At 36.7% G+C, this 144,179-nt stretch overlaps 3 protein-coding genes and 1 long non-coding RNA gene across 8 annotated transcripts; 3 read left to right on the plus strand and 1 right to left on the minus strand.

Moving 5' to 3' along the window:
* Positions 1-11,626: 11,626 nt before the first annotated feature.
* On the plus strand, positions 11,627-73,551 carry LOC132115891 (cyclin-Y-like). Of its 5 annotated transcripts, XR_009425577.1 has the most exons (13): positions 11,627-12,117; positions 55,382-55,456; positions 55,957-55,977; positions 59,434-59,468; positions 60,040-60,063; positions 60,395-60,498; positions 61,033-61,068; positions 61,411-61,468; positions 61,549-61,668; positions 66,538-66,704; positions 67,910-68,072; positions 69,118-69,571; positions 73,288-73,551. XR_009425577.1 is itself a non-coding variant. In XM_059524294.1 (12 exons), the coding sequence occupies exons 1-12, from the start codon at positions 11,964-11,966 to the stop codon at positions 69,232-69,234; spliced, it is 1,074 nt and encodes a 357-aa protein (XP_059380277.1). In that variant the 5' UTR covers positions 11,627-11,963; the 3' UTR covers positions 69,235-69,762. The 5 variants fall into 5 exon arrangements, 4 of the variants coding, with proteins under 4 accessions (XP_059380277.1, XP_059380279.1, XP_059380278.1 ...); XM_059524294.1 differs by lacking the exon at positions 73,288-73,551 and having other exon boundaries at positions 69,118-69,762; XM_059524296.1 differs by lacking the exons at positions 60,040-60,063; positions 73,288-73,551 and having other exon boundaries at positions 11,628-12,117; positions 69,118-69,762.
* A 1,764-nt stretch (positions 73,552-75,315) lies between these two features.
* On the plus strand, positions 75,316-79,919 carry gjd4 (gap junction protein delta 4). The gene is made up of 2 exons (XM_059524076.1): positions 75,316-75,873; positions 76,786-79,919. Exons 1-2 carry the CDS (start codon positions 75,810-75,812, stop codon positions 77,985-77,987), a joined length of 1,266 nt encoding a protein of 421 aa, XP_059380059.1. The 5' UTR covers positions 75,316-75,809; the 3' UTR covers positions 77,988-79,919.
* A 2,145-nt stretch (positions 79,920-82,064) lies between these two features.
* On the minus strand, positions 82,065-84,648 carry LOC132115893 (frizzled-8-like). Its single transcript, XM_059524298.1, has one exon. It carries the CDS (start codon positions 84,319-84,321, stop codon positions 82,582-82,584), a length of 1,740 nt encoding a protein of 579 aa, XP_059380281.1. The 5' UTR covers positions 84,322-84,648; the 3' UTR covers positions 82,065-82,581.
* An 8,769-nt stretch (positions 84,649-93,417) lies between these two features.
* Positions 93,418-99,857, plus strand: LOC132115665 (uncharacterized). Its single transcript, XR_009425528.1, has 3 exons — positions 93,418-93,480; positions 97,608-97,763; positions 99,764-99,857. It is a non-coding gene; the product is annotated as an uncharacterized LOC132115665 (long non-coding RNA).
* The last annotated feature ends 44,322 nt before the right edge of the window (positions 99,858-144,179 follow it).

The raw sequence follows: 144,179 nt of genomic DNA on the forward strand, positions 1-144,179 counted from the left end.
CTATATTTTATAATTGACTTTTCAATGGTGAAAATATTACTAAAAAAAATCCTGACAGTATACAGAAAATGTCATTTGTGGGTGAACTATCCCAGTTCGAGTTCCCTCATTTTGTCTCCAACCAATTTCAGCAGCTTATGCAGTTTCAGAGCGGTTTCCGATACCATAAAGGACACATACTCTCACCGTTTCCAAAACGTCCTCTGCTCTGCTTTGTGACAAGATACACGCAGAAAGCAAAGCATCATAATTAGATTGGAATACTGTGTGAAAACACTGGCTCGGCCTATTGCTGCTTATTGACATTGACAGCTGCCAATACAATGAGCAATGTTACCATCATCTCAGAAATGGGAATATACAGCTCTTTCAGATTTCCCGGAGGGGTGAAACTCCTCAAGGCCAGATAGGAAACTCGCGTGGGAGGGAGAACGATAGCGTACCAAATCATAAAGCCGCTGATACGTACAGACACTCTATGATATTCATGAGCTCACCGTCTGGTGCATTCACGGGTGACATGCAATAAACATGTAGACAATGCCTGTCATTTTATTGACTGGACTGTGACCTACAGGAAAGAGCAAAGGCTTGAGTGCTATAGTTTAACCCTGGGGAGGGTTAAACGGGGGTTAGTTTTACATCCACATCTGTCCATCTGATCGGCTCTTAAGCTCTCAGGAGTGCGCTACAGAAAGAGGGCTCAGAGCCGGATCTCCCACCAGGAAGACTTGAGTGATAGCGTGATGGCTTTTCCCAGGTAATGTGTTGAGATTTTCTCTCCCAGGTGAATTACCCAGCTTAAAACTGCTGTTTAAAATTCACCCGGGTGCTTGGAGGAGGACAATCAGTGCCTCTTGCTGGCTGATTGTATAGAGGTGCAGAGCATTCATATTCATTTATGCGGGCAGCAGCGCCTTAGTTCACTTCTCAGCAGCTCTCCTTCAGAGAGACCACGCACCCGAGCTGGAAATCTCACATCTCCAACTCTGTAACAACCAATCGTTGTCCAGAAATGATTTGGAATCTATAACTATTATGAGAAAAGCCAGCACTGTTATGTGGGCCATTCTATTGTAAGCTTTGCAAACAATGCCTGAGCGAATTGAGATTTCACGAAGAAAAATGCAATACTAAATAATACAAACAGTGATGGAAATGTGATTGCGTAATGTGACAGACAAAATGCTTTCTCATATCTCAGTGTCTGGGCTATCACTCACAACAATAGAAAAACACAAACACACAAAAATATATTTACACATATTATTCATGAATTATAGTATATCATAAAACTGGATTTTTTTTTTTTTTTTTTTTTTTTATAATAAATATGTTCTGCTGTTAATGATTTTATGCTAACAAGACATCCTAGAAAATGTCTCTTTCATATTGATAAGAATATGTGTTGGCATCTTCTGATGGAAAATCACCGAAAGTGATTTAAGCACAAATGAAAACTGCACATTTAAGACTTTCCAGGAAAGAAATTGTGGCTGATTTAAAATAGAAAGAAAAAAGACTAACAACTGTGCAATTTGAAATAAGTTGGACCTTCGGTTCAGAAAAGACAATATAATCTGTGCTTCGGAGGTCAAGAGTTAATGAAACAGCCAGTTCAGTTAAGCAGTAATTCATGTAATATACTGCAGCAAGCCCAGCTGCCCATTCATCATCCTAATTTAATAAATGCAAGAATAATGATGAGACATTCGTTGAGGACGTTTACTTACCCAGTTCATCACATTTAAACAAAATAGTGTCAAACAGGAAATGTCAAATCTTATTAGGAAAGAAAAACAACACACTACATAGAAAAACAAAAAACGGTTCTGATTACAATAATCCGAATTCAGATTTAAATCCAGTGTATGTTTAATGCCATGTGGATAAAGTCATGCTTATGTTTTCACATGATGCTCAAAATATTCACTGAAAGTTCTAAAAATGTAAGTTTTGTCTTTTTTAGATGATCTTTTGAGGCAACTTACCTGAATAAGCGGAGAGCACAACTGAGATCTAACTGTACATAATGAGGCATTCTATATAAAAGTACAATGTGAAGAAGCCGTCTTCAGTTTCATGCCTGTCTAAATCCATGTTACATCACTGTTAAAGACAAACACCTTTATAGAAGCGCCGCACCACTCTGCATAATTTGACACGTCGCTGCAGGGAAGGCTTGGAGGCGATTTCAGAAGTCTTTTACTTCAGAAGTACAAGTGTTATCTATTCAGCCATTAGACCCACAGGAAAGAAGAACCATCATTACTGTTATTACAGCAACCCTGTCAAAGAAGAAAAAGACCCCAATCTCACCTCTCTAGTAAAAATAAAATAATAATTATAATAAGTAACAACACAGATTCGCAAAATTCAAAGATTCAGTACTTTCAAAACATTGTGTTATTCAATCCATGTTCATTTATTCAAAAGATTGGAGTCAGAGCTTTCCCCTTTTAAAAGAAACAAATAAATGACATTTATTTCTAAATTAAATGAACTGTTTGTTCAGTAAGAATGCATTAAACTGATCCAAAGTGACAGTCAAGAAACGTATAATGTTACAAAAGATTTTGATTTCTAATAAATGCTGTCCTTTTGAACTTTCTATTCATCAAAGAAACCTAAAAAAAAAGATCAGTTTTCAACATTCATAATAAAAAGAGTTGCTTCTTATATAGCAGATCAACATATTAAAATGATTTCTGAAGGATCATGTGACACTGAAGACATATATCACAGGAATAAATTACATTTCGACATAAAATCGATTAAAATTAAAAAAATAATAATTTCACATTAACTTTACACATTACATTTTTGATCAAACAAATGCAATTTTGATGGTCACAAGAACAACAAGCTTTTGAACCATAGCTAGCTATATATTCATACTGTATAATAACATTGGTATCTTTTGTCTATACTTATAATAAAGTGTTATGAATTATGACAAACATACATGCATATGATTAAAGATAAATCAATGCTTGCACTTCTGGTGTAGACTGAACCTTTTTGAAGTAAAAAATATGTCACAAATATTTTATGATCAAATGTGGTCATAATGGGATTTTACTATGGTGTGGTAATTTACTCCTAAAATCCCAGATCATAAGACAAATTCAAATTTTGCACTAGAAAATCGGACCACATCTGACACACAGCCACTGGGAAGAATAAGAAAACTTTCTATGGCGTGTCATTATTAACAAAGAATAATGAGCGGTGGTGTTGTTAGTAAATGGATGCAATACTATATGTTGAGTATGTAAATGTAACAGTTTCCCAAGGCAAAGGAGACCAAGAAACAAATGAAATAAAACATCTGAGAACCCTCTCTGCTCATAACTGCTACATATGCAGCAATAACAATTAAAAACAATACACAACACTGCCTGTTTTGCTGTGTATGGACAAATATGTACCGTCTTTTAAAATGAAGTCAATAGACTCTTGGCTTAATATTATCCATCTGACAGCATTATGAGCAAATTGCACAGAAGCTGCTGCATTATGGTTTCACAATCCCACAACCCCACACTGCCTCACTGTGGCCGAGAACCAGCACCACACACAGGTCCAGACCTCTCCAAGAGGCTTCTGAGGTGCACATTATCAGTGACAGGCTGGAACAAGGCAGAAAGCAATCATTTTATTAAGATGAAGGGTTCACCACCTCTGTCCTAAAACACAATATGAAGAACAAAGAAGTGAAATATCAAGCATAAGCAGTGAACAATGAAGCTAGCCATTAGGTCAAGGCAACAGGACAGAACAGCCGCTGAACCCAATCAGACTCACCATTTCAAATGCCAAGGCAACAGTAGCCACGACCTATCACCACGTGTAACTCTTCGTGACATTTCCATGCTGTTCAGTGCAATTCACTTAGATATGGAAATGCAAGCCTGCTAATCTGATTTCAATAAATGGCATTCAAGATTTAAAGGCATCTTCTGTCCTTTCCCCGTGAACTCAAGGAGGAATCTGTGCTGCGGAGGAGAGAGACGGATCGGATAGTTGATGGGAAAGGCCTACAAACCACAATGACATGTTCTGTCTTTTAACAAACACTGATGCCAGAGTTTGTGTACAGCTTTCTATTGCAACTTTTTCCATTTAATTGGTTAAATCTCCAAACAAAGCCATAACTAATCAATCAAAGACAGATTTGTTTAGCAATTGGAGAATAAAATGTTATAGGGATGCTGTATATGTCAGTACCATATCAGCTATCAGCCAACTGTACAATACTGTATATTGAATTGGATATTAGTATTTCGTCTATTTTTACATTTAGACTACTTTTGCTGTCATCTAAAGCTCATTTGAAGTTCATCTTTAATAAGTGGCAATGTGGAGAAGACTTGTGTGATTTTACCTGCATTCCTGGAGGATCTAATCTGTGCTGACATTCAGAGCAGACGCACTCCTGCTTGTGTGACTATTCCATCTGTTAAAAAAATAAAAATAAAAATAAAAAAAAACTAGAAAAGATGAGTATGTGATATTTAGGAGGAGAGATGGTGAACGAATAAATACATTTTTAAAATGTGGACAAAATTATTTCTCTATCGTATTCAAAAGGGGAGCACTTTATGGATGTTAATCTTTGTTATAAATATTCATAAGCGTTCATAAGTATGTATTTTAACTACTAATTTGCTGAGCTGTGTTTGGTACTGTACACTCTTAAAAAAAAAAAGAAAGAAAAAGGTTCCGAAAGGGTGTTTTTGCAGTGATGCCATAGAAGAACTATTTTTGGTTCCTCAAAGAACCTTTCAGTAAACAGTTCCAAAAAGAATCATTTTGAAGGAGATTTTATCTAAAGAACCTTTTCTGCATTTGAAAGACTGCATAGATATTAAAGGTTCTTTATAGACCCATTGATGTCAATAATGAACCTTTATTTTTAAGAGTGTAGGGCAGGCTATAATTAAAGCATAGGTGCAGTTGTTTGCAAATTGTTAATAGTATAATTTAAATGAAGATTAATAAATGTAGATTTATAATCACATTTATAAACACAGTATATTTTACAAGGTTTTCAGGTTTTACATGACATCGACCCATTAAGATTTAGGCCTTTTTTCTATTGGCTGAAAGAAATATGCTGTAAATCAGAAGGTTTATAGACATATGTTGATCAGTGTTTATTTATCCTAACATTCATGAAACTACTTGACTTCCTGGTAAATTACTAAATCATGTTCACTCGAGTCATGCAGCATGATTTAATTAGGCTAATATTCACAACAGGGTAATAGAAGAGCTGACTCAAGACAGACTTTGAAATATTTTGAACCTGACACTGAAAATAAAGCGCATAAATGCGTCAGGTGGGAACTTGCTGGTTATTTAAATGGAATAGCATCTACTCACAGTATGAAGTTTGTCTACAACGTTAGATGAGGTTTTATATGTCTTACTATAAAGATGATGTTAAAGGGTTCATATGACGTTGCTAAAAAAAGAGCATTATGTTGTGTTTTTGATGTAATGCAATGTGTGTATGTGGTTTAAGGTTCAACAACACATTATTTTCCACATAATGTACATTATTGTTGCTCCTCTAAGCCCTGACTTCTGAAAACGTGTAGATTTTTACAAAGCTCATCGGTCTGAAAAGCGAGGTGTGCTCTGATTGGCCAGCTATCCAGTGCATTGTGATTGGCCGAATACCTCAAGCGTGTGACGGAAATGTTACGCCATAAACATACCGTGATGATATGTCCCAGCACGACGAGATAAAACCAATAAAACCCTTTACAAACCAGGTATTTGTTGCATCCATTGGGGGCATTATTACTGATTGTAAAGACTTTTACTGTCTTTTTACACGTTGTGTTGCGTATTGTGCTGCATAAACATAAAACCATGTCTGCATTTGTGATCTGAAAAACAACAAACATCAAGCGCTACTCTACACTGCTCAGAACTCACGTTTGAATCATCAGTGGCACATTCTTTAAATATAAAAACATACTTAAGGCCCGTTCACACCAAGCACGATAACTATAAAGATAACGATAAAGATATAGTTCTAAAAATCGTTCTCAATATTAAAGAATAGCGGAGTCCACACCACAACTATAACGGTAAAGGCAAAGAGAAACGATATCGTTGGAATCACTTTCAGAACGATTTTTTTTTTCTGATGAACGATAAAAACATTGCCAACCAATCAGAATCAATCCTGCTGTAATGAGCTCGAGAATTTAAAGCAGCAGACGCGCGTCCGCTTAGAATACACAGACAATATCGTTCGCTGGTGTGGACGCTAATACCGTTATCTTTATCGTTATCTTTATAGTTATCGTTCTTGGTGTGAACGGGCCTTTACAGACCGTGAGTCAGGATAATTTGTCAGAACACCAGCATTGAAGGCTACCCTCACAGGAAACAGTCCTCATCCTCTGTAAAATCTGGGTTGAACTGTTCCGGCACAGTGTTGATTTATCTCTCTAACTATAGCTGTTAACTATCGCAAACAGCATTCCTCAACCATAAATGAACCTTCTCCTGATCTTGATCAGTTTTCCAGTTTAGTCATATTTCAGTTCCTCTTATGGGCTGACTTCCTGTCCAGACTTCTCTTCCTGAGAAGCACAGATGCCCCGACCCTCACAAACTTGAACAGATTTTGATGTAGCCGAGGTTCCAGGATTTCCATTTTGTAAACGATTCTAAATTTTACAAATGAGATATTACTGTTTCTGTTTTATGAGTCAATTCCAAGAATAATCAGGTAAAACTTGTTCGGTAGGTTCAGTTTAGAATCAATTATGTCATTTTTATTACAGAAGTAAATTGTAAGCAATCTGGGTGTATTAATAGCAGGACTGTAACACTGTTTGATTCTGATTCATCAGTAGGACACCCCCCTCAGTTACAGTCACTGAGATAATGGATATTGAGGACATTTTGTTTCCATTAGATAAAAAAAGCGATTAAATTGTGATTCTGGCATCACTAGTTTTGATTCTAAATAGCTAATAGCAAACACAAATGACTTGGTTGCTGATATATTATCAGAGAAAATGATTCTCAGGTCTGTAGCTTATACGTCAATCCCATCCACACATAAGAATCTGTCTGTAATATTTACAGAGTATCATTAGTATTTCACTGGGGCCTCGACTCCAGTAAAAAGGGTCTACTGACGCCCCTGGCAAGACCACCAGCCATTCACCCCTTGAACGAATCCTCAGAGCAGCCTCTTCTCACAGGATCAGCCTGCTCAAAAATATATTCCTGTCACTTCCACCTAATGAGACTGCAAGGTGCTAAGTGTTCTCAGTATAGAGATCACGATGATGTTAATGGCTCTGGGTTCTGTATATTTCACCTCTGATGTCCATTAAAGCACTTTGTGATGCAGCACACACAGTCTCTCGCTTCACATGCAGCTGTGCACACTGCTATACTGACATCACTGCTCATATGCTGCCTTAATTGTAATTTGTGGACAGAGTCATTGTCTGAGTGTGTTTGACGGTAATAATCCTTTGTCCAGTAGAGTCTTGTATTAAATGGAGACACTTTGTGAAAACACTTCTGCTGCTAGAGGAAAGAAATGATGCAATAAAATTGGGAATCAAACTGAGCAAATTATCAGCCTTCGAGTACTAATGCATTGTCTTCAGATGATATCATGATTATTAAGGACGGGGTTTGTCTGTCAAAACATCTTAATGACCTTTTTATTGCTAATGAAATAAAAGCGTTTTCTGATATCAGCCCGCTTTAATTAAAGTTTTAGTATAAATGATGTGGTCCAGAGCCGTGAGCACAACCCAACATGCCTGGACTGATAAAAAGCTCTTGGTTATTTCATTTAGAGAACATTAATTATATACAATTTCACATATTTTAGGTTGATAATAGCATTCTTTTGTTTAGCATCTATCTGTGTCTTACTGGTTTCCATTTTTTTTTTCTAACTTTCCAATTTAAAATCCTCACAAAAAAAAAATACCATGAAAAACTGCACATGTAAATGACCTGTGATCTCTGACCTTCCTGCTTTTAAATGATGACCAATCATTCTATTAAATTTAATAAGTGCATGTATCACATTGAACCACTAGAGGACGTTGCTGCATTGCATTGATGGATAGTGTCAAGTGTGCAGTGTGACATAAACCTTTGCATTGCCTTAAGTCTTGAAAGATGTGATAGCCTACTTATTAACAGCTGACTAGGAAATGAGAAAAACCTGATATATTGCTTTTTGTACTTGTCTTGCCTCTTGTATGTCAGTCTTCAATATTGTTACATTAGTTTTGGAATTTACGTTTGGAACAGAAAGATTTGAATTAGTGATATGATGACATGTTCATGACGTCAATGGCATTAAATCAAGCCAGGCTCTGATAACACAAACACAATGCTGGCCCATCTGAACCTTCATTAAGGAGGCTTTTTGTGTGGAGCTTAAATAAAGCCTCTTTTGTTGGAGCAGATAAAGGTCACAAAACCTGTGATCTTACTTACATTCTAAACGGCCGCGTCTTGTTTACAGAGATATTGTCACTGCAGGTGATATTCAATAGCTTTTGTAGATCTACAAGAATATTACACACACACACACGTTTACTTAGCTATCTTAACAGTGACATTCGCGTGATGGTTTTTAAGCTGTACAGACCGTATATTCTATCGCCCTACACCAACCCTACATCTAAACCTACCCCTTTTGGGAAACTTTCTGCATTTTTACAAAAAAAGAAACAAAAAAAAACTTAGTTTACTTTATTTATATACCATTTTTACAAATGAGGACTTCACCAAAGGGAGGTTTTTGGAGATTTTGTTAGGTTTTGCTCCCTTTTGGGAGCAAATTTGTCCCCAAAATCTGGTTAAGTACAGTAGGTACACACACACACACACACACACACATTCACACAGAAGCATAATTGTTTTAAAGAGCTCTCCCTGAGTGTATTTGTTTTATACTGAATCATATTTTCTGTTTTATGTAACCCAGCATATCTCACTGAATTTCAACAGTGTATTACTATTCTTAATTACAGTTGCTTAATTGTAAACATTATCATTGTGCATGCTTAGCAATAGCAATATTTAAGCAATGGTCCATATTCTCAGTATGCCTTCTAAAGCGCTATTATCCCTATCAGTCCCATATCCAATGAATGAATTTCTAAGGACTCTAAATTATTAACATATATATATATATATATATATATATATATATATATATATATATATATATATTTCAAAATTATCGATTCTTTAATGCCAAAAATCATTAGGATATTAAGTAAAGATCATGTTCCATGAAGATATTTTATAAATAAATAAATTTTTTGTTTTTTTGCACCCTCAGATTCCAGATTTTCAAATAGTTGTATATCAGCCAAATATTGTCTGATCCTAATAAACCATACATCAATAGAAAGCTTATATATCATCTATTAGATCTCACTTTCGAAGAATTGACACTTAACCTGGTATGCTAATAAACTTTAAAAGTAGGGCTGTTCCAGGAATAGTCATTAGGTGGCAGTGTTTTCCAACATGCTTACACACACATACAGTACACAGGTTTCTGTTTAATGGGAACTTCCCATAGATTAAATTTTTTTTTTATATACCTGTACAGACTATATGTTTTATCCTCTTACTCTAAACTCACCCATCACACAAAACGTTCTGCATTTTTAGATATTCATCTTCATTTAGGTTGAAAAAAAAAATAAAAATAAAAAATCACTACATGGTTAAAAATGACTGTTATTTCTATTCTTGTGGGACATCTGGTCCCCATAATGTAGGGAATACCAGGCGTACACGCACACACACAATTTGTCAAGCATGGGGAAAACAAATGGTGAAATTCCATCTTTTCACACTGAGGACAACTGAGGGACTCAAACACAACTATTAAAAAAGGTTCAAACATTCACTGATGCTCCAGAAGGAAACAATGCATTAAGCGCCAGGGGTGAAGATGTCAAACATTTTTCTTATTTTGTTGAATTTTCTTTTCTTTTTTCTTTTCTTTTCTTTTCTTTTCTTTTCTTTTCTTTTCTTTTCTTTTCTTTTCTTTTCTTTCTGCCCTTCGGAAGCAACAAAATATACTTGCATGTTTCCCAGATGACAAATTAAGTACAACTGACCTTGATCTTCAAATTCCAAAAGTTTTCGCCCCCAGCTCTTAATGCATCGTGTTTCCTTCTGGAGCATGAGTGAATGTTTGAACCTTTTTTAATAGTGGTGTTTGAGTCTCTCAATTGTCCTCAGTGTGAAAAGATGGATCTGAAAATCATACAGTCACTGCTGGAAAGGGGTCAAAAGATGCTGGAAACTGTTGAATCTGCAGGACCTGGATGAATCTTCTGAAGAGCAGTGATCAGTTTAACTGCTCAGAACAAATAAGGGACTCATGAACAACCATCACAAAACAAACAAACAAAAGTTGTAGATCAGCCAGGTAAACACACACAGTATTAAGAACACAGGGTTCCCAAACAATTTTTTTTTGTTTTGTCTTGTGGACTATATGTAAACATATTTTATGTAAAATATCAAGACAGTACTAAATAAAAAATAACATGCATTTTGTACGATCTCTCTTATTCTGTTAAAATAATAAAAAAATTCGCTAATTCTGCAGGGGTTCCTAGACTTTCGCATGCCACTGAATAGGCTATTTACATTATGATTGTGTGTGTGTGTTGTACATGTACTTGAGCAGCGTTAAACAGTCTGTGTAAATAAACATCTGCTATGTCAGATGCAGCTTCTGTACCATCTTTGCAAACGGCTTTTGTTGATGTTGGATAAATAAATAAATAAATAAATACATATTGATAACAGTCAATAATATTACGACTGCTCGATTGATTGAAGTAACTTGTGAACTTTAAGTATTTTACATACCTTATTTTTTCCCCATTAAAACTTATGTTAATTTTTAATATGATCAATCAAAAATCTGACTAACAACAACAACAACAACAATAATAATAATCATAATAATAATGTTGCATTTTTATTGCACTTTTCCAGGGCTCAAATAACTTTACAATCAAGAATAAACATAAGATACATAAAAGAACAAGACAAACACAACAAACAATTCAGAATGACTCCATTCTCCTCAAACAATCATGAAATTGTTTCATATGCCAGAGTTTAGCAAATGTATAGCCTATATCTGAAAATTAACCATGGTTTTATTGTAGTAAAAGTTTACTAATAAGGTTTTTTTTTTTTTGCCAAATTGAATACCATTTGTATAAGCACAGGTTTACTAAACTTAAACTATGGTTAGTGTTTAATTATTACTTTTCATTCAGTATATAAACCTGTAAAATACAAGCATAGTCCATGGTCCATGGTTAAACATGGTTATTATTCAACACCATGATGCTGAATTTAGGGTATTGTACATAATATAGATATGTCCGTCCGTCACGATATATATAAGGAATACAACACATTCCATTCATTGACTAATGTGTAACCAGTTTAACGTGCACAGCCAACAAAAAGACATATGCCAGACAAAATCTATCAGTCACCCATCCATATCGTATTCATATTTCATTGTCGTCCAAACAGATGTATCGTGCGGAATGACGTCATGCGCTGAACCGGAAGCTGTTCCGCGGTCTGTGTGTTTGTGTGAGTGAGCTCGGTGATACACTGACAGCTGAGTGATACGATGTAACAGCGACGCGGGAATGGAATAACCTACCGATACACCCTAGCACGAGAGCAGGCGTCGTGGATTAGGTTTGGTGTTGATTTGCTGAGGGCAGTCGTGATTGTAACCCGCTGATGTCGTAACACGAGCGTTTCTCACGGGAGTGATCTTCTCGCAGATCGCAGCCCGGGTTTTATCCCGTCATCCGCAGCTGTAACGCCCATCTTCTGCGACGGGGCTCCGTCGATCAGTGCCGCTCGTTGATCTGCACACACCGGGACTCATGGGGAACAGCACGTCCTGCTGCGTGTCGTCCAGCCCGAAGCTCCGGAGGAACGCGCACTCGAGGCTGGAGCCGTACCGGCCCGAACCGGAGCTGAGCCGCGAGGACACGGGCTGCAACCTGCAGCACATCAGCGACAGAGAGAACATCGACGGTGCGTGTGACTCCGTTATTACTGATGTGTGTTCATTAACCACCCGTGAGAGCGAATAACGGCTCACTCAACAGACAACTCCTCGTGACGGATCTGTATTTAAGGTAGCCACGGTGCTTTTTTATAGTTTACCACGGTAAAACTACAGTATTAGTAAAGTCCCACGTAAACGCCATCATTCCTACAGTATGGTATTACCCCACTGTACCACGATAACGCTCTTAACGTTTTTCACACATTGCTATGTTAATATCTCTACAAAAATGGCCATAGTTACTGCAGTAAAACTCGCTTAATCTGGTTTTTAACCATTATTGTCACGTTTTGTATGATATTCAATGCTGTCTACACCAAGTAAGGACTTTACTTTTCATATTTACCATAGTATTTTCATAATATATCACAGTAACCACAAGTGTACAATCTTGCAAATGTACCATGTAATAATAATAATGCATTATATCCTATTCATATACTTTGAACTTCTAGATATTTCAAAGAGTAATATAATATATTCCCATGGTAGAGTACCGTGGTATTATCATAGTAGAATATTATAGGCCTAGTGCTTCTTTATGGTTTGTTTTACTCGTATATCATTGACCGTACCACCATAATGCAATATTTGGACATTCATTGACATTCATTTAAAGTAAGAGCATTATAATGGCACAGTGGGGTAATACCACGGTACTTCGACCAACCAAGACCTTTACATGGTACTAAAAAAATCACTTAAAAAATACACCAGGACTGTCAAAAGTAGACTGTCGAGGCAGTAGTCTGGTCTGTGGTGGTCAGTTAATGGGCATCTGTTGAAGTGGAGAGAGGATCCAGCTATGTTCTAATTTAACATCTAGCAGAAGATCGAGGCTAACGAGAGTGTCATGTGACAGTAGGCAGAGCTCATGTACTGTACATGAGGGATAGCTGATCCAGGACCAGTTATGCTCACTATCACATTATATTCTTCGAGCTGTAAAATCAATAACCAACATATGATCCTACTGAAGGTTGGTGCCATGAAATGTCTTTATATGTTGGTTGGTTCACATGCATTTCATGACACTGCCGTCATTTAGTAAAGGGCGATTAATGCTTAGCCTAATTCATGCATTTTATTCAAGCTGATGCTACTTCTTGATAGAACTCATGGGTGTTTACTTCAGACATTTTAAAACTTGTGGGTAATGTCTGTAGTAGACCTATTATAAGCTATGATATATTGTATACCTGTTATTGCTTTTACCATCATTTTAAATGATTTATTTTATTTTATTTACATTTTAGTTTAGGAATTTTGTTGTTTTTGTCATTTCTATTATTATTATTATTTTTTTTTAAAGTAGTGTCAATGCATTTTTTAACATTACTTTTTATTTCAGATTTAGTTTAAAGTTATTTTAGCATATCAAGTTAAACTAAATTAAAATGTAGTAACAAATTTAGAAATATTTCCTTTGCGGTTGCCTGAAATAAAATAAGTTTATTTTATTTCAGGTCACATTTGTTTTATTTTCAAGTAACGTTTTAATGCTTTTAGTTTTAGTTTAGTTTTTTAGCTGAATGTAACAGCCCTGTTTAGCTCCATTATTTGTTATATTAAATAATTAAAAACATCTTTATTCAGTATCAGCAATTACAAATGTCTGCCCAAGTGCGCCCTTCTAAATTAGTCTCAGGTCCACTTCTGAGGATGATTTAAAGTTTGTTTAAAGAAGCATAAGTACATCTCTAAATACATTGAAATCCAAGTCCTTTTGTTGCACACACCCATGTTACAGTGCACATTGAGGAAGTCCCATACTTCATCACAGCTAGCCCACCCTTGGCAGCTGAGCTCTGGTGTGTTTTGGGTTCGGGGTCAGTCTGTGCCAGTCTCCTGTGATGGGAGAGGAGCTGTACTGTGATTAACACTGTCCATTGTGATTCAGACAGCTGCTGTGTGAATCCGCTTTACCCCACAGAATAAATCAGTGCTCTAGTTCTCATTCTCTCATTCATGAAAAGCTGCTTCATGTTATTGTAGCTGCAACATAATGCAATGTTTTTATCACGTTATTGCATTGCTTATATGTCTTTGCATTGAACCTTAGTGAATTATTCCATGTTACCAAGCTCTTTTAACAGCATTTTATAACATAATATTGAGAAACACTTACAAAAAACAAAAACAAAAAAGTGACAGTGAGGTTACAGTGAGGCACTTACAGTCAAGTGAATGGAGCCAGTTTGTTAAAGGGGTGAGCATTCAATAGCAAATACTTAAACTAATAACAAAACATACTTACAGTAGCTGATTCAGAAGTACCAGACTGTCGTAGCAAATTCAGAATGACCTCCTCTCCTAGTTTCATGATACGGTCGTCCATAAAATGCGTTGCTGTTCTGTTGTAAGTAATCTTAAAGATTCCTAAATCCATCTACTTTCAGAAGGCCAAATAAAGTGCTTTTGCTTCCACCTAGATACACACAGCATCTCCCTGACATGACTGCTTCAACACTAAATGTTACTGAAACCACGCCTTTTCTCTTTGCATGAACATTTGGGCGGCATTATGCAAATTTTACACATCTAGACATAGACATGTGGGGGCTTGTTAGAATGAGCTATTTAGGGGGGCGTGGCAGAGTCTTAACTTAAAAAAAATATCTCTTTGGTTTTGAGACTTTATTCTTTGCAGCTTCGGGGATCTTATCTATGCACAATCAGCTTGATTGGTGTTTGCCATTTTCATTGAGGTCCTACCTTGCTACAGATGGTCAGTGAGGCCTAAACCATTGACTCTTTCTTCTTAAAGGATAGACGGCATGTAACAGGAGAGTGAAAAGCGAGAAACTAAGGCCGGTGACACACTGGCTGCGTGGGTGAGCGTCGCGTGTCTGAAGCGTCCCAGAAGCGTGGCGGATTCTGTGTCTTTACACACCAGAAGCGTGCCTGGCGCGGCGCTGGCGCGCTGCTGCTGTAGAGGGAGACAGTTGACAGACCAGGCTCTTGTCTTCATGACAACAATATCAACTTTTTTTTTTACACACCTACACCTACGCCTACTGATAAAGGACACCGTCAAAAGTATTGACGGCTAAATAGATTATGTTTGACAGGTGCACTATTTGAAAATCGATAATTATTTATTTATTTTTTGAATTACATTTATATCTGAATTTATGTCAACCTATAGACTTTCAAATATCAAAATATCATGAATTCATATGTACTTGTGTACAAAATGACATAAAAACACATTTTCCTATTATATTTTGCCTGGAAACGCTTCCAACACGCGCGCGTGTCGCGGTAAAAATAGGCGTCGGTTCTATTTCTAGCATGCAGGCGTTTTCCGCGCAGCTCGAGCCGCGCCTGAGACGCACGACTCACGCAGGCAGTCTGCAAGCTCTAACCTGTTAACATGGGAGCCGAATTAAAAACCGACACGCCACGCGGCTGAGATGCTTGCGCCACGCATCCAGTGTGTCGCCGGCCTAAGGCACCTGTCTTAAGAGTTAACAGGATTATGTGTTATCTGCCATATGGTCTGCTAGCTCTTTCATTTGCTAATCTTGATATTGTTTGAATTTTGACTGAAAACATAACATTTCTGCATTCACAGTTCCAGACACTTGGTTTGATGTATATTCTGCACTGCAAGATTGCCGTTTATACCATGGTATGAATATTTGTGGGTGTCGTTAAGTGTGATGCAGTGATATTATTTGCATGTTAATCAGAGCTTTCTGTGATATTAACAAACACTTGTAAATACTGTTGTAGTTTTGATGTTGTGGCATATACAGATTTTAGATGACATTATTGGTAAATTTTAAGACTTAAGTTAGTATCTTCTTTTTCTTTCTTTTTTTAAAATAGGAAAGAGAATCATTAGCATATTCAAATATTTTAATCCATGATTGGTGAATAGCAACAGGACACCTGCATATTCAAATTTCAGACTGTTTTGCATTTAGAAACAAAGATTTGTGACAGACATTTTAATTATGGATGGACCAATGAACTTCTTTTGTTGTTCTCCTAAATCCTAAAAGTTGTATAAAGCAACTATTGACATTCATTTGGAAAATGAATAAAAAGTCATTTTGTAGATTATAGCCCTTTTATAGATTTTATAGAACAAGTAGATATTTTCCGATCTGCCTTTTTTGCCTCCGATACGATACCTTGGGTTCAGTATTGGCCGATACAGATACTGATCCGATACCGGTGAAGTTTTTTTCCCCCCATTTAAATAAATGTAGAATTTATGTATCTCTGTGTGAATATTCCCTCTAAAAAATACACAAATATCCACTCGCAAAGCAGACAACCACGCCTCTACTACCGCGGGCCTTTTTTTCCACATTTTTTTTTATTTGAATATTAATTTTCACCTTCGAAATTCGTTTTTTTTAAACTATTCGAATACATATTCGAATTTAGAATATTCGTTGACAGCCCTAGAAGATACATTGATGCATAGTGTATTATACTGTATGTGCAACAGTTATTGAGCCTTTCTTTTAACAGTTTTACATTTCAGTTACTGTGCACGTTAAAAACAATTTATAGTCTTTTCTACACCCGGGTTTTGTTCTCACAGACACCCGGTAGCAAGTAACAAAACAACATTAAACTCTGGCAAGAAGTTAAAGTCCTTTTTGCAAATTCATAGACATGTATTTACATCCATCCATCCATCTTCTTCCGCTTATCCGGGGCCGGGTCGTGGGGGCAGCAGTCTAAGCAGAGAACCCCAGACTTCCCTCTCCCTAGACACTTCCTCCAGCTCTTCTGGGGGGACACCGAGGCGTTCCCAGGCCAGCCGGGAGACATAGTCTCTCCAGCGTGTTCTAGTTCTTCCCCGGGGTCTCCTCCCAGTGGGCCGTGCCCGGAACACCTTCCCGGGAAGGCGTCCAGGAGGCATCCGGAACAGATGCCCGAGCCACCTCAGCTGACCCCTCTCGATGTGGAGGAGCAGCGGCTCTACTCTGAGCTCCTCCCGGGTGACTGAGCTTCTCACCCTATCTCTAAGGGATCGCCCAGCCACCCTGCGGAGAAAGCTCATTTCGGCCGCCTGTATCCGGGATCTTGTCCTTTCGGTCATGACCCAAAGCTCATGACCATAGGTGAGAGTAGGAACGTAGATTGACCGGTAAATCGAGAGCTTCGCCTTGCGGCTCAGCTCTTTCTTCACCACGACAGACCGGTACATCGACCGCATTACTGCAGAAGCTGCACCGATCCGTCTGTCAATCTCCCGTTCCATCCTTCCCTCACTCGTGAACAAGACCCCAAGATACTTAAACTCCTCCACTTGAGGCAGTATTTACAAACATACATTGAGTATGTATTTACAAATCAAGTATAATAATGGGAACACAGAATGATCTTGGAGAGAGCTTTACTTAGCTGACTGTCATAACCGAACATGACCAGGGTTTAAAGGCTGAAAGGTTGACTGACAGACACAGTGGAGAAAAGAGTTTGTGTTAACTTTATTGTAAGGACTTAAATATTCATATGTAGTTTACATTAAGCCAGCGGTTCTCAATTCCAGTCCTTGCGTGCCCCAGCTCTGCATATTTTGTACACCTTCATTTGTTAACACACCTGATTCAGATAACCAGCTTGTTAGAAGTGAGCTCCGTGCATGAACTGTGTTCCCATTGACATGCTTCCTACTCCCTGAGCAGGGCAAATCTGTTGAAGTTTACCTCACTTCAGAACATTCACTCAGGGATTTACACTGAACAACGTCTTCACACTCGGACAAATGTGACATCATATACCTCTGTAAATAAATACAATTTGAATTCACGTCTCGCACACTTCAGTGCACTTTGAATGGAACATAGGCGCTCACCTCGGAATCATGGTGGAATATCCTGCGATGTCCACTTCGCAGGGCACTTATGTAGAAAAGTCTGAAGCGATAAGAAAAATCTGCAAAATGTGCAGAGCAGGGAGGCGCAAGGACTGAAAATGAGAACCGCTGCATTAAACTATTGTATGACTTCAGAAGTAACACTGAATAATTTGCACAATAAAAATTACTATAATTTCCTCTCTGACCAATACCGGATCGGAGAAAAATGGCAGTATCGGAGCCGATACCCGATTTGAATATCGGTTTGGCGCATCCCTAAGAACAAGTTACAATGTTGGTACTATAACCAGGTTATTTAATTCACTGGCCTCTGGTCACCCAACATGGTTCACGAGCTACACAATATAAATGTCCTTGGTTTACACATTGATTTCCAAATGCTTTTACTCATTCATATGATTATGTACAACATCTATTCTGTTGCCACACCAGTCCTGCAGTGCAATGTGACTCTAGCATGATTGAGAGTGCAGTACAGTAGGGCATTTGTTTGTGAGTACACTGCCTTAGGCTTGTGTTTAGAACTATGACCTTCCAAATGTGTGACTTGAAGTCAGACATTAGAACTGCTGACTTTCAACCCCGAAGCGTCTGTCCAGAAATCCCCTCATCTCACTTTCCCCAAGTCACCCCAGTGAATCATTTAATGTTTTGCCTCCATCATCTTCTCACATCTTCCTCTTCATTAGTCTTGTTTTCTTTTAAACCAGTGAGAACATACTTCAGGAGTACTGCTCCATTCACCATGCAGCTACAATATGTACTCCCGAGGCTCTCCTTTTATAATGCTGCTACATATGAGTCAGAATCCGCTAAGGCTAATAATGTAACAAAACAAGTAAATTATTTTAGGGGAAAATTAAACACAACTTCATCTTTAAATTTTTTAACTTTTAATTTGTCTTATCCAACTACATTTGATCAAAATCACCTGTCAAGTTCCAAAATTTATGCTAATGTACTCTGAATTAATTGGATTATTTCAGGGGCTCATCTCAAGATCACTCATTTAACAGTTCATCTATTGATAATATGCAAATCACGAACAACAGAATCAGATTGTGTAGTTTGTGCATACAAATGTCAGTCAAAAACAACACATATACAATGATGTTAACTAACCCAGAAAAGTTTTTTTTTAACTGGATTGGCATTTATTAACTTGACCATGCTGTGTGAAGTATTTCACTGAGTGTTCTGATCATTCTGATTTAATTTCAGCAGGTCTAGAACAAATATATATATGCTTGTGCTTTATGTATTATGCACATTATCATGATTAATTTTTTCACAATCAAGTGGTTTAAGTCTTACCTCTCAGATAGGTCCTTCAAGGTATCTTGGAGTGGTGAGGTGTCCAAGTCGCTACATCTAACTACTGGGGTGCCTCAGGGCTCAGTTCTTGGACCTCTTCTCTTCTCTGTCTACATGTTTGTAACCCAAACACATAGTTTTATCACAATTTCACCATCCAGTTAGACACATCAACCATAACTCCTTCAAAAGCAGCCAGAAACCTTGGAGTTATGATTGATGATCAGTTGACTTTTGCAGACCAATTGTGCTAAAACTGCCTGGTCCTGCAGATTTGCTTTATTCAACATCAAGAAGTTAAGGCCCTATCTTTTGGGAACATGCTTCACAACTCAAGCTCTTGTTCTATCCAGGCTGGACTATTGCAATGCTGTTTTGGCAGGTCTTCCAGCCAGTTCCATCAAACCTTAATAATTAATCCAGAATGCGGCAGCAAGATTAATTTTTAACGAGACGAAAAGAATGCACATCACACCTCTTTTTATAATTTGCACTGGCACCAATAGCTGCTCGCATAAAATTCAAGGCATTAATGTTTGCCTACAAAACCACCACTGGCTTTGCACCCATTTACCTTAATTTGTTACTTCAGACTTATGTGCCTCTAGAAGCTTATGTTCTGCAAGTGAACGTCGCTTGATTGTGCCATCCCAAAGAGGCTAGTGGTTGAACAGTATAGATTTTTTGACAGCCGATGCTAATGCTGATATCTTGGAGCAGGGGGGGTCTGATAGCCAAAATAAAGCTGATATAATTTATTATAATTAAGATGAAAAAATATTTTTACAAATGAATAAATATTACATAAAAACACAATTAAAAAGGAAGGATTTTGATTGCTTCCATTTTCCTCATTTGTACGTCACTTTAGATAAAAGCGTCTGCAAAATGACTAAATGTAATTATTTAATAGACAGCATGTTGAAGCTACTATTAGTCAAAATAGTGAAAATATCCGATAGTGTGTTTTCCAGGTAATGTGTCTACTCTCTAGACCTCTGCTCTCATAAATATTAACATATTCTAAAAATGTGATAAAGGGGTGGAAATGTGTTTGATTTTTTTTTTATTTTTTTGCTTCTTTTGCAGAATTACATTTATTTCATGGCTTAAATACATTATTTTGTTTCTCAGAGACTGACAGAAACTGCTTGTCAAGAAGTGTTACATTTAACTGAAAAATTTGATAGCAGCATATCCCTAGTCCAGTGTGAGATTATGCTTTCTTTAGTGGAGGAAAGTATGAGAACACCTAAAATATGAGATGGCTGTGCATGTAGAAAGACTGCTGACTGACTGCTTTAGCTGATGACAAACCTCAGCAGAAATGAAAGTGCATCTACATAAAATGAGTCAGCGGTGAAAACGCTCTCTAATCATTCTTAATCACTGTCACTCTTTGTCATAAATGAATTTGACATTTGACATTATATCTCTGAGATTTTGTCCTCTGAAGGAAATGACATACAGGAAGTGCATTGCTTTCCCTCCCTCACCCGTGTCCATGTGTTGTGTGCTAGATTATTTCATACGAGCTGCAGAAATGTACGGGTTTTTGTGAAATATTCGAAAGTCTTTGCTAGGACTAGTAGATCTAGCCAAAATTGTTTAATCTAAAGCCATTTAACTAGATTCAGAAGCTAAAAGTTTGGTTTCTTAAATGTTTTTTTTTTGTTTTTTTTTTTAACTTTAAAGCAAGTTTCCTAAATTAAATTCAAATGTAAAATACAGTAGAAATTGAGAAACAAATGACAGGCATGTTTTAGGCTGTGTTAATGATTATATTTACATACTACTGTTAAAAAGTTTGGGGTCTGTACTTTTTTGAAGTTTTCGATATGTTCATTTATTCGATGAAAACTACTGTAAAATTGTGGAATATTATTACAATTTTAAATAAGATTTTCTGTTTGAATATATTTTAAAAGTAAAAGTAATATTTCTATGATGCAAAGTGGAAATTTCAGCATAATTACTCCAGTCTTGCTCTAAAACATTTCTTATCATTTTCAATGTTAAAAACAGTTGGAAACAGTGATTTATTTATATATTTATTTTCATTATTATTTGATAAATAGAAAGTTCAAAAGAGCAGCACTTTTTTTATACAAATATTTGTTTACATTATAAATGTATTTCCTGTCACTTTTGATTGATGCAGCCTTAGTGAATAAATACATTTCTCCAATTGAAAATGAATGAATGAAAAAAATTATAATTCATTAATTAAAAGAAACCTTTGAATATGTTTTACTTTTTAGATGAAATAATCTCAATATGTTGTTGTTACCGAAGGTTATTTAAGAGATGTTAACATGTGTATTGGGGTTTACCATATTCATATTCATATTCATATTCAAGTAACAGTGAGTGATTGCAATCTTTGGAAAGTTTAAGTGCAAATAAAAAGCACTTTAAAATCATTACATTATTCATGGTTAAGGTTAATCTTGTAATACTTAATTAATATTGTGTATGTCATAATTCCCCAACAGCTTTACTTTGTGTCTCTTTGCTGGTGTTTTCACATGGAGTCCTTTTAGAAGCAGTTCTACCCACATGTTGATGTTTCTTTGCCTACTTTCTGAACTAGGTCTGTAGACAGCCTGGCCTGAACTTATCTGCACACACATGGACAGCTGAGCTCTTTCCAAACCACTTTCTCAGATCCACTCTTGTAGGTCAGCGGATGGCCCTGTTTCTTTACCTCCCACTTTTGTGCGAGTGAATCATGATATACTGTCCCCACTATCACATTTCCTCTATTATTTTATCATACTTTCAGTATGACTAGGTTTTGCTGCAGGAAATCATCTTACAACTGATTTACTGCTCTCAGAAAACATCAAAGATGAGCGTGACCGATTCCTCAATGGAGACGTGTGATGTGGCCCACAGAGATTGCTGCTTTATTCAGTATTGTAGCCCTGGAAACCGCTGATAATGCCAGAAAGGTGCTCTGAATGCTTTCATGACGTGTGGAATATATTAGCTTGTCAGCATTATCCTTCTCTGTCGACGCTGATTTGTGAAATATTCTAGATATGAATGGAAAATGCATGTATGGTTTAATACATGATCAATCAACCATTTATTGACTATTTTAACACATATACATTAATTTTTAAAGGCTAAGTAACATTAAGGGTTTTAATATTTCTTAAAGTCTCTTCTGCTCACTAAGGCTGCGGAAATGTAATAAAAAATACAGTAAAATCTGTAATATTGTGAAATATTATTATGATTTAAAATATCTTTTCTTTTCTTTTAATATATTAAAAAAGTGTAATTTATTCCTGCGATCAAAGCAATGTCACATGATCTTCAGAAATCATTCTAATATGCAGATTTGCTGCTAAAGAAACATTTGTGATTATTATCATTGTTAATATTTTGTGGAAATACTTTTTTTTCAGGACATTTTGTTGAATAGAAAGACAAAAGGAACAATATTTATTATTGCATCACTTATAAGAATGGACACGTGTATGCCTTTCTATGGGTCAATTATTTACAGCTTACTCGATACATTTACACCTGAGACGATACCAATGACCAGGTATAACACATTCAAAACATTTACACCAGAGCAGATATTCAAATATTAAAATCTTTTGTCACACTGTAAATTACTTTGTCACATCTAATCAATTTAATTCATTTTTACTGAATAAAATAATTAATTTCATTTAATAAATAACCCACCCACCCCAAACCTTTATATATTTTTGCGTAAATGGCATTCACATTAAATGTTGTTCATTCAGATGCTTAAACATGTGGAGCTCAGTTGACTAGTTTCCAGATAAATGTCGGGAAAATATTAAAAGTGTGCTCTTTACAGGAAGCACATAAAACTTCAGCATTTGAAAAGGATTGTGGGAATGGATATGAGTCGTAAAAGCAGCAGGAGGGAAGCCTGGGGCACTGGGCGGCTCTGTTAAAGACTCGTCGTTGAGTTGTGTGAGATCCTCCTGTGAAGCCGTCGTGGGAAGATCAGTGAATGTGGGAGAGGGTGCATGTTCCTCTACGTGAGTCTGCACACGTGGATATGTGTTTCAGACATAAGACAAGGCCTTGAGGCAAACCTAAACCCTGCTTTGAGGAGTCTGACTCTGCCAAATAATCGAACGTTTGAAATTTGAGAGTGTTTGATCTTTTGTGGGAAACTTTGTGGTCAGAACCGTCACTCTGATAATATCAGTTTTCAGATGGACTGCAACACTATATAAAAATCTTTGAACAAATAACATACTACTACTACTACTAATAATAATGATGGAGAAAAAAAGTGAATATGAATGAATATTCAGCTTTACATCGCAGGATGTAAGTGCAAGTGATAAAGTATCAAGTAGACTTACAAAAAGTAACTTTGAGCTTCGGAAGGAAATAGCTTATTTAGTTCGACAAAATTTATTACACATGAACATTTAGGCTACAATGGCCTGACATAAACTAAGAAAGAAAGAAAGTGAGAAACATCTCAGAATTTATTGTTCATAAAATGAAAGTCATTGGTAACCAAATCAGCTTTGTTACCAACATTTTTCAAAATACTTTCTTTTCTTTTATTTGGTGCAGAAGAAAGAAAATCATACAGGTTTGAAACAACATGAGGGTAAGCAAATGATGACAGAATTAACATTTTTGGGTGAACTTTAATATTTTCTTAATATTATTATTATCATCCATTTAATATTTTATTATTGTTATTATTAATGAAATGATACTCTAAATAAGAAACTAAAACTGCTAGCAGGTGGCTGTAAATGTCTTTATGAGTCTTTCATTCTTTAGATTCATTCAAATTAGAGCTGAAACAACGAATCGATTTAATCGATTAAAATCGATTATTAAAATAGTTGTCAACTAATTTAGTCATCGATTCGTTGCTAAATAACTTTTATTTGCCGTAAGCGGCTCATTTCGTGCATATTTCAAATCTGCGGTGACCAAAGTGTGGCAGTAATGAGCCACCGGAGGTTTTACTCAGCCAGTACAAAAGGAGAAGTAGCGAATAGCCAATAGCTGGCCTTGTTTTATGTCACGTGCTTCCCGAACAGCGTCTCTGCAGCCATAGACATCATATGATGTCTATGTCTGCAGCATTCAGCGTGATGTGGGAGTACTTTACATTGAGCCTTTAAAAAAGAAGAGTAACCTGTAAACTCTGCACTACTGCACTGTTTAAGGGGACGTTCACATATCGCGTCTTTTGCGCGCTCAAGTTCGTTATTTCCAACACCGCACCGCATCGAGTTAAAAACATTTCAACTTTTCAGAATGCAGCAACCGCACCGCGGGTCATGTGACAAGAACTAACCAATCAGCTTCATCCTTTCCCGTAACAACGTTAAAAGCTCAGTCAAGATGAAAGGAACAGCTGATCATAGTTGTATATGGATTTCCATTTTGAAATAAATTTAGTAGCAGAGCTACTGCAAGCGATTTTTTGAGCTGCAAATCCATTTATCCTTTGCTGAAATTTCCGCGTCTTCAAGGAGAGAGCGCGTCATGGTTGCTTAGCAAAGGCAGACGCCTCAGGGGCGCTTCTGCGCGAGCGCTTTGGAAAGAAGGAGAAAGCGGTGCGCCTAGCGTTTTCCACGCGTTTTTAGGCGCGATTTGTGAACGGCCCCTAAGACTTTCATTTGTGCAGATTCTCCAGTACAATGTTGTTTGCAAATGTTTAGTCGTAAAAGCTGATAACATTGCTTTTTAACAGTTAACATTTAAAGCTTTACAAACATGTTCTGTGATCAGTTTGTCGTTTACCAGTTCAAAATTCAGTCGTGCAGCCTAATTATGACTGAATGAGAGAGGTAAATGTTTAAAGATATTTGAAATGCACTTTTTTTTCTAAGTATTATTCATTGCTCTTTTTCACACAGCAGGTTTTTTGTGTGTGTCCTATTTTTTTTTCTGGACAACCTTCTGATGGATTTTTACTTTACTTTACTTTGAGTTCCATTCAGGTTTCATGCCATTGGCACTTTTTTTGAAGGATTGTTTACAATTTCACAGCAAAAGCTATAAAGCTTTTTCCCAGTAAATAATAAAATACAATGCACTGCAATTTTATTCTGTTTTATCCTTATTCTTCGTGAAAATATGTTCTGAAAGATTCCTTAATAAGCTTTGTTCGGGATGTTAAACTACTTTAGGAGGTCTAAGGACTGACATGGTGAAAACGTTATTTTAAATCTCCTTGTGAAATTTGCTAGAGTATGGGTCAGTGTTCTGATTGCAGAAGAGTTCCACAAAGGATTACTAACACAATAAAACAACTCCAGGTATATTTTTGATGAGGATATGACAGTGCAAAATGGTTAAAATCTCTTAAATCTATGCTGAATGATAAAGACCATTTATTAATAATTTACTTGGGGAAAAAATGGAAAAAACTAAAATATAAGTACATAAACCGATTAATCGATTAACCGTAAAAATAATCGACAGATTAATCGATTATCAAAATAATCGTTAGTTGCAGCCCTAATTCAAATGGCTGATTCTTTCAGGAATTAGTAAATGGCTCACTTTATTAATGAGCCTTTTGAATCATTGGTTCACACGATTCATTCAAAACGTGGATTCATTCAGAAACTAAGCACTGCTTGCTCGAAGACGCACAACAGTTCTGCTGAGGCTTTCATAGGTGATTTTTTAGCTCGCTATATTGAGCAAAAACACAATATTAATTTACTGAACTGTTGTAAAAAATCACATTTAAACTTGTGATGTTCATGACATATATATAACATTTTTCAGCACATCAGACACTGCATTTATATTGTTTAAAGGGACATTGATGTAGTTGTTTAGGCAAAAGGACCGACACTGAGGGCCAAATGAATCCGAATTGAATCAGAATCAGGCTGTTTGTATGCATAATCATTATGCTAATGGAACCTACTTCAAAAGACTCAATGTGCTATAAACAAATAAATCCTCTCAAACCTCTCTCTTGGTTTTGTGAAGCCAAATGACCAACATAATGAGCTGAATGAAGGAGAAATGTTTTAGCGACAGCTCTTTTAATCTGCACAGTAAGCCTTCTAGTCTGCAAATCTCTGTAGTAATGAAAGGAATAGTACACCCCAAAATGAAAATGTGCTGAGATTTACCTACCTTCAGGCCATCCAATTAGAACAAGGTCAGAACAGATTTGGAGAAATATAGCATTGCATCACTTTCTCTCCAATGGATCTTCTGCAGTGAATGGGTGCCGTCAGAATGAGAGTCCAAACAGCTGAGAAAAGCATTGCAATAATACACAAGTAATCCACACCACTCCATTCCAATAATTAATGTCTTGTGATGTGAAAAGCTGCGTGTTTGTAAGAAATAAATCCATCAAGACATTTGAACTTCAAACCATTACTTCAGGCTTAATATCATGGGTTCACAATCAATAATATTGCTTTCTCCTGTGAAAATCATCTTGTCTGAATCAGGAGAGAAATATGCACAGAACAAGCACTGTTTACAAACAAAAACACTAGTCAGACTAATCTATTATTATTATTATTATTATTATTATTAGTATTATTCTATTTTTTGTGAGAGGGCAACAGTGGATGGATTTACTTCTTTGTTTTTTTTTTTTGTTTTTTTTTTCTCTCACTGGAAGGAAGAGTTATTATTAAATAAGAACTCATATTTTTGCCAGAAAGGTTTTCGCTTTTCAGCAAGATGCCAATTGATGGACTGGAGTTATGTGGATTACTTATGGATTTTTTTGATGATTTTATGTCAGCTGTTTGGACTCTCATTCTGACGGCACCCATTCACTGTAGATGATCCATTAGTGAGAAATTAAAGTAATGATAGATTTCTCCAAATCTGTGGATGAACAAGCAAACTCTTAATCTTGAATGGCTTGTTCGTGAGTAAATTTTCTTTGAAAGTGATATTTTTACCCCAAAATATGTTATTAATTACTAACCCTCATGACGTTTTAGGGCTGTGCAAAAAATTTAATGCGATTTTCATGCACATCTTATCAGTAAAGACGCTCCTGTAATTAGAAGTATATCTTCAGCATGTGCGTTCGGATCAGGGTTGCCAGGTTTTCACTAGTTTTCTCAAAACTAGCCCAATCGTGCTTCCAGGAGGTTCCCCGATAAAAATTGCTTCCCGGGGTTACAATATCAGTTTTTTAGCAGAGTTGCCTTGGTAAAATTCGCATTTTAGGTGCTAAATATCACGTTAGATGTATTGGGGTTGCTTCGACCCGCGGACATGAAAAACAACCACAGACTTGGCAACACCGGTTGGCATTTACTACACCGAGCCGTAACTTACTGACAATCTACACAAAATCGATGTTAAAATCGCAGGCGATTCTTTGTCGATTTTGAAAACAATTTTGTGTTAGTTGTCGGTAGACTACGGCTCTGTGTAGTAAATGCCATTCCACCTGAACCAGTGTTGCCAAGTCTGCGATTGTTTTTCATGTCCGCGGTTTCATGTTGGGGTTGAAGCAACCCCAATACAAATAACGTGATATTTAGCCCCTAAAATGCGAATTTTACCAAGGCAACCCTTCCAAAAAATGTATATTTTAAACCCGGGAAGCAATTTTTATCGGGGAACCTCCAGGAAACGCGATTGGGCTAGTTTTGGACTAGTTTTAAGAAGCAACTGGGCAGGATTTGTTGTGAAAACCTGGCAACCCTGATCTGAACGCACATGCTGGAGATATACTTCTAATTACAGGAGCATCTTTACTGATGAGATGCGCATGAAAATCGCATTCGATTTTTTGCACAGCCCTATGACATTTCAAACCTTTTAATAATAAAAAATAATAATAATAATGAGCTGTTTGTCACACTTGGCTTTAGAAGTCAAGGAATATAGTGCACGAGTTGTATCCACTTTTATTCTGACACTTGGTGCCGTTTTTGGTACTCAGTATTATGTTTTGTTTGGGGATCAGAATCAGGCACCTGCATCGAATGCATGGTGGGTGAATCCATAGGGGCTATTGTTTAGTGGGTGTATTGTTTAGTGGCCTTTCATTAAAGCACACAGACATCAGGCAGCTGGTAAAATCCCCCCCATTTCAGACCTCATCTGTTTTCTTCCTGTGTAGCCTCTCTTCCCTCGAGTCTGCTCTTTTCTCTGTAACATCGCTACAGTAAGGCGTCTCCCCTCCTCCCTTTATAGTGCTATGGAAACGAATCCCGACCCTTGAGCATCTTGGAGGGCGGAGCTTGATTTCTGCTTATTATGCATGGCACTTCCCACTAATCAGTGTAGGTTATGTGCCCAGATTTTTTCCCTCCCAGCAGTTTTTACGTCAATATTTGCTCTCGGTGTTTAAACTTTTCAGTCTGTTTAGCTCAAGTCTAATAGTCTCCATTGACTTAAAAAGGTTATTTCTCAAGTGTTTAAATCGAAGTCACATGAATATGAAGTGTGGAGAGGTTCGGAATGCTGCAGTGAGATGTTAGAAGTAGTCTGTGCCACGCACAAACAAAAACTGTTCTCAGTTGATTAGTGTCTTTATGCAGTCGAGACGAGGAGGACTTATTCCCATGACATCACTGCAGCTGCCATATGTTGTTGGGTAAGGAACTTCCACATGAAAGGGAAGCCCTTATGAATATGCAAAATGGGGGTGTGGCTGCTAAATGTGTTTGGAGCTTGTATGATGACCTGAATGGAGATCAGAATTCAGTTTAATTAGATTTCATAAAAAAAAGGAAAGGGTAATTTGATGACAGAATAATAATAATAATAACTATATAACTATAACTATATAACTATATATATATATATATATATATATATATATATATATATATATATATATATATAAACACACACGCACACTCACACTCACCGGCCACTTTATTAGGTATTCAATTGCTAATCAGCCAATTACATGGCAACTCGATGCATTTAGTAATCTAGATGTGGTGAAGATGACTTGCTGAAGTTCAGACCGAGCATCAGAACGGGGAAGAAAGGGGATTTAAGTGACTTTGAATGTTGGAATGGTTGCTTGGTGTCAGACGGGCTGATCTGAGTATTTCAAAAACTGCTGATCTACTCAGATTTTCATGCACAACCATATCTAGGGTTTACAGAGAATGGTCCAAAAAAGAGGAAATGTCCAGTGAGCGGCAGATGTGTGGACGAAAATGCCTTGTTGATGTCAGAGGTCAGAGGAGAATGGGCAGACTGGTTAGAGATGATAGAAAGGCAACAGTAACTCAAATAACCACTCGTTACACCCAAGATATGCAGAATACCATCTCTGAACACACAACACGTCAAACCCTGAAGCAGAATGTTGTTTGTGTGATTGTGTGACACTATAGACTAGAGAAACGGTTCTGAAAATTCAGCCTTGACTTACACTTTTTAATACTGGCTATTTATATGGAAAACCATTCTTTTAAATTGTCATATTTCACAATATTGCTGTTCTTACTGTATTTTTGATCACATTAATGGATCCTTGGTGAGCAGAAGAATCTTAGTGGAACAACCTTTTAAAAAGTTACCTGTGTGTGCATTATATATAGTAATTTATTGAGTAGTTTATAGCTAGGTTATATCTGTTGTCTGTCTTCCTTCAGTGTTATAAATTGTATCTGGTTCCGTTATCATATTGGGTAGATTGTATGTAATGCATAGTGTGCGTATTAGTGTAAATGTCAGAAAGGTAGGGTGGCGCTGGCACAGATGGCATCACAGTCAGACCTGCTTCCTTACCAGCATGACACACACACACACACATTCTCACACACTGCAGTAGGAAAACCATTCCTCAAGATACTTGAGTATCTGAAATAAAGCCTCCAGGATTCACTCAAGACGTCCCAGATTGGATATGGTTACCATTAGCTGATCCTTCACTAAAATAACATAGCAACTTTATCAGGACAGTATGTGCTACTTGCTTAACACCTTTGATTTTGTCACCTGATAGCATAATCTGAAAACCATTTGGTGTTGAAGATGTGGTGCAAATGTTAGCGTACACACAGTAAATATTGGTGCTATTTATAAAATAAAATAAAAAAAACTCTATTTGTTATATATTTCAGTATTTTAAAATTAATATTGAATTGTTTAATTAAAAGTAGTAATTATGTTGGCCTGACAAAGCCAACATACTGATCTACTGTTTCTTCTTCTAAGACTAAACTTTATTCTGTGTAAGAAGCCACATCATCTCACAGAAGGATTTAATTTAAACACTCGACTGAGTTTTGAAGTGAATTTGGAGTAAAAACCTTATTAAATGTGGTATTTTCATGTGCTCTCAGATGAAGCAGCATTGCTACTGAGAGGTGTAGTTCACTGAGAACATACGCAAACAGCTTTCATTATCGCAAACTATTTTGTCGATTGCGTAATCCTATGTTTAATTCGTTTAATTAATATGTTTATATGTTTAATGTGTTTAATTAAAAAACAACGATTGGTCGTCGATGCTTGAGGCTTAGATCTTTATAATGATATATAGTTTGCCAAGATTAAATTTCATTTAATCCGTTCATAAACATTGACACGTGCGAGTTGAGGGGCATAGAGCATCACAGTCCTACCCACAGCCGGTGCCGGAAGTAAAAATTCAATGCAATTTCTGCATTGACAGTTGGGGTATAAGCCATAAAAACGTAACCATACATGGTAGACTTAAAACCAGCTACGGCTGTACTAAGCGATAGTATATGCTCATATAAACGCCAAAGGTTCATGGGGCACAAACCTTGTTTTGAGATAAATGCCTTTTATTCGCGATGTCTTGGCTAAGTACTTCATTACCCACAATCCCACAGTGATGCATCTGATTGGTGGAGCTCGTGTAACCGTCTGGTTAAACCCCGCGAAGGTCCGTGAAGACTGAAGATCATTAATAAAAAAATAAAATAAAATAAAAACCTGTGTTGCGTTTTTGCACGGTAGACTTATCAGTGCAATCATGATCTACTTGGCTGCCATGAGAGTTTTGCAGGGAGGTTGGTAACGTTAGTTAGCATTATCATCCACTTTAGCTAGGCTACTGTAGCCTTCATATGGTGTGAGTCATATCAAGCATTTTATAATGCCACTGTCAAAACAATATTTAGCCTAGGCATACCTTTTTGTGCATTTACTGAACATTTGTGTAATGGCAACGACATGTGTTGACGACTGAGGGGTGATTGCAGTCAGGTACAAAGCACTGCACCATGTTGCTGACATTATCGTTAACCACTTTCACACACGCACACAATATAAAATACATGATGATAAATATAAAAATCAATACACAATACCTATATAAAACACTATTTATTTACACGATTAATACTGAAAGAACTGCTATTACTGCACATTCACTATATAAATAAAATTCACTGGAGGAAAAAGTTTGCGCGGGCGGCCGTCATCAGATTTGGAAGTTGCTCAAAAGGCTCGTTCGCGGCTGTGGGCTTCAGTCGAATTCAGTGAGGCGCGGTGGTTTATGGAATGAGTAATTCCTGCGCTCGAAATGAAAATATGTACACAGTCTTGTACCTTTGACTTTTTTTGGATTTTCTCTTAATTTTTTTCAATCGAAATGATATGTTATATGCTTATGAGTTCAGCCGTAGCTGTTTATCCTCACACATGCTCTAAAACTCTTTAGATATGGATTTTTCCGAAAGTCAAAGGGAGAAATGAATGGGAAATTTACTTCCGGCACCAAAGCTCTCTCGGGCTGTGGGCGGGACTGTGATGCTCTAATGAGGACACACGCGTCGGGGTGCAGGCTAACAGGTTAAACATGAGAAACATGAGAGTTAGTGTTGCTTTCGGTTAAAATAACTTGATTTTCTGTTATAAAGCAGCTCTCCAGTGTGGAGCTAGCAAATTATAAAATATTTGTATTAGTGAAAAAAAAAAAACTTTTAATTAAAGGTATAGTTTGGTTTGCAGAGATCGAAGCTTAATCCAGCTCAGGACTGTTTTGATTATCATAACCCTGCAAGGTATTTTAGGTATTTTGAGATTAAGGGCCCTATAATACACCCGGCGCAATGTGATGCAAGGCGCAGTGCAAGTGTGTTTGCTAGTTTCAGTCCGGCGCCGTTCACTTTTTCCTGTCCAGCGCCAAGTCGTTTAATTAGCAAATGCATTTGCGCCCATTTGTGCGCCCATGGGCGTGCTGGTCTAAAAAAGAAGTGTGTTCAGGCGAAATCGCCCAAAATCACCCATTACTCATTAAGAGAAATGGACAACCCATTTAGACCATACGACCGGGTGCGTCAACCGTTTTTCTGTCGTTAAAATAGCAAAAGTGGATTACACTTTGCGTTTAGATCGTAAAAAATAGGGCCCTATGTTGTGAATATTAGTTTATCCAGAAAATAAACGTCATATCACTTTACCTTTATTTTCTTATCCATATGACTCACAAAAATATAATTTAGGTATTTAAATAATTAAATAGTAAATAAGAGAGTCTCTCTGCAATTTCATTTTGTGTGCCAAATACATTTATTTGTATAAATGAATGGTATAACTCTAATTGCATAAAATAACTTTTAAAAGCTAAAGTGATCACCTTAATTTATTTGTTAGAATGTATAACTCAATATTTTAACTAATTGCAAAAGCTGAATAATCAATAAATGTCTACTGATTAATCAGCGAAATAATCGATGATTAGTCAATTAATCGTTCTTATAATAATTATTAGACATTATTATCAAAATAATCGTTTGTTGCAGCCCTACTCAGAATTATTGAACACTTTTGGACAAGGTTTATCAAGCAAACTTCAAAGTATGCAATCACATTTTGGTAATACTAATAATAAATATATATATTTTTTTATAAACCCAACACATGGTAAAATGTAGGGCTACAACTAACGATTATTTTGATAATCGATTAATCTGTCGATTATTTTTTTACGATTAATCGATTAATCGGTTTATATACTTATATTTTAGTTTTTTCCATTTTTTCCCCAAGTAAATTATTAATAAATGGTCTTTATCATTCAGCATAGATTTAAGAGATTTTAACCATTTTGCACTGTCATATCCTCATCAAAAATATACCTGGAGTTGTTTTATCGTGTTAGTAATCCTTTGTCGAACTCTTCTGCAATCAGAACACTGACCCATACTCTAGCAAATTTCACAAGGAGATTTCAAATAATGTTTTCACCATGGCAGTCCTTAGAGCTCCTAAAGTAGTTTAACATCCCGAACAAAGCTTATTAAGGAATCTTTCAGAACATATTTTCACGAAGAATAAGGATAAAACAGAATAAAATTGCAGTGCATTGTATTTTATTATTTACTGGGAAACAGCTTTATAGCTTTTGCTGTGAAATTGTAAACAATCCTTCAAAAAAAGTGCCAATGGCATGAAACCTGAATGGAACTTACAATTTAAAGTAAAATCCATCAGAAGGTTGTCCAGAAAAAAAAATAGGACACACACAAAAAACCTGCTGTGTGAAAAAGAGCAGTGAATACTTAGAAAAAAAAAAGTGCATTTCAAATATCTACATTTACCTCTCTCATTCAGTCATAATTAGGCTGCACGACTGAATTTTGAACTGGTAAACGACAAACTGATCACAGAACATGTTTGTAAAGCTTTAAATGTTAACTGTTAAAAAGCAATGTTATCAGCTTTTACGACTAAACATTTGCAAACAACATTGTACTGGAGAATCTGCACAAATGAAAGTCTTAGGGGCCGTTCACAAATCGCGCCTAAAAACGCGTGGAAAACGCTAGGCGCACCGCTTTCTCCTTCTTTCCAAAGCGCTCGCGCAGAAGCGCCCCTGAGGCATCTGCCTTTGCTAAGCAACCATGACGTGCTCTCTCCTTGAAGACGCGGAAATTTTAGCAAAGGATAAATGGATTTGCAGCTCAAAAAAATCGCTTGCAGTAGCTCTGCTACTAAATTTATTTCAAAATGGAAATCCATATACAGCTATGATCAGCTGTTCCTTTCATCTTGACTGAGCTTTTAACGTTGTTACGGGAAAGGATGAAGCTGATTGGTTAGTTCTTGTCACATGACCCGCGGTGCGGTTGCGGCATTCTGAAAAGTTTAAATGTTTTTAACTCGATGCGGTGCGGTGTTGGAAATAACGAACTTGAGCGCGCAAAAGACGCGATATGTGAACGTCCCCTTAAACAGTGCAGTAGAGCAGAGTTTACAGGTTACTCTTCTTTTTTAAAGGCTCAATGTAAAGTACTCCCACATCATGCTGAATGCTGCAGACATAGACATCATATGATGTCTATGGCTGCAGAGACGCTGCTCGGGAAGCACGTGACATAAAACAAGGCCAGCTATTGGCTATTCGCTACTTCTCCTGTTGTACTGGCTGAGTAAAACCTCCGGTGGCTCATTACTGCCACACTTTCGTCACCGCAGATTTGAAATATGCACGAAATGAGCCGCTTACGGCAAATAAAAGTTATTTAGCAACGAATCGATGACTAAATTAGTTGACAACTATTTTAAAAAATCGAATTTAATCGATTAAATCGATTCGTTGTTTCAGCTCTAGTAAAATGTTAGCTTTTTTATCTTTAAGCTAAATTCAAGCCCTTTCCAAAACTGTTTTCATTTCGTCCATAGCTTAAACGTAACAAAAGTTATGGCTGTCTGAAGTTGGCTTATGGTTGTGATTTTCTGGAATGGAATTTTAAGAAAAATGGGTTGAAGTTTTTCACTTTCACTTCTGCTTAACGATTGCTGTCTGTCAGGAGCACTATACTGCATCATTACACAATCAGACTAACGTTACCCTGAAGAGGACAGTTTTCTGTTGTTCATCACGAGCATCGTCTCTGATCTTTTGATCACCTCTTGTATGTTAGGGATAGTATGAATAGTGCAGCTTGTAGTTAGAAAAGCGAGCGCAGCGCACCTGTGCGAATAACAGACATCAGTCATCGAACTCCTCATCTTTAGTAACATCATCATCCGATCTTTCATCTCTTGGTGTGAAATAGTCCATTATGACATCTTTCAGGGCATTGACATCACCACAATGGAGCAGACTGAGATGAGCAAGATCTAGTCTAAGTGAGCAGCTTCAGACCGGTTGTTTTCTTGCGCTCACCATCTCACAAAATTAAAATAAATAAATAAATAAAACTTTGCATGCCGTAGTTTACACAGGACTTGCGGGAAATGTCTATTGATACACCTTTATTATATATGCTACGTGATTTATTTTGATAGGTTAACTGTTTTTGTGGTGTTAAGAGAAAGCAGCTCCGCCGTGCTCTTAACATGAGAGAAAGACAAAGTCTTTTCGGCTTGCTGCAATAAATCACTATTTTTCTGCACTAAACAAGTGAATTTTGCCAAGAAATGTTCAGAGATGATAGACAAGATGTTATAGAATAATAATTGAAATAATGATACCCTATTTAAAAAAAAAATAAAAAATACATACAACCTTTTCGGAATTTCCTGAAAACTTCCCAGCACAACATCCGACGGGTTGTGATCACATCAGATTGCATTGTATTAAATATATATATATATATATATATATATATATATATATATATATATATATATATATATATATATATATATATATATATACTGATTGTTTTCGTTTAATTAATTTTTTTTTTTTGCCTTAATTGTTGTTTTTCTCTTTGTTTTACTGAGCTTTCTACTGGCCATTAAATATTACAGTTAAGTTTCTTCACTGACACACAGACCGCATATGTGTGAAGCTTCATTGAGCTTGTGTTGTTGTGATCAGGCACCTGTTAACACCTCAGCTCTGCACAGATTCTGATCTGAGCTCTAATGCCCTCAGCAGGTGCCGCTGGCCTGTTTTCTGCCCACACATTAACAGCTGCCACACCACACTGGCACACGTCACACTGTTTGGACAGCTTGCTCACCAGCACGCACAGGAAGCTCTCTGATATCAGCCGTGCAGATTAACGAGCGCCTTTTCATTGCATTTTAGTTGGAAGTGTGAGAGATTGTATTGATTTCTATTCTTTGACGGCTGAGTTACCCTTATCTTCGGCTAATTTTAGCTGTGAACAATAAGCATGTCGAACAATTGGCGTAAAGTTCAGAATCTGTTTAAACAAACCTTTCATTTCCAAGTAAGAGGGAAATTATTATTTTATCTGATGTACGCCTGCTCATTTCATTTCACAGTAATATTGTGAAATATCATTGCAAAATACTGGTTTTCTATTGTAAAATATTTTCAAATATCTTTCATTTCAGTGAGGCAAAGCTGAATTTATAAGCATCTTCACTCCAGTATTCAGTGTCACATGATCCTTCAGAGATTATATATGTGACACTGAATATGAATACTTGACCAGTGATGCTCGCATTGTTGTTATAATATTTATTGATTTATTTATTTCCCTTTGGCAAAAATACATTGTGCCCCCCTCCCTCCCCCGTTTTTGGCTTGTGTCCACCTGTTTAAACACCGTAGCTCCAGCTGTCCACTTTCCCAGTGATAGTGCAGCAGTGGTCAGGAGGAAGCACTGACGGACCGATCGTTCTCCTGCTGTGATGTTTCCTGACTTTCCTCACATATACCATGGCACAGTCATATTTCATCAAATATAACTACTTTGTTCACATCTGCTCATATTACCATGATACGATATCCAACAATTAACCAGTAATGTACTTCTAAATCTATTCATCTATTTTGATCTCATGAACCAAACACATCTTGTCTCAATCAAATCCTAATAGTTAAAATCAAGTCATGCCCTACCTGTAACTTTTGCTTACATGTACTATATATTAGGGCTGTGCAATTAATTGAAAAAACAGTTCGATTTCGACCTCCAACGATTATGAAAATCCAATAACTGAGATAAAATGTTTGCGCCCCATTCCACTCCCCTTTGCAGTGCTGCACTTTCGTTCCTCCGTAAAAACGCCCAATTTCCTGTGTAAATTAGTAAAATCATGTAAAATTAGCAAATTTGCAAAATTGGACGTGCTTGATTTATCGAAGTATATTTATTCATGTTTTTAAAAGCGTGAACGAGAACGTGTTAAATAATTGTGCTAACAATATTGACCCAAATAATTGTGATTATGATTTTGCCATATTTGTTATACCTTTAAATTGTATTAATCAAAAGCATGTTAAAGTAACTAAAATAATGAAACTTAAACAATTTAACAGCCATTTGTTGAGAAAAAAAACAAAACAAAAAAACAAAACAAAACAAAAACTCTAATTTATATATAAAGTACAGACCAAAAGTTTAGAAACATTACTATTTTTAATGTTTTTGAAAAAAGGTTCTTCTGCTCATCAAGCCTGCATTTGTTTGATCAAAAATACAGAAAAAAATGTAATATTGTGATATATTATTACAATTTAAAATAATTGTTTTTAAATTTATTATACTTTAAATTATCATTTATTTCTGTGATGCAAAGCTGAATTTTTAGGACATTATCACATGATCCTTTAGAAATCATTCTAATATGATGATTCATTATCAAAGTTGGAAACAGTTCTGCTGCTTAATATTTTTTCAGAACGTGATACTTTTTTAGGATACTTTGATGAATAAAAAGTACAAAAAAAAAAAGCTATGTTTTTAAAATACAAATATTTTGTAATAGCAATATACACTACTGGTCAGTAATTTGGGGTCAGTAATTTCTTTTTTCTTCTTTTTAAATAAAATCAATACTTTTATTCAGCAAGGATGTGTTAAATTGATAAAAAGTGATAGTAAAGAAAATATATTATTAGAATATATATTATTAGAATTTTTTTTTTTTTTGTATAAATGCAGTTCTTTTTAACCTTTTATTCATCAAATATATTAGACAGCAGAACTGTTTCCAACACCCATAATAAATCAGAATATTAGAATGATTTCTAAATGATCATGTGATAGACTGGATGTTAGATGTGACACTGAAGGCTGGAGTAATGATGCTGAAAATTCAGCTTTGCATCACAGGAATATTTTTTTTTTTTACATTTTTTTCAAATAGAAAACTAGCACTTTATTTTACAGTCCTGTTCCCCATGTACATTCTATGTACTTATTATAGTAATTACAATAACTATGTAATAACTAGGTACTTACCCTGAACCTACCCCTAAACCTAACCCTACCCCATGTAGTTACCTTGTATTACCAGAACTTTCTTAGATAAATACACTGTAAGTACACTATAAGTACATGTTAGTACACGTACTGTAAAATAAAGTGCAACCGAAAACTATTATTTTAAGTTGTAATAATATATCACAATATTACAGTTTTTTCTGTATTTTTGATCAAATAAATGCAGGCTTGATGAGCAGAAGAAACTTCTTTCAAAAACATATATATTAGGGGTGTAACGGTACGCAAAAATCTAGGTTCGGTACGTACCTCGGTTTTAAAGTCACGGTTCGGTTCATTTTCGGTACAGTAAGGGAAAGAAATGCAAAAATTAAACTGCAGGATATTATTATACACTTTTTTTTTTAAATACTTTTTAATAAAATATATATAAAATAAAAAAAGAATAAGAAATAAACTACTGCTGCAAAGTTCTCCACTAAATAAAATACTCTGTCTCAAATCAATATCATGTAATAAAATATAATGAAAAATATAAATAAATAACTATGATTACAGTGCAGCATTACCAATCCCAGCTTGTAGGCCTGCTTCACCAGAACCGTGCCTGACGTGGCTCTGACGTGGCGCTGGCGCGCTGCTGCTGCTGTAGGTGACATAGAGGGAGACCGCCGACAGACCAGGCTCTTGTCTTCATGACAACAATATCTATACTTCATGTTGAGCATAAATATAAAGCCTACTGATAAAGTACACCATCAACAGTATTGACGGCAAAATAGACTATGTTTGACAGGTGCAATATTTGAAAATCGATAATTATTAATTTATTTTTTAAATTACATTTATATCTGAATTTGTCAACCTATAGACTTTCAAACATCAAAGTGTCATGAATTAATATGTTTTTGTGTACAAAATTATATATAAACATATTTTCCTATTCTATTTTGCCTGGAAACGCTTCCAACACGCTTGCGTATCGCGTGAAAAATAGGCGTCGGTTCTATTTCTAGCATGCACTCGTTTTCCGCGCGCGAATTAAAAACGGACACGCCACACAGCTGAAACGCTTGCGCCACGCATCCAGTATGTCGCCGGCCTTAGAATCAGCTGCAGGGCGGGACTTGCGCCATTTAATATGTTCGTTTGGAAACACGAAAATGTACTTATGTTCCACGCACAAAATATTGCATTCCGTCATTCGGGGTACACGTGCACCTTACCAAAAGCCCTGTACCGAAACGGTCTGGTACGAATACACGTACCGTTACACACATATATATATAGTGCACTTACAGTGTATTTATCTAAGAAAGTCCTGTAATATAAGGTAACTACATGGGTAGGGGTTAGGTTAAGAGGTTGGTTCAGGGTTAGTACCTAGTTATTACATAGTTATTGTAATTGCTATAATAAGTACATAGTATATAGATGAGGAACAGGACTGTAAAATAAAGTGCTACCGTAATATGTTTCTGTCAGTCTTTTTAAGTTAAACAGAACTTTTATTTTGATGGGTTACTATAAAGACTTTTAAGTTTGCGTTTGTACATATGATTGTGGCTTTTTCTCAAAAGAAATGATAAAATGCTTATGACTCTCAGATCAGTTCCAGAGATTCATGTGTTCATTCATTTTGAGGCCTGAAACACCGGTAGTGTCACATACACTTCAGTATGTGTAGTTGAAAATGAAAGCGTGCATTGACACACAGAACATGCAGGATTTATATTTACAGTCTTTTTGCAACTTAATATTTACATACACCAGTCCATATCACATGTTGATTTAAGCGTACTGACCTACTTGGAATTTATTCATCCAAAATTAGGCAAATTATGTGACATTTGAAATTAAACTTTAGTTTTTGATGACTGGGTTCCACATTTTCCTTAACATTTTCCACATTGCATAAATCGTAGAGCCTTTTTTAGGAGTGTTCCTGTGGGAAAGTTTGCCTATTCATCCAATAGAGCATTTGTGAGGTCAGGCATTGATTCTGGATGAGAAGACCTGGCTCACAATCTCCGTTCCAGTTCACCCCCAAAGGTGTTTGATGGGGTTGAGGTCAGGGCTCTGTGCGGGCCAGTTTAAGTTCTTCCACACCAAACTCATCCAACCATGTCTTTGTGAACCTTGCATTGTTCACTGGGGCCTTGTTTCTCTTCACTGGAAGTAAGGGGCCGAGTCCAACCCCTAAAAAAACAATCTCATCAATCAATATCATTATCATCAATATCATTATCATTATCCCTCCTCCAGCAAACTTTACAGCTGACACAATGCAGTCAGGCAGGTAACATTCTCCTGGCATCCATCAAACCCATACTCACCCATTAGAATGACAAACAGGGAAGCATGATTAATCACAGAACAGGTTGCCATTGCTCCAGAGTCCAGTGCTTTGCATTGTACTTGGTGATGTGAGGCTTGCATGCAGCTGCTCGACCATGGAAACTCCTTCCACAAAGCCCTTGTCACACAGTTTTTGTGCTGATATTATTGCCAAAGGGAGTTTGTATCTCTTCAGCTATGGAATCAGAAGAGGATTGGTGACTTGTATGCACTATGTGTCTCAGCACTCATTGACTACGCTCTGTGACTTTACGTGGTCTTCTGCTTCATGGCTAAATTGCTGCTTTTCCTAAACATGTCCACTTGCAGTTGACTGTGGAATATCCAGCAGGGATGATATTTCACAAATTGACTTGTTGCAAAGGTGGCATCATGTCACAGTACCATGCTTGAATTCACGGAGTTCTTCAAAAAACACACACACACACACACGCACACGCACACACAAACACACACACACACACACACACACTTATAAATGCAGACTGCATGCCTAGGTGCTTGAATTTATACACTTGTGGCTAGACTTGTGCCGGTATTCAGTAATGCAATATACTGCGGTGATTAATATGCACGATATTGTTATCGTGGGCACTTCTAAATACCGTGAATAAATATGCATTACAAATTATTTAGAATTTGGAATGCATTTTAAGAATATTATTCCCATCATCTGCTTAAAATGCACAACACCGCTGTATGCTGCTTGAAAGAGCGCATGCACTCTGATGTGAACAAACGCGCATGAGAAGCACATGGAGGAACACGTGAGAGACGCGCTAAATGAAACCACATTCACTCTCTGACAGCAGATGGCGCTAAAATGCAGCCCTTACCCTGTAAACATAAAAATAATCTTAAATATCCATTCAGATTTGTACGGAAGTTCTAAGCGGCCATGCATTATAATTTTTTTTCCTTTTTGTTTTCTCGTTATAACGACTTAATTTTCTCGTTATCTCAACATAACGAAAGTCGTTTTCTCATTATAATGACTTATTTTTCTCGTTATCTCGACATAACGAAAGTTTGTTTTCTCGTTATAACGACATGACAGTTTTACTGTTGCTATAGTAACGAACTCAACTTTGACAGGCATCTGATGGACCATGCAGGCGCTCTTACTGTAGCATATATTTCAGCAAATTTTGCTTCGCCTAGGTAATAATGTCTATAATACTGTACATAAATAAAGGCTGATCAATCACTGTTGATTTTTCCAGAGACGGTACACCAAACGTTTTGTTTTTGTAATTAACATGTTTAAATGGCAACACCGCGAACACAGACGGAGCGCCTTCAGAAGGATGCAGAACTATTCTAAGATCTTGAGCTGCTTGGATTGAACTCACTTTTAATTTTCCATTTATTTGAAATAAAATTATATATAATTTGTAATTTTTATTAGTCATTATATGCTGTGGCAGATATCATGTGCTTTACAAGCTTCTGTTTGAAAAGATCGTTCATGTGCAGTGTATGTGTGTGTGTGTGCAGAAAAAAAACTATTACAACATTATAGAACAAAACTGAATTAAATTAGCCTATGCATTTTACATTTACATCACATTTATCATCAATATGGTTAACAATAAAGATTAATAATAAGGAAAAAAAGCACATCACAAATAGCCTACATCGTTAAATCCTGTCCTACTGTAGATACACAGAACATTTCCGCTTATTAACTACCTTATCATGTGCCTAAAATAAGCACAAATAAAGATACAGGTGCAAACAGAATACAGTGACATCAAGCTTGGTTTTGATAAGCAGTTATTTTATGACCCAGAACGCGTTGGTGAAACTCAAGCATCTAGCAAGAACTTAATAAACAAAATAATCATGTTGATTAAAGCATTTAACATTTATGAATTAATTAAATGTCAGTAACGAACAAGACTGCACAAATTATAGCGATCACGAGGAAGGTCCGCGTACAGTAAAGTGAACAGTGTACAACACCCCATCAGTTATACTCAGGTCTTTTTTTTTTTTACTTTCTTTTTGAATTACCATTGTGTACGAAATGTGCTATATAAATAAACTTGCCTTGCATGTTAATGCATTAACTAAGGTTAACTAATGAGGTCTTATTGTAAAGTGATACCTATTGGTTTTTATAGTTCTTTTACACTTTAATGTGTAAAAATTTAACTTTTATATATTTTTCTGTATTGCTTTATTGTTTTAAATGTTTAGTTATTTTTGTTATAATAAAAAAGTTATTTAACCTGTTATAATGTATTAAGACCACTTTTTTAAAACAAAAAATACCGTGATAATACCGTATACCACCGTATACCGTGATAAAAGCATTATCAATTAACTGCAACAGGAAAATTAGATACCAGCTTATCCCTACTTGTGGCAATGGGTTTGATTGAAACACCTGAACTCAATAATCAAAGGGATAGCTCACCCCACCCCCCCCCCCCCACCAAAAAAAAAACTCATCCTCAAGTTGTTCCAAACCTATATAACTTTCTTCTTTTGAGCAAAAAAAATAAAAAATGTTGGTGACCACACCGTTGACTTCCATAGTATCGGGGGGAAAAAATACAATGGAAGTCAATGGCTACCGTCAACTGTTTGTTTTTCAACCAACATTTTTCAAAATATATTATTTTGTGGTTAACAGAAGAAAGAAGCTCATACGTGATTAGAACAACTTGAGGGTGAGTAAATTAGGACAGCATTGTATTCTATTTATTTATTTTTGGGGTGAACTGTCCCTTTAAGGGATGTATCGCAATACTTTTGTCCATATAGTGACTGATTAGTGATCTAGAAATATGGTAACATCTTACATGTTATACACATAAAGTGACCAAATACAGTCGATAGATGCTCATAGAGATGTAAAGAGGCAGTGCTGTTGGCTGGACCATTAATAGAGAGCAAGTCTGCTATCCTTTATCTGGCGTTTCCATGGTACTGCTGCCCAGACGACGGGCGAGGACGTAACGACAAAACAGAACAAAGTATTAACACTGGCTAATTACTGCTCTCCACCCTGCTGAACACACACACACACACACACACACACACACACACACACACACACATCATCATCCATACACATCAGGATGCACTACATATTTACTTGATTTGTTAGTTATCCACGTCATTGCACACTATAGCTTATGAATGTCTCCGTTTCAAACGAATGTTGGCCCCTTTGGATTTGTCAATAAATGTTTCTGAGGCTCTCTCGGAGAGAATCCTGTAAGGTTTACGCAGAGGAGCTGTTTGAATGAAGCCTAGGTTCTCTCTGGTGAAGAAAACACAATTGACTTTCCTTCCTCTCTAATGGCTGCAGTGCGTCAGCGTGTTCACAGCGCGATCCTTTGATTTATTTAACCCTTTCTGAAAAGCACTGCTGGAGATGAGGAGGGTGTTGGCCGTTCTGCTAAGAATAAGTGTGTGGTTTGTATCCCGATGCAACCACATACACTCCTCTGCTCTTTTCTTCATGTTCATTAAAGTAATAGTTGACCGACATTCAAGTTATGTAATCACTTACTTACTGCCACGCAGCTTCATACCTGCATGAATTTTTTTTTCTTCTTTTGTGGAGCACAAAAGATTAGCAGAATGCTCAAGCTGCTCTTTTCCATACAGTGACCAGGACTGTCAGATCTGGTATTGAGTGTTATTGATATACTATTATAGCATTTATTAATATTTTGAATTGGCTTTTATTTATATATATATTAAGTTTAATAATTAAAATAATAATTAAAATAAATATTTTTGTTATGTGTACAATATCTGTAATTTATATATTTCTTATTTTAAGTTATTTGTATTTCAATACATTTTTTATAGTTTTATTACTTAAACTTTTAGTTGCACTGTAAAAATTGTTTTACAATTTAATTTTCATTTTTAGTTTGTTAACGCCATCAAACTCCTAGACAAGTGGGGGGGAAAGACCAAAATCTAAGTTATCACTTAAATCTTGAATGAAAATATGAGCAGAGCACTATAGTGGATGGTAGGATGTTTGGTTAATATCATACAATTTAAGATTTAATTTGTGGTCTTGCTGCTTGAAAAAAAAAAAAAAATTCTAATGCGACAAAGCCTTAACTAATTTGGACTACACACATACACTACTGTGCAAAAGTTTGGGATCAGTAAGATTTTTATGTTATGTTTCTTTTTTTTTCTTTTCTTTAAAAAAAAAAAGTTTTTAATGCTCATTAAGACTGCATCTATTTGATCAAAAATACATTATTATTATTATTACTAGTGGTCAACCGATATATCGGCTGGGATATGGCATTTTTCAAATATCCGCAGCAGCCGATAAGTTTTTCTGCTTGGCCGATGTGTTCGAGACTTTTATTTTGAATTGCACACAGTGCTCACACTCTCTCTCTTGTTCGTCGTCGTTGTTAACAGTTCTGTCTAATATGGATCAAAGGCTGTCTAATAATCAGAACGGTTAAACAAAGGAATTAATTTATAAAGAATGTATTATAACGATTGCTTTTATATTAGGCCTACTAGTAGTAGAAAGGCAAACATAGTACTTTCTCTTTTGCCGTCAGCATTAAGCAAATATGCATTTATATAATTTAAACAAATCTTTAAATGTGTTCCTGTGGCTCAGTGGTATAGCATTGCATTAGCAGCACAAAGATTGTGGGTTTGATTCCCAGGGAACACATGTTAGGTAAAAAATGTTAGTCTGAATGCTCTGTAAGTCGCTTTGGATAAAAGCGTCTGCTAAATGCAAAAATGTAAATGTAAATGAATGACTAAGGAACATTGTGAATTGAATGATTTAAACTTTAAACTCATGATTTGAAAAAAAGTATCTTTATGCATTTACCCACTGTCATATTTATGTGAGTGTCCTGTTGGTTATAGTGTTTACTTTCTTTTTAATCATATTTTTATTAAATACTTATTTATTTGTGAAAAATACTGTCATCTAAAGTATAAGTATGTTTCTTTTACACATTTATTTTTTAATCCACTGTCAAATGATTTAAAATGTATTTAATATTAATAATAATAATTTAAAAAAATCATATCGCCTTTATATCGGCTATCGGCCTCCCTGCTTTCCAAGATATCGGCATTGGCATCAGCTGTCAAAAAACATTTATCGGTCGACCACTAAATATTATTGCAATTTAAAATACAAGTTTTCTATTTTAATATACTTTAAAATATAATTTATTCCTATGAAGCAGAGCTTAGTTTTCATCATTAAGTCTTCAGTCTTCAGTGTCACATGATCTTTCAGAAATCATTATAATATGCTGATTTATATTCGATGTTGGAAACAGTTGTGCTGCTTAATATTTATTATTATTATCATTATTATTATTTTTTTTTTGATGAACTGTGATACTTTTTTCAGGATTCTAAAAAAAATAAGAACACCGTTTATTTAAAATATCATTTTTGTGTTACAATTTACACTACTATTCAAAAGATTGCGGTCAGTAATTGTCTTTTTGTTTCAAAGAAATTAATACTTTTATTAAGCAAGGGTGTGTTAAATGGATACAACGTGTTTATATTGTATGAATTGATATAAATATTTATATTGTTAGAAAATATTTCAATTTTGAATAAATGCTGTTCTTTTAAAAAATATTTATCAAAGAATCAAAGAAAAAAGTACAACATTTCTAAAAAAAATAATAATAAATTAAGCAGTGCAACAGTTTCATTACTGATAATAAATCAGTATATAAGAATGATTTCTGAAGGATCAAGTGTCACTGAAGACTGGAGTAATGTCTGATGAAAATACAGTGCAGTGTCAGAGAAATAAATTATATTTTAGAAAATATTAAAGTAGGAAACTGATATTAGAAATTGTAGTAATATTTCACAATTTTATTATTATTATTATTATTATTATTATTATTTCTGATCAAATAAATACAGCCTTTATTTGAATAAGATACTCTGTTAAAAAAAAAAAATACAATCTTACTGATCCCAAACTTTGGAACAGCAGTGTTCATTCATTCATTCATTCATCCATTCATTAGACTTTTAAACCCCTCTTTTCATGCCATCTGCAAAGCTAAAATGGATGAGGTTTTGGCCCAATCTGTTGTACGGCCTTCCTTCAGTTTAGGACTTCCCAGACCATCACGTGTGCACACAATTGAGCCGTGTTTTCTTTTTCTACACCACACCATTGTTTACGCAACAGCTTTCAATGACCGCCGAAACATTATATCCAAAGAGAGGATATGATGTCGTCCCCTGAAAGGAATTGGGCTCACAGGAAGTGTGATTGGGGCATGTGGCAGGCCACAGATGGCACGTTCTCATCAGATAATGACTCAAAACAGAAATACCATCACCATCCAACTGTCTGTCCCATTATGCTTTGGGCACAAGGGCTGATTGAAGATGCAGACGCCATCTCACCGATTTTTTTTATCATATTTGATTTATTGACAGTCCTTGCACGCATGCACTGAAAGAACTCTTAGTGCAATGTAAAGTTTCAGTGCAGGATTACAGTGCGGAAACAGCACTCGTCTCGGTCTCTGTCACTTCCTGTAGTCTGAGGATGTTGTTTGCTGTTTGTGTTGAGTGGCCACCCTGTGTGTTTGTGCGTGTCCAGTTTAGCCTGTTGAGGACCACTGTCGTCATTCTGTGAACTAAAACTAAATCTACGAAGGGTTTTTGATCATTTAAATAAAGCTGAACTGAAATATTAATGATGTAAAACTTAAATCTAAAAATCTGACAATAAGAAATGTTTTAGCATGCTGATGGTAAGTGTTGTTATTGTTAACCGGAATTAAACCAAGTAAAGATTGATTTAGTTAATTGAAATTGAAAAGTAAAAAATGAATGTAAAATTTGAAGCCAAAAAAAAGAGAAATATTGCCAAGGGGACTATCTGAAGTAAAAGGCTTAAGCTGAAGAACTAGAAATAAATAAATTAATAAATGATTTAATGAAACTAAAATAAATATAAAAAACAAACAAAAAAAACGAGAACCTAATAAGAAGAACAGAAGCACGTAACAAAATGACTAAAACTTGAATTAAAATTAAAATCTAAAAATTAAAACAAGTTTTCAAATATTTACAATTCTATAACAGTTTATAAATAATAATGATTTGATCTTTTCAGTATTTTCTCTGAATCTGGCTCACAAAAAATAGTCTGAATGACTCACTAACTCAATCATCTGGTTACAACGGTTTAGATTCATTGTAATCGCATGGAAAATAAAGAACAGCACTGAATTTCAAGAAATTAATTGAAGCAATTGAAAATGAATTTTTATTTTTAAAATACACTTTTCCTTTAACAGCATCAAAGAGAAAGAAAGACAGAAAAGCAAATAATACTTTTTTTTTTTTTTTTTAGAAGTAACAAATGTTCCCGTTTCTGTTGGTTGACAGACATGTAGTCTCGCTCCAAACTCACACTATTTGAGTCAGTGTTGTTTTTAACGATTCAAATAAACAGATTGCGGTTTCATTCTGCGCCTGCAGTGCAGAAAAACACACTTCACCTTTATCTCTGATGATGGAGATGGATTGCTTTGTTGATGTTATGATGGGCTTCATTTTGTCTGTGCAGTTTTTCAGGCACATCTCATTTAGTTTCATTAACTGCCTACATCGTTTCCAGGGCTGGGAGGCAAATCAAGTTTTTCCTCTTGTACCAGCCAGGAGAAAACGAAATCAAGAAACAAAGTCCAATTTAAAGTTGCATTTCCTTTCTTCATGACAGGTATCCAAATGGAGTGCTCTGGCTATGATTTAATTGTAATATTGAATACTGAATGCTGTGCAGTATATACTACTAATAAACATACAGGGGCGTCATGCATTCATTATTTTGAGGGGGCACAAATTAATTCGGTTATGTTAGTGTAATCTGTTAATTATATGCAAAAAAACAGGCATTTTTTTACTTTAGTACCAGATATGTCATAAAATATTTTTAATAACATTACATATAATAAATACATTTTAAGTTACTAATACTAACTATAGGCTAACACACATGAAATGAGAGCAAAGATCATTTACATTATCAGAGAACATTATCATTGACTTAAGTTTACCCGGAGTTCAAGTGCTCTCCAAAACTCCCATCACAATCACTGAAACTGTTTACACTGTGAAATGAATTATGCACATCTGCTCTTTGTTGTGTCTGATGAGAGAATTAATTCGCTAGAGAGCAAAATTCAGTTAGCGAGCCAAACACTGGCATTTCAGTTACTTGTCTGAACGCCTCTGATTGGCCATTGCATTCATAAACTCAACAGAATAGTTCTGAGGTGCAGAAAACACCGGATCACGAGCTGATCGCATGAACAATGTGTGCGCTTCGCTTTGAAACACGCAGAAAAAAAAGGGATGTAGGGATTAAGCCATATTGTGCTTTCGGTTTTAGTTTATTTGACGTAAAATGTGCCAAATCATAATGGCTCAAAACAAATATATTTTAAAAACTTTTATTTTGCCCTGAAGACCTGCCGTTTCATATCGTCATGTTTCATACCTTTTTGATATATCGCGATATCAATAATACCGTTACACGTCGTGTGGCGCCACACCACATCAGCTAAAGACTGTCTACACTGGACACAACAAAGGGACCATTGAAAATCATTAGAAATTTGTGTCAGCACATCATAAATTAAACCAGTGGCAGTTTGCTGTCAGGGATTTGTGGTATCGCTCCGCGCCACATCCAGTGTAGATAACATCGCTGATTATAATGAGTTCTGTTGACTGATCTATTGTAGATCAGTGGTTCTGTAGTATTTTGTTGCACCACACAACTTGCATCCGGTGTAGACATAATGTTAGGAATCGTTAGTTGTTTTCCCTTACAAGGATTAGGGATGTAACAGTATGAATATTTCTTATCACGATTATAGTGACCAAAATTATCATGGTTATCAGTATTATCACGGTATTGTTAAAATATGCTGGAGATACAGATATATAAATCCCTTCACCAACAACATCAACAACAAATACAGTGACTTTTTGTTTGCATAATCACTAAAACAATAACATTACCAATGATATCTGGATTTTAAATTTAAATATTAAAGGATTAGCGAGCTACTGGATTCATGAATATTAATCAGGTTGTGTGCGTTTCGCTCAAACTGATTTGCTGAAATCAAAACGGACGATAATAGGTGAGCACATGCCAATGAGATTGCTGTTTGCGCATTAGCTCCGCCCACTACTGGAAAACCTTGCAGTTCTTAAAAGCTGAAAAAATCATAGGAACTCCGTTATTTTGACAGGAAAATACAACAAAGTATATTGTTTACATGTAGCGCGTCAATTCTGCATGTATGTAAGACTCTCTCGCTCTCTCTGCTCTCACCAAAGCGATGACGAGTGGTGCGCCTTTACAGTAGAGTTTACGGTACGTCAATCACAGGTACGCTGTGCATCCATTGAGATGAATGGAGAAATATCACAGATTGCTTGACGGAGAGTGAAACACTGAAGCCTTCAGTCAGAGAGTGTTCGGCGAGTGAACATATATCTGAGCTAAACTTATACTTAGCCTCCAACTCACACACTTGCGAGTAAAACCTGAGAATTTATTAGCCATTGGCTAATATTAGACATAAGTTAGTCGCCAGAGTAAAGATTTAGTCGCAATGTAGAGGGTTGGTTTGGTCTATTGGTCCGTGCAAAGCTACTGTCCTGGCATGCATTATACAGCATTCTTAGTTGGATGTGTGGATCCATGGGGATCATTTCTATTCTATTGTTATATATTGACTCGTCTATATGCAAAACCGCAAAGGAAAAACTTCAATTTTTCGTACATTTGCTGTTGTGTGAAAGTACCGTTAGCAATCTGCACTGAAATGGAGTTGATCATCTCTGTTGATGTTCACCGCTCTCTCACAGACTCTGTTAGTGAACAGTCAAGATTTGCAGAGAACGAGAAGCAGGCTGGTGTGTTGAGAGAGTTGAGTGAGTTCAGTGAGACGTCTGTCAGCATCAGCACAGAGCTCACTGAACACCTCCATTATGCTGCATGTGTTCTCACCCCCTGGAGACTTTAAAGTGCACAGAACTAAAAGTTAAGAAACGTTCTGGAAAAAACAAAGGTCTTCATAAAAGAGGAAGTACATATTTCACAACTTCCTTGAGTGGCTCATGTGACAAGTAGACTTTTCTGATCCTGTCATGTGGTTTTGTGTCAGTGTTTGGTATTGAGTGTAATGTGTGTGTGTGTGTGTGTATGCTGTGGGCATGATGCCTAGAAACTTTCCTGTCACCATGTTTCTGACACCAGCTGTGCCAAACAACACACACACACACACACACACACACACACTAGAATTTATTGTACAATTATCTTGCTCTTTTATTACTTTATTTTCAGTTTGTTGTTTTGGATATGCAAGTCTAACCAATATATATATATATATATATATATATATATATATATGTGTGTATGTATGTATGTTTTTATTTTAAGTCTTTTGATTTATTAAAAAAAAAACCTAATTATAAAAATGACATGAGAAGAGACAGTCGGCTGACTTGCACAGATCAGGTGGGATTTGTAGAGCGGATCCTTAGTTTCATCGTGTCGTAACACACTGTGTGGTGAATCTGGATGAGCTCGCTGTCATTCATACATCCGCATAGAGTTGTCACGGTACCAAAATTTTAGTATTCGGTACCGATACCAGTGAAAATCCACGGTTCTCGGTACCAATTTCGGTACCAAAGCAAAACACAAAAATATGCTAATTAAAAAAAAATAACTTTTTAGCACTAAAAATAAAACCAATGCCATTCTTTATACTTATTTACAGTTGTGTTTAAAGTTTTTCTACAAGTTATATAATTATGAAAAACAGTAAACAAGTTTCCACACAAATTTAATTTGTCTTTTAATTTATGAAATCTAAACATTTTATTTTTGGTAAATAAAGGGAATTTGCTATTAAAATTAAAACATGGAAGAAATATTGTGATTTATTTCTTTAAAAAAATAAAGTTTTATTATTTTTTTTCAACAGTAGCAGTATCACATACATTTTACTAAATAATAGTAATATTTCTAGCACAATGCCTTTATGTAAAAATTAACTTTTAGGCCTAATGAATGCATATTTGTCATTTGAGTATTGATAATACTACTACTAATTCTACTATCATACTAATGTATATACAATGCACTATAAATTGATGAGCTGCTGGGCTCATGAATATTAATCACGTTGTCTGCGTTCGGTCAAAATGATTTGCTGAAATCAAAACAGGGACGGCAAGAGATTAGCGCCAGCCAATGAAATTGCCATTTGCGCATTAGCTCCGCCCACTACCGGAGAAACCGATATGTCTTCTGCTTGTTCGAAAATGAATGAATAATTCTTAATTAACTCCATTATTTTGACAGGAGAAGACAACAAAGAATAGTTTACATATAGCGTGTCGATTCAGCGTGGTAAGAAAAGATCGCTTGATGGAGAGAGAGAACTCTGAAGCTCAGATGCTGAAATTAATGGAAGCGGCATGCGCTTCAGTCTATGTAGTAAACAAACCCGCACGTCTCTGCCATTCATTAATTCACACAGAGACGCGCAGAACACGGATTCATATTTCAAACAACTTTTGCGGCTTAACATTTACAGATACTGGTCCATCTGGAGATTTGATTTGATTAATTTATGCTTTGAAAAATTCCATGACTGTCCATATTAAAATGTAAGTTTCATTTTCATGACTGGATTTTGAGATTCCGTCCTCGTTTTCTGCTTCGCGGAAATCATAGCGCTGAACCGGGTTTGAACGGGACCTCGGTACTACCGGTACTTAAAGAAACCTGGTACCGTGACATTTAAATTTTTTTAGTACCGAAGTACCGGGTCTTTTGACAACACTACATCCGCATGGATTTCTTTCACAGGACAGCAGCACGAGCAGATTTCACATCAGTCTCTGATCATGTGATTCACTGATGCTCTGTTCCTGCCGTCCTCAAGGCCCTTCAACACCACTGCAGTGTCGGTCTCTTACAGGAAGACTTATATGCTTATTCTCGTCTGATCATATTACTATTAGTAGTGTTCTCGCCTTAAAGGGCCTTTAAGCTAGTGCACACTGGTTTTGCCCATGAGTGAATTTTGGGAAGGTTTCAGTCTTGACTGCATGAGGTTTGTTTTAGTAAAATGTTATATTGTTGTTTATAGAGTAACATTATGTAGTGTTATTTCTGATTATATCAGAAATTATTATTGTATGTTATTGTTATTTTTTGTTAGCTATTTTGGTTTTATTTTTTTAGACAACTTTCTGGCAAAAATGTGGGTATCATAAAAATAATATACTATCAGTTTTTTTATGGTATGCTTATATTGATCACCCCTTACTGCAAATGTAGAAAAAAATGTGATTGTGTCGGCATAGTCAGGTGTCTGGAGTTCAGGAAGCTCTTTTTCCAAGCAAACCAAAGCATCTGTCTGATTCTGCACAAATCATCTTCCATACACATAGTAGATGGATCCCATGATGCATTAGTGAGCAGACATTGGCCATTCTCTTCATGTGGCTTTGCTTTTCTCTGTTTCTGGAGTGTGTTCTCTCACTCACACACACACACACACACACACACACACACACAGTGCAGTGCGGAATGCAAGCCTGTACTGAGCTTGGCTGCCCTCATTCATCCTCATGTTTTATTAGCATATGCAATATTCGAATCAAATATTAATTGTATTACTTAAATAATACAATAACTCAAATAACTTTATTTAAATTTGATTAAACCATTAAAAAAAGGAATTCTGAGCTTGGTTTTAAATTAATAATAGTTATAATAATATAACTATTTAATAATTAATAAATAAATAGGGTGCTAAACATTTTTGCACATGCTTTAAAGATGTTATTGGCTGTGTGAAAGCTGTGGTGTGTCCTGAGTGTGAGGAAGTGCTGGGCTGATCAGATCAGACCCCCTCTGAACACTCGAGACCCTCTTCACAATATACACAGGGCGGGTCACAGGAAGAGAGGAAATGACTCAATCCCATGGAAAACTCTACTGTTACCACACACTCTGCCATGAGTGTGCACATTCTTTCAATAAGACACATTAATGTTAAAGCGTATGTGTCCAGCTTCCCTGAGACCGGCAGCACATTCACCGTTCTCTGCTGGCCTTTCCTGTTTTCATCCATCTTCCAGGTCTCTCTCCCACACTGCTCCATCTTTTATTAATCAGTTTTCCTCCTCACCCCAGAGTGCTCCATGCATCTCACGGTCGAGAATCCTTTGAGATTCAAGTGGCTCTTCCGCATAAAAGATGCTGCTTCAAAAGACTGTGAACACAATGCAGCGGCCGTTTCTGAGCCAGCTTTCACTGTCAGTGGTTTGTTAGATTTCACAAATCTCAGCGCACATGATGAGGCTGACACCTGACCACTGCAGATGGAAATAGAGATGGTGTGCTTTAGGATCGGCTGTTTCGGGTTTAGAGGCTGTGAACTCGGGGCTCCTAGTTTCCCGCTCAGGGTGTGTGCCTTAGCTCTTTCCTCTGATGACATCATACGTGTGTCTGTGTGTGTGTGTGTTCAGTGTCGGGATTTGTGGGAAATCTGATCAGAAGGAAAGTTTCAAGTCTCTGTATTTATGATGAGAAAAAATAATAATAATAAAATAATTTTATATATATATATATATATATAGTGAATTTTATACATTTTATACGTGGCCTGAAGGTCACGGTTGTAAAATTAAATTAAATTTAAATTCATGTCTCTCTGTTGATGATGACTTGAGTATTGGTGGTAGACAAAATAAATAAATAAATATTACTATAAGCTAAATACAAATATAAAAGCAAACACACTATGTATTTAAAATGAAATAAAAACTAATGGTGGAGTAAGGGTTGTAGTGGAACTGTTCTTGGATCCCACAGTCGCTGGGTCTGCCCCCTAGTGTTGGCATAATCACATAACATGGTTAGAACATACTATTTTTACAGTGTTTATGCTGTGCACAGAATAGACATTTTCATTATGAAATGGTGATTAAAATACATCAAACGCAATTGATTTTTCCTACACAGTAGTACAGTGGTGTGACCGTATCAGACGATATAATATTATTATTATTTTAATTATTATTATTTTCGCATAACATCTATATAAAAGAGTCGTAATAAAATAAAAATCTAAATATAACATTATTTAGTTATATTAGATTAATTAGCTTGATTCTTGCTTTGGCAATCAACTGAAATCTATTTTAAATTGAAGGACTTAACATAACTAAAAATTACTGCTGAATATATTTAAAAAATGTCAAAATCACATAAGAATTAGCAAAGCGTAAATTCAATAGAAATTAGAAAAAAATTCAAGAAATTCTGAATAATAATACATATTGTAATAGTATATACATTCTACGTAAAAGAAACTGTTCTTAACACAGTCAAGATATTTCTTTCACATATCTCCGTATGCTATGTGTTTGTGTTTTGGCTCGCCATGAGTAAATGATTTCCATCATTCTGTCAGAAATATAAGATTCTTTTTTGGGCTGTTGTAATAATACTAGAATAGTGACTGAAGCCTTACTCTTAAATAATAAATCGTCTTTCTCTTTTTCTCTCCTCAGAGCTCAACATGGAGTACAATCCTTCGGACCACCCGCGCGCCAGCACCATCTTTCTCAGCAAGTCTCAGACAGACGGTGAGAGACTCCATGTCTTCTGACTCACAGGATGAGTGGGACGGTCTCCCCTTAAGCTTGAATGCTGGAGGGGAACGTTAATTAAAACGAAACGGCAGTCAGGACTGCTTCGGTCTGATCCAAACGAATCAGGAGGCGACCGCACAGATGGCCCTGACTTAGTCAGACCAAACATCCCCTCCTCGGAGAAGACTTTAATAATAGTTTGATTTAACACGATACCCCTGGGTGATGATACTTTAACTGTCAGCTCTTCTCAGTGGGGGATATTTCTACCCAGGCTAATCATATGATATTTGTCTGGTTTCTCAGAGAATTGTTAGCGTAACGTTTTGTGACTCTGGTCTCTCAGACGTCTTGTGATTCTAGCGACAGTATAAAGGAGGAATTCAGTGATATAAACTAAATTAGTGGAGTATGAACTGTAGAGTCAAGAATAAGTAAATCCCAGCCTTGTTATCCATGCTCCGATTTAATTTAGAAACCTTTTTGTTTTTCAGTTATTTTACCCAACAAGAAAGGTACGTTTGATCTCAGCCTGTTTGTTAGTCTGCTGCTGTGTTGTGTTGAAGCTTTATAGATTCAAAATGTCTTTAGTTTGAATTTATGTTGCAAGCTGTTATTTGTTCAGGAATCTTCTTCGAAGCGTTAGCTTGTTAAGCTACAAGCTACTTCATTTAACTGCACCGAAGCTACACTTTTGTAGTTAGCTATGCTAAAAGCTAACCAAAAGAAGCTAATTATATTGCAGCTGCTTAATGGGGCAACAGATTAATATCATTAAATAAAACCACAGTGGTATTTTCAGACATTTACACACAGTTTAGAGTCATTAAGGGGGTAATGCATGTTGACAATGTCTGTGAATCTGTCCCATTTTTCTGGTTGTGCAGCTGTTTGTTTAGATTCATGTACACTTTTCTGTCATCTGTAGGTCTCTAGTGCTGTAGTTTAAATTAATAGGTATGATATTGATGAAAAATAGTCAAACTGCTAATATGTGAGAATAAACGGAGTCATACACTAGCTTTCACATTTGTGTGTGTGTGAGGGGCTCCAGGGACTTTGATAAAAATGTCTATCTCACATGACCGCACACACTATGCTTCTTCACTTTAACCTGCAGTCTCAGTTTGGGTCAGGCTTTTAGCACATTACCTGTCAGTCAAAGTAACTGGCCCCGCCCACAGATACAGTAGTGATAGTAAAATATGAAATGCAGTTTAGTCATTGTGGTAAGGTGAATCATTTGAGTGCTAATTGAAATTATCTTATGGGTAAGATGTCTCAGTGGTCTCTTTTGTTCAAACTACCAGACAAACCAAAACGACATCAAAGAAAAAAGATGTGCTTGAACACACCGTAAATAGCATCGGGTACTGTTGTAAATGAAATTCAAAAAATCGAAAACAAAAATTCGGTGCCGGTACCCAACTGGGCCTTTTTCCGGTACTTTTCCTCTCGGTGTAATAACAGAAACATTTATTTAATTGAAAACTAAAAAATAAGTCCAAACCTTTCAATTTCAGCTTTTTCTTATTTATTCAGAAAATTTACACACTAGACAAACTAATTCTGTTAAAAATAATAATATTCCAAAATTTCACTGGGTTTAGTATAATTAATTGATTATTTTGCGTTATGGGTTTGATGAAGTGTGCTAAAAAAAAAACATTTTTCAAAGTTTTCGAAACTTACAGCCTAATCAGTTTGTACGTAAAGAAATTAATGAATTCATTAACTCATCCTAAAATTGAGTTTTGGACTGGCAAACTACTACTTTGCAGCCGATTCCCAATGGATTTAGAGGACAATTACTCCTAGTCGCCCCGTCATTTAAAAAAACATGTTAATTGTGAGTGTGAAAAGTGTAAAGGTATCGTCTATTTGGGGAGGTGCTCACACAGTTAGCGGAGGTTCATGAAGCGTAGCCAGACAAAAGTATAAACAAGGTGTTTGCACACTGGACGAAAAGCGCAGCGCTGCACCATGTTCACTTCAAGAATGAATAAAGTTGTGTTGATTCGTTTTTGAAAAAACTGAGCGAACGGAAAGAGATGGCTCTCTATATAAAGCATACGGACTGTATTAGCGTCATAGAAAGACAAACATTTTGCTGAAAACGCACAATACATCCACATAGGATGAAGTCATTATTTAAATATTGTACCAATATAATGTGATTTTATGGAAAACTATGTGAGTGGTGTGGCAGGATTTTGAACCGTCTCTGCCAGTGTGAAAACACTCATAGAAAACAATGTGTTCAAATTTTAAAAGACGTATCGTGGCACAGTGCTTCTGTGTGTGACCCCCTTTACCCTCATGCCCAGATGCATTCCGAAATTTGGCAGTCTGGAAATTTGATTAATTTAATGCGAATTTGTACTCTGTAGTACCAATATAATTCGGTTGGTGCTCTTAAAAGTACCAAGATTGTTACCCATAAACGCAAATACTACAGATTTTATGCATGAGAGGAAATAACTCTCCATACCAGCAGAGGGCAGTAGTCTGTATTCATCATTTAAAAAGAGAAACCTAAATGGCTAGGATTGCGGATATACAAAGCATCACTTACCATTTTCACACTTGCTTTCGTCGTTTGTTTTTCCTTCTCATGCTGTGTTTCACTAATTTGAACACCCAATCAGATTCTCTCTCACCAACGGGCTCAGCCAACAATTCAGCATGTTCCGTAATCTGAAAATCTGTCAACTTTGTACCGACTGTTACCTAAACTAGGCTGACAGACATTGGCCAGCAGCCAACTGTTGGCTTGATGTCACAGACTTCTATGTGTACTTCTATATGTAAATTACCTCTTTATGTTTGGTTAACCTCATCAAGACAGATACTGATCTATAAATATTCATGGGATTAAATGTTTATGCTCATTGTTCTAATCTTAATGCCACAATCTAAAGATTGCTTTTGTGTTTTAAAGAAGCTTTTGAGAATGTAACAGTATGTATACTTAGTAGTATGTATGTGCTCATTAAACATTGTTCCTCAGAGACCAATGATGGCAAATAAATAGAAAGGTTTATGAAGCTTTTAGAGAGCAAACAACATTTGAAAGTATTAACTCTTGGCAAACATCACCAGCACAGTTTAATAGGTTGTGCAACTGCTGCATGATCATTTTAGTAAAACTTTACTAATTAGTTTAGCTAAATTGTAGCCACAAATAAAAATGTTCCCTCATTTTGAATTCATTAAAATTAAGGCACATATTAGTACAACATGGTCATGATGTAGTAAAATAAGGGAACAAATTTAGTCTTCAAAATTAATTCTTAATTTATCTAAATAAATAAATTAATTAAGTAGGAAACTGATTCTTTATTCGAGGACACAATGGATTTTTTTCTGAATATCATGTGCATGGCTCCATAGTTAAGAGAGTACACAACTCTTGCTTAAATGCCTATAACAAAATTTTTATCGCTTATAACTTATGGAGAGAAATAGTGCAGACACTGTACAATGATGAAGCATCTTAGCATGCATATGTCGAGCACCTTCAAACACGTGCAAAATAAATAAATAAATAAAATAAAAATTGATTACTTTGAAAGAGTATGTCTTCGGCTGTGCACAATCAGTAACTGTTTGCATCAAAGCTGAAGTATACTTTGGGTTAATTGGGTATTTCTTGGCTAGAATAACCCCCAAATTGGACCAGACTTCATGCTGATAGTCAAAGATCTTTCTAAGAGACTAACCTGCAATATTATTCTAGAGAAATATTAGGGACAAATTAATTAAAGCACATTTTCTTTTTTTTCTTTTTTCATTTACCCGCCCCCCAAACTGTTAATGAAATACTGTCCAACAGTTTAAGACCTCAGATTGTTAGAAACATCCTTCTTGATATTACTGATATTACTTTAACTGTGGCCCTTGTCTTTTTGTCTCTCTCTAATGAACTGTAGTGACTGCTAGAGTTACTAACTATGCATTTCTTTTTACAGTTCGGGAAAAACGGAAAAGTCTGTACGTCAACCATGTAAGTAGCAGCGGCCATGACATCAGTGGACATTTATTTTCTGTTTCTCATAATGCTTGTGTCTGTGATGAAGATGTCTCCCCACGTGTCACAACACCCACAGAACTAATCAAATCCCACATGGGAATGCAGGAACCAGTGTGGCATGAGTCTCTGAGCTTGTGTTGCATCATTAACAGCATTGCTTTTCTGTTCTACGCTTGTGCATTCTATGTAATTGTTGTAAAGAAGGTTCACCCAAAAATAACAATTTGCTGAAAATTTACCCTCATGCCATCCAAAACGAAGAAGGGTTTGTTTCTTCATTGGAATGAATTTGGAGAAATATAGCATTACATCACTTGCCCATCAATGGATCTTCGTCAGTGAATGGGTGCCAACAAAGTCATCTACATCTTGGATGGTCTGAGGTTGGCTACATTTTCAGTGAATTTTCATTTTTAGGGGGACTATTCCTTTAATATGCATGACTTAATTTTCTTCATTTCATTACCGCATGCTATTCATACACGATTTGCAATGAATAGCTTATGTTTTGTTCCTATTTTAACGTCTTCTATTACTTTGCAAGTTAACACACATTGCGGAGTCAAAGGTAAATATTTGCTCATTGCTCTGTTTACTTCCCTTAAACTGTGATATTGTGTCTCTTTTGACATTGTAATGATTTATTTGCATTGTTAATGTTGCTTATCAGTTTGAAATCTTGCATAATACATTGCTGTGTTTATATTGTAATGGATTGGGATTCTAACCCACACACACACATTAAGTGAGAATCACTCTCAGGTATGAATGAGATGATAATGGCTTCTCTGGGACCGCAGGTGGCATCATTTTCAGCCCATTTGCTAAAAGTGTGTGTTTATAACTGTTTGAATATAACTGATATTCTAATTTGCACTCTGTGTGTCCTTGTCTTTCAGCAACATCCATCTGGCCCAATGAGACGCAAGTACAGCTCCTGTTCAACGATCTTCCTGGATGACAGCACCGTTAGCCAACCCAACCTCAAACACACTATTAAATGGTACTGATTGAAAAGTTTATGATTGGTTTATGACAGATAATTAAACATATATATGTGCAAAGAAAATTGTATTTCCAAAAGCATGGCTGGAGCCTTCGGAAATTGGACCTTACAACTTGTTAATTTACAGTGTTGGGTCTAATTAGTTACTGTAATTTAATACATTTTCCCCTTGAAAAGTTAAAGTGAGGGATTACTCTTTATTTATTTTTTATTCTGTAATTTAATTTGCAAAGAACCCTTTCCATTTTAAACGAGGCTCCTTGTTGCATTGATTTATCCAGGAATAGTTTTTGAATGACACTTTGCATCATACATACTGTAGTATGTTTTTGAGTCCATATTATTCACTGATCTGCTGAGTGATAAAAAGAACAGCATATTCTTTCATATGCACATAGCAAAGTGTGCGAGGACAATGCAATAGCAGCGCAATACTAAAGACAACTTCTCCTTCAGCTTGAATTTATTTGATGCTTTATCATGTTGACTACCGTTATATCAACTTCTTTCTGCTATTTCTTCTGTTTGCAGTGTTGCCCTCGCAATATACTACCACATAAAGAACAGGTATGTTTTTCATTTCTCTCTGCAGAGAGATATATCTCCCTACCTACCAACCATACTTTTATATCGTCTTTTTCTCTGTCTCTGGCTCTATTTTAAAACTGTAATACCATATAAACTCTCGATGCGTTATATAACCTTCAGACTCCAAGGCTTCAGAACTGCTGAGATATAACTTTTAGACAAGGTTCTGGCAACATTGAAAATTTATCACCGCCTAAAATCCCATAGACTTTAATTGAGGGGGTGAACCTTCCTGGTTCTTTAATTCTTTATACAGTATGAATACAGTGTAGAATAAGTATCAGTCTTCCCATATATAATTCCAATTCACCCTTCTTTCAGAAATGTGGATGGGCGAATGCTGTTAGACATTTTTGATGAAAAACTTCATCCGCTTTCAGTAAGTGTTTCGTTTCTGCAGCTCATTTATAAGACATCTAGTTACAAGTTTGAACGTCTTAAAACTTCCTCTTCCCACAGAAATCAGAGGTGCCGTCAGACTATGACAAGCACGACCCAGAACAGAAACAGATCTACAGATTCCTTCGTACGCTCTTCAGTGCCGCCCAGCTCACGGCTGAGTGTGCCGTAGTTACTCTGGTGAGTGAAAGGTCATGTGACTGGATGGCAGACAAATGAAAGTTCGTCTGTGTCTTTTTGGATTGGCTGGTAACAAGTTAAAATAGGGTTTACCAACAGTGAAGTGGATTTACCATCACTCAGGTGAAAATGGGTGTCATATTTAGCACTTTATTCGTGGGCACTAAGCCCAGCAGCTGTCTGAGTGTCACCGTTCCTCCTCTATGATGAAATCCTTCTTTTGAAGCCTCATCCCTTCTCACTTCTCCAACCAAATACCTTCATGAGCTGTCATTAAACAAGTTGTAGACATACAAGGGGCTGTGAATGCTTGAAAAGGGCTTAAGTGTGTGTGTGTGTTTAATAGGGTTTTAATCTGTACTTACAATCCAATGGAAATGTTGTTCTCATCTGATGTATTGCAAATAAAAAAGAAAGGCAAGAGTGTCGTTAAAATTCTAAGCTACAATCTAATTGGTTTTAATCAATTTATTATCTTTTTAAATGACTGACATATCTGACCTAAAAATAAACATAGATATCCCTATGATTACTATTATTACTTGTAAAAACCTTTCTCATAAACTGTTGCACTTATTATTATTATTATAGTACCATATTAGTATTATAGTACTTATAGTCAAAATCTGAATTGAGTGAGTTGAGTGCAGTTTTAGTGTAGATATTTTGTATGAGTTTGGGATCGGTGTTGTGTTATCTGTACACTGATAGACTTCTCAGATAGACAGATTGTTTGTGTTTCTTTGTTTCTAAATGTAGATTGAGACTAATTTAGCCTGTCCCTTGACCTGTAGGGGGTAACAGGTGCGGAGATGCTGGTAAAAGCTGATTGGCTGTTGCTGGTTGCTTCAGTTATTGAAAGGAAACTATGAGTCACTGCACACAGTGAACTTCATGGGAGACTGATTGACTTGAAAAATACACTATCAAATAGGGATGCGCTGTAAATAATCGCCCGATATTCAATGCACATCTTGTCAGTAATGCCGGTTCTGTAATCAGCGGTAAATCTCTACACATGTGTGATTTCACGTGGAGCAGCATTTACTACACAGAGCCGTTGTTCACTGACAAAATAATTAAATAATACAATTATTATTCAGTACTATTAGTAATATATCTCCCTATTTATCATGACAACAAAATAGTTTTTTATTGTTAACTAAAACTAAATCATTTTTATTACTTATAATAAAGCTGTATTTCATTTGGAAATCAAGGTCCTAGAGTCTGGAGGAAGGGTGGAGAAGCTCAAAGCCCAAGTTGCTTGAAGTCCAGTGTTAAGTTTCCACAGTCTGTGATTATTTGGGGTGCAATGTCATCACAATTAAAAGAACCAAAGACTTCTTTTCTTCAGACTTCAGTCTGTGTGCATTGAATTTATTTAATACACGAGTTTCACAATTGGAGCTGAATTACTGAAAGAAATGATCTTTTCCACGACATTCTGATTTATTGAGAAGCACCTGTAACTGTTTCCCTGTTAACATCACAACACAAAGCTGCACAGCACTGAACTTCGAACGTGCAGTGCTCATGTTTATTTAATGGTATCATAACGTTACCATTTTTAAGTTTAATCATCACATGCAGCCATATCGCAATTCTGCTCTTTCCGTCCCCAAATTTAAGACCTCTTGAAATCATAATTAAGACTTTCCTGTACAATTTAAGACTTTTTTAAGACCAGTCGAAACCCTGTTAATGTTACCTTGGCATCAAAATAAAATACATTTAAGCTTAAGTACTGCAGTTTCTAAAACTAAATCAAAACTGAAATGACGCAAAACATAAATATATATTTAAAAACATTAATAATAAAAATGACAAAAGCACATAAAAATGACACTGAAAATAAAATCTAAAAATATTCCAAAATTTAATAAATATGAATAATTTAATAGTATATAATTAACCCTTATATAACACTTTATGGTAATTTGCCCTCTTAAAATGTTTATGACTGAATTATGTTTTCATAGCTCTACTCTGGTTAATGGTTTCTATTAGGCTGCTGACCAATGTCCCTGGAGAGTTTTTGTAGGTTGTTGATTTATCAATTGTAGGTGTGTCATCTTTCCCCATTTGCTGACACTTGTTCATCTTGAACAGCGTTGAGGAGATTAGCTCACAAACATACTCTCATAAGCACATATTTAATGCACAGCTGCCCACGGGTGAGCCGGAGCCCCCCGGTGCAGTGGAAGCAATTAAACGTGTGATTTCTGTCTTACACTTTGTACAAACAAAATTGAGCTCTTATTAGATTTCTTTCCCACTGTGAGAAAACTAATATTATTTGACATTGTTGTCCCCAATTTGTGTGTGTGTGTGTGTGTATGTGCATTTGCGCTGCTTAGTGCTTCTACCTTTCTTTTTTTTTTTTGCATCGCATTGCATACATCATGCGTTTTTCATTACATAAGGCCTTCTTTGTTCGCCTACATCCATCAGCAGTGTTTATGAATGCTTAAGACGCCCATGGCTATAGCATAATGTCTCACTCCACGTCAACAGAGCACAGATTTACAAGTCTACCACTCAATAAAGTAATGTTTATAACTTTCCTTTAGAAGTACACAAATAAATATTATTGGAGTTACTTAAGAAGCCAACACTTTTGCTAGTGATCAAACTCATTTTTTTGCCATTAAATATATCAGTTGCTTTTGTCATGTTACTTGTCCAACAGACAGGAAAAGTACCTAGAATCATGTAGCATGTTAAAAAGAGGTATGAATATTTTTTCATAATGCATTTCTAAAGCAACAATCTTTAAGCCTGGAACACACCAAGCCGACACCGACGAACTAGCGCTGATGAAAGCCAACTGTGTTGTCGCCTCGCGTCGGGGTAAAAAGCTGCACTTGAACACACGAGAGAACTACTGCCGACTGTTAGGTAGAATGCGCGTTCTGCGCCTGCGTGTAAATGAGACAACTGTCTATTTCTGCAGATATATTCGTCATTCAAAAAGGCAAACTGACGCTGCCGGCTGAAGTTATACAAACCGTAAACGAAGCAGCGCGTGCTTACTGTTTTGAATATTAATCCTGGTAAACACTTTCTTTATTCCACTCCTCTCGTGTTAATATTGAAATATTCGCCAAGGAACAATCAGGTAAGATGACATATCATTAGAACAGCCTCTATCTGTACCGTTTTGACTTTGCTCGCTGTTTTGCTATTATTCTCGTCCACTGACTCGTTCACTAAGCTGAACAGCCAATCAGAGTTCCCTCTTTCACCGACGGCCCGACGCCGATTCAACATGTCGAATCGGCAGAAGAAAAGCCGACTAGGACCAATTTCAGCCTACGGTGCGGTACACACTGAAGAAACTTAGTCGGCCGACGCACAAAAACTGCCCGACGGCCGACCGTCGGCTTGGTGTGTTCCAGGCTTTGAAGTGTTAAAACAGAACTAAATGCTCTGTAATCTACCTGTTCTCTTTCAAAATTTCTGTGGTGTCAGTAGACATGGAGAATTGATGTGCACCTCAGGAAGCAGTTTGATCAGAATATATTTTTCTCTCATCTTTATGATATAAAATTTAAATGCCTTAAGGTTTAGGGAAATAATATATACGTGTGATTTTGGAGTCAGTGGTACAGAGTGAGTTTTTGTTAGTCAAGTGTGTGTTTCTGCCTTATTTTTCAACAACCATGAAATACAGCAAAACTTCCAGAGCCAAGATTAGCCATAATTTTTTTCATACTGAAAAATAACTTTAAGCATAATCAAATCATTGCTTTCACATTCATTTGTATAATGCATTTTTGAAATGTAGATGTCAGAAAATGTTTGTTGCAATATTTCTTATTGGCTCCTTATGAACAGAATCTTAAATTTAATCTCAATGAGGCCCAGTGAGCAGTCACAGGTAACTGTGTCAAGGTGGTGAAGTGTTGGAGAAAAACCTTAAAGAGAACCAAACTAACCTAATCCAAATTTTTGTTCATATTTGCAAAGGGCAGCATGTATATTGAAAACAGCAGGGGGCCTAACACAGATCTGTGTGACACCCCATACGTACTAATGTTAGATTTGCTAGTTCCATGTTTAAACAAATTGGTAACAGTCCGTTCTAAACCAGCTTAAGGCAATGCAATTCTCTAATCAATGTTAGAGTATGATCATGATCAGTTCCTGTGGCTCCGTGGTAGAGCATTGCATTAGTAGTGCAATAGGTTGTGGGTTAAATTCCCAGGGAACACACATACTGGTAAGAAAAGAAAAAATGTATAGCCTGAATGCACTGTAATTCGCTTTGGTTAAAAGCGTCTGCTAAATGCATAAATGTAGATGTAAATCTATAGTGTCAAAAGCACTAAGCTCGAAGCTCTAGTAAAACTGGAGTGAAATGAAGTCTTGGTCATATACCAGACGCAACTCATTTGTAATTCTAAATGCAGTCTCTGGTCTATGATGGGCCCTGAAACCTGACTGAAATTCTTCATAAACTTTGTATTTACATAGCACTTACAACTTTTTTAAATGATTCATTGTTCATGTCCATAAAATTACTTTTCTATTAGTGCTGCTAAAACTGAATGGTGTTTGTTTGCCGTTTTTTTTACCAGTGAGGCATCAGGTGTTTTTGTTGGTTGGCTGAGCATGTGTGTCAGTTTGTCTTTCGGCATTCATGTCCCATGACCTACGTGTCAGTTTTGCAGTAACCACATATTTGCAGTGACGCTGCAGTAACCTTGCTCTAAAAACAGAAATGCTAGGGTCAGTCACCAGAATCTAAAAACAAACATTGGTTTCTTTAAATTTGACTTGATTGACAAGATGCTCATAATTGGCATATTAGTCAAATCTCTTTAATGTTTAACTTAAAATTAATGTACTTTCTTTCTCTGTCAGGTGTATCTGGAGAGATTATCAACATATGCAGAGATTGACATTTGTCCTGCTAACTGGAAGAGGATTGTTTTGGGTGCTATCTTGCTGGCATCAAAAGTGTGGGATGATCAGGCTGTATGGAATGTTGACTACTGCCAGATCCTCAAAGACATCACCGTTGAAGACATGTAAGTGTGTGTCTCTTGCACCGCTGAATTCAAGATGCTCTTAGGTGCAAGTAATTTAATACTGTATGTAGGAAAAAAAGCTACAGTGGCTTTGTCGGTTTTAACAACTTCCTTTTTTATTATTGATACTTTGCACCAATTTCCTTGGAAGCAACACGTATCTTGAACACAATTCTTTTGAAAACAAGATGAAAACGGTGCTTTACTCACTAAAGTTTTATGTAATATTCCAATGTTTCATACAAGTTAAATTCGCTATGGTGGATGGAAACAAAACTTCGCTGCTCAGCCTTTAAACATTTCTAAGATACATGCTGAATTACAGCTAACGTAAAACTTTCATGATGTAACAGATTCTGAATAATAAGCGAGATAATCACCTACAAATCAAACAGTAAGGAACAAGCATTATAAGGGTATGTTTTAATTTTATGTTGAACACAGAGGTTGGTGCCCTCCACAAATCATGTATTGTGGTATAATATTTACTTTATCTATTGGCAGCTTTTCTAAGGTTTTAAGAATAAATAGAACTGGTATGTACAATTTTTTATGATGTTCTTTAGAAAACTACATCCTAGAGACCTTAAGGTACCATATATAATATTCCAGAAAGCAAGGTACCAAGAAATTGAGCTGACACATATAAAGAGTGATACTTGAGACTTTCAGCATGTTGTCACATCTGCCCTTTCAACTCCTGCTGAGCACAGTTATTTTAAAAGCCGTCCTGACTAAAGATTCAGTGGAGGCGGCAGTCATATTGTCCTCAAAGCACACCACAAACAGCATGGAGGACCATAGAGTGTGGGTTTGTGGGTGTGTGTTGCCTTTTTATTGTCAGAGGCTTCACTGATAGCTATATTAAGCTGGTTGGTTTCTGCATGCATTGGAATAATTATGGGGTTGGTAGGAAGGGGTGACAATAGATTGTTTATTTTGAACTTTGAGGAGTTTCATCTGTACTAAGAAATTCAGGGTGAATAAAGTAAGATTTTTAATATGAACAGATGATCAGGGCTTGTCTTTTTCACGATTGAAGTTTTAAAATGAAAAGACATCGATTTTCATTGAAACATGCTAAATCAGAATTCCCTTGAATAGCTAAGCTGTCAAGATTTTCTTTTTGTTTATTTCCACCCAATGACAAATGTCAAAAGGAACATATGCAAAACTAATCATCTTTGCGTTCTCTCTCCCACCAGGAATGAGTTGGAGCGACAGTTTCTGGAGCTGCTGCAGTTCAATATTAATGTTCCATCAAGCGTCTACGCCAAGTACTATTTTGACTTGCGTTCACTTTCAGAGGCGAACAACCTCAACTTTCCCCTTGAGCCTCTCAGCAGAGACAAGGCCCAGAAACTTGAGGTGAGTGGTCGATACTACTCTAGATCATTAGCACACATTATATAGTTTAAGATATTTATCTCCGTTTGTCACTCAAGATCTCTTCATATCCCAGTATGTTGTGGTTTCTAGGTTTTCATGAGAAGTCCAATATTTCGGCAAATTGTAATACTGAATCTGTTAGCAATATTCCAGCAAGTTACAAAGAATATGGCAGTAAAACTTGAAGGCTTGATTTGGTCCAGCCTTCACTAAGAAGGGATATCATGACATGTTGTATTTGGTCCATTGGTTCAGTAGCAGCAGGCTGAGTAATTACCTCGGCTGTATCCCCATGTGTGCCTTATGCCAGCATTCAGCCTTAATGCTGCCCAATTACAGTCCTGACAAGACCAGGCCTATAATGATGTTAGTTAGTTCAGTTGTGTGTGTGTGTGCACAGTTGCCTTTGGTGGAGTAATAGCCCACATAGCCCATAGAGTCAGTGGTCTGTGGGTGGACAGCTCAATCAATCAAGTATGTGATCTAGTTCTTTCATGAGGACCCCTGCTTCCATCTTGCACTGGTCCTCTTTATACGCTCCCACACACAATCACCTGTCATCTCAAAATAATGGACACAAGTTGTATCTTGTCTAAAAAATGAAACTTTTTTCCCACTTATTCTTGGAGGTTGTGGTACTTGGAAATTTGGTTCTTGCATCAGAAAGTACAGGTTTGGCCCATACTTTTTCTGTGACACCTTCAGTTGTATCAGATTTATATATTATATGACATTTATAACTCTTATAAGTCAGCAGATAATGACTTACAAGTTAATAATAATATAAATGTAGAAAAAGAAAAGGGCCAAAAACAAAACCCTGGGGAACACCTTGAGTAAGATGAGCTTTGTGTTATTTCCACATTTGTGGATTTTATTTAATAAATAATTATAATAGTAACATTCTGGGCCTGAAAAAGTCAAGCCAAGGAATTTATAAAAGCTGTTGAAGTCATTAACATTTCTAAAATGATTTTTTTATACAAAATATAGAGTATTAAAATGTTTCTTGTGTTTCTAACAGGCGATCTCCAGGCTTTGTGACGACAAATATAAAGACTTGAGAAAAGGAGCCAAGAAGCACTCAGTGAGTGCAGATAACCTGACAGTGGTCAGATGGTCACCGGCCATCATATCCTAATAACGGTGGACATTGGGGACTTCCACGAGAGACTGAGAGAAAAAGACTGTCAGAAGAAGTGTTCTCTAAGAGGACACATATGTGCTTAGTAACTCCACAAGACTCTTGAGACAGAGGTTTTTGTTCTAAAGAGTGTCCTTGCTGGTCATACGGCTGCTGTATATACAAAACATCCACACAACGATCACTTTCCAGCCTGTGGCTTAGAGAAGAGAGGGGGTCACTGCTACTGCAGTTCAGAGGGAAAATGATATGTGAATATAAATGAGGGAGAAAGACGCCCAACGACTGGAACAGCATTCCAACAGCTCTGTGTCATACGTGTTTGCTATTCTAGGTGAGGACGTTTTCGTACTGTGTTAACTGATCTTGTATGGTTAGAAAAATTCCACCTGGATGCTCAAGGTTGTGTTGTATCATGATCAAGAGCCAAAATCAACCACTCCATTCCTTAAAGTATTTCTCTCCAAATAGCTGTGAGCTGATCAAACTATAAAATTACCACTGTTCTTACATAGTTACTTAACATTTTATAATAAAGATATCCTTAATGATGGTTAAAATTAGTCTAACAATGCAAATGAATGGGGAAATATACAATCTGGACCTCTTTATTTAGTCTGATTATTTTATTGTTTTGTTTTATTGTGTTTTTTTCCTTCTATTTGTTATACTCAAAGGCAGTTTGCGCCATTTAGTCTCATTGTAGAAGAGTCAAGGAAGCTGACTTTGTATTTTCAGAAGGAAAGTGGTGTGGTTTCCGTATGAAGTTCTTGGGACTTTTTCTTTTGAAACACAAGATTCAGTAATTGAATGTCTTGAAATAATTAGTTTCAATTTAAAATGTACAATGTCGAAATGGACTAAAATTGGAAGTTTTAAAACTGAAATGAAAGGTTTTCTTCTGCAAAGTCAACAATGACATTCCATCTTCAGTGATCATGAACGTGTTTATTCTTGTCACCAATTTAAATTTTAATAACCTCAACAAACACCAGATATACACATGCTGTGTCACTCATTTCCAATTCTCAAAGCAATACAATGTGCTTTCTATCTATTCCGTACAATACTTATTAGAAAGATTGGAGGTGATATTTGAAAGGCTCCTTGGGAACTCTCAGATAACATTGCGTTAAAATTGGTGCCCCAAAGTCAAAACACTTATTAAAGGTGAGGCTCCAAGTGCCACTGCGATACAAATGTTCAGACTGATTGCAGAGTTTTATTTCTCAATTATGATGCGTTAAACAGGAGACTAAATTGAATTGGTGAGAAAGAGGAATTCCTGCTGTATCCACTGCCATCACCTGCAGTGCCTGCATTTAGCGGGAAAATGACCTTAGATGTAGAATATGAAATTAATCATTTTATTTTTCTCTTCTCATTAAGACAGCAAAATATGTTTTGGTACTGCTGTCAAACGATTAATCGCATCAACAAAATAATATTTTTTTCTGTGGATATTCATTATGCACACATACAGTATAAATTAAAAAAAAATTACATGTATTTACATGTCTATATTTATATTCAAGTTATGTTATAACTTAATACATTTAATTTAGAAAATAACATTTCTCTGAAATAAATTCATGCATGTGTGTGTGTGTATTTATATATTCATGATAAATATACACAGTGCACATATAATGTAAACAAAAACTTTTATTTTGAATGTGATTAATTGTTTGACAGCACTAGATTTTAGACAGCAGAATTAGTTTTAAAATCAATTCTTCCCAATTCAAAGCAAGTGTTATGTCATTAGATGTATGTGTGAAAATGATTCCTTATGATATCTGTTGAGAGGAACTGAGAAATTTTCATTTGTGAGACTTCACTCTGAAACACCTTGAAAATTAGAACTTCCAAACGTCTTTTGTATATTGTACATACTCAAAGAAAATTTAATTATGATCTTCAGATATTTATATGTGACCAGTGTTTACTTTTGTTAATTCCTTAATTCTGGATAAAAACAAGAAACAAATATAATTATGTCAGTTGTTTTATCAGGAATACGTACATCTGTCATTGATGTGTTTTTTTTTTTTCTTCTGTCCTCAGTTATATTTCCAGTTAAGTTTAACCTTTTTTTCTGCATCACAAAAGTGACAGCAATTTAACAATGTTTTGTTGATAGGAATGTAATTCTGCAATAGATTTTTTTTTTTTTTTACTTTAGCAGCAATGAAAACAGCAATTTATTTTATTAGTAATTGCTTCACATGGCATCAAAATTGCCTTTTTTTTCAAGCAGTATGTTTATTCAGTATGTGTTTTTTCTTCTAGGTATTTTATCTCCAATGCCCAAAAGCGTCTTAAAATTTTTACTTAAAAAGAAAAAAACAAACAAAAACATAGTTGTATCTAAATATAGTGCACACTTTGTGTCTTTTGTATAAAATACAGTAAGAAGGCTATTTGTGATGCTAACATATCCGACTGGACATACAGGTTAAATATTTCCTGCAAAATCAAAAGCAAAAATTATATTTTGCAAGAAGAAAATTAAGCCCATTTTAGGATGATAAGATTGTATTGTCATGTTTGTGGGCTTAAAGGGTTAGTCCAGCCCAAAATTAAAATTAACTTACCCCCATGTGGTTTGTAACCCGTTAAAGCTTCATTTGTCTTCGGAACACAATTTAAGATATTTTGGATGAAAACCGGTAGGCTTGAGACTGTCCCATAGACTGCCAAGTAAATTACACTGTCAAGGTCCAGGAAAGTATTAAAAGCATCGTCAGAATAGTCAGGATCTGTCATCAGTGGTTCAACCGTAACGGTATGAAGCGACGAGAATACTGTTTGTACACAAAGAAAACAAAAATAAAAACTTTATTCAACAACTTGTCTCCTCTGTGTCTCTCTGCATCACCGTAGCGCCATTTCGGAGAATATCGGCTGAATGCATATTCTCCAAGATGGCGCTAGAGTCATGCAAGGAGACGAATTCTTGAATAAAGTCATTAATTTTGTTTTCTTTGTGTACAAAAAGTATTCTTGTGGCTTCATAAAATTCAGATTTAACCACTGATGGAAGATGGACTATACTGACAGTTTTTTTTTTTTTTTTTGGAATTTTCTTAAAATTTCTTATAATTTTCTGGACCTTGACAGTGCAAGATACTTGGCAGTCTATGGTACAGTCACAATCCAAAATATCTTAAATTGTGTTCCAAAGATGATCAACGCGTGTACTGGTTTGGAACAACATGAGGGTAAGTAATTAATGACAAAATTTTCATTTTAGGGTGGAGTATCCCTTTAAATATCTTATTCATGCAATATATAATTTTAAATTTATTTAAATATTGTGGTGAAATATGACCTAGACATGTTCTTGACCGGTTTGGTGAGAATCACTTGCTGAGCAAAGTACTCGTGTTTAGATTACGTTTTGTCAGAGATGATACTAGACAAAACGTGCAGTGAACCCAGATGTCTGTTTTAGTTTATTTCCTTAAGATGAAGGAAGACTGACCAAAGTACTTCTCAAGGAAGGTCTGCTTTTTGCAAATGGCGGTGCTTTAGACTCCCTTTCACATTCAAAGAGTTTTGAAATCAGGAAAAAAACGTTTGAGAAAGTGTCTTTGGGGAGGCAAATGGAATCATGAATCGAAAGACTGATTTGAAGCATAGAAGATTGTATTATTTTATTTATTTTCTGAGCATGTGAGGATGCGGCCCAGCGTTGGATCTGAAGACGGTGTTATAAACTCGAGTCCTAGTGATTGGAGGCAGTAGGCAGTGAGTTTTAGCCGTGTGCACTGAACTCTACCTCTGCATAGAGTCCTTGTTTCTTATTTAATACCTCTCTCTTGCTCTTTCCATCTGTTTCTCTGTAATCTTTCTAATTTTTCCTTGCAATTTCTAGGAAATGACAAATTCAGATCTTTCAGAACATTTATACAATAAGTGGTTTCCTGTGAAAAAAGAAAGAAAACTGCTGTAGTTGTGATTTTTTTAATTTGATGTTCGGTCATTAATTGTATACCTGTTATTATGAATAATACATTGTTGTTGTCATTTGTTTCTGTTCCAAAGGTCAAGCCCTTCTTCTGTATGTTTTCAGTGTGTGCCAAAGGCTGAATCCTATCTCCTATGTATGATCTTAGTTGATTCTACTTTCTGTTTAACTAAGTGAACCCAGTCACCTGCGGCCGTCCGCCCAGGATCTGGAGGCAATGGTTGCATGCAGTTTTTTTTTTTTTTTTTTTTTTCAAACTATTATTTTAACTGATGCTCCCAGATCAGAAGCAATGTTTAGAAACCGCCACAAGAATAAACTTTTAAAAGTTGCAATAAAAACTGATCTAATGTGTTTTTAATGAGTCTCATCACAAGATGAATAGAGGGTACTGGGTCATATTTTTCAGGGTAGGATTTTTATGTATTTTATGTAGTTAAGTCAATTTCTGCAGAACATCTTATGCTGTTAAGTTACAGCTTTTGAGTTAGCTTTTTGTTTTTGTGCCATTTTTGTCATTTGTAGTATGTATTGCTATTTTTTTACATTCTCTACCTCATTTTCTCAAAACCTTGCATGGGTGAAATGGATTTCTCACAATTGTTTCCAGTGCTGCCACAGTCTAATCGAGATACATAAAACTAGTAGCCAATAAAAACAAACTTTGAAATTTTTTCAGATAGATGACAAAACGGTTAACTTTCCTGAAGGGATTTAGCAAATGAGTCTCAATTTTGAGTTTTAATTTTCAGAGGTTCTTAGGCATTTCACAATTTATTTTGGCAAATTGCATGGAATGGGGGTCAATCTGGGAGGGCGTAATTTGCTATACTTTTTCCGTTAGAAACCACTGATAAAGATAATAAATATTTGTGCACTTTGGACCCTTGGCAACAACTAAATTTAGTCTCATAAGTATTATCAAGAGAATAGCCATTTATAAATTAAAGCGTTTTTTTGTAAATACTGTGTATACAATCACATTTACTAAACGCTGTTTTAAGATATTGAATGTTGGAGCTAGAAATTCATTTTACTTGACCCAACAAATTCAGCCATAAGTTGTACTGCACCTCATTTTATGAGATAAATACTTCAATGGATGTTCAATAATAGACCATCAACTATAACAGCAAGTCATTCTGAACCGAGAGCATATGGCCCATGCGTTTCCATTTTAAGTCTTTGGCTTTGCACCTCTAAATGTGTCCCTAGTGAACTACACCGCTGTTACATTAAAATTGTCTTTATTTAGCAGAGCTTTCCTGCTAATCCAATTACAGAGATGCAGAGGAGAAAAAAAAGACTATAATAAAACATCTGGGACATACAGTATCTATTCTAAACTGTCTGTCACCAAATATGAGGGAAATGCATTTGTGTTGAAAAGAACTAATTTTGTTAGACTTGTTCGCTTACTCCGGATGCAATTTGCTGTACTGCTAGTGTAATCAATCTCATAAATGCAATCAAAAATAAGAACTAATTTCCCTACTTGACTATCCAAGACAGATTAATAATAATAATAATATTTAAGCAGAGCATCGGATGCAAAGTAGCCTTTATTTTTTGCAAATATTTCTTGTTAATGAATGCATTACTGTTTTTATTAATAAAGTGATTGCAAAATAATTCTCTAACTTACAGACTTAATTTAAGTTCACCACAATTTCCCTTACTTAATGTGTCAAAAAAGTGCACTACCCAAGCAGCCGCCAGTACAGTACAGTACAGTACCCACAAGTCTCCATTCCTTCAATCCCTCTGTCCAGATGTCCCTCATTCAGAGGTCATTTAGACAGAGCTAAAAGCTTCTAGAGATTCCACCATGATCTCCTCTGATCCAACGGTATTCAGTCATGCCAACCACCTCAAGGACAGAGCTAAAGAGGGGATTCGTTTTAATTATGTAATAATATTAGAACCACCTAGCGCATCTCAATCAGAAGCCAACCAAAAAAAATGTCTTTATTCATATGAAAGGTTTAATTAATTTGCTGCATGACCTCAGCACCCAACAAAAAACTTAGACACAAGTATGCAAAAGTCTTCAGTATCCTAAAAGTTTCAAATAAATAAAAATCACGTCAACACAAAAAGGCTTTCCTAAGGATTCTGCCACCCAAGACCTCATGTGGCTGACATTGAACTGTCACTGAAATGCTCTCCATCATAAATGAGAACTGAATTCGGTTATTTGATGCCTGATCCAGCTAGTTATTCTCCTGTAAGGACAAACAGAGCCCAAATATCACAGCAAGGCCTGCGTGCCGACATGCCTTTGGTGGGTAAGAATAGCCTCACAATGGAGCTCACATCTCTCGTCTTCTGTTGTCTGGGAACAGTTGTTGTCAGGGCAGAGGTGAGATGGGAAGCCTAGTTGGTGGATACGCGTGAGTGGAGTTGCCATTGTGGATTTCAACCGACAAGTTGTGTAGGACCTGACTGAGAATTTGAGTGTTTGTAAAAAGGGTTTATTTTTAATTCCCACTTGGACTGAGTTTAATACACACCAAAACATATTTTTCTTGTGTGGAATCAATTGGGCTGTGAGTTGACCAGTGGGAAATCCTACGTGTGGAGGCATAAATCTGCTGGCATGGCTAAACAGACTGCATCTGAGATTATCTTCATAACTTTGAATCACAACATCACCCTCACAGGTACGTGCACGGTTTTGGTATTTTAATACAAATTCATTCAGGAGCTCCAGAAAGTATTTGGGCACTCATGTCATTATATTAAATTTTCAAAACATTTGTTTTAAGGATAGCACATTTGCACATGGTAAACATTCACAGATGCCACTTATGTTTCCTTATTTATTTATTTAGCATCTAATGCAATGACATTTGTACATTCTGAACTGTCCAATTAAATTTTATTTTTATTTTATTTTATTTATTTTTTTTTGGGGGGGGGTGGGGGCACTATTTTACTGTATATTGCATGTGGACAAAGGTTATCCACTAGTTTCCAAAGGGAATGTATAAAATAAAAAATATAATCCAGGATGTTTGCCAACACTATCTCACGACCAATTCATATGTATATTACAAGGTTGCTAATTCGTACGAAATCGTATGACCTCATGAATTTTGTATGATTTCTGTGAGGGGTAGGTTTAGGGGAGGGGTCGGGGCTGTCCTTCATATGAACTCCTATGAACTTACCACCTTGCAAAATACATAAGATTTTCCACAAATTGTTCAAATTCGTACGAGTGAGGTCTTACAAATTTTTACAAATTAGCCACCTCATAAAATATGCATGAATTGCCGTGAGATCAGGTTGTAATTTGACAAATTGCCTTTGTAGAAGAATATAGTAAAAAAAAAAAAGTCATACCATCAAGGACAATATCCACTGAATATCAAGTGTACAGCTGATATGATCCTACCAATGTTCTGCTACAGATACGCAACACTGGGCCATATCGTATATGTTGTCATTTAAGTAATATCTAAGAACAGTCTGTCATACTTGACAACATACAGCATTCCCAGATCAATTTTAATGGAACATTATAAATGATAAATTAAACTGACAAAGAACTGTGTGCTTTTGCTCCTTAGGGAAAGCATGGCTCGTCCTGGTGGTATTCATTAGAATCCTGGTCTTGCTGTTTGCTGGTTACCCCCTCTACCAGGATGAGCAGGAAAGATTTGTGTGTAACACCATTCAGCCCGGTTGTGCCAATGTGTGCTACGACATGTTTGCCCCTCTTTCCATTGTCCGATTCTGGCTAGTGCAGCTCACCACCCTTTGCCTTCCTTATGTGGTGTTTGTCATCTATGTGATCCACAAAGTGAGTTCTGGTCTTCCTGCTGACATTGAGACTTCTGAGTCCATAAAAGCAGACTCCATCTATAAGATCCATCAAGAATCGTTCAGGAAAGCATCTCTTTGTAAGACCGTCATGAAGGCGAAGGGGCGTGTGCAGTACTTCACAGGAGCCTACATCTTGCATCTGTTGCTTCAGATACTTGTAGAAGCTGGATTTGGAGCTGCACATTATTACTTGTTTGGCTTCTACATCCCCAAACGCTTTATGTGTCAGCAGTCACCTTGCACAACAATGGTGGACTGCTACATCTCTAGGCCCACTGAGAAAACCATCATGCTGAACTTTATGTTGGGGGCAGCTGCTTTGTCCTTGCTGCTAAACGTGTGCGACCTAATCTGTGCCATCAAGCGCTCCATGAGGCAGAAAAACAAAGGAAAAATGCTAGTAGAGAAGATGTACGCAGAGGAGCAGTACTACTTGTCCGGGAATGGGAATCAAGGTGTAGACACCAGCATCCAGCCGACTCAAGATGTGATTGGACCGGGAGGGTTCCGCAAAAGAAGGTCCAGGAACTCAAGTGGCGATGAAGCTGCTTCGGTTCTTTTGGACGATGACCCTCCACAACCTTCACCTCTTGCTGGAATGCCAACAATTTCTGGAATGCCTGGTTCCAACAACAATGACGACAGCAGCAGCTACCAACCCACCCAAGAAGAGGGGATGGTAAGAGAGGGCAGTGAAGTGGCACTGTACCCCACTGAGCCTTTGGGGACTCCTAGATCTGTCCGAGTTAGCAAACGCAGTCGTCTCAAACCTCCACCACCTCCACGAAGGGACAAACTAGCTGCTCAAGGTGCAGTTGATGTCTCGGGGTCAACAGCAGTGTGTACCAGAAGAGTAGGGCAATATACTCTGGTAGAAATGACCACTGGTGAAGACGTACCAACTTGCAATGGAGACGGACAAGAAAAGAGGTCTGAATGGGTTTGATTGTCTCTTGAAAGTCTTTTGAAGCATCGCGAGTTGATTGGGACTTGACTGAAACAGAGTGACTTGATTGGAATAGATTGCTTGGAGAAACAAGGTGAAATGAGAGGTATTAATAGATGCCAACGTCATGGATACATGCCAACCCCTTGGATCAGCTATGCCCATCAGCATCCACCTGCCTCTCATGTGTGTGTTTGCGCATTCTGTCTTTCTTTCACAAGCCAGACGTGGTCTTGACCTGCCTTGCCCCTGCGACAATCAAGGGACGGCGAAGGCCTTTCTAAAAACAGGTCTGTTGCAACCACCCAGGGTCTCTGAGGTTAAGCTAAGACTGACATACTTTCTGCTTCAACAGGGGCGGCCACCAAACAAGAACAACCCTGAGGGTACAAGGGTGCTTTAAAGCTCCTCCAAAATCCTCCAGCCTGAAAAAACTCAGGAACTGTCGATTGTCAGTCAACTGGACCCCATCATAAAGCAATTACTGCCCAGGCTGCATTTTCACTGCTTTACTGCCTTTTGTATTTATGGAGGTAGCTTGTAACACTATCTCAAGGACCTGCTGGGGTTTGGTTTGGAGCTTTAGAACAAACACTTAAAATAGAGTTTCATAATCTGGTGTAACACGAGAGCAAGACGATGCGTGCCTTCCAGACTCTCAGAAGCGAGCCGCAACATGTAAACGATTAGACATGTTAGCTTTGGACAGTCACCTAGACTGCAGCTCTCCTGTCCTCACAATGTCAGTCATGTGTCTTATTAGACACAACAGGGACTTCTGGGATTGACTATTTATGGAATTTCCTTATACATCACTGATGAGATTTTGTAGTTTTTGTCTTTTCTTTTGCTGATAGATGCAAGGGATATTTTGTGTGATGTCAAATGGTTTGCAAGTTAGTGACTCTTTGGCATTGTTTTTATTTTATTACCTGACCAAATCACACCCCACCCCCTTAAAAGGGCAGAGAAATATTATTAATATTACACATATTACACAACTTTAAACTGGTGACTATTAAATAAAGGAAAGACTGCATGAAGTCCTGTATCTCAAAATGCAATGCATTCAATTTCACCTAAATTTAATTTAATTTAAATTTTGATGACAGCTGGATTTCAAGTGGAAAAGAACCATTTCCAAAATTATAACTGGATCCCAGTCATGTGAGTACAAGTGACCACAAAGTAACATATTACTTGGGGTCTCTACTAGTAATGTGCTGATGAGTCAACTCAAGAAAAATGAGTACTGTTGGTATGCCACCAGAAACAGGGTTGGGAAAACCTACCATCCTATTAAAAACTGACAAATCATGCCCTCCAGTGGACAGACATGCACCAAACTCAAGTCTGAAGATGGACAATTCTTCATTACTGCAAATGTTTGTACATCAGTGTGCAATTAATGCAATTACTTTTGCATATTATATGTTATTTCAACTGACACTTCTCCGGGGCACACAGAATGTTTAATATATATGATTCTATAAATTTAACCCTCAATTGCTCCCTGGGCGTTGGAGCAATAGTGTGTGTTCATGGTTTGTTTGTGTGTGTGTGTGCGCACTTGGAGTTAAATGCAGAGCACCAATTCTTGGTTACCATACTTGGTAAATGCCACAACTTTCACTTTTTGGGAAACACAACCCAGGGGGTGTTTTATAAAGACTAAAACAAAGTTACAGTTTGCCAGTTATCATACCCGTTCTTTTGGGGTGTGAAAATTTTCCTCGAATTGCTACAAAATTAGACAGTGCATGTGATTTTGATTATTAATAATGTTTATCATTCTATTGTCACCCCAGTAATGAATTTTAGTAGGCTACACAATGTATTTTCAAAAGAGGAAAACAACTGATAATTGTATTTGAACCCTTCACAATCGGTTTGTTCTTGATGTAACAAATGTGAGGTGAGACCTAATATTAAAATAAAGAGATGTTTTGGAAACGTACCTGTCACGTGTGCATCTTTTGCTGTTACTGCTCTCATTGAGACTCAGTGCTCTCTGCTGGCAGGAGTTGATACTGCACTCCTCTGGTTTAAATAGAATCTTTATTGAAATGGTACCATGCATTGTGCCGGGGGTCGTAAAATGGGCGTAATCTAGCGCCCCGGAAGTTATCTTTAATTGGTCAGGTAACACTGGGCTAAATAATAATAATAATCTTATTTTAACTCCGCTCTCTCTCTCTCTCTCTCTCTCTCTCTCTCTCTATATCGTAAAGAATTTCAGACTTATTATTCAGGTCTTATTTATTTTACGGACCACAGCACTAGGAAGTGTCACGTGGTATCTGTTCCTTTACTCAGCCCTGTGAGTAAAAGCTAAATTTAGTTTAGGCTTTTGTTGATTCATTTTATAGACATTTCATTTGCGTGTCAGATCTTTTTTTAAAGATGACCTATTTGTTTTGAACTTATCTCTAATAAGGCAAAAACGTCCGGATATTGCATTGTAAATGGTTTTGCTTTCTGAACTTTTTTAGTTTGTTTTAAACTTGTTCAACACTTCCTTATGGTTAACTCTTATGGCATTTACGACTGTCAATTTTATGGCAATTTAATGTTCTGTCAATTGCATTGTTATAGCCTCATAAAATACACAAGATTTAGTTTCTGAAGAAAGCAAGCTTCCCGCAAAACCACGTTTATTTGTGAAACAGGAAACAATGTTAACCAACATTTCCACACTTTCTCATTCAAATGTAACTGCTTCCACACGTGATTCACTTAATGTCCCTGACTATTGCTCTAGAATTTTAAATATCTGCAGCTACTTAATTACAGCTAACAACTAATTGGTGAGTGAAAACAACCTAAGAAAATATCTGATAACGTGCAGCTATTGATGTAAGACGGTAAAGTAAATGTAAATGTAAAATTAAGTTAACAAGCTGGTAAACATAACTGTAATTCTTTACATTGACCGCTAGGTAGGGACACAGTACAGCAAAAAAAGAAGACAAAAAAGAAAGAAAAAATTGGTGTTTTCAGACGTTTAATAGGAATGCGCTCTAATTTATATATTATATATAAATATATATATTGTTTTAAATGAAATGTCTTTGAATAAAATATTTTAAATTAATCTATTTCATTATTATTAGGTTGCATTCTCTTTCAAATCATCATGAATCCACCAAAATGTTTTCTTTGTTTAAAGGTATAGATGGAAATACCAGTTGAAAAGTGTGGCAACTAATTTAAAATAAAATAACCTTGCAATGTTTAAAACTAGTGTATTGGAATCGATCAGTGTAATTAATTACAGTGTAATTAGTGCAAAGAAATAGTTGTCTGCAGACCATTGTACATTTGTAAAAAAAAAAAAAAAAAAAAACCAGAAATACTGCAACGGGACATTCCAAATTAGGTTACAAAAAAACTAACTGACATGTAATATGACACAAAACTAACCATTCTGCAACAATTTCAATGTCATTCTTTGTCCAAGAATCTCCACTGGAGTTTCACAGAAAGGCTCTGTGGATTACGTAAGGGACCACCTGTAGGTTTTCATTCACCATCTCTGTGAGTGTAGGCTACCTACTATTAATACAGCTGAAATAAAAAAGGACGTTTTGATAGTGTTAAAAAAAAAAAAAATCAAACTGTCACAGGTTTTCTCTTAACAAAACATAGCTGGGGCCCCGAGCTTCAAAAAAAAATTCTATAACGTCGATCAAAGGACAACGGTCTCAAATTAGACATTAAAAACTTGGCACATCAGTCTAAAGGTTCTATCTACATGGCACCTTTATTCTAGGCTTTAAAAGAAAGATCAAAGTTTCCCCTGATGAAAAGGACCCGTTTCCTGCATTTAAACCCCATTCCCCAGCCCTCTTTTAGTAAATTAAGTAGCAAGCACGTGAAGGGTTCAACAATTATGGAGATTCTCCAACATAAGGCCCCTGTCTCTAATTAGGCCTCAGATAGCTAAAAGAGTTTCTCTGAACAGAACCCACTAAAGCATCTTTGCAAGGCATCTTCAATGGGAATGACCACAAAGAGCCGACGCGGAGCACTCATTACCAGAAGAATCCTCAGCATTAAAAGCAGCACTTGGAGAAATTCAGATTCATCAAAAAAGTTTTTATTGTCAAAATAAAAGTCATATTTGCTTTGCATGTGACATCTCTACACTATATACAAATGTACAATTATCTTATAAATCATCTTTTATACACCATTTACAAGTTCGTATAAATACATATCGCTTAAGGAACAACAACCCGTATATAATAACAACAATAACAATAATAGGGCACTAAAACATTAAGGCTTATTTAAACCATCTTTGATTGTTCAGACAATTCAAAACGTGTCTTCCAACAACACGAAATGCTGCAAGTTGGGGACATGAGTTACTCCACTAGGAACAATGTAATGCCCAAACTCTCCTTAAGAATGACTGATTGCATGTCATGTCCATATCAATAGAATGGAATTAGCGCAACGTAATTGTTTCTGCATCGCTGCATTGTTTCAACCAGTTCGTCCGCTAATAGAAACCGTCAACACGTTCATTTGTATGCAAACGACTGAAAAGACTAAGAGACCCCCCGACAATTAAGAGGGTTTTCTTGTTTCAGACCTGGGACAAAGGCATCTGCTTGGGGCAGGACACCGAGCTGGCGGTCCCGGACCTCCACGTTAATCCCGTGCTCACGTCACTGTACATGGAGCCACCGGAGCCCTTGCTGCCCCAGCAGCAGCGCGTGCAGAAAGTCCTCCAGGACTCCAGGGTCTTACCAGACCAGGTCCAAACTCCAGAGGTGATGCCCACCAGAAGGCACATGAAGTATTTGAGCATGAAGACGGCATAGTCCGGCCTCTTGATCTCCTGCTCCAACAAACACGAACAGTTATGAGTGATCTCCCAGCTCTGTCTGTTATGCTGCTCGTAGAAGTAGCACGCCACGATGATGGTGGCGGGAACCGTGTAGAGCACCGTGAAGATCCCGATTCGGATCATCAGCTTCTCGAGTTTGTCCGTTTTAGTGCCACCCTGCTTAATGACACTTCTGATCCTAAACAGCGACACGAATCCGGCCAAAAGAAACATGGTGCCGATGAACAGGTAGATCACTAGCGGCGCCAGCACGAAGCCCCGCAGGTTGTCTAAGTTCTGGTTGCCCACGTAGCAGATCCCGGCGACCGGGTCGCCGTCCACCGAGCTCAGCGCGAGCACGGCGATGGACTTCATGGACGGGATGAGCCAGGCTGCCAGGTGGAAGTACTGAGAGTAGCCCGCGATGGCCTCGTTGCCCCACTTCATGCCCGCCGCGAGGAACCAGGTGAGCGAGAGGATGACCCACCATATGGAGCTGGCCATGCCGAAGAAGTAGATCAACAAAAACACAACGGTGCACAGCGCGGGGCCGGTGGTCTCGTAGTGGATGTGCTCCACGTCGTACTCCCGGTTACACGCCACTTTTTCGTGCCCGGCAATTAAACGCACAATGTAGCCGATCGACACAAACATATAACACGCCGAGAGGAAAATAATCGGGCGCTCGGGGTATTTAAAGCGCTCCATGTCGATTAGAAACGTAGCGACGGTGGCGAAGGTGGATATGAAGCATAACACCGACCAGAGTCCGATCCAGAAGGCCGTGAAAGTCCGCTCGTCCTGGGTGAAATACGGGTTGTGACACGGCATGGCACAGTTCGGGATCTGACCCGTCTTGACGCGGTTGTACAGCGGGTGTCGGTCGCTGTTCACTGCCACCATCGGCGCGCGACACTGACAGCCCGGCTCGCAGGGTTTACTCGCTTTGGGTCCAACACCCGGTCGCCCGCTTTTCTTTTTGTGCGGATTGAAGGCTTTGCTGGGGTAGTTGGTGGGTTTGGACAGCACCGGCGACACCGTGGTGGAGTCGGTTCGGTTGTAGTCCATGCACAGCGTGTCTGGTGCGCCCTGAACAGGCAGCAGATCACACCGCATTCGATCCGGCCAAGGGAAGCCGTACTGCCGCATGAGCGGGGCGCAGCCCGCCTTGGCTCGCTCGCACACGCTCCGGCACGGCGGCAGGGGCTTCTTATAGTCCTCCAGGCATATGGGGGTGTACATGCTGCACAAGAAGAACTTGAGATCCGGAGAGCATTGGATCTCCACCAGAGGCCAGAACTGGTGCACCTCCAAGCCGGCTTCGTCCTGCGTGTCGTGGTTGAACTGGTTGGGCATGTAAGTGTAGTTGTAGCCGATGCCCTTGCACAGAGGAACGGCTATCTCCTGACAGGTGATCTCCTTGGCCGTGGCTCCGCTTGACCTGGGCAGCAGCGCGAGCGCGAGGAACAGGTAAATCCCCAACAGGTAGCACTCCATTCTTTTCTCTCCCTCCTCTCAACAACACAAGCAATGCAGCGCTGGAAAAAGTTCAGTTCAGATCTTGAGGAGCGAACCCATCTCCGCTTCACTTGTTTGGCACGGACTCGCGGTTGGGTTGCATACCGAGAATAAATAGCCCTCGGCCGGGTGCAGGCAAAATGGCTGAGGGAATAAAAGCAAGCGTCTCGTAGCTATATCCTCTCCTTGTTCCCACTCCAGCGATTCGTTTCAATAGTCTACACTTCTCTGGTGTAATCCCGGTGTAAACGTGTTTTCTACGTTCGTTCCGTTCTCGACAGTCTTTCTAATACAAATCAGTGCCGTGGAGTAGGACGCGCTGAGTATAAAAGACAGCCGAGCTGACACGCCCCCCATGAGCCGATCGCCAATCACAAAGCGGCGGGGGCGGGTCGCCCAGGCGTGTCAATCACGTTTGCTCAAGGTGTACAATTGCAGAACGTTGTTTTCAAAAGGGAACACAAATTAGATCAAAGATACAAGTTTGTGCCTGAAGGAGGTAGATCGCACATAAAACAAATGTAATAAATACAATTAGCGTTTGTATTGAATCTCCAATGCATGGTTTTATGTCATTTGATGTCTTTGTTTACTAGCGGTGTATATTATGAAAGGTTTATAGATCGCTTTATTGTGGCGTAAGTGGATGCAAAACTAATTGCATAAGGATATCAGACAATCAGCTATTATTATTAGAATGTTGTATTCAATAGAATTTAATTATATTTTTAGCGTATTATTTAAATACTTTGACTACCACAATAAACAATTTCAAAATATGCATTATTTGTCCTGTAAAATGGTATTTATTTATTTATTTGCAGGACATGGTGACAAACTGAGATTTTTCATACAGAGTGTACATTTCAGGTGATTTGCCTGCTCAAATAAATTTTCAAATGTTATTTTTTTTTCCTTTTTTTTTAGCTTTTTATAATTTCACTGAAATATAACTGCCGTGTGACAAATTACTTTTTTTAAAATGTACATATAAACATGTGGCCATAAAACTGCATGCACAGAATTCTTAAACAACTTGTTAAAATAGTTTTTTGTAGGTTTCAGCATGCCACACTGCTTGTTAACAATCCATATTTAAATTAACATTCAAAGGTTTGTGGCTTTGGGTCCAGCAGCAATTTCACCAGCAAATGTTTATTGTCTGAGCCTCATTATTTCAGCCTATTATTTTATGAAGCTCTGCACATATATATATATATATATATATATATATATATATATATATATATATATATATATATATATATATATATATATATATATATATATAATATGTCCATTTCATCGGGCCCCTAATGTATTGGGGTTAATTTGTGAATGATAGGGCCCCGGCGGGGGGTTGTCCCGCTGGTTGAGTGGGGAGTTGATGTTTTAATGGAGGTGTAGATGCGTGGAGCTCCTGCAGAGGATGTAATTACTGCAAACTCAACAACAAGCAAAGCAGTTTGTTAAACAGTGGCAGCGGCCAGGCAACCCCTTCCCCCAACTCATTATCACGGGCTGTCTTAAAGGAAATGCAATGTAATAGTAAAATTAAAGAGTGTAAAAACAAATGATTAAAGTGCTCCTTCACAAATACTTTCATGTTCAGTCGCAACATAAGGAGGTCATTTTTAACAGATTTTGCGTGCGATCTCTTTGAACTCTTGTTCGGTGCCTTAAAAGGCCCATACGTCCATCAGGAGTAATTACATTTACCAACATTTAATATGTATAAAGTTGTTTCCTCTGCTACAACTGTTCAATGATTTCCATTACAAAGCTGCGGTGACATTATGGGACACCACAAACCCGAAACCTGTTGCACCGGTTTGTTTTTCTTCTCTTTGAGCTCCGATATCGCGATAATTATTTTACTCCTTTCTTTAGGGAAACGCGCAGGGATTTAGGAACAGGTGTGCCCTCTGAGGCTTGTGGCAAATGCGGGCAGATGAAAAGTAGAATCGCTTTCACTGATTATGTCCATTATTCCCCCAGCCATATTGATTAACAGGAAGATAGAGCACACTCTAGTCTCCAGCAGTTGGAGCGTAACCTTTTACCCTGGCTCTATCCCAGCTCCGGCCGGGCTTGGGTTACATAGTGCCCGTGCATTCCAGAGTACAAATGGAATTAGTGCATCTGTTCGAAAGTTAATTTTCAAATCACCATTGAATGAGTCTTTAGAAAGAGCTGAAATGGTGGCTGGTGGCCATCAGCCAGAATAACACGGCTTCTCGTGTATCGGGCCTAAGATTCTTTGTGCACTAGTTATTATTTCTAAAGTGTGGATTATGAAGCTTCAGATGGGAATTAATTTTCTACAAATGAGAGAGTCTTTCAAATAATACTCCAATAATACATTGTGGAGCTCTATGTGGATTTCTTTTGTAGGTTTTATACGAACTGTTCAAACGTTTTCAGGCCACAATAACCAAATCTAAAAGTAAATGCAGTTTAAAGGATTTTTAAGGTCTATTTACAGTGTTTGTGGCACAATGAAATGTTTACAAGCTATTTTCCTAAAAACATAATAATACATTTAGTGCTGTAAAATGGTCTTTTCTTTCTTTCTTTCTTTCTTTCTTTCTTTCTTTCTTTCTTTCTTTCTTTCTTTCTTTCTTAATACATTTATTTACATTGTAATATTACTATCTATGATAGATACATATAGATAGATAGATAGATAGATAGATAGATAGATATATATTGTTTAAATATGTTAGGAACATAATGATAAAATGCTCTAAATATAATTTATTTTGTTTATTTATTTGTTTGTTTGAATACATGAAAAAAAAAAAAACCTTGAGCAGCCAATCAGCATATTAGAATAATTTCTGGATCATGGGACACCGAAGACTGGAGTAATGATGCTGAAAGAAATTTTGATATTTATTTGACATTTTCATCAAATAAATGCAGCCTTGGTGAGTTTTTTTTTTCTTCATTAAAACATTTAAAATTTTCCACATTTTGACCACCAGGGTACCTTACTGCAAATGCAATATTTCTACTTGTTTTTAAGGTAAAGAACTAATTCAGATTATTTTCTGTAGAAATGAATTATGCCACAAATGATGTGGATACAGCTTAAAGGGATAGTTCACCCCAAAATGAAAATTCTGTCATCATTTACTCACCCTCATGTCACTCCAAAACTGTATAAGTTGCTATTTTATGTTGAAAATAAAAGAAGATATTGACGATTTCTGGTAATCAAACAGTTGTTGGTTCCCATTTACTTCCTTGAGCCCCTTTCACACTGCCATTCCGGCAAATACACGGGTAAAGTGTTCCGGCAATTATTCCCGGGTCGCTAGATTTTGCACTTTCACACTGCCAGTGATTACCCGGGATATGTGCGTGCTTTCACACACAACCCGTAAAGATCCCGTAACGACACGTGACATCACGCCGTGACGTGTAATGTACAAGTCGAAAACGCTAGGCATGTTATACTTCACTAAAGCAAGCGAATGATCTTAGCGTCAGCGCGGAAAGTGAGGAACTAACTGATCTCTGCTTCATTACAGTTTGCACATATTTTTTCGTTGCGAACGTTGATCTTCCTTCAAAACAGCCGGTAAAAGAGTCGGGCGATAACGCGCGTCATCACTTCGACACGGCATTAGACCTGGCTTTTGTTCACACAGCGCTCATCCCGGGTTGAACCCGGCAATGTTACTAGGTCCCCGACCTGGGTTCAATGCCGGAACCAATCCCGGGGACATGTTTGCTTTAACACAGAAGGCGACCCGGCAATGTTCCGGCAATATGCCAAGTCCGACGTGCAGTGTGAAAGGGGCTATAGTAGAAAAAAATACTGTGGAAGTCAATGTGAACCACCAAATGTTTGATTGCCAGCAATCTTCAAATTATCTTCTTTTATGTTCAACATAGGAAAGCAACTCATACAGTTTTGGAACGACATGTGGGTGAGTAAATGATGACACAACTTTCATTTTTGGGTGAACTATCCCTTTAATTTGTTGTAAACCTGAAGCATTCCTTCAAGGTGTAATTATTAGTTTTCCAATTTTCACTTAACAATAAAAGCTTAAGTAATCTTGTTTCCAGTAATCACCTTTCAATATATGAATCCTAATGACATTGAGCATGTTAATGAAGCACTGTCTGTGTGTGCAGTCCATTAGCATAGTATGCATTGATTGGGTACACAGTGTGATTACATCTGCAGGAATCTTATCAGGGATGTTTACGTTTCATTAAGACTTTCAGCCAGACTAATAGAGCAGAATGTGTATTTGACTAGTACCACACACTTTAGCACACTCTAGCCCAGAGAAAACATCTATCTGGAATTTAAATGGGAAGGTGTGAGATATGAGAGAGAGAGAGAGTCGGCCATTAATGCGGGCCGCTCAGTGGACAGGTAATGATTAACTGCCGCTAAACTCAGATTTATGGCTCATGCTGCAGTTATTGAGTGACAGAGAGCATGTGAAAATTCTTCTTCAGGGCTAGCTGTCTTATACCTGATTTACCCGAGGTCAGGAGGAGACACTATTGAGACAATTAAGTTGTCTGTAGCTGTCTGTCAGCGTGTGTGAGAGAACATGCATTTTCTCCTCTACCAAATCCTGAGTCTCAACTGGAAAACAGCTCTGTTCCAAAATGGAGTGAGCTGCCTGCTTAGCAACATTAAACCAAATTCTGTGTACACAGAGGCCATTCACTAAAGAACTGATGCTTTCTTGTATTCCAAAACATGCATCCCAGAATGCACTGCAAGTTCAGTGGAGAAAAAAGAGAAATAGTCACACAAGCTGATACCTTTGTTGATAATAAACGCACTTTAGAAACAATTTTACACATTTTTTGCGCAATATCTGTGTGCAGTGTGCTATTTTTAATGTTTATTAGAAAATCTCATAGTTAGCTTAGCAACATGCTAACACCAAGTTCTGAAATCAACTGTCAGTGAGTTGACTCGGCTGTTTACGTTGCATAAAGAGTGCACAAGTTAGCTGTCTAAGACAAAGGATACAATGTAAAAAATGTTTACTGAAAAATACAGAAATAATGCTACAGTAATTGGTTCACCTTACCATTTGCAATGAAAAAAAAAATAACATCGCATTATATGTAATTTTACTGTAAAATACTGTCAAATGTATGCTTTTTGCAATTAAAAACTATAAATTATTAAATAATTTACAGTGAAAAACTAAAAGGAAGAAGTCCTGTTTGTTAACAGTAATATACTGTACATTATGGTGTTTCAGGGCATTTTCTGTAATTTAGTTCACATTTATTGCATTTATTCATGTGTTTTTGTGTTAGACTAATGGTGTTTTGTTTTTGTGTGTATGAAGCTGTGCAGCATTTATGTAGAAGCATTTGTTGTGTTTAATGGATGGGCTATTTAACTCTAAGTTTGCTTTCTTTTTTACCACTTTTATTATAGTGGTCATCAGTGCATTTGAAAGTTAAAAAAAACAGATCTTAGAAGCTTACGTTGTTAATTAACACTACTTGAGGAAGTATATGGTAATAAGTTGTAACAAATGGCACCAGTATACGATCGCACAAAATACCTGAAAAACCATCACATTATTTTATTAGAGTAAGTTTCTGGCAACCACATATGACAGTTTTTCACATAAAGTTAACAGGATATTTTAAGGTTGCTCACTAGTTTGCAGCACAGGTCTAGGATGCTCTCTGACTGCCGCTTAGACAGTTAACAGCTTTGTTTTAAGGATGTGTTTAAGAATTGTTTTTCTGTTTGTTCTTTGACTTTGCCCAGGCCCCCATGTTTCTCCATAGAGCGCTGCTGGTGGGGGAGGGCAGGCCGGCCCAGCCCCCCATCCTTATCAGCACGTGTTTTCTTTGGGCTTGGCAGCTAATCAGTTGCAGGTGGGGCTGAGCTCCTCTTGGGTCCCCTGAGGTGGTGGAGCGCGCTCCCTGGGTGTCCCCTCACCTTCACCTCATTACCTTGACAAACAGGGATGGCCCTGCTAATCAATCCACCGCCGAGAGCACACAAGACACTACATCCTTCTCGTAGATCCACTCGCTGTGTCTGTGTACCTCAAATCAGCAGGTTATTACAAACCATAGAGCATGCATCAGTAAAAACCACGCAGTGTGGAGTGACGATTGACAGTGTTTTGACATAAGGTTAGGAATGTTTGTAACTTTTTGTTGCAATTGAAAAATTGCATTAGACATAATATACATCACACATAATTATTAGACATTTACATTTACATTTATTAATTTAGCAGATGCATTTACAATTGGGAATACATCAAGCAATTCATCTCAAAGAGGCAAATGGACACAGGAAGTGTTCGTCGTACCAAGTTACAAGCATTGTTCAAATAAGTCAAATCTAGACAGAGAAAGATTAAAGAAAATATATATATATATATATATTCAAGGATGAAGTCAGATAATGATGAAAGAGGTGAGTTTTCAGCTGTCGTTTGAAAAAATGTCAGGGAATCGGCATTCCGGATAGGGGTTGGGAGATCATTCCACCAGCCACAAACGGCAAATGAAAATGTTCTGGAAAGTGATTTTGTGCCTCTTTGTGATGGTAACATGAGGCGTCGCTCACTAGTGGATCTTAGACTTCTGGAGGGGATGTAGATTTGTAGTAGTGGAAGTTGGTTGGTGCTGAGCCTGAGGCTGTTCTATATGCAAGCATCAGTGTCCTGAACTTTATGCAAGCCGTAACCAGTAGCCAGAGCAGGGAGATAAAGAGAGGTGTGACATGGGCTCTTTTGGGCTCGTTAAAGACCAGTTGTGCTGTGCAGTTGTGATTTCTGACTGAAGCTGATAGGGTAATTGTTTATGAACCTAACTGGATGATGCTGCTGGGAAGACAATAAATTCAGTCTTTGCCAGGTTGAGCTGTAGGTGATGTTAAATCATCCATGCCAAGATATTCGTCAGGCAGCCTGAGATCTGTGCAGCTCCCAGTGGATCATCTGGTTGAAATGTGATGTGTCATCAGCATAGCAATGATAGGAGAAGCCATGTGCTTATATGATGGGTCCCAGTGATGTAATGTATATGGAGAAGATGAGGTGACCAGTAACTGATCCCTGAGGAACCCCAATGACCAGCTGATTTGCTCTGGATAGCTCCCCACCCTAAAAGATGTGAGATAGGATTCAAACCAGCGGAGTGGAATCCCTGATGCCTAGTGGTGAGAGGGTGGACAGGAGGTTCTGATTATCCACTGTGAAAAAAGCAGCAGATAGATCCAGCAAAATAATCTTTTGCAATCTTTAGGGCTTCAGTGACTGACAGTAGCGCAGTCTCAGTTGAATAGCCACTCCTGAAGCAGTTTAAATAGGCTACGATTGTTGTTGACGCCTGTTAAATTAGATCAACCCAAAGAAATGCACAAAAAAAAAAAAAAAAAAAGTTCACACTTAAGTGCAAGAACGGAGCAATATAAATTTAAAAAAGCTCCTTCTTAGCTGATGGCCATTACTCTTATTGCAAATAAAGTGCAGTCAAAAATACAAAATACAGCGAAAAATAGCTAGAGAACAAATAAACCTTCTAAGCAGCAAGTAACAATTTAAACAACAGATGCAGAAACAAAGTATTAAGCAAACACTCATGCGCTCCCGTCTGCTCTGCTGACTGATCACTTCACTTCTTATTTGACCCTCTAACTTTAGCACTCAATATTCTAATTCTATTTAAAAAAAATAAATAAATCGAACTACCTTTCTAATCTTGGTGTATACTATTTTCTTTTCATCTATTATGCAATTATGTGTGTGTTTATTTATATATATATATATATTATTTAAAAGCCCTTGTTACGTGTACTGTGTTAAGCTAACGGAGACTTAGTATAGCACTTATAAATCATTGCTCTTTTTGTTGTTTTTGATTGCTTCCACTGTCCTCATTTGTAAGTCGCTTTGGATAAATATATATAATAAAAAACAATGTAAGCATTTAAACTTATGTACATATATACAGTATATATAATGGCAAAACCCCCCATAGCTTATTTTTGATATTTTGAATGTAATATAATATAAAAGTATGACCTAGCAATGCCTCTTTTAAAGATACACATTATTTATTTATTTATTTAGTTAGTTAGTAAGATTAACACAAGTTTAAACTATATGAAATAGCTTTATTTGCTCTCTTCTAATATATATATATATATATATATATATATATATATATATATATATATATATATATATATATATATATATATATATAAATTATAAATTATATATATAAAATTATTATTATTATTATTATTTTTTATATTTTTTGCCTGCTGCTGCCAAGTCCAGCTCTTAGTTTACTTATTATCTGTTTATCTGGACTATGGTGTTTTTGTGTTCACAACACTTTGGGTTCAAAGGTTGATTCCTGTGAATGAACAGCACTCTTCCACCCTCAATATCCATGGCTGAAGTGCCCTTGAGCAAGGCACTGAACCCCCAGTTGCTCCTCGGGCGCTGGATCTATAGTTGCCCACTGCTCTGAGTGTGTGTTCACTACTCACTGCTGTGTGTGTGCGCACTTGGATGGGTTAAATGCAGAGCAACAATTCCGAGTATGGGTTACAATATTTGGCAAATGTCACAACTTTCACTTTTTCAACTTGTCAGAGCAAAGTGTTACATTCATTTTTTTTATTTTCCAAGTGACAGTATATTAACCAATTTTTTTTTTCATTCTGCTTTTTTTTATAGACATGAGGACTCGGTGTGTATCAGGCATTCACAAGCCATTTACCTTTCAAAATGTAATGCATTTCGGAGTAAAACACAATTTTTAGTGAGACTCTAGGTGTTGTTAGGTGGGACTCTATTTCATCCATTGGAAATTGTTGATATTGCAAAGGATGACTCAAGAATGGTATTATATCTGAATGTTAATGTGGTAAAACAAAATCGTTATTAGTGAATATTATCTGGACAGCTTAGATGAGAAACCTGCTATAGTCAAAGTCACTAATAAATAGATGGTTGGATGACTAGTCGACCATCCTGCATACATGGCCCAACCCTGCTCTCATCTTACTCTTTCTGTCTGTCTTCATTTCAGGAGAGCTGAACTGTGGACAAGAGACGCATGGAGGGATGGACTGAAAGAGAGAGAGAGAAGAGCAAGAAGGTAAGGAGGAAACACCTCAAACAGAAGAAACATCCGGAAGGCTTGAAGCAGACATATAATAAGACGGCCTTGCAGAGCGTAGCACATGCAGGCATATTTGTTTTCTTGCTTCATTCTGTCAAACCTTTCCTGCTCCGTGGGCAAGAACCTCCAGCAAATCCACCCCGGGCCCCATCTAATGCTCATTAGCAAGAAGATTAAGACATGTTTATTTACACACTAAAAGAGTGAGTGGGTAAGCAGGGGGGCTTATTTATTAATTTACCTTTAATGTTGAGTGCACTTGACAGGCTGGATAAGAGGGAATTGATGCGAGTATGCAGGCTGTGTTTGAAGTCTGCATGGGGATAGCTGCCGAGGGTTGAGGTGTCGGGGTGATGGAAGTAAAGTAACGTTCCCGGCGACACAAAGGCAGGGGGGTCAAGATATACCCGTCCTTAGGAGACCCGCAATCGCCTACGATCATGTACAGTTTCACCCAGGAGATGAAGCCACCTCTGGATTTCTGTTGGGTTTTCTACGCCCACATGGTCTCAAGTGGAAGCTTGTTGATGGATCTGGCATCTTTTGAATAATAAATGCCCTGGAAAATGACTAGAGCAAAGACCCATTCGAGTATTGTTGATAAGACTAGCTTTCTCTCATCTTTTGCTAATTGCCGGTAGTTGCGTCTTACAGTACGGGTACTGATGAGATAAGAGATGAAACGTTATAGATTTACTCTGTGTTATTGCTAGGTGAGCGAGGGTTACTCAGTAAAGGTGTGAAAGGAGGAAGAAAAGAAGGAATAAAAGTTGCCAGGGTGGAGAAAGTTTACAACTTCAGGTGTATTTCTCGACCTTTGAACAGCGGGAACAAGAAACGTTCACCTTCAGGTTCAGTAAGCGTGACAGTCATGCATTACCAAGCTATGGTTGATTGGTTCGAAGCCAATTTTTAAACACTTTACATTTACAAATTCATTAAGCACATCAACCAGAACAAATGAGGAATACTAAAACACAATGAATGCACTTTTCCATGTAGCGAGGATTGCGTAACTCATTTAAACCCAAGAGCGGCAATCGACCGAGTCTTGAACTCGATGATCTGTTAGTTCCTAAAAATAAAGATTCCCAAAGTTGGGTTGCCATAGAAAAACCATTTTGGGTTCCTTGAACAACATTTCAGTGAACAGTTCTTAAAATAATAATAATAATAATTCTTGAATGACATCTTCAATAATCTAAAGAACATTTTCTACTTTAAAGAACTTAAAGATTCCATGGATGTTGAAGGCTCTTTAGATGCCAACAAAGAACTTTTATTTTTAAGAGTGTGAGTTAAGATGTAATGCTAGAAGGACAATCCCTTTATTGAGGAACAGTGCACTTACTGTACAGTAACACACTTATCCTCTATAACGAAGTACTTTAGCATGACATTTGCAGAGTTGGCTATTTTGCTTTTTATGTATGCATGTGTATGAAATAATTTGACAATTGAGGTACCCAGACCTTTAAGATTGAGAGTACCGAGGGTTAAATCTTACCTTTGAATGACATAAGGAAGAGAAAACAATGTTGTAATATTTCTTTAAGAAGTCAAAACTCCATATTAACTCATATATTGTGAATATTAGAGGCTTGTTTCCCCACCACAATATCTATAATATTTCTGGCCCTGAATTTGACCCGGTGAATGCACCACAGGGAACTAATAATGCCTAGGGACACCTTGATTTTTGCACTTGGTTAATAAATGCTACATTTCAGTATCAGCATGATCATGCAAGATTAATGACACACACTCCACTATGTACTGAGAAAGTACGAAACACACACAGAGAGAGAAGAACATACTAGATTAAAGCAGACTGCTTCAGTTTCCCCCTGTTGTAATTTGTCAGATGATAATTAGGCCATTTCAATTTGCATAACGACAGGAGGTGTTTATGTTGTGTGTGTGGTGTTGGCTAAATTAGGTTAGAAAATGACAGTGGCTTCCTTTGAGTTTTTTAATATGGAGTGATTTTTATCAAAGGAGAGGAGAGAAAGTGACTCATTTAGACAATAGACCTTATCTTTTAGAGATAGGATGTGGCCTCAGCAGTCACACGTCATGTCTTTGAGTATTTATTGACTTGAACTTAGGGCAAGATCGTCTGTTTGAAGCAATGATATGTCCTGGTAGCATTAACTGTGGCTGTGGTTGGGCTAAGGAAAAAAAAACTGTCAAACTGTCTTTTTTGCCTATTTGAAAGATATTTAATACATAAATCCAAGCCTATAACAGCAAAACATTACATATACCACAATATATAATCTCTGATGCAGTGGTTTTTTTTTTATCAGCTCTCCATATATATCCAGAACAAATAAAAAGTACACTAGTTACACAACCCTCCCTTTGCATTTATGTGCTACACCTATGATTAAATCATATATATGCATGCTTTGCCATGATCAACACAGTATGGCAGACATAAACCTCAATCATGACCGTGGTGGAACAGGAAAGTTATGTATTTTTTTTTTTCTTTTTTTTTTTTTACAATAAGTAATGAAAGAGAAGGGTAAAATGTCTCAACCTCAAATCAATAATGCAATAAAGGTAATAATGAATTCAATTTTATAACCACTTCAGTTAACCACTGGAAAAGTGGCAGAATACAGTCGGGATTGGTACTAAGCCCATGCTAAATTTGAATACCACACAAAAGTGACTAGTCTGAAGGTTTGGGATTTGAAAAAAATAAAAAATAAAATTCAGGTTCCATTAAAAATAATATATATGAACTACTAATAAAAGCTTGTCAGGTGACCTAAACAATTGATTGGTGAGGTTTAGATTAAACCACTATTAATATTATTATTATTACTTTATTTATTTTATTTAGACGTTTGGTTTGTTTGTTTCCTATGCAGTTGTCTGCCGTTATTGTTGGCTTGCTCGAGTCCCTGGACAGTATTCACTGAGCACAGAGTAACAGTTGAAATTCACTTGTAACCATTTTTTTTGCACACCTTGCATTGTCATCAAACACAGATGAAACTTAAGCTGTGCATATAAGAGGAGTTTAAGGTTGTATGCCAAGATGTTTTTCTGTAAATAAATAGAAAATAAATTACCATAGGTTCGGGTAATACATGTTTATATAAAAATCAATGTGTATTTATATAAATATTACTGCTGTCAAACGACTAATCGTGATTAATCGCATCCAAAATAAAAGTTTTTGTTATTGATAATATATGAGTGTGTACTGTGTATACTTGTTATGTATATATAAATACAAACACATGCTTCTATATATTTAAGGCGAATATGCTAGGTTTATATATTAAATATGTTTATATATTTTCGATTAATCATGATTAATCATTTGACATCACTAATACATATAAATTATTATTATTTAATATATTAATATAAATAGTTGTATTTGAAAGCCTAACCTGAGTGATAAATGCCAGTTGAGATATTAAATATAAGGTAATTATTTCTACAATAAACAAAATTAATTATATTAGACGTCATATTCAGCCATAATAATCATATTTATGTGTCATGTCTAACACAATTTATACCCATAAACAAACCACACCTGGGATTAATTTGAAGAAAAATAAAAATAAAAAATAATTTCCTTTTATTTAAAGGAACAGTTCACTCAAATCTATATAAATAAATAAGTATAAAATAAAACATAATGAATGAATAAATAAATGAATGAATAAACGAATAAGCTAAAAACCCTCGGTCCAACTAAGATGTATGAGTTTGTTTCTTCATTACTTTTGTAAGAAACAAATCCATCATTAAGATATTTTCACTTTAAACCGTTGCTTCTGGCTAAAATCTTAATATTATATAATGTAATATAACCATAATGATAATCTATCTATTGCTTCCTCAAGTGAAAAAAAAACAAAACAAAACAAAAACAAGTTGTATCATCTGAATCAGGAGAGAAATATGCACACTTCAAGCACTGTAAGCAAAAACAGTCTATAATAGTTCTAAACAAATATGTCAGTTTGGATGTGAGAGGACAACAGGAGATGGACTCTTTCACTGTGTTCACAAGTGTTATTATGGATTATGGACTGGTTTTTATATAAATTGTTTTAATTATTGATTCACAGGGATTGCATTGATGTACTGGAGGATGGACTTGTGGATATATTGTGATATTTTTATCATTTTTTTTGGACTCTGATTCTGACGGCACCCATTCACTGCAGAGCATCCATCTGTTCTGATGAAGAAACAAACTCATCTACATCTTGGATGACCTGAGGGTGAGTACATGTTCAGCAAATTTTAGTTTTTGGATAAACTATTCCTTTAAATGTATTTAAATACTTACTACTATGGTTTAAAACATTTATAATGGGACAATGGCTTCTGTTTCACTTACTGTTTTAATTAATAGTATGCAGTAAACAGTGTATACTGCACAGGATTCAGTGTTCCATTTCACCTTGCCTTAAATGAGATTTACTCCACACTTCCACTCAGACAAGAAAGTGTTCCAGTCACAATACAATGTACATTTGCTGCACTCAGGTGCAAAACCGCAGGCCCGCGAGCCGTCAGCGTAGCAATAGAAACTTGATTGCCGCCAAACACGGCGGATCCACCCTGGGGCCCCTGACCTGCTCTATGTGTGAGAGCCTGAAACCTGACGATGGCCAAATCCAGTTTGGAATGGCTGCAGGCAGTGACCTGCACTAGAGGGGGTCACAGAGAAACAAAGAGCATTCAGGTACAGAGCGAGACGCTCTCCTGCTCCGATAAGAAGGGCGAAGAGGCTAATGTACAAGAGTTTGCATTGTTAGCAGCACTGCACACAAAGATGAATGGAGCAGAGGGGCTTTTTTGGCTGTGGAAAAAGGGTGACGGAGGTGATTGATTGGTGCGTAAACACTCCAAATCCAAATAGACATTCCAGAAATTGCTAACAGTATTGAAAACATGCCATTTGCGGCAGTAATAATGCTCTTCTGTGTCTACGACGCTAACGCTAATTCACTTCTCATTCGTAAAACCCGACAATTGAATTTCACCAAGTAGCATTGCAGCCTTTTCAGAAACACACACACACACACACACTTTGGCTCTCTCTTTTCCGCTCTCTCTCTCTCTCTCACACACACACACACACACACATTAAATTCGGCCTCAACGACATCATTCTGTGCCCTAAACTTGTTGTTTACAGAGTTAGCATTAGCGACACAAACTGCGGTGAACATTTTTAAATGCATGGATGAGCTGGGATTTGCGTGTGGTAGTTTGTTTTGTGCTCAGGCTGTAGTCAAAGAAACCCCGGATTACTTTCTACATATCCAGTTACACAAAAGAAACAGATTAGCTTTTCAGTGTGAGCTGGTGAGTCATATGGTTCCTGAGGAACCTTTCTCAAACTTACATTGAGAAATGAGTTTTTGACTCCTGTACAGGTGAACACAGGTGGAATACTGCCCTGCTGTCGCTCCAGCTGACAGCTAGTAACACCCGCACCCCCTGAAGGAAAATATCACTCATCAAACATCAGTGAAGCGGGGAATGGTCACGTGCTGTGATGCTATAGCCAAGCTTGGCCATTTAATGAGGGTCAGGCTGATAAAGTTCACGCTGCTGTTTTGGAGTGATAATGTGTTGCTGCGGTTAAGGAAGTGTGTTGTATATATAAACAAGGTGTTTAAAGTGATACTGAGCAGACAGTGAAGATATTTCCGTGTTCATATAGTGACAATGAAGATGAGACATATTGTTCTTGACTATTTATTTAATCTTCCAGCATTACTGTGAGTTAGATTGGCATGGCTGATAAAACATTCTTAAAGGAAAAGTTCACTCAAAATGAAAAATTTGCTGAAAATGTAATTGCCTCCAAGCCATCCAAGATGTAGATGAGTCTGTTTGTTCATCAGAACAGAAGACGTTTTGGAGGCATTCAGCTTTACATCACTTGCTCACCAATGGATCCTCTGCAGTGAATGGGTGCAAAAGTAGTCAATAATTCATAATAATGCTTGAAAAAAGTCTCCAGTCCGATGTGTTTGTGTAGAACTGTTTTGGCTTGTAAACGGTGCTTGATCTGTATACATTTCTATCCTGCCTCAGACGAGGGGACTTTTATACTATATGTTATCAATATATTAAAAATAAAATTAAAAGAGTGAGTTAATGTTACAGAAATGTTTCTGAGAAAGCTTCACATAACTCGCAGCCAGGTTTGAGCTTGATTGGGTTTATTTACGGCAGGAATAAGTTTGTCCGTTTGTGATGTCAGATGGAAATTTTGTGGCTGCTTGTATGTTCCAGTTGGTGTATAGGGTGTGTTGTTTTTCAATTCATTTTTGCTCTCTCTGAAAATAATGCTACAGTACTTTGATATGAAGGTGGTACTAATTGATTAATATATTCATGTTACATGGTACTTGTGTGGTATATCAATATACTTTACCATTTGTAGACCTATACTAATTATTCAATATTATTATTTGATGCCTTTTACATAAATGGAAATATAGAAATGATGTTTATGAAATTACGAACTGGGTGCTTGAGGATGTTTAATTGGAACGCTTTTTAAACATTATTAAAGGTGTCATATATGTTATTATTTTATTTTATTTTATTTTTATTTTAAAAATAACACCATAAGTTTAAATTTTTAAAGGTTTTTATTTTCTTAATTTTATTTTATATTATTTTATTACTAGTTTCATTTTATTTATCTTAAAATATCATGAAAGTTACGAGTTTAGAATTGTTATAATTGTTTTAATAAAAATTACAAATTAGGTGCTTGCGATATACACACACACACACACACACACACACACACACACACACACACACACACACACACACATATGTATATAATATATATATATAGATATAATTTCAAAAAATTAAGCATCCTTATATCAAAATAAAAAAAAAGTCTGTGACCAGAAAGCCCTGGTAATTCCGTGGTACTCTTTGGCCCCAGTCTTGTTTCCTGTTTCATCAGAAAAGGTTTTTTTTTTTCTTATTTCTTTTACTGTAGAATAGTATTCCTTATATTCTCTTCTGCCTCACTTCCCTCACTCTCTCTCTCTCTCAGTCTATCGCTCACTCTAGGGCCTAATTATGAGCTAGCTTGAAATAAATACATTTATTTTTCAAAACATCCCTGCCGAGTGCTGTTTTTTGGTACAATGAGACACAGCTCTATAGTCTCTAGTGCGCTCAGGCTGGGTTGAGGGGGGCACTTTGGGATTGACTGGCCAGAGATTTGCTGGGTGCAGTAATTGTGTCTCATTAATTCTTACAGTAATGCAAGGGAGCTATACAGGCTATGCAATTAGCAGGCTGATCCCTGAATAGAGCAGTTAATCAAGGGACAAAGGCAAGAGCTCAGCAGCCATTAGGCACAGAGGATGTCGGCCCATTGTCAGGGACATAAGGAATGCATGCAGACGTGCCTTCATTTAGGACAACTCAGGCAGGGGAGAATCCAAGCCCTCTCCAGAGCTTTTCACCTCCCTACTTGAGCAAACTTCCTGCTTTTTCTCGCATTTCAGAAATAATGCTTTGACAAAAAATGGAAGCTCCTTCAGGAGAAAATCAGAAAATAAACTTTCTTGTAATAATAATTATTATTGATTAGCTTATGATGTTATTTATTAATTTTTTTAAATGGCGGTGTTTTATTTTAATAATTTTGTATATCCGTTTTCTTTTCTTTCTTTTTTTCTTTTTTTACATTTGAATATGAAGATAATAAGAACATAACAAAATTAAATATCTGTTTGACTTAAGTTTTCTCTTAGGGGTTGGGCTAGTTTTATAGACATTGTTACTGGTTTATAAAGACAATAAGTGTCTTTGGTATGTCCTCATTTAGATGCTAGATAAACATATTTGTGTGTTTAAATGTGTGTGTGTGTGTGTGTGTGTGTATTTTCACCCCAGTCCATAGTGCCAAGGCTATTGCAGTCATATCTGTCGACTCAGTAGTTTGTGAGACCTTTTACCACTTCGGAAGAGTGAGGGAGGAAGAAGAGAAATTACCAGAATACTCTACCTTATCTTCCCTTTCCACTCTCTCTGCGCAGTCAGTCCCTTTATCTCTCACCCCAGATAATCACTCACTCGGCAGCGTCGAGTAAATGAACCTCTCCTGGCCATTAAAATTAAGCATTGAATTATTGACATGTAATTAGCATGTCTTTCCTAGCAGGGCCACTGTAAAGTTACCCCCTGCAGTTCCAGTGAAAAGCTGTGTCTTTCACTCATTGTAGCTCAGATATAATAGCACAGCAATGTAAAAAATTGTATGATGAAAAGTGCCTTAAACCACAGACTCAGAAATCCTATTTATCAAATAATACAGCTGCTCAAACTTTATCAGCATTTATTCTCACAAGTAATGCTGTCTCCAGCTTGTTATCGTTATGGAGGAGACGGCGCAGCGTTCGGATTAGGTTTTGCATTATGCAAACATGTCAAAATATATGTGCGTAATTAGCTGCAAGATTCTCTTTCAAGACAATTATGACTACAGCGCTGCTCTTATTTATGTATTTAACGCCTCATGTTTAAATGATTTATTAATTTAATTTATTATTAATTTTTGGTAAGTTTCTTATTTTATAGTCCATAATCAACCACAACAATATCCAGTTTATTAATAAACATATCTCACATGACTGCAGTTGTCAGTTCCCCTGACAAATTCCTCTCGAAGCTGAATTCCACTGAATACTAACCCACAGATTAATTCCTCTCTTACTTATGCAGTTTTTCTCAGTTTTACAGACCTGTGGTTTGACAACCTGTTTATATTAAGCCTAAGTAAATCACATTCAGAAGTTGCTTGGTAATCTCATTTTGTTTACAGCAAACTTTGGGAACAGCAGCTTCCTGTCTGCCTGACTTAATTTCGTCTGTTTGCAGACAGGCTTTCGATTTAATGGGGAGTAATAAGAGATAATTTTTAGTAACCTACATTCTGTGGTGCTGGCATCATCCTGTCACAGAAAGTAGGTTGTAGAGACTGGGAAGGTAGTGGTGGAAGTGTTTAGAGCTTTGGCAAAACTTGCGTGCATGAGATGCAGAGACACTTAAAACAAATAATTCTCCCAAAAATAACATTTCTGTCATTATTTACACACACTCGTGTTGTTTTAAACTTGTATGCTGATGCAGGTTTGGAGCATCATGAATGCTATTTTAAAAATAAATAATTTTAATAATACACTATTCCTTTAAATGTGCTTGAAGGTGTCAGACAGATACATTCCACTGAAACTAGTAATTGGTTTGAGGGATTAGTTTCAGTAATCTTTAACCTCCCACCTTCAATTCAGACTCTTTTTGTGAAGCAACATCTGCCACAATTTTGTTCCCAGTCCTGGCAGGAAGAAACACAGGTGAGAGGAACAGCCAGCATCCTCTGCATTGTTGGCTGGCTTGTATCAGGACTGAAAGAAAGTAGTATCATGTCCTGTCTCTCTGAAGGGTCTCCAGTTTCAGAGAGTGGTCATAGAGCTGTTTCCCAGCGCCTCTGCTCCATGCCTCATTGAACAGACATATCAGTGCCCTTTTGTGGAGGTCTCATACATCCGGACCCTTTCCGCCACACCCCAGAACAGGCCATATGGTTTATACAGTATATATATCTATATGGTCTGTCGCTACTTTGCATGTGTCATTTTCAGACTGCTTTCATAATCAAATTGGTGCTTGCTAGTTCATACAAATAGTGATTCCTGAAGTGTCGAGCTTCACTGAAAAGTATAATAACAAGTTTAGTTTTGCTCATACGTGACTATTAAGATCAAAATAATATTCTGTATGAAATTTGGTTGTTGTTTTTTTTATATATTTTTTTTGTCTGCCAAATGGCAAAAATCCCAAATGGCTAAATAAAAATGAAAATGCACTTTCTGACAGTAGGTGGTGCTTATGGAAATGCAGAAACTCTCTAGTTAAGCCCCAAAGTATACTTCGTTTTCACAGTGAATAAGCCTTTACACACTGAGCGCGAAAAAGCTAAACGAATATCAAACATAATGACGCACTGGAATAAAATAACAGATTTCTATTGATGCTTCCACATAGACCACGGACATTCACGCACAGAAATGCAAATGTTATTTTTTTGCCACCAGTCCGATTAATCTTTTCAGTTTCTCAAAGTGAAAACAGAGGCTAGGATCACATGACCAGAGTTATCGTTGGTATTTGAGAATGGATTTATTCTCAAATGTGCCTTATACAGAACAACATTTTGAATAATTCTCCACTGAATTATGTGATCTGTAGAGCACCGTCCGTTTTTTTCCACGAGTGTTATGAGTCAGAGCGTGTTCACTCTTTTTCTACACATGAAATATGAAAGCAAATAGACATGATTATGACAGTATATTTTCTGTATGTGTTTTATATGCAGCTCATGGAATTTTTATAGCAATAAAGGATGTTTATGACAAATATTAGCAGTGTAGCCTTATTAGACATACAAAGAGTGCATGTGTCTGCTTATTAATCAAAATCAATTACAGATCATGATTGGAAGTTACTATAAGCACTCAATGATGGTTTATAAGTGTAGCTAGATGTTAATTGTACTTAGGGATTGTTCTTGTTGTGGCCTAATGGTTAGAGATTCAGACTCGTAATCCAAAGGTTGTGAATTCGAGTCTTGAGCTGGCAGTAATTGTAGGTGTGGGGAGTGCATGTACAGCGCTCTCTCTCACCCTCAATACCACGACTGAGGTGCCCTTGAGCAAGGCACTGAACCCCCAACTGCTCCCTGGGCACCGCAGCATAAATGGCTGCCCACTGCTCCGTGTGTGTTCACTGTGTGTGTGTATATTATAGATAGTTTGTTTCTGGTGTAGAACCTTGTTTATCTTATTTAACGCTGTATATTGAGCAGCGGACGATGTTACATCCATATAAGAGGAAAAATGTTGGTCGGCACAACCTAGCATGCAGACGTGAATTAGCAGAAGGCGAACAATCATTTCACACTCGGTGTCGAAGCACCGTTTGCCGGTGATTTGCCTCACTTTTTTGCATCGTGCTCAGTGTGGAAAGGCCTGAACACATAGCCTTTCAAAGTATACTCCAATCGATGTTGTGTGCAAGAACACATGCGCTCTTGAATACTTTCTTCATGTCCAGTGTCTGCTCTATTTTTCGCATAATTTATTACCAATAACAAATATTTATAAACTCTTTTAAACCAAAGCTGGACTATCCCATACCCTCTCTCTCTCACAAACTCTTGTCATTGCAGCCATCTGTTGCTGTTGCAGTCTCTGCTATTTTGTTCTTGTTTTTTTGTCTCTTTAGTTTCATTATTTTACTGTGAAACAATGGCCCGGGCCAGTGTTGCCACCTTGAGGAACAACTGATTACTGTAAAACAAATTCAATGTGCATGTGCGACCTGCACATAAAAGAATCGGGTGATGCGTGTACAAGATCTTCTGATGACGTCATTTGTGTCAAACCCAATGCACTCTGTCCCTTGTGTATGTATAAAAATTGAAGTATACTTTGGGCTTTACTGTACACAAAGTAGTTCTGCGTAACTTTGCCAGTGTTGGTAAACACTTGCATTATAACTCTTTCAAAATAAAATGTTGTTTTTTTGTTTGTTTTTTTCACAAAACATTCGTCATTTATTTATTTAATTTTTTGCTGAAAATATGAATAATACCCCAGATTATGATGCTCAGTGGGGTATCAGATTTTCACCTGTTGACAATACAACATTAAGCCATATCTAGTGACCAAAATAGCATAGAAACTTGTGAATGTACTCTTTTAACCTGGGTAGATAAAAAAAACAAAAAAAAAAACTCATAGGAAGATGCTTAAAAACAGTCAGGACACTTCTGGAAACCCCATAATAATGCTGTGGTAACCATCCACAATAGCCTAGTATTGTGGCAGGGAGTTTTGCATAGGCAAGTAGCCCTCATGTTTTCTTCAAAAGATGTGAAAGTCCAGTTTGTGAGGTGCTGTGGTGCTTTTTTGGTTTGAAATAGTGGCCAGACACATTGACAAGGGAATGGTTTATGGATTGTTAAGGATTATTTTGAACAAAACAAAATCTCTGATAGTATTTAAAGGTACGTTTTCCTCAAATACAGCTTGCAGACTCACAATGCAATGTGTATTCCAGTAGCTAACAATACACCTCAAGGATGCAGATGTGTGTTTTGTTTTTAAAAGCAGAGAATTAGGGGATACTGTTCGTCCTCATTATTTTGACCCTCCCTTCAACCTCTTCTATTGTTGTCTGCAGGTGCTAATGATTATGTGGCCCACTAAGTACACCAACTCATTTGCTGAGGAGGAAATAAATGACTTCTTTAGAAGTCTTCCCTGTTTTCTCCCTAATATAATTTAGTTTGGGATGAGGGTCTGACACTCTGTTAAAACCTTGAAGATTTGAGCACACTCTCACTAAGAAAGCAATGTTGGTTTAATTCCTGAGGCTGCCTGGCCACCTGGCTCCTACAGAAGAAAAAACTCACAAGAGTTCCTTACATAAAACCAAGGGAAGTGTCTTATATTGCCTTATTGGTGTGGGTTCTGTGCTTTGTGTTTGTGTTGGCGCCCTATACTCTGTAGGTTGGTTTTTCTGTATTCACTGGTATGTAGGCCTATGGCGGATGTCTCCGATCACATGTTCTCGGTGATGATGGGATGGACAGCAAGATTTTTCCACTCATGTCCCAGCTTGACTGTCTCACAAACTGTGTCTAAGAATGTTCAAACACTAACTCATGATGACAGCAATGCGCACACACTTTAATGCGTATATACACACTTTGATATTGGTTCTTACTGTGTGTATCGATCATTGTAAGGGCTGGAGTATAAACCTGAAGACTAGTGCCCTGGGGTCTCAGATTGCTAGGGGCCATTAAAGCCTTCGGCCAAGAAGTCCAAGAGTGCCCTTGTTGCATTTTAAAATGTAAGGTGACCACTAGGGCCCCTTGGCACATACAGAGCAAGTTGACTACTAGGATCCTCAGGCATTTCATTTCATATATCGCAAGCTGACGGCTGGGGCCTACAGGCCCCTTGGCACATGCAGCTGATGACTAGGGCACTTGGGCCCTTGAGCGCATATATTACAAGTTGATAACTAGTGCCCCCTGACACTTTGGCACATACAACACAAGCTGACCACTAGGGCCCTCAGGCCCTTCACTGCACATGTCACAAGTTGACCACTAGGATCCCTGGGCCCCATTGCATATGCGGGACAAGTTGACAAATAGGGCCCCTTGGCGCAAAAAGTGCAAGGTGACTGCTTGGGCCCTGGGCTTTTTATTGCACACAGTGTGAGCTGACCACTAGGGACCCTGGACACCTGAGTACATACCACACAAACTAGCTCTTCAACACATGCATCATGAGCAGAACACAAGCATAAAGCAAGGCCCCCTCAGAGGGTGCAGTGCAAGATGAACCGCAGAGACCCCAGTGCACACAGTGCAAGTTTATCACCAGCTTCACTGCCCTCCTCAACACAAACAGCTGAGTTCCTGATTGGCAAGTTACAATATAAACCCATCACGTAATCCCCTCTACCCAAAGACATGAGCCCCAGGCGGGACCATGATCCAGCCCTGGACATGGACTGCCTCCCAAACAGGTTATCTGCAGAGTCCACTGAAAATGCTGAGCTCAGCACACCTCATACAGTTTACATACAGTTTTAAAACACTGAAAGTCATCAAGTCCCTGTAATCCCAGTATTTAGCTGTATCAGGGGGCAGATCATATAAGCTCCAGTGTTTTAGCTTCTTGGTAGTCACCACATCAGCTCATGTGCATGAAGCTGAACTTTGTTCAAGTTGGTTGCATCACCAACGGTCACTATTGGTCATGATGTCACACATATCTATTAAAGGGTGCAGCGGTGGCTCAGTGGGTCGTGGCATGGCAAGAAGGTCTCCGGTTTGATTCCCAGCTGAGCCCTAAACTCTTGGTGTAAATTTGCATGTTCTCCCCATGCAGGATAGGTCAATTACTCATAGATGGACTGGGTGATTGTACATTCAAGGTGTTTCCCTGCCTTTGCATAGGCTTCCCTGTAATCCTGTCTAAGACAAATGGTTTAGAGAATGGATTCTTATTGCAGTTTTATTAAACTGAATTGAAAACCCAGGTTATCTTAATGTAATCACTCAGACAACAATGTGTCTGGTGGATAGAGGAATGTTAGAGATAAAGAGGGAGTGAAAGTGTGATAAGATAAAGGGACAGAAACATATTAAGCTTTATTGATGGGTGATCTTTGCGCCTAGCGTTGGCCCAGGAGACATGGACAGTAACAAAAGACATCAAAAAAGACAACAAGCACAGTGTAGTCACAATTGTCATTGCTACCAAAAGTGTTAGATGAAGGGAAAGAAGACACCATAAATGAGTGACACGTCCATTTGGACTTTTGATCAATTTTTAAATTCCCAGCTTTCATGTCATGTCCTAATTCTTTATGCAAAACCAATTTCAGACAACACAGTGTAATCTCAGCGCGACAGGTTAAAAATTAATGAGCCTGTCAATGTGGGAGCATTATGTTACTGTTTAACCGCACACTTCGTTAAATATTCAATCTCAGGAAAGCAAACATTGGATCCCTGAACTTTTAGCTTCACCTCCCCCTGGTGTGTGTGTGTGTGTGTGTGTGTGTTTGGTGTTTGTTTGTGTGCGTTTACTCAGATGTTTTGTCTTAATTGGAATTGTTTCTACAGGACTTTCAGGCGCCGTGCTACACCAATATAGACTAGCTAATACATTGTTTTCGTTATTTTCACAGTTGCCCGGAAAATTGAGTGCTGGTGTCTTATTAAGGAACCTAATTCAGAGGGTGAGCACCTAACCAATTATATCTAATTGGATGATTATTGCACAGCCTTCAAAAGACACCTTTCTGACACTGACACTTTTGGAGACAGTTTTATTGGACTGTGAATCCCAGAATACTTTTGACCCCCAGTTTGCACCCAACAGATCATGATTAGGATTGCATGAACCACAAACAAGCTGTGAAATCTTGGCAGTGGGTTTCATAACTGCAAACACAAGACAATTTAGAGGTGTAACAAACATGATTTTTACATTTTGTGTTTATTTAATTTTCTTTGTTGGTGTTTTTTTTTTTCACGCCAAGCTAGAAGTGTTAAAAGCTATGCTAGCTGACTATTAGCATTAAGAATGAAAAAGACATTAATCAAAATGTGTCAAACGAAATAAAAACGAATGTTAGATGACGTAAGCACCAGTTTAGGGACAACCAAAGATGTATAATATAAAACCGAGAGCAAAGTCAGTAACGATTACCATCTGAAACATTTTAATTCGCCATTGAGCAAACATCCGGCCGCTTGACTACGGAGCACACCGCCAGCCCTGTCAATCTCTGGTGGTCGACAAAAGACTTTAGTAATATCTTTTATCACTTTACAACTGTGTCCTACATGCCGTATGGCCTGGCAGCAGTGACAGATGAGGTGAACATGGTGGGGCTAATTCAGCATGTCCTCTCCCAGCAGGCCTCCTTACACAACGCTAATAGGATGGGACCCATTGTCTGTGGGCCAGGACCACCATGCTCCTCACCATCCACACAAACACAATGACCCTCGCTGGGCCTTGTCTCAGCGAGTGAGTCTTTTCAATCCTAGAACAAGAGAGACTGATGAGGGCGTTCATGCATTGAGGAATAGCGTTGAGCTAGCGTCGTATGTTCACATATGGTGGATATACATTTTAAAACCCATGAGAATATCTGCATACACTACCCATTGTTACTTTTTTATTTCAATTAATTAATACTTTGACATCTTTAGGAACTGACAGCTAATTAGGTGTAGCTCATTAGCATTTTAATACAGTAGCTAGTGCAGCTTGCGAAATGCTTTGTTTTTTAGGCAAAGTCAACTTGTGAGGCAAAGTTAGCCACAATCACCGATGACTGAATAACCAACTACTTTACATGCGCAATCATCTGATACTCCTCGTAACCCGAGCACAAACATACTGTAGCACACTGTGGCCTTACTCTTAGTTTTGCAGTAGATTTAAACCAGCATCTTTATGCCATAACATACTGGCTTGGATGTAACAGTCAGGAATTATTTAAATATATATTAAAATATTTTATTTATTTAAAATAGTATGACATATTTTTTATGCTCTTTTTATGACAAATGTTATGCTCTAATGTGTGTATTTTTTATCTTTTATGAAACATGTTTTTTGTAGCTTTGGATTTAACAGTCAATAATTATTTAAATATATGAAGGGAAAAAAAATTACTTACTTGAAATATTGTTGAAAAATGTAGTTAAGTAATGTGCGCATTTGTTGTGTTACATGAATCAGATGAATAATTAACCAATAAATAAACACAAAATAAAATATATTATACTAAAATATTAATAGAATGTATATAATATTAATGATAATTATAATATTAATACTGAGATATGACACAATAATGTAAAAGTCATGAATTATGTAAATATATAACAAAAAAGCTTATTTATTGATTGATTTATTGTTTGTTTGTCATGTCATGTTTTTTTTTTTAAACTAACTTTTGAGTTTTAGTTTTGCAACTTCCATCTCAAGCTGTTAAACAGCAACATGTCAGATATCTATGTTCAGAAAGTATCAACAGGCTCAATAGAGTCTTTCTAAGGTTATAATGTGATAAACTGTTGGCTATCACTTTACATATAGATTGGCGACCAGCTATGTATACTTTCAAATGCTTGAAGTTTTAGTTTCAGAATGCGAAAGCCGTTTGCGAGGTACACACAGGTGTTTGTTCAACAGGAGACACTGACCTCTGCACTTTCAGCCAATCACAAGCCTGCAAATCGCTTCAGCTCTAAAGCTATAGGGAGACACAGAGTGAGTGTGTGAGCGTGAGAGAGGCATCTGGAACAGAAATCTGAATCCAGGGTGGAAGATTAAAGCAGACTCCTATCTGGCGCCGGTACTCAGAGAAATCCATATCATTGCTCAGCGCTAATGTTTCCTCTGCAGAATCAAGCAAGGCTTTGCTATCTGATTGGGTGCTCATTCTGCGATGGAACGGGATGCGAGAGAATGCAGACGAGCCTTTGAAATGGCCTGATGTTCTATTAGCAATTCTAAACAGCTCTCTCTGTCACAGTAGCACTTTTCCCACATCAGCTTATATTTCACGCTGTGCCAGAGAGCGTATGCACCTATGCTTTCCGGTTTCAGACCGTTTTTGATGCAGTTCAGGTGCACCTGCCTGACCCAGGCAGAGACATGTGACAATCCCAGAGTTCCATGCAGCTGCAAAAGTTCTATCTATCTATCTATCTATCTATCTATCTATCTATCTATCTATCTATCTATCTATCTATCTATCTATCTATCTATCTATCTATCTATCTATCTATCTATCTATCTATCTATCTATCTATCTATCTATCTATCTATCTATCTATCTATCTATCTGTCAGTCCGTCCATCCGTCTATCTATCTACAGGGGGACTTGTTTTATTTATTTGTTTGTTTATTTTTCAGATTATATATGCAAAATATAAAAATATAATAAAAGTAATTACATTTAATAATTCAATATTAAATTAATTTTCTCATTTAGTTTGTTTGGCGACTCATTCTTATTTTACATAATATATACTTTATGTAAAATTAAATATTGTTCTAATTGAATTTATTAATTAAATTAGTAACAAAAACAAACCTTGGGAATGTGTCTTGATATATCAACTGTAAAAAGCATTTATAATATATTAATCATATTAATATTTAATCAGTTGTTTCATTTAGTTTCAAGTTACTTTAGGGGACTCACTATATTCGTAACATGTACAAATATAGTAAAATAATTATATTTAATACTTAATTACTTGTTTCATTTAGTATCAAGTTACTTTATAGCACATATTATAATTTATATAAATATATTTTAAATAATATAAATATAGTAACTATAATAAAGTTATAGTTCATATTCTATTTTTAAATTGTATTAATATTTATTTATACATTTTATTAATTATTTTAATTAGTATCAAGTTATGTCAAGTAGCTTTGTCTTTATATATTGTTACATTTAAAACCATATTAATTGATTATCTCATTTAATATCAGGGACTGACTCTTATTTTACAGATTATATATGCAATATATGTAAAAATGGAGTAAAATTAATTCTACTTCAATTTTCAATTAATTGTCTCATTTAATATTAAAATATACTCATGCTTATATTAATTTTATATATTATATGCATGCAGTTGTGCAGTTTATTCCATCAATTTTATTTAAACAATCTCAGATAAACTAGCTTTCTGCCTTCAGTAGAAGTCAGCAGGTCAGTGTGTGGGAGTGAGTGCGTGTTTGTGTGCGTGTGTGTGTGTGTGTGTGTGTGCGTGTGTGTGTGTGTGTGTGTGTCTGTGTGAAAGAACATAGTAGTGTCCGTGTGAATGTGTGTAAGGTTTGTATGACAGATGGACATCGGCTCGGCCCTTTTGCGAGAGGAAAATTGAAGCCACATCCCCTCTGACCTGATTACCATGGTAACCTTTGACCCAGAGGTCATCTGCACACAGCGCCTCATGCATTCATGCAGCCTTTCAGTAGCGAAACAAACCCCTACAAGACGAACCCTACAAGAAAAACATTGTCTCATTTAAAATTCATAGTCCGAGGGCCCACAAAACATACATTTAACATGCACTTTTGTATAGCAATAACCATACGACCAACAGGCAGCATCACAGACGTTCCCAGAGTACAAATATAGTGAAAATAGCAGCGGAGGCGCCGTAATTCTCCGCTGACAGAAGCGCGTGGAAGCGTTCTAGTCCCAGGGCGGGTCTCTGACAGTCTAAGTATACACTAAAGCAGGTGTATCTGAGCCATAACAAACCCACTCATCCTAGTCAAACAACAGCCACGGGAAAGAATTCCTGCAGTCGGATCATTTAGGAAGGGAGGACAGTTTAAGGTAATTGCATGGTGTGTCACATTGCCCATCCTTTTTTTTTATTTATTTACAGGCCTAAAATATAACCACAATTTACATCGCCTCAAGAAGAGTCAGAAGCATTTTTCTCATGATGATTATGACTGTTCAAAGTGTTTTTTTGTATGTGCATTTGAAAATAATATAGGATGGCTCTCAGTAGATTAAAATAGGAATGTTTATTTATTTACCTCAAATTTTGATGTTGAAAACAATTTGGACCATACATATATATATATATATGTATGTATAGGCCTATACATTATTATTTTTTTAAGTAAAGAAATAAGGTCAAATTAATTGCAAGTTAATTAGGTCTTTTAGGGCACAAAAGATTGTCGTATTTTAGTTAATTCATATTAATAAATACTAACACAATGTTAGCAAATGCGTACTAACTGGACCTTATTGTAAAATGTTACCAAATAAATATAATATTTCATAAATGTTGAGCTTCAGTGATATTACAATTTTTCTCAGTCGCTTTGGTACATTTCTCAGATCAGAATTCAAATTCTCAAAACTACCTGTTCAATCTTCACATCTCATTGTGTCACTTGTGCACATCAAAAAAGCAGTTTCCCATTTCTTTGAGCAAGTTGCAAATACTTTGGTACATCCATGCAAATGATTATGTACAGTTCTCTGCTGTTTCCTACATTATGCTTATGTCATGTTGATCAAAATGTATTATAATGGTTCTCTGTTGATTAGTCTCACCCCCCACAACATTTAGTTATTAGTTCATAGCATAAGTCTTTACATGCAAAATGGTTTAACAAGTTGTCATAATATGTCGAGCATATTTCTATACATTTCCATTAGATTTTTTTTTTCTAAATCTATCCTGCATTGATAAATTGCTCCCAGGTGAATCTTGATTTTTTTTTTACATATGTGCATCTCATGAACCATCCACTGGCAAGTATAGTCGGAGCACAACACAGTGTATCAATGTCTAACAATGACCTGCCAAAGTATGTGATAGTTTGGGACAATGTCAGTTTCCATCTCTCCAACATCATCAGGCAATGGTTTGCAGCCCACAACAGGATGCTGATTGAGTCCCTTTCAACCTATTCTCCATTTTTCTCAGCATGGAGATGGGAAGTTTATGATCGCCAGCCACATCACTGATGACCCTTCTGGCAGCCATGGATGACATCACAGCGGATGGACGGACACAGCTGGATAAGACACTAAAAGATTCTTTCCATGCTGCATCGCAAGAGAAGAAATTCGTTGTGATGAATTCGTGGATGAATAGACCGGACCGTCAGGAGGTGTAGGAAGACCACTGTAATTCCTACAGCACTGCATGTACAGTTTTCCCTAAAGAGATTGTCTTATGTTCACAGTCATTTTTTTGTGCTATGCAGTGCTGTCTTTTCCTTTTTGTATCGCAATGACATGGTCTATCAACAAATTACAGTACAAACAGTTAAAGCGTAAATGTGTGAATCTTGTCCAGTCTCTTGCAATCAAACTCCCACATACACTAAGGTGTAACCTACAATTTATAATAATTGTCATCAAACCTGTAGCCATGGTTTACATCAGAACATCCCTCCAGAGTACACTGTTATATTGACAACATGACAAGAAATTTGACTGTCTTATCTGTAAACTATGACACAAGGACTTGTCATTCTGATGGCACTCACATGATCATTGACACAGATATTTATTTTTGAGAGATGAACTAAGGCTTTTGCAGGTAATCCATGGTGTTTTGCTATTTGTACAAGTTGTTTTGAAAAATGCACGTACCGTTTTGCAAATGTCAAGAATGAATCGAGAAATTTACCAAAGCGACTGTGAAAAACTGTAAGATTTAGCCATATAAACATCAAAAAATTAATTTAGCTTTTAATTCATTTAAATTGTTAATTTATATTACATTTATTTTAAATGTAAAGTACATTTTTTATATATTATATAGTTTGTATGTAATTTAATATGTAATGTATATATTATTTTTATATTATATATATATAATTTATATATTATTTTTTATATTTTATATATATATATATATATATGTATATATATATATATATGTATGTATATATATATATATATATATATATATATATATATATATATATATATATATATATATATATATATATATATATTACATTCCATATGAGTTTTGATGCAGTGGTATGACTCAAGAAGACTCAAACAGACCTGTTGTTTTTTTTTTTTTTGGACCACTGATCATCCACACTTTCTACCATCCTTCAGATTCTGCTATACATTTACTTTTGTGTCCCATGAAAGAAAAACATGAGGATGAGTACATGACGACATGCTTTTCATATCCCGTTACCAGCCTTGCTACTAACTTCATCAGTGTCACTGTCACTGTTTGGTTATACACAAGTTTATAAAGTTGCAGCAACAAGCGTTTCGAGCTGTCATATCTCCTCTGGCTTTAGCGCCCATCTGTTCAGCCAAACAGCGTCCAGGGCCGGCTTGGCATGCAGAGCAGCATGGAGCTGTCACAGAGGAGCAGGGTTTTGTGTTTGTGATGGGGAGGCAGTTCGTCTCGTTAATTCTGCAGATGGACAGGGGTGAGGATTTGCCCCGTGGTAAAGTACGCTCGCTGGCACTGCATGTCTCGCTGCTTTTCGGGAGTCAGTCTCAGACGGGCAGACGGCCAGACGAGATGGACAGACAGCCAGACAGGCTAAGATATCGCCTGCAGTTATTCAGAACCCTGCAGTCTGGCTGGAGTGAATTTGACTGGAGGCAAGAGGCAGATCGGGGATTGCTGAGGTAACAGGAATATCACACACACACATGCATTGCTTAGGCTTTTCTTTCTCTCTCTCACTTTCCATTCCTCCATTCTTCCTGATATTCTGATCAGATATGCAGAGCGGTTGCGGTTCCCCCCACAGACTCCGGAGTTTCTCATGTCAGATCACTTTGACTGCACAGGAGTCATGGCAGGGTGGAAGCCCTGCTGATCAGACCTCCTCTCCGTCTCTCTACACTCGTTGCAATCGTTCGCAATTTAATGATTGCGGTTCTGATTCACTTAAAAGGGATAGTTCACCCAAAAATGAAAATTCGGACTTATCCTCCACTTGTTAGAAATAGACTAAAATGTAAGCTGTTATTTACAGATATGCCCTGAAAATGGACTACAAAACTTGTATGGACTACAAAAATGGCTCCTTGGCTCCAAATGCTTTTGTTTCTCTTGTGTCGTGTGACAAAAAATCGCTAAAATGTTGCAGTGTTTAATTTGTTCCTTAATTTTTTTTATTGTTTCTTACGGAGCCCTGCACAAGACATGCAACAAAAAATAAATAAATCATGCGCACGACTTACTAGTTCATTCCCTTAATGTACTAAAACGTGCACACAATTACGATTTAGCAAATCTAGGGAATGCAATAGTAATCATGTGCACGTTTTAGTACATTAAAGGAACGAATTAGTAAGTTGTGCACACAATTTAGCCTACAATTTTTTCTTGCATGTCATGTGCGGGGCTCTGTAGTCTCTTGCACTGGGTTTGAAATATTTTCTTCGGTTTCAGCCACAGTAATATTATTGAATGCAAATCATACTTATTCATTTTCTGACGTCCAGTCTTTATCTGTCATTACTTTTTCGATTCACATAAATAAGAGTTCCCCGCAAAAAAAGTTCCTGGCTTGTCTCAGGAAACGCCGAGATGCTGAATCATGGTAATTGGGGCAGAATGAGAATTAAAGTGTGAGAGGAAATGTTCCTTCCTCCGCCCACAGACACAAACATTCACACAAAGTTGCAGCTCTCGCACTGTAATCTTATCTCCGGATCTACTGCAAAACAAGATCAACTGAATTAATACCACTATTTTACAGGACCGTTCCTCCCACCGACTAAAGCTGAACAGAGATGAGATGTAGAGGTGCTGTAGATCAATGGGAAAGGAACAAGCATACAGCCCTTTGAAATAAGGGATAAAACGGCCACATTCAGGACCAGGTGTTCATTTTATATGGAGTTTAATGAGGCAAATCTGAAGCACAGATTTTTATCTCCACTGTATAATATATAAAATGTTACCAAACATTCATGAGTGGCTTGTCTGTTGCATTTCTGAACTGGAAATATTATTGGTCAGATGGTTGCTCTTTAACTCAAGAGTATATAAAGAATTGGACTATTAGTTTCTTGGCAAATCTGCGCACATTATATGAAACGTTGAGATTTTTTGTAAAATATACAATAAAAGAATTAGGTTCTACTTGAATATATTTTAAAATGTAATTTTTTTTTCTGTGATTCAAAGTTACATTTTCAGCATCATTACTCCAGGCTTCGGTGTCACATGATCCCTTGGAAATCATTCTGATATTTCCTGCTTAATAAATATTTATTGTTATAATCAATTTTTAAAACAGTTCATTAATTTTGTAGTAAAAAAATCAAACACTAATGTGAGATTATTGGTGTATTTTTCAGTGCAAGTTTCTTTCAGATGAAACAACTCAGATTTACATTTTACATTTACAAGCCTTGTCTCTGAATCCTGGGCTTGGTGCCTTTTAAAAATATCTTATAAATCTGTCATTATGTTACACTATTACCAAATATTGGATTTATTATTATTATTTTTGTCAAATAGTTTTCTTACAGTTGGCAAGTTTCTGTATTTCTTTTTGGAACTGATTGATCATAGGCCTCACTGATCTGAGTTTATGCACCTCAGTGCAACCCCAATCCTAACCCTAACCATATAGTAAGTATATCTAGTTAATTAATATTACTCAGTTCTTAAATGTATAATGACACTGAAACAACGACACCTTAAAATAAAGTGTAACAAAGAAAAAAACACAACATGAAGGTTAAGAAGTCTGCACTGGCTCTTCATTCAATCTCTAGGTGAGACAATTGAAACATTAAAGATATTTTTTTTATTTCCTGTGGCAGCAGACATTGTGTGCCATTCCAACACTGAACACTCCTACAACACAACCTTAGAAAGTTAGTAGATATTGTCTGTGTTGACAGCGGAACTCACATCCTAATGAACATTTGTAGGAAATAACACCCTTCTCATGTTTAAGAAAAACTTTCCTTTCTAATTCAGCAAGCTGAAAATAGCTCTTCTTCCTGACAGTGCTTGTTTGTTGATCGTCCCATTCTTTTATTAAAGCACGTTAACCATATTGAGAAGCAAAGATGAGTGATTTCCTGGAAGTCTAAAAAATGTGCAAGACATGCAAGTCACAGTTCACTAACTCTCAACCCAGACTATATAAATAACAGAGAAACACTGAAGACGGCATAAAAACAGACAAACTTCACATTCATTATGATAAAAAACATCCTCCTTTGACAGCATCTTGTGACCAAGCTTTGACAAAATGGAAAAACTTAAGTGATGCTAAACATCTGTCCTCTTGGTTTGAATCATCTACAGAAAAAGAAGAAAGAAAGAAATCTTACCTTCTCTATAGAAAATGTGAGATGTTGCCATAGAAATGTCACCATCATGATGCTAGGCTGTTTCTGGTGGTTGCTAAGTAGATGCCAACTTGTCCAGGTCAACAAAGCCCTCTGTTAAGTCTCTCCTGGTCAATGTAAGTCAGTCGAAGTTTGTTTGGAGCAAAGTTGCGTGCCAAAGTTTAATACTGATAATCACTTATCAGTTTGATTCTTTATTTAATAAGAAAATAAATGATGCAGTTGTCATGAATGACTTGGATCATAACAAATCAGCCCAGGGAACTAAATATATCCTCCTGTGTGTATGTGTGTGTGTGTGTATGGAGACCACAAATCTGTTTGGAGACTGGAAGCAACTGGCAAACATCCAATACAACCATTTAAACCATAATGATCTAAGCCTCTGTTTCTCTTTGTCATTGTGCCATGTTGACTCACAGAGCGAGTAGTTTTCTATCTACTGGAATTCTCTTTCTCCCTCCATCAGCTGTAAAAACATTGGCATGACAATTAGTAGATCGTACTGGACCTGTCTAAATAAAGTGAAAAAGAAAAAGATGAAGACTTGGAAAGAGAAGGTGGTGTAGATAAAACGATCTTCATAAGATAGTTGAACAATAAATACAAATTCTATACAAAATTACAAAAATAATATAATTTGACCTTTTTTTATTATTAAGGTTAGTTATAAAATGCCATGTGGTGCCACTTCTAAAAAATTTTATATTTATGAATTAATACCTGTAAATACTTGTAAAAACTATATATATGACCCTGGACCACAAAACCAGTCATAAGTAGCATGGCTATATATTCTAATAGCCAAAAATAAAATGTATGTGTCAAATTTATACTGTTTTCTTTTATGCCAAAAATGATTAGAATATTAATTAAGATTAAGATCGTGTTCCATGAAGATATTTTGTAAAATTCCTACCGTAAGTATATCAAAAATGTATTATCATTCTTAATATGCATTGCTAAGGACTTCATTTGGACAACTTTAAAAGCAATTTTCTCAATATTTTGATTATTTTACACCCATCAGATTCCACATATTTTCCAAGGTCATATATATTTATGCAAACATTATTGATAATGATTAATGTGCGTCCATTCACAGTATTCAAGGTATGAGGAAAATGTTATTACTTTTACATTCATGGAGTCAGTAAAAGTAAATTGTACAACTGCAGAAGACTTTCAAATATTCATAAATTATTTGATGGTGCTTTTTAATGAAATTATACTTTTTTGATCATTCTTTGTATGGAAAGATTCAGCTTGGACATTCATTAAAATATCTTTTCCACAAAAAAACAGATTTGGAACAACAAAAAACTGATGACAGAATTCTACAGTTTGAATCATATCGCACAACTCCACTATCAGTTATAATGAATGGACTGTTTAGCCATAGAAGTATTGTTCTAGTGAAACCTTGAAATGATCGTAATATGTCACTTAATTTTGCCGCTGAAATAATTTTATATCCTCAGGCCATTTCAAATGTAAAACAATCGCTTCTGTGGTTTATACAAAAGCGATGTTAAATCAGTGTGTTTGTGTTTTCCATTTCAACAGCTCATTTTATTAACATTCAAAGGTTTACTTGAGCACGAAGCACAAAAAGCTCCCTTTGGCTCTGTTTGGATTAGGGAAAAAGGTAGATCGGCCCATCTCGTCACCAAATCAAACAATCTGCTTCTCTTCCAAGTAAAACTGATGTAATCTCTTGGGCACCATCTAATGCGCTTGTCCCTCACTGCCTCACACCTGTTGCTTTCTCTCTGCCTTTCTTCTTGATTATTTTTTTGATTCGGAGCATCCAAGAAGCGAGAAACAAATGGAGCACTGGGGAAACAAGAGGACTGAAGGAAATCAAAGGGAAATGGGCAGAGTGTTTATCGGAGAGGGAGGGATGGGGGTGGTTTGGCTGGCACGGACGGAGTCTGAATATTCAAGCAAAAGAGACCCCCACCTCACACTCTTGCAAATATTGTCTTATCCATTAGTTGGAGCACGGGAAGAAAGGGGTAGTCTGTCATTGTGGGGCTCATGAAGGAGAAGTCAGGGGAGGAATTCTTTTCAAAACCTCTTCTGCAGTGCTCAGTGGACAGGGCCATTTGTTTGGCCCTATTCAGATGCCGTAGACCGTAGCAACAAAGAGCGCTTTCAGAGCACCTCACTGTAAAAGCATGTGAAAGAGAAAAGCAGGGCAGAGGAAAGAGAAGAAAAGCGAAAAAAAGAAGAAAACAACTTGAGCGAGACAGGGAGAACTTGTTAAATTTAGATATGTTTATACGGACCTTTGCTTGTGTGTTTGTTTTTCCTCACACTGACAACGGAAAAGCGTTCGTGGTAAAACTAATAGAGTCGAATGCTATTGAGCCTTGAAGAAGAATGTTACCCAACACTCACCTTTAAAAATTGACACCACCGGGCTGGCTCGCCGAGAACTTAACTGTGGTCTGGGACACCCGAGAACACCGTCTGCATAAATCCTACCTGACATGAGCTAGGAGAGACGCTGGCCTGTGTGTTTATGTATTTACTCCGATGATTATTGCTTTAGCAGCTCTCTTCTGCAAAGTGGATCAGCTCACCTCACCACAGGGATGCGCAAACGCTTCCAAAATGTGTCCGGGGTGAGCGCATGTGGCTCGATATAACTTAATCATGCAACAAGCCGAGCGGCTTCCTGTTTAGTGGCCTTCAAACTTATAGTTCTCCCAGAAATAAAGATTCTGTTGTTATTTACTCATCCTCATGTTGTTTCAACCTTGTTTGACTATCTTTCTTCTGTGGAGCACGAAGGAAGATGTTTTGAGGAATGTTCACGCTGCTTTTTTACATACAAAGTTCACAGTGACCATGGATGTCAATCAAAAAAAAAGAGCTTCATAAAATAGTCCATATGAGTTGTGAACTATATTCAGGGTCATGTGAAAAACAGACGGAAATTTAAATCATTATTTGCTGAAAAACTTTCTCCAGAGTTCTCAAATCTGATTCACTCCCTATGTTCAGTTATATTTGATATAATAATTGCATTAGATTTGATGCCATTGATGTACAGCTCCATTGCTCCATAGCTCCACATATCAAAAACTAATGCCATGTTTCTGACTATGTGGAACTGAAAATGAGGTATGGGATGTACAGTGAATAACCTAGTGCGATCAGACCAGTTGCAAGCTTCAAAGAATGTCTTTTCACATAGAATGTAAAACCTCTGCTTGACAATGCACAATCACAGCCAGTCAGAATCTATGGTTTTAAATAGACAATGATGATGAGTAGGATTTTGGACCAATGGGATTTCACACTGGATTTCACAATGGGATTCCCCCCCCCCCACCACCATCCCCGGGTCTTTTTACCAAAAAACAAAACTAAAACAAAAAAAAAACTTTATAGACACCATTTTTATTTTAGGATGGGGGTCCCTCGCAAAAGGATGATCATATTTGGAGGATCCATGGATCCTGGTTTATCCACTGATAAAACAACAGCATACAGGTTTGGAAGGACATGAGGGCGAGTAAACGATGACAGAATTTTCATTTTTTGGTTAAATTGTACTTTTATTTTTTTTCAGCAGAAAAAAAATCTATCATATTCTTTTTGTTCGCTTTATTAATCCAGTATTTTCATTTCATTCTCCTCTCTCTCGAATGCAGTATGGAATGGGTCTAACCAAACAGCAGTGCTCTCGTAAAGATTATTTTTCTTGGAGTGGAGGCGCAGGAAAGTAGGACAGGTTTTCATCAGTGTAGCTCGCGACGTGTCAAACGTATTACGACTCATCATGCAAATATGGAACTTTCTGGTAATTAAAAGTCACTCTTCCCGGCGTTCATGAAGGAATAGGTGTAGGTGTGCAAGCTTTCATCTGTACATCTGTATGTTTGGGTGTACGTGTCTCAGATGGATCGATGGCTTGGGGGGTGGTGATGAAAACAACACGCTTGGTCTGTTTCTTTTTTTTTTTTTCTCTCTCTACTGCCAGCTGCTTTATACCGTGGATGGAGCCATAGCTTGACCAAAATAAACCTGCCAAAGACAGAGATGGAGGGAATTTTATTTTTTTGCTAGATATATGGCCCCTGTCCAGACTGCCTTATAATCACACTGTTCATTTCTATTTTATTGACAGATGCAGCATGTAGGATTGGAGAGAATACAAATGGGTTTCAAACCTCTGGGAAGGATGGAGTCGTGGACCTGTATGAAAAATGGACCAGGCACTGTACTCTCAAAAATGACTTGAAAATATACATGCCATTATATAGGGGCATGTGCTGCACTTGTGTTTAGTAAAACTGTCAGTGTAGTGACATTAAAGAAGCCCTTTCAATCTCGGGTTCTTTCTCGAACTTCTCAAGCCACCCTGATTCAGGCTAATGTGTTTAACAGAATCAGAAACTGAGGAAACCGCGCTATGAAAGCAGCAGCTCTTCCAGATTTTATGACTGGATTATATTGAACTGTGTGCGTACCACCATTAGAAATAAATAGACATTAATTTAATACACTTTCTATAAAAGGTCTGTAGTTGCAGTGTATTCACAAAAGGAAACGTATTCCCTTTCCCTTACCATTGTTAATTTGCTACTATAAAAAACTATAAAGCTATGGTAACTTAGATGACAGAGAATTTCCAAAAAGATTCAGAATTTTTCTTACATTGTACTATATGGACGTGTAATTATACAGTGGTACAAATCTGAAGAAAATAAGTAAATGAAAATAAAATAGAAATTTGGTTACCATTCCGATTTATTTATTTATTTATTTTATGGGTTACTATCAAATATTTAGCAGGTTGTGTTTTGTAATATTAAAATTACACTAAGTTCAAAGGTTTGGGGTCAGTTATTTGTTGGTTTGTTTATTTATAGAAAAGATTTTATTTATCAAAAAGCATTACATGAATGACAGAAATGTATATCAAAATTGGTTTCAACATCAATAATTATCAATTAAAATAATAAGTAAGTAAATGAATAAATAATGCAACTGCTTTCAACACTGAAAATCGGAAATGTTTCTTGAGCAACAAATCAGCATATTAGAATGATTTCTGAAGATCATGTGACAAAGAAGACTGGCATAATGATGCTGAAAATCCAGCTGTGCATCACAATAGTGAATTACATTTTAAAATATATTAAAAAGAAAACTATTTTCAATTGTAATAACATTCCACAATGTTACTGTATTTTACTGTATTTCTGATCAAATAATTCCGGCTCAAGACACCTATTTCAAATGCTTTTGAATGGGACTGTTTATAATGGGACTTTTTTTTTTACGATGTTATTTAATGTTTTTTTTTTTTTTTTTTAATATATATATAGTATTTGATGTACTCTACATACAGACATTTTTAATTATTTTTCAGTGGTACAATATATATATATATATATATATATATATATGTGTGTGTTGCTGAAAAACTCTTATGCCGCGTTTCCACCGCAGGAACTTTACCCAGGAACTAGGGACTTTGGCCTGGTACTTGGTGTGTTTTCACCGCAGGAACCAGGAACTAAATAAAGTTCCGGTTAAAAAAATGCCCCTCAGAAAGTCGCTGCTGGCGAGGTAGTACTTTCCAAAGTTCCGGAACTTTCGGGGGCGGGACTTGGGCGCTAAACATCCTGATTGGTTGAGTTCACGCAGCATTGGTTGAGTTCAACCACCATTTATTCGGATCAACATTTTCAAAATATTACTGTTATTGTGTCATGAAATGTAATTTTAAACGTATTTCAGGCGAGAATGTAGTTGTTTAAAACTCAAATCTATGGTTTATTTAAAAAGACAGCGCCTATTTTAAAATGTTTTTCGCCGATCTCAGAGACGGTGAGCTCCACGTGATCAGCGGGAGCTCGGTACTCATGTATCCACCGAGAGCAGCCTCACCTCGGCTAGACCTTCTGATGTGTGCCGCTGGCTCTGATGTCTCTTTAGTGGTTAAACATAAAATATAATTCGTTTTGGGTAAATCTAACAGGTTATCTTTGGTCTGTATTCAGTTTATCTATATGTTAAAATGAAAATAAAAAAGGCAAATTTATATAATATTTCGTTTCATTGTAATGACTGTATATACATATTTCCCTGAACTAAGACATTTCTGCAGCTCATTCATTATGTTTAAATGAAAACGAAAGGAGGCAGTGGTATTTGGTATCCTATTTCGTTTTATTGTAAATGTACAGTGAGGAAAATAGCAGTAGCCATGGTCAGCTGACTGAAGTTATCAAGTACGCTGCTGTTTGCAGAATAACTGGATCAGCGTACTTCGTATTGAGAAACGTGCGCAGACCTACGTCACCAGTCTATTTGCCTAATCTTCCCGGTACTTTACACCGCAGTGGAAACACAGAAAGCAACAGGTCTGGGGGGAAAAAAAGTTCCTGGGGAAAAAGTTCCTGGTACAAATGTTCCTGGTAATTTTGGGGGAAAAGCGGCATTAGTCTGAATATGGTTGGTGGTCTCCCAGACTAGGTTTAAGGGTTTTGAGCACTAGTCTTTTGGCCAGGCTGAGAGTCCCGCTAGACCAGCTGAAACCAGCTAGGACTAACTACTCTTAGGTTTTTTAGCTGGAGAACCAATGTATACTTAATGCATAAAGCATGAATGCTAGAATACCTGGAACATTATTGTACCAAGGTATTTATTTTCCGAATGTGTTCACCTCTGACAGGTGGGGATCATAAAAAAGCACCTCTGTGTCTCCCCTAGAAGCAAGTCTCGCAGGCCACGAACACACATACACACACTTTTAGCAGATGTGCTCCCTGTGTGTATTTGGTCAGCACATGTCATCCATGAAATCCTCACATGAATAGGAGGAAGTGAACAGAGCCAAAGTTATCCTTAAGGAAGGGAGGGAAAGAGATGGTGACAGATGGAATGGAGTAGTTGACTTCTTTATTTTAAGGACTTTATTTCCTTCACTTTGGCAGCCTGTCATTTATATGCTCTTGTTTCTTTACAGAGCACATGTAAAAACATGCAATTGCATGAAGGCACATACACAAGCACGCACACTCATGCAAACACACATGCACACATATGCATTGTTTTGTCTGGAAAGAAAAATAACCAGTGCGGTCTTAGTCACTCAGCTCTCTGCAAACGCACAAACTTTTCTTTAAGCTTGGTGGAGAAAGCTTGTTCCTAAAATCCCAGTGACATTTCAGCTCCCAAGGTGAAAGAAACCCATAATGATAGCTAGTCCAAAGACTGCTAGTTATACTTAAATCTTTGTGAGACTGCTGCCAAAGAAAGAAAGAAGTACTTATAGTGTTTATATACTATTATAGTAAAAAAATAATTATATATATATATATATATATATATATATATATAAAGGTTGCAAAAACTTAGAAATTACCAACCATGAGTGCATCAACTTATGACCACTTATGTTTACATTTCAGTGCCCTTTTTAGTATTTAGCCCATCTATTAATCAGTGATAACAGAAGTTATTTACACATATAATTCTTACAGCTTGTGCAGAGAAAATGTTTAAACTAAGATAAAATATGCCATAATTTAAATTAATTTAATTTAATTCATGCATTTTTTAAATTAATTGTTATATGGATGAGTGCAGCATAAACATTTTGCTAAATATCTTATTCTGTGTTTCACAAAAGAGGAAATTCATATGGGCTCGGAACAACATGAGTAATGATGAGATTTTCTGAATTTTTATTTGTGAGCAAACTGTTTTTTTTAAGAGTCACAGAGAGGGTGGAAAATGGTCATATAAACCTAAATCCTGACTGTCTTAAGTGACAGAAACTTTGACTAACATTATGAATAAACTTCTGGAAAAAAAAAATGTTTCGACATATATCCAATATGATGTGTCATTCCTTTATTGATGACATTTAGGGAGTGGCTTGTCTGAATAATAGAGCCACCATTGTCCCAAGTGTTGTTATTGTGACCTTGCACTTGGAATAGGACCAACGTGATCATTCTAACCATAGATGTCTTAACCCGGCTAACTATCCAACTCCTACAAGCTAATAAAATTAAAATTTTATCAGCCTGCAGAAGCCTTTGCAGTAAATGTGTAATTCTTTTTGGGGTTAAGTGACCGATTCCTGCCGAGCTGAGCAAGGTCTCTCTTCATGATATCTATCCAAACCTTGACAGGAAGCATATTTCAGTGTGCAGGATTCATGTGGTGACTAATGTTTGGTCGTCTACCAGCCCTCCCTTCGGCTGTTAGAGCCGCCACTGAGAAGGGGGAAGAGAACGAGTGCGAGCCAGCTTCCATTAATGTTTTTCCACTTAAGGGTAAAAGCTCAGCCAAACCTGAGAACACCTCCTAAAGCCACTTCCAGTGTTTGCTGCCACTGCGAGAGCTCAAGCTGACAAACATGCCAATGCCATTTCCTTCTGGCAGCCCGTCAACTCATTTTGACAGGAAGTTGGTATACGTTGGTCATTCAAGGTAGCTTGTATCAGATCCATTAGTAGCTACTTGTAGAGCGTACATGGGTGTTTTGACAAATTTTGACCTTTGGATAAGTTGAACAACATTCTTTGCGGTTTGCCTCAGTTTTAATGGAGCCCTAGGCTATTTAAGACTGCGATAATGAAACTAGGACTGATGTTTAAAGCTGTCAGTTAACCAGGACAGGTGCACAGTCATGAACAACAATGTAACCCCAGGCAAAGCAGACTAATGCAGGTTTGTTAACACAAGCAGACAGCTTGCTTGTTGTCAGTTCATTCAGAGGGTTTATAACCCTTCATTACCTGCGCTGTTCAATACTGGGATTTGAATAAACTGCTAACACTAAGTTTTTAATTTAATGTCCAGAACACAAGTATGTAAAGTAGGAGTTTGCAGCAAATTCAACAGGCTATATATATATTCATTGCAATGGTAAAATCATTTATATATCTGTATTTTGGTAAAACCTAATGTGGATGGGGCTTATACCCGACATTTGTTCAAAAATTTATTTATTTCTAATTCTAAATTATATTCATTTCATAGTTAACACATTATAAACATGTTTTGTGTGTATACATATTGCCCCATATTCTAATAAATCCTCTAGTTCCCACAAATTTGTTGGTTTTCTAGCATTTCTTGCACATTTGATTCCTTTCCAACAGTATATGACATTATGATTTTGATTTATTTAGTCATTCAGAAGATCTTCAAAGAAGACAAAATAAGCACAAGTTACCCTTCAAATTCAAAATCTAAAAGTTTCCACCTCCTGACTCTTAATGCATTGTTTAATTAAGCTCACTCAACTGGCAATTCTAAGTGTATGATGTACTGTATGTTTATAATTGGGGTTCTCATGGCATCAAAAACTTTGAAAACTACTGATCCAGAATACCCTAGCATTGCTATGGCAAGTCTTCCACTGGCAAACAGCACTTACACACTTTAGAATACAAAATACAGTTAACTGTTTATATATTGAAACCTAAATGAATGTGTACAGCCTGTCTTTCCGTGTACTCATCCCTCTGTCTGTCCCACAGCCAGATTGTGTGCATATCTGTCTCCACACAGGACCTTCCCTCCAGCCATGAATAAATTATGCCTGACATGTTGCAGGAAGTTCCTTTGGCAGCAGATACTTCCAAACACTCAAGTATACACTCAGCAGTACCACCGTACTGGCTCTTCCCAAGTTTTCCTAAGTGAGTGCGTCAGATTTTGGCAGAGTGGAACATATCATATGAGCTTTTGTTATTATCAGCAATCTGCACACGTTCACAAAAAGATGCCTAAAAAAAGATGCCTAGCTATTGGTAAACCGATCGCTTTTATTTGATATCGCTGTGTGAATTAGCCGCGCTTAGTCAAAATGACACGTGACAGCAGAGCACAGCCAACAGGAAATGTCACACATTAGTCGGCACTTGTCAGGGATGTCTTCTCTAGCAGCGCCCAGGCCAAGAACATATCAAGACTTGATGACTCACAGACAGAAAACAAGATGTTATGCACTTTAATATCCCTGCGAAGCCTGAGTGAGGGCAAGACTGCTCTCATCTTCTGTTTACCTGCCGTAATAGCCTCAAACTCCACTCAAATGACTTAATTGTGGTGTAGTTTTACAAATGCTGATTTTCAGGTAAATCGAGAAGGCGTCATCGTCAGGCCTGTATAGCAATTCTCACCCCACAGGCTTTCATCGGATCCAACGGAAGGGCGTCTTGCCCTGTTTCAATATTGGCGCTGTTGCCAAGGAGGCCAAAGAGACACAGGTAGCTAAGGAAAACTGACACACAACCAGCCACCCACACATTAAAAAAGGGGAAAAAGTTGCATAATTGTAGAGAATGTCAGCCAGCGAAAGCACTCCACATCCTCTAGAGTATATCCTGTTCTTTCAGAAGGGGTTTTCTGCTCGCGCTACCGAACAAATGGCAGGAACTGGGCCTGGAGACAGGGAGGAGAAAGAGACAAGGGATGCATGGGCTTTGGACTCTGCGAACAAGCTTTTAACGCAACGTGTTGAGACGGATTATTCTTCCAAGCCCTCGGGGGGAAGCTTTTTCTACAGATCACTTGCTCAACTCTCCTTCTATGGAGTTTTGTTTGCAGGTATAGCTCTTAAATCATTGGTGTTTCATGAGTGGAGAGGAAGAGCTACAGGAAATCTAATTTCAATTGATTCAATTTCAATAGGCATCAGGTGTTCCTGGTATTGCTAAACAGGAAGAGAGGTAGGTTAAAAAATGTGAAGATTTGTTTTGTTTTAGGAACAGTGAAAGAATGTCGACAATTAAAATCATACATTTTAATCATACAAGTCCAAAAACTACATTTTTAATACATAATCATCCCTGTTATTGCATGATTTTAAAATTGTGACACAAAAGTATCATTTGGACCCTTCTGTGAGATGACAAATGGTTTGATTTTACAAATGTTGTGTGCATTTGTCAAACTAAAACCTTTTAACGATAACGTATGGCTAACAATAACTACACATTTATATTTGGTACCAAACTATCTAGCCACAATTAAATTATGGCTTAATTTATGCTAAATATGCAACCCTGTTACCCATTCTTACTTACTTATTTACTTACTTACCTAAGCACATTTTCTGGAATTTATACATTTTATAAAAGATGGTTATTTTTTTATATTTCTAGAAAATAATACAAATAAACAAAGTAGGATTTTAAACTGTATTTTGATAGGCCCTAAATTAAAGCGACAGGGACAAGAAAATGCAAAGCTCATTTAAATTAAATAGAAAATAAAACACCTCATATAAAACGCATCATTTGGACTGATCTATAATACAGTAAATTATCTATTTTTGGTTTTAGGCTATGTCTACACTAATCCGGATATATCTGAAAACAGATATCATCTAAAAACGCTCCGCGTCCACACTATCATTTTCAAACGATTTCCAAAAGTTGCTCATCCACACTGAAACGTATGAAAACGCTTACATCCCCCTACTGCGCATGAGTAAAGCTTCGACCTGCGTCATTTCCACTAAGCGTTTATTTACTTTCCAGCTCTTTGAAACTTTGCGGCAATGTTTAGGAAAGGCACTGAGTTTTTTAAATGGGCCGACAGTGAGGTGGAGCTGTTGCTGCGAGTAACACAGGAGTATAAAGTGGCCAAAGCAAATGAGAATGTAGACTGTACAATGTCGTTCACCATCTTGGCTGAATTGGTCATATGACTGCATCACACGACTAAAAATGCATCATCGTATTCAAAAGCCTCCATTTTCACAGTCCACACTACGACGCGAAGACGGCGTTTTCAAATGTATCCGCTTTGGAGAGTGTTTTCCAAAAGCTACGTTTTTGTTAAATTAAAATGCCATTTCAGTGTGGACGGAAGGCCAAAATGGAGAGAAAACGAAAACGTATTAGTGTGGACATGGCCTTGCAAAGCGCTGAGTGCATTCATCAATCTCAACCTTTCAACCCTGTTATTATAAGAATTTTTTTTTTATTAATATAAATGGGAAATATGAGGTTATTAGTAATTGCGAATTAACAATATGATACTAAATCAGCTAGCCACAACTGATCTTAATTTAGGCTAAATATGCAACCCTATTACACATTCTGGAGTATTCACACATTTTTATACCTGTTTATTTACTTTTTCCTTATTTAATTCTAAAATATAACAAAATCATTTACTTTGTGTTTTGAACTGTTTTAGATAAGTCCTACATTGAAGTGACAGGGTTGAAAAAAAAAATTCAAACATCCATATAAAACCACTGGAAAATAAAACTGCTCATGTATAAATTAGTTTGACCTTCTGTGGAGACAAACAACCTTTTCTGAAGGCGAACAACCTCCTTTCAGTGTCCCTTTTTTAATTATTATTATTATTATTTTAAAGAAAATACAAAGTTTCAAGCTCCATTTTGTATCCTTTTGTGTAAAGCGGCCCTTTTTTTGTCTTCATCTTCCTTAGAAAGGGCTTTGGGTTGAGAGCCTGTGTGAATGAAGCTCGTGTCTTTCTCCAGATATGGCCTCATCCACAGTTTTTGTCACATAATAAATATTCTGTCAGTCAGGAATTAGCTGGAGGCTTTAGAAAAACCTGAGAATTCTTCTCAGTCAGCTCTCTTATTCAACACGAAAAACAGAACACGTAGCATTTCAGAGGCCTGACCCCCTAATTAAGGCTCAAAACCCCCCAATGCAAGTGGCAACACAAAAGCTCGAGTGCATTTACCATTAGAGACGTGGCCTGGTGGGTAGTGCACTTGTTCTGACACGTTGTCCGGTGGTGCTTATACAACCCAAGTTTGAGTCTGACTTGGGTCATTTCCCGACCCCCTCCCTTCCCTCTTTCATTTCCTGGTACCTCCATGGTTGTCCTGTCTATAAACTGGCGTCAAATTACCCAGATTGTTCATGTTATATGAGTAATGTTTCAACAGTTTCCAAACAATCTTTCAGTAGCTACTAAATGCAACAGTTACAAGTTAGTCAGAGTGCATATTTTCACTTGCCACCAAATAAACGCAAATGTCCTTGGCTAAGTACACCATGTGAAGTTTTAAACGTACAGTATGTGCGTGGAAACATGTGGAAATGAATCCCTCCTTAAATAAATCGTGAGATGATTAGCTGTAATAGCCTTGAAAGTGGGGGGTGTGACACCATTGAGGTTTTCATTGGCAAATTGGCCGTGCTAATGTTTGCTGACTGGATTTCCCGCCAAAAAGCCCAGAAACTCCTCCACCTCATGGACTGACTGTGTGGTCTCCCAAGTATACCCTGTTTTAGGATTTTTCTATGACTGAAAAGCACCATATTACTCTCTCGCCAGACCTTTAAATGGAACCATGGCCTTTAAGATGGCCGTGGCGGTATGATTTTGGTCCGTCCCAGCATATGTTAGGTTTTATATTTCAGAATCACTCTGCTATCATCTCAAACCTCAGCATGATTCCGATTCCCATTCCAAGCTAGAATGAAACTGCATTAATATTTTTTGCCCTACAGTGCGTCTGGCTTGCCAAATGGGAAAGGCCAAATAAAATAAAAAGTAATTGCATATTCTGAAAATGAGCCCTATAATGCTGTAGTAGAACAACTCTTTATGTTGTTGTTATTCTTGGCGATATAGTTCATGTTTTGATTTAAGTTTTAATAGTAATAAATTGTGGCGATGGTAAGTACCAGTGTGCTCGGCTCAGACCCACGTTCCCAAAGCCTCTTAGTGGAGAAGCTAAAATAAGTCATGGTTTGTTAAGGCTGCGGAGGCTGCCATTATGTGGTTTGATAGATCCTGTTAGCGCTAAATTTACACACAAATGAAGTACCTCATCAGAATCTGAGGCTGTAAGACAACAGCTAACTCCAAACGTGGCCAGACGACACTTTTTCATTTGTTATTTACAATCTGGCTCAGGTTCAAGATCTGCAGAGGAGCACATCCTATGACACAAAGGCCTAAAGAAACAAAATAGCAATGCTAATGTTAACTTTGCAAGTGTGCCATTGCCAACAGTGAAGACTCCAAATTGTAAAGCATAAACAATGCTATGGAATGCAAGCAATAGTTTTTCAAGTGCATGATTATCAACAAATACGATAATTTGATAATTAATGAAATCTAAAAATAAAAAAACTTAATAGAAAATATATATAAATTAATACATTAATTAAGAGGAGCAGCTCAACAGCTGGAAACAGAATGGAAAAGATGCTGTTTGATTTGACTCTGTTGTTTTTGAACAATTACCACTAATTTGCCATCTGGTTTGAGCCCCATTGTGGTGAGTTTAAAAGAGCATTAAGCAGGCTTTTCAGGTATGGGCTGACGTGAATGTGTGCTACGGTTACGGTGTGTGTGTGTGTGTGTGTGTGTGTGAGTGTGACTCTGTGTGTGTGTCACTCACTCAGAGAGAATGAGGAGGTTTCAGGACACAGAGGTTACAACCACAGCAGCACCTTAATAGCCGGCCACGAGAGGTGCAGTATTCAGTGTCGGATGAGATGTTCTCCTGTTGTTAGTGAAAGACTGAGTCTGCACCTGCCTGCCAGAGTGTGTTCCTCAAGTAGAGGTCACTTTAAAAAAGTCTTCATTGTGTCAAGTGGAACAATCGTGCTCTTCAAATTGTTCTGGACAATTCATTTTTAAAGTGAGTTTTTAAAAAGAGTTTAAATTGTGTGAATTTATTTTCATGTTTTCATTAAGTTCTGATATAAAACCACCAGTGTTGGGATTAAAGCATTACAACTAATGCACATTACATAATCATACTTAATTAGTAAAGTAGCACATGCTATCAAATTTAAAAGGGCTTTACAGCTGCTAAAATATTAGTTTTTTTTTTTTAATTGAACATAAATAATCAATCCCAGACTAGGTAACAAAAAGACAGTCAAGCACTTTTTGCAATGCTGATTGTGTCAAACCAGCTGTACAGTATTAAGAAAAGGAAATAGTGTGTCAAAATAGTGTGCAATTCTCCTCCTGTCAGACGAGACAGCAGTTTAATTCAAGTTTGCATCAAAGTCAGATTGTGCAGAGGACTCGTCTGATTCCCGTGGTCTTGTCCTGATGGCCGTCTATGAGACAAGGTCTTCGCTGGGGTTGGGGGTAACACAGTCATTTAAAAAGTAACACAAAGGTAATGTAATGCATTACTTTCCATAGAAAAGTAACTAAGCAATGCACTTATTCACTTTTTTAATGAAGTAACACAATATTGTAATGCAACAATGAAAACCATAATGCTCAAATTTGTGCTTTGTTTTTCCTTGATTTCTTTTTCTTAATTACATAAATAATTTATTAATTAATCATTATTTATTTGGTGATGCCTATTTATTTATTTATTGAATTATTTGAATCATATAAGGTGATTCGTTTGTTCGTTAATTCATTCATTCATTGATGACATATATGTAAATCAGAACATACAGGATATTTAGTAAAAATAAAAATGGTAATAACTAATCAAAATCAATCAATAATTAATTGAATCATACAGAGTGATTCATTAATGGTAATCGGAATTGGAAATTAATTAAATCGTATTTTTGTTTTTATTATTATTTTTTTTAGTTTGTTTGTTTGTTTTAAACAAATTAAAAGTAACCCAAAATAGCACACACAAATACAATAATAAAAGCCTTCATAAATCACCAAGTATCTATTTTTCAATTTCCTGTGTTTGTTAACTTTGTCTCATAAGTTTGTTTTTCTATTTATGAGAAATTAAAAGCAACAAATATGGCTTGGGAGATAAATGTTTGAGAAACAGGAGGCTAAATGTCCTCAATAAATGTCCCAATTTACTGTTCGCTGTTTCTTTTTATTGCTACCTGGAGAAACAATCAAAACAGCTTGAATTATCTTTCTTATTGGTGTGTGTTTGTGAGTGAGTGTGTATGTGTTGTTGTTGTGTCCAGTTTCACTGAGTGATGACTAACTGAATTTCAGCACACTAATCAATAACCCCCTTTCACCTGCACACACACACACACACACACACACACACACACACACACACACACACACACACACACACACACACACACACATGTCCATCTGAGAGACAGGGAGAGAGATCCCTAAGGTATCAGGCAGGTCATGCATTATTGAAGAGTGCATCTTGCCAAGCAGACTGTCCTAAAATAGTGTACTACTCTGCAGTCAAGCTCACAAAAACACTGACCACAGCTAGATTTCCTGCTTCTCAGCTACTTTGTAAACTAAGGTAAAACCTCCAGCTCTCTCTGACAGAACGCACGGATGCTCTGCTGTTGCTCTGATCATCCAGGAAGTCAATAACAATGTAACACCGTGTTTATTTTAAAAACCATTAATAATGCATGGAATTATAGGTTTGTGTCAGAATTGTTTATGGAGAACGCTAAGTCAGAAATCAATCCTACATCGCTCGATCGTGAATATAAATGATAAATATATCAATGTTTTATTCAGCAAGGACAAGAACATGAGGAATTAAAGTTGTGTGAAATAATTTATTTTTGAGAAGCAACTGTCGAATCTTTTAAAGGTGTTCTATGTCTTTTGGATGATAAAACATAATTTTTATTTAAGTTTATATATGTGTGTGTATGTGTGTGTGTGTGTGTGTGTGTGTGTGTTACACTCACAAACTAATGCTGTCAAACGATTGATTGCGATTAATCTCATCCAAAATAAAAGTTTTTGTTTACATAATATATGTGTCAGTATTGTGTATATTTATTATGCATATTTAAACACACACACACATACAGCATATATATATATATATATATATATATATATATATATATATATATATATATATATATATATATATATATATATATATATATATATATATATATTACATGTATATATTTATATTAATATAATTAATATAATATATAAATATATTTAATATATAAACATAACATATTTTATTTTTCTGTTTGACAGCACTAACACAAACACACACTGTTGCCTTAGCAACTAACTGAAATAAAATGAGTAAATTAATAAAACTAAATAACGTTTAAATTAAATTAATTTAATAGTTAATCCAAAAAAGTAAATTAATTAATAGCTAAATTAAATCTAAAATAAGAAAATAAAATAAAAAGCATAACAAATTTACTAAAATTAAAATGCAAATAAAAAATCTTAATAAAAAACAATTATAGTAAAAACTAATTGAATTACTTTCAAAATCCTGTATGAATAACACAAGCACATTCGGCTATTAATTATTCATAAAAGGCGAAGGGGGCAGGTTACATTAAAACATGCATTGTAAAATTAGACATTAGACATTACATTTTGATGTTAAATCCACTGTTATTTTATATATAATTGTTTTATTGTCTATATAGTATTTCATGATTTTACATTAGATGTAACTAAATTGCAGAAAAAAATTAATAAATAAGAGTAATCCCTTACTTTAAAATTTAAAGTAAAAGTAATTAAATACATTAATTAATTACTTAGTAATGCATTACACTCCTGCGAAATTGTGAGGTTACAGTACATAATTTAATTGCTATTTAAAAAAAATGCTGTTCTGGTAAATAGTTAATGTACATAAAACAATTGTTAATAGTTAATGGTTTGTAAAAATGCAGCCCCCTCCAAACAGAAACATGCTTCTCCAAGAAGAAATAATTGATGTGAGCAGTTATGAAGCATGTCTCTAATGCAAGACTTCATTAAATAATCAAGAAGTTTATCTGATGTGTTAAATCTTTTACTTGCAGCTCATTAATTCACGGTTTAAAAAATTCAGCAATGTCTAGCAATGTAAAATTTCTCTACCTTAAAAAAATTTGTGGGAATGTGTGGCCAATTTCAATGTTCAAAGAGGGAGTAAAGCATGCATGTCTCAGCAAAGAAATTATGCAGATGAATGATTTATTCCATTAATAACACACATGTACATTCATTTTTCTCTGTTACAATTAGTAATCTTGCTTCTCTTCACGGCTATCAAACAAACTCAACAACTGGATTGAATTCAGCGCTTTCTCTCTGTATGTCACATCACGTCAAGATTGGCTCTCACATACGTTTGAGAGCGTCGCATTGTTGTCACATTGAATATTTATAGCAGGGTTTTGAAAAAAGACAAGAAAAGAGCCTTGATGAACATCTTCTAAATAATACAAACATGTAGAAATGTCAGCGTGATTTGTTAGCTTAGCGTGAGAGCAGCCGGTTCTGACAGCATGGCAATCTACATGTCAATTTCTCTTAATTGGCCGACCCGAGTTTGATGGCACTTTTGACAGCCGTTGGCGGCGAGGCCCTAGATCTGCAGTATGACATTCTGCCGTTGTTAGGCGATGTTACATCTGTTTTCTGCAAAAAGCCCTTCTTGTTGATTTTTAAGGATCCTGATCCATAATAAGGGGATTTGGAGTCAGATTGTTTTTTTAGGTGCGTGGGGTGGCGTCAACCGAGGAAATTTGTGTTTCTCTTGCAATTTTTGCTGCCTAAAAAGTGGCACCCTGGAGAAAGAGGGCGAAAAATCAAAACACACACATATCAAGACTTTTTGGTCTAATTAGGATAGAAGCATGTTATTTGCTGCGAGGCATGCGCCGACTGTATTTAAATGCAGCCTCCTCCTGTAATTACACTGCCAAAGGGCTTATTCTTTCAGCTCGCCTTACATGCCTTTATGAAATCAGCTTACATAGACAGTAAGGCAGCCCTAATTGTATTCCCGGGCTTGTACGGTGGCAATCAAAAGCAATGAAATATGATAAGACCATTTCTATTCGCAAATACTTTTTTTTCCGAAAGGAAACTTCCTTATAATAATAAATCTGATTGTTAACAGAACATTGGTGAAATATCTTTCAAATGTAAAATGTAATTAAGTGATTGTGTGAACTGTAAAACTTCCCGCCACATTGTAGGTTGCTAGGTGGTTCTAGCTGGTTGCTAGGTGGTTTCTTAGTTCAAAGGAGACAGTTTTTTTTTGTAAATAATTTGAAAGTAAAGTAATAGTAAAAGCATTTGCAACTTATATATATATATATATATATATATATATATATATATATATATATATATATATATATATATATATATATATATATATTAAAATATATATAAATTTGCATTTCAGAATTCTGACATTTCTGAATTATCAGATAAACAAGTAAAATTGTAAGATTAAACATCACAAGTATCTTTTGTATTATTTAGCAAAATAATTAACAAAAACAAACAAACAAACAAGTCAATTCTCAGAATTGCAAGGTAGAAACTCACAATTCTGAGTAACAAGTATGAATATGCATATATATATATATATATATATATATATATATATATATATATATACTGTAAATATTCATTCTGTGGTAGATACAGGCTTCAGTACATTTGTTTGTTTATTAATAATAATAATAATAATAATAATTAATTAATATGTATTTAATATATACAATACATGATTCCTTTAATTAATAAAAATAATAAAAGTTTTTTTTTTTAAGGATTATGTCAAACTACTTGAAATATTCTTTGTGTAGGCTTTCAGTATCAGGAAAGTTATAAAAACATCAATATACTATATAAATTATTATATTTGTATTAATATATATTTAAAAGCTGCATGTGTATTTAAGTTTACTATTTATTACAGTAACCCCCTAAAATGCATTTCCATTTAATTTTCTCTTTTATTGCTGTTATTTGGATTACATTGCTATATAAAGCTAGCAGTGAAACACAGTTTCCAGGATCATGTGATGCAGCGCTGGAGAAATAATAACAAAAACAATGACTTTGACAAAAGCAACAATGGCATTATTATTCAAACACAGTTATGAATTTCATAGTGGAAAGAAAAAGAAAAGAAAGAAAACATACTAAAACAACTGTCTGGCCTTTTGTCACATTGACATTGGTAAAATGAAATGGCTGTTCTTGCTCATATCTGTGGTTTGGCCCGGGTCCCGCACAGACAGTCCACCGCACCCTGTTGGGCCGTATCCAGGGAGACGGTGAGGCCGAGCGTGCAGGACAGGAAATGGTTGGAGCAGGAGTGTGTTCATTCTGGCTCCACACCCTCCCTGACTGCAGACGACTGCACGGTATACACAACAGACGCAGACACTGATGACCACACACCCAACTGCTGCTATTACTCACTCCAGACGCACTGAAACAAATGAGACGTGACCATCTACTGAATCTCAACTGCTACAGTTCAATCCAATTAGACAGAAGAGGAGAAATCCTACATGTATACAGATAGCTTACATTTTAGCCTTTCATATGGCTTTAGAAGACTCAAAATATAAATGTTCAATGCCAGTCACTATAGTCGCCATCTCCTAGTCAAAAAATCTTGTCGTCATCATTTACAATCCATTTTACTGTGTAGTATGACATGCAGTATGAGTAAAGCTCACTGTAATTTTTGTAAAAGTTGTGAAATTAAACAGAGATTGATGGTGTATATTTTACAAGAATATATATATATATATATAATTTATTAATGAAGCAATTAATTAATTTATTGATTTATTTATAAAGTCATTTTATTTATTCAAATGTTTTTTACATAGTTGCCATTTATTTTATAAAGGAATTAGTTTCCAAAAAAAATAAAATAAACAATATATATATATATATATATATATATATATAAATTTTTTGTAATGATAATGCTTTTATTTTAATATGTTTTTAGGAGTTGTAATGTATTGCATATTGAAAGGAATAATAAAGGAATAAAGGAAAATAAAGGAATCCAATAATATCAGTGTTTGTTACGATTATGCTTTTGAAACGGTTGTATTCTTTCTCCAATGTAGACACATACTGTAGTAAAATATGAAATATAAAATTTTGAACCATTATCATCTTATTTTTGTTGACTGTGCATGTAAATCAACAAGTCAACCTTTGAGTGCATGAATCATTGACAGGTCTTTGTAACTGTATTTTACAATAATAGATCATTTCCCCTCCTGACCGAGTCTCCGAATCTCAAAATGTGCATTCATGCAAACTCACGCACATATGAATTCAAATGTTTATTCTTTATGTCAACAAACAACATAGAGGAAGGGCTTGTGGTGGTCTTGGCATTGGTTTGCACATTTGGGAATCATGTTAAACACTTTTTTTTAGCTCCCCCTTATTTGCATTGCCTTTCTATTATTGTGTGTTCTTTTGCTCTCTCGCAATTTCATTGGCTGTTGCTAATCGGCAGTCATCCAAACACCGTCCATTCTTTTTTCAAAAAGAGAACCGCAATTGTCAAGCGGAACAGGAACTAGAATTATAGTTAAATTCCTTACAATTACCACTGCTAGTTTTGTGTGACATGAGGGTGAGGAACTAATGTCATAATTTTAACTTGGGTGAACAGCTCCTTTAAAGGTCCACAGGCATATCAACAATTACAAGTGCCGTATCATCATTTTTCAGACCTCTGAGTCATCAGATGTAAGATCAGCACTTCTATCTTGCCTCCATCCTGGTGGTCTGGGCGGTTTACACCGAGCGGCTCCAGTCAGTCGGTCTGTCTCCTGAGAATGACTGTAATCCACTCCAAACACAAATAAACCTGGATTACTACCAAAAGCAGGCTTGTGCACCATCCCTTGCACCTAAAACCAATACTGCCATGCAATTTGCAGCCCTCTGCTTTGACTCCTCTTGAGTGGCGCACAATGCAGGTTAGATTGAATTTGTTTACGCACCATTTCCATTGAAAGGGCCCAGAGAGAGGAGGTGTGAGAAGTGCCGGCCGGGATTGAGGATCAGCCTTCATTTGCTGATTAAGACACCATGGCTGAGATAGAGTTTTTGCACAAATCGCAACAGAGGAAGAATTGAAGCTCACAAGGCGAACATGCTAAACAGGGTGTTGATTAAAGGGATTAGATGTGATTCGTAGTGAAGTTTAACAATCTGTCCTATAGCTAGGCGCTAAACATGTTTTTCAGGTTAGTTTGCTGTCATGACAAAAAGTCAAAAACTACACACGGTGATTGGAACCATTACAAAAGCTGTCACCTGGGCAGTACCTTTTCAAAAGGTACTAATATATAACTGGTACGACATGCTTAAATAAGGTACAAAAGTGTATTTTGTGAAAGGTACCACCCCAGTGACAACTTTTATACCCTTTTGTTTTCTTTCTTAGAGTGTTTGTATATTGTACTAATCATGCCGCATTCACATGCTATCAGAATGATCATAAAAACAAGTTTCTTGTTGGGAAGTGGGCATGAATGGCCTCTCAAGTTGTGTTTACAAGTCTTAAACTCAGGGAGTGTTAACACAAGTAAAATTTGATTTATTTTATGCATTTTGGCCATTAATTTACTGTACAAGAGAACAGCATTTTGGACATATGGATATATATAAATATTTATTGTCTTTTTTTTTTTTAAAGCAGCATACTGCTATTGCCTCTGTGTAAACTATGAAAATGCAAATTTGCAAAAACTGTGATGTCATGCACATGCATATTATGTGTTCATTCTATAGACATGCACATCGCCAACTACTGGCCTGGCATGCATAGTACAGCATTTTTTATTAGTTTTTGTGGATCTGTGTGACTCGTCATTTTGACAGTGCTGTCATATCTATTGATTTTATTAGAGATAATTTTGATACCAGAGTTTCCAATTTGGATGGGCCGTAAGCTTTAAACATGGCAGAGTGGAAAAACATAACTTTAATACTGTTAAGGTATTATTATTATTTTGTTTTTCAGTCGTGTACACACACATATGTATGTAATGATTTAACAAATACTGTATGTATTGAAAAATAGCATTTATTTGACCAACATTTTGGATTTGTCAGCAAGCTGAGCAGCTACATAGCGTGGTGAATGTTTTTTTTTTTTTGACAGCAAAATTCTTGAATGCGCTCAACTCTAATTAGAACTTCAGAAGAGGGAAACAGGAAATGTGTCTTTTTCAGGAATCTACTTTAAAACTGTCTATATTAAGGACTTCTTCATTCTGATTCATCATTCTTTTTATTAAATTGTCACTGAACTGTTTAACTGGCAACTGATATTGTTTCATATATCTCATAATCAGTGGTGGCTCCTGCCAATTCTCTCAGGGGGGGCAAATGTTTGCTCGATTAATGAGGATAGGTCACCCATTCAATTGATAAATTAACTGCTAGTTAAAGATGTAAAGGGAACTGAACTACTTTAGTATTAATTAAAAAATAAACTGACTTTAGGACTCAATCTCTTGCTCTCCTGATGTTCTATATGTGTGTTAACACAATTCAGCAGCAAATGAAGACTGACGCCAGGATGTGGTTTTTCCAAAAAAAGTTTTACTTCGATTTCAGTTTAATAAGAAATGATTGAAGACATATAAATCACTGTTTACACAACTCACATATATTACACTGCTCATTTGTATTACACTGCTCACTTATATCACATTACTCACTTATATTACACTGCTTACTTAAATTACTCACTTATATTACATTGCTCCCTTACATTACACTGCTCCCTACTATCCATATGCATCTTTGCTCGTTCGTGTTTTGTCACCTTCTCCGAGAGATGATGCATTTCCGTGACACCTGTAGTTGTCCGTGCTCTCGCGATGGAACAAAATGCAGCAGTAAATGAGCAGAATAAAGCGTCAGTTACTTCGCAGCCTGCTGGACTTTTTCCTCCGCTCATACCACGCCCTCGAAATTCCTCGTTTATACGACTTCCCGCCCTTTGTATATACTTGTTTGATGTTTAAATTTCGTCTTGGTTGTCCTAATTCTTTAATTGCCAATTTATCCTTATTGCTACAACGAATGAATGACATTTCTTTCAGTGACCCTTAAAAGTTTGTAAACATTGCAACGTCTCCGGGTGGGTGGGGTTTAGCATGAGGCAAAAAGAAACATGGATGCAGAAGAAGGTTCGGAACTGTCCGAATATGTACAGTCACTGACTCTGTGGGACCGTGACAGCTATTTTTGTAAATTAACTCTCGTGGATGGAAGCAGGCTACCTGACCCGGTACGGCCATATTAATTACTTTTGGGGAATTTTGTCAAGGCTTATTTTCTAATGTAACCTATCACTGGGCTAACTATGATTAGCAATGTGTATTATTTTAAGAGACCATTCAAAGGATGGCACACACATCTATCACTGTATGTTTGTTTAACATTAAAAACCCAACAAGAAGACATTTTAAAGTCAAAACCTCAAACTTTTAGCGCACCTGCTATGAATTCTGCCTTATGTTTTGCCTCCAGCTAGAGCGGTGACATCACAGTGACGTAGATGATTAAGGGGTACATTAATCTGCTCTGAGGTAACGTTTGCTGTGATGTTGATCAAGTTCAGCTGTCAAAGGCATAGCTGTCCCCGTCTCTCTGTTTTCTTTTTTTTTTCACATTTGATAAAGATATTAAAGTATTTTTTTTTTTTTTTCTTGTTGTTAAAATTCAAAATAGTTGTTAAATATTATTGGATGTCACAGTTCCCACCAGTTATTGCACAAGTTAAGGTTACGCACGTTAGTGACGAAAGCACGTTAGTGTGAGCCCTCCCGGAACTCATTGAGATTGCATTGCAATGCCTAGAGTAAAAAAAAAAAAGATCTTTGAATGTATAATAATGATTGTCAGTCTGACAGAAATCGGCCAAAAAGGGGCGGTACTAAACAAGACGCGACTCGATGCTGATTGACTATTTGGAGGCAGCACTGTGGTTGAATGTAAAATATTTTTTTTTTAAAGCAGCACAACTGCAGCACTATGATAAAATAATAATAATTCTTGCGCAGCAAATCAGCATATTCGAATGACCATGTGACACAGAAAACTGAGATGATGATCATAAAAATATCAGCTTTGATTCACAGGAGTAAATTACATTATAAACATATTAAGAAAGAAAACAACTATTACTGTTTAACTGTATTTCTGATCAAATAAAGGCATCCTTGGTGAGCAGAAGAGATTTTAAACTTCTGAACCTTTCAGCTTTATCAAACATCAGGGAGTTGAAACCTTTCCCCCAACATGTTAATTGGTGTCCTTCTGTCTTCCTTCCACCTCCCCTTCTTTCCTTCAACCATACGGCCACCAAACGGCACATTCCTCCTGTCAATCATCTGCTGCGGTCACAGAGCGGCCTACAGGCTGAATGCAAGAGGGTGGCATCTTAAACAGCACTGACTGTGAGCCTCTCACCCTTTGACTTTACTTCTCCTCCACTCATTCTGATTCTCCAAGCCACACGATGTGCTCAGAGAGACATGAGCTGAGGCAACAGCTAGGAAATCAGAATATGAGAATGTGCAAATGCATTACAAGAAAGCATAAAATCGGCTTTCACAGGTACTTGTGCTGGAGGGGTTCGTGTCTATTTATCTAGATCTGTCTTTTTAAGTCCATTAGGATTTTTTTTTCAATGACAATTGAACCCCACCCCCACACACAATCCTTATATTGTGTCCTTTTTTGAAAGTTATTTTTTTCTTTCTTTTTTCTTCATATTTCTTCAAATGTAAGTTTTCTTTTTTTTCAGTATTTCTGTAATATAATAATACTATAATAATGTTCATATCAATTAAACTTGTTCAATCTATCTATCTATCTATCTATCTATCTATCTATCTATCTATCTATCTATCTATCTATCTATCTATCTACACTGAATTTTTTTATTTTTTTATCTATCTATTAAATCATTTATGTAATTGATTATTGCCATTATTGTACAATGAATTATATAGTAATACCATAATAATAATTAATTAATTAATTAATTGATTAATAAATAATAATAATAACAATAATACAAATTATAATACAGTATTGAGAGGTATATTTTTGCCTACCATGCACTACCCCCGCCCCCCTTTCTGTGACCTACATTTTCTAAAAGGTTTTATTTGCTTATTTCATTAAATTGCATATATCTGGGCAGAGCTATTAGTCATGCTTGCCATTTGCTTTGTTTATTTCCGTTAAGAGAGTCAGAACTCAATGATACTACAGTAGTGGATTGTGTGTGTGTGAGAGAGAGAGAGAGAGAGAGAGAGAGAGAGAGAGAGAGCGAGGGAAGTGAGCGATCAAGCAAGGGAACACGTGGATAGAGTACAAAACGTTTAGCTGTGTAAGTTTTTTGCTCAGACGGGGAGGGAGATGCTTCAGATGTCTGGGGCTGGGG

This window comes from Carassius carassius, chromosome 35 (assembly GCF_963082965.1).
Source record: "Carassius carassius chromosome 35, fCarCar2.1, whole genome shotgun sequence".
Lineage (NCBI taxonomy): Eukaryota > Metazoa > Chordata > Actinopteri > Cypriniformes > Cyprinidae > Carassius > Carassius carassius.

What these genes read in the sequence shown, in the direction of transcription:
- LOC132115891 (XM_059524294.1), top strand. Translation starts at nt 11,964, where the DNA reads ATGGGGAACAGCACGTCCTGCTGCGTGTCGTCCAGCCCGAAGCTCCGG. An exon ending in AAAGTCTGTACGTCAACCAT is followed by an intron (nt 59,469 to 60,039) that starts GTAAGTAGCAGC and finishes TTACTTTGCAAG; the next exon opens with TTAACACACATTGCGGAGTC. An exon ending in GACATCACCGTTGAAGACAT is followed by an intron (nt 66,705 to 67,909) that starts GTAAGTGTGTGT and finishes CTCTCCCACCAG; the next exon opens with GAATGAGTTGGAGCGACAGT.
- gjd4 (XM_059524076.1), top strand. Translation starts at nt 75,810, where the DNA reads ATGGCTAAACAGACTGCATCTGAGATTATCTTCATAACTTTGAATCAC. An exon ending in TCACAACATCACCCTCACAG is followed by an intron (nt 75,874 to 76,785) that starts GTACGTGCACGG and finishes TTTGCTCCTTAG; the next exon opens with GGAAAGCATGGCTCGTCCTG.
- LOC132115893 (XM_059524298.1), bottom strand. Translation starts at nt 84,321, where the DNA reads ATGGAGTGCTACCTGTTGGGGATTTACCTGTTCCTCGCGCTCGCGCTG.